The sequence below is a fragment of the Caenorhabditis elegans genome, chromosome X (assembly GCF_000002985.6).
Source record: "Caenorhabditis elegans chromosome X".
In the NCBI taxonomy this organism is placed as follows: domain Eukaryota; kingdom Metazoa; phylum Nematoda; class Chromadorea; order Rhabditida; family Rhabditidae; genus Caenorhabditis; species Caenorhabditis elegans.
The window spans coordinates 17356594-17488464 of record NC_003284.9 but is presented as its reverse complement, the minus strand read 5'-3'; the positions used below and the strand labels follow the sequence as shown (position 1 = coordinate 17488464).

General features: G+C 36.4%; 23 protein-coding genes, 1 long non-coding RNA gene and 14 other non-coding genes across 46 annotated transcripts; 14 read left to right on the top strand and 24 right to left on the bottom strand.

Annotated features, from left to right (window-relative positions):
* Window positions 1-1629: 1629 nt before the first annotated feature.
* Window positions 1630-5457, top strand: npr-24 (G-protein coupled receptors family 1 profile domain-containing protein). The gene is made up of 8 exons (NM_078432.7): window positions 1630-1717; window positions 2548-2639; window positions 2787-3139; window positions 3821-3944; window positions 3990-4137; window positions 4219-4316; window positions 4814-4925; window positions 4980-5457. The coding sequence occupies exons 1-8, from the start codon at window positions 1670-1672 to the stop codon at window positions 5124-5126; spliced, it is 1122 nt and encodes a 373-aa protein (NP_510833.3). The 5' UTR covers window positions 1630-1669; the 3' UTR covers window positions 5127-5457.
* Window positions 4012-4032, bottom strand: 21ur-14750. Its single transcript, NR_072961.1, has one exon.
* A 1047-nt stretch (window positions 5458-6504) lies between the features above and the next one.
* On the bottom strand, window positions 6505-7811 carry R106.8. The gene is made up of 2 exons (NR_146643.1): window positions 7674-7811; window positions 6505-7334 (listed from the first exon to the last, which is right to left on the bottom strand). It is a non-coding gene; the product is annotated as an Unclassified non-coding RNA R106.8 (non-coding RNA).
* On the bottom strand, window positions 6527-6621 carry R106.7. Its single transcript, NR_102262.1, has one exon. It is a non-coding gene; the product is annotated as an Unclassified non-coding RNA R106.7 (non-coding RNA).
* Window positions 7213-7302, bottom strand: R106.6. Its single transcript, NR_102261.1, has one exon. It is a non-coding gene; the product is annotated as an Unclassified non-coding RNA R106.6 (non-coding RNA).
* Window positions 7812-11826: 4015 nt separating the features above from the next.
* Window positions 11827-11894, top strand: R106.4. The gene has a single exon (NR_072960.1). It is a non-coding gene; the product is annotated as an Unclassified non-coding RNA R106.4 (non-coding RNA).
* Window positions 11895-13930: 2036 nt separating this feature from the next.
* Window positions 13931-21344, top strand: tps-1 (Alpha,alpha-trehalose-phosphate synthase [UDP-forming] 1; the record flags this gene model as incomplete). Of its 2 annotated transcripts, NM_001047837.5 has the most annotated exons (21): window positions 13931-14029; window positions 14749-14823; window positions 14874-15212; window positions 15266-15358; window positions 15897-16118; window positions 16290-16436; window positions 16481-16660; window positions 16708-16835; window positions 17182-17260; window positions 17311-17412; window positions 17458-17613; window positions 17660-17881; window positions 18093-18203; window positions 18250-18930; window positions 18983-19111; window positions 19224-19412; window positions 19459-19568; window positions 19623-19911; window positions 19958-20191; window positions 20244-20447; window positions 20778-21344. In NM_001047837.5, the coding sequence occupies 21 exons, from the start codon at window positions 13937-13939 to the stop codon at window positions 20988-20990; spliced, it is 3996 nt and encodes a 1331-aa protein (NP_001041302.1). The 2 variants fall into 2 exon arrangements, with proteins under 2 accessions (NP_001041302.1, NP_001041303.1); NM_001047838.4 differs by lacking the exon at window positions 13931-14029 and having other exon boundaries at window positions 14767-14823; window positions 20778-20990.
* A 115-nt stretch (window positions 21345-21459) lies between these two features.
* ZK54.3 (MFS transporter) lies at window positions 21460-23152 on the top strand. Its single transcript, NM_001392920.1, has 5 exons — window positions 21460-21843; window positions 22134-22270; window positions 22322-22453; window positions 22669-22907; window positions 22959-23152. The coding sequence occupies exons 1-3, from the start codon at window positions 21783-21785 to the stop codon at window positions 22391-22393; spliced, it is 270 nt and encodes an 89-aa protein (NP_001379785.1). The 5' UTR covers window positions 21460-21782; the 3' UTR covers window positions 22394-22453; window positions 22669-22907; window positions 22959-23152.
* A 411-nt stretch (window positions 23153-23563) lies between these two features.
* On the top strand, window positions 23564-27687 carry slc-17.1 (Sialin). 2 transcript variants are annotated; one of them, NM_001047836.7, is made up of 10 exons: window positions 23564-23655; window positions 24553-24716; window positions 25284-25431; window positions 25479-25659; window positions 25709-25794; window positions 26156-26283; window positions 26690-26833; window positions 26881-27013; window positions 27114-27352; window positions 27399-27687. In NM_001047836.7, the coding sequence occupies exons 1-10, from the start codon at window positions 23595-23597 to the stop codon at window positions 27537-27539; spliced, it is 1425 nt and encodes a 474-aa protein (NP_001041301.1). In that variant the 5' UTR covers window positions 23564-23594; the 3' UTR covers window positions 27540-27687. The 2 variants fall into 2 exon arrangements, with proteins under 2 accessions (NP_001041301.1, NP_001041300.1); NM_001047835.5 differs by lacking the exon at window positions 23564-23655 and adding an exon at window positions 24378-24494.
* mlc-1 (Myosin regulatory light chain 1) lies at window positions 27687-29255 on the bottom strand. Its single transcript, NM_078428.8, has 5 exons — window positions 29233-29255; window positions 28839-28973; window positions 28658-28790; window positions 28455-28603; window positions 27687-28401 (listed from the first exon to the last, which is right to left on the bottom strand). The coding sequence occupies exons 1-5, from the start codon at window positions 29233-29235 to the stop codon at window positions 28309-28311; spliced, it is 513 nt and encodes a 170-aa protein (NP_510829.2). The 5' UTR covers window positions 29236-29255; the 3' UTR covers window positions 27687-28308.
* A 1475-nt stretch (window positions 29256-30730) lies between these two features.
* On the bottom strand, window positions 30731-30751 carry 21ur-14151. Its single transcript, NR_072959.1, has one exon.
* Window positions 30752-31231: 480 nt separating this feature from the next.
* C36E6.11 lies at window positions 31232-31380 on the bottom strand. Its single transcript, NR_072958.1, has one exon. It is a non-coding gene; the product is annotated as an Unclassified non-coding RNA C36E6.11 (non-coding RNA).
* Window positions 31381-31878: 498 nt separating this feature from the next.
* On the top strand, window positions 31879-32673 carry mlc-2 (Myosin regulatory light chain 2). The gene is made up of 4 exons (NM_078427.10): window positions 31879-32035; window positions 32083-32215; window positions 32270-32418; window positions 32472-32673. The coding sequence occupies exons 1-4, from the start codon at window positions 31898-31900 to the stop codon at window positions 32562-32564; spliced, it is 513 nt and encodes a 170-aa protein (NP_510828.1). The 5' UTR covers window positions 31879-31897; the 3' UTR covers window positions 32565-32673.
* C36E6.2 (Nbr1 FW domain-containing protein) lies at window positions 32597-36073 on the bottom strand. Its single transcript, NM_001383702.1, has 6 exons — window positions 36006-36073; window positions 35860-35945; window positions 35685-35814; window positions 35115-35217; window positions 34913-35062; window positions 32597-33217 (listed from the first exon to the last, which is right to left on the bottom strand). Exons 1-6 carry the CDS (start codon window positions 36066-36068, stop codon window positions 33030-33032), a joined length of 720 nt encoding a protein of 239 aa, NP_001370550.1. The 5' UTR covers window positions 36069-36073; the 3' UTR covers window positions 32597-33029.
* A 12640-nt stretch (window positions 36074-48713) lies between these two features.
* Window positions 48714-49779, bottom strand: C36E6.8 (CX domain-containing protein). Its single transcript, NM_001047760.4, has 3 exons — window positions 49519-49779; window positions 48940-49021; window positions 48714-48891 (listed from the first exon to the last, which is right to left on the bottom strand). Exons 1-3 carry the CDS (start codon window positions 49711-49713, stop codon window positions 48797-48799), a joined length of 372 nt encoding a protein of 123 aa, NP_001041225.1. The 5' UTR covers window positions 49714-49779; the 3' UTR covers window positions 48714-48796.
* A 447-nt stretch (window positions 49780-50226) lies between these two features.
* 21ur-12105 lies at window positions 50227-50247 on the bottom strand. The gene has a single exon (NR_072957.1).
* A 136-nt stretch (window positions 50248-50383) lies between these two features.
* Window positions 50384-54020, bottom strand: fubl-3 (K Homology domain-containing protein). 2 transcript variants are annotated; one of them, NM_078424.5, is made up of 9 exons: window positions 53887-54014; window positions 53479-53548; window positions 52935-53051; window positions 52454-52797; window positions 51954-52382; window positions 51482-51818; window positions 50893-51388; window positions 50692-50842; window positions 50384-50566 (listed from the first exon to the last, which is right to left on the bottom strand). In NM_078424.5, exons 1-8 carry the CDS (start codon window positions 53902-53904, stop codon window positions 50728-50730), a joined length of 1926 nt encoding a protein of 641 aa, NP_510825.1. In that variant the 5' UTR covers window positions 53905-54014; the 3' UTR covers window positions 50384-50566; window positions 50692-50727. The 2 variants fall into 2 exon arrangements, with proteins under 2 accessions (NP_510825.1, NP_001367634.1); NM_001381183.1 differs by lacking the exon at window positions 53479-53548 and having other exon boundaries at window positions 50385-50566; window positions 53887-54020.
* A 900-nt stretch (window positions 54021-54920) lies between these two features.
* pbo-6 (Proton-gated ion channel subunit pbo-6) lies at window positions 54921-59423 on the bottom strand. Its single transcript, NM_001307904.3, has 13 exons — window positions 59215-59423; window positions 59124-59169; window positions 58962-59073; window positions 58416-58525; window positions 57993-58102; window positions 57704-57747; window positions 57555-57653; window positions 57037-57222; window positions 56489-56591; window positions 56291-56370; window positions 56154-56243; window positions 55568-55615; window positions 54921-55520 (listed from the first exon to the last, which is right to left on the bottom strand). The coding sequence occupies exons 1-13, from the start codon at window positions 59294-59296 to the stop codon at window positions 55362-55364; spliced, it is 1269 nt and encodes a 422-aa protein (NP_001294833.1). The 5' UTR covers window positions 59297-59423; the 3' UTR covers window positions 54921-55361.
* A 6701-nt stretch (window positions 59424-66124) lies between these two features.
* Window positions 66125-66578, bottom strand: linc-48. The gene has a single exon (NR_102260.1). It is a non-coding gene; the product is annotated as a long non-coding RNA linc-48 (long non-coding RNA).
* A 127-nt stretch (window positions 66579-66705) lies between these two features.
* On the bottom strand, window positions 66706-66948 carry F11C7.9. The gene has a single exon (NR_072956.1). It is a non-coding gene; the product is annotated as an Unclassified non-coding RNA F11C7.9 (non-coding RNA).
* A 48-nt stretch (window positions 66949-66996) lies between these two features.
* On the top strand, window positions 66997-68254 carry osm-11 (Notch ligand osm-11). Its single transcript, NM_078422.9, has 2 exons — window positions 66997-67109; window positions 67192-68254. Exons 1-2 carry the CDS (start codon window positions 67058-67060, stop codon window positions 67707-67709), a joined length of 570 nt encoding a protein of 189 aa, NP_510823.1. The 5' UTR covers window positions 66997-67057; the 3' UTR covers window positions 67710-68254.
* A 6196-nt stretch (window positions 68255-74450) lies between these two features.
* Window positions 74451-85933, top strand: crb-1 (uncharacterized protein). Its single transcript, NM_078421.6, has 30 exons — window positions 74451-74661; window positions 75214-75499; window positions 75546-75645; window positions 75692-75842; window positions 76342-76484; window positions 76530-76625; window positions 76695-77136; window positions 77227-77366; window positions 77434-77547; window positions 77823-78004; window positions 78053-78284; window positions 78335-78430; window positions 78478-78628; window positions 78673-78802; window positions 78919-79082; window positions 79671-79780; window positions 79826-80059; window positions 80340-80529; window positions 80589-80719; window positions 80767-80935; window positions 80980-81170; window positions 81241-81327; window positions 81375-81719; window positions 82628-83134; window positions 83187-83403; window positions 83483-83587; window positions 84230-84342; window positions 84420-84497; window positions 84831-85004; window positions 85617-85933. Exons 1-30 carry the CDS (start codon window positions 74616-74618, stop codon window positions 85659-85661), a joined length of 5169 nt encoding a protein of 1722 aa, NP_510822.1. The 5' UTR covers window positions 74451-74615; the 3' UTR covers window positions 85662-85933.
* On the bottom strand, window positions 74650-74773 carry F11C7.8. The gene has a single exon (NR_072955.1). It is a non-coding gene; the product is annotated as an Unclassified non-coding RNA F11C7.8 (non-coding RNA).
* Window positions 85855-86901, bottom strand: F11C7.6 (the record flags this gene model as incomplete). Of its 2 annotated transcripts, NM_001047775.6 has the most annotated exons (3): window positions 85855-86212; window positions 86609-86755; window positions 86807-86901. In NM_001047775.6, the coding sequence occupies 3 exons, from the start codon at window positions 86872-86874 to the stop codon at window positions 86026-86028; spliced, it is 402 nt and encodes a 133-aa protein (NP_001041240.1). The 2 variants fall into 2 exon arrangements, with proteins under 2 accessions (NP_001041240.1, NP_001041241.1); NM_001047776.4 differs by lacking the exon at window positions 86807-86901 and having other exon boundaries at window positions 86026-86212; window positions 86609-86688.
* A 2206-nt stretch (window positions 86902-89107) lies between these two features.
* On the bottom strand, window positions 89108-89860 carry F11C7.7 (Venom protein). Its single transcript, NM_171819.5, has 2 exons — window positions 89629-89860; window positions 89108-89333 (listed from the first exon to the last, which is right to left on the bottom strand). Exons 1-2 carry the CDS (start codon window positions 89835-89837, stop codon window positions 89198-89200), a joined length of 345 nt encoding a protein of 114 aa, NP_741952.1. The 5' UTR covers window positions 89838-89860; the 3' UTR covers window positions 89108-89197.
* An 806-nt stretch (window positions 89861-90666) lies between these two features.
* On the bottom strand, window positions 90667-91651 carry F11C7.2 (ShKT domain-containing protein). Its single transcript, NM_078420.7, has 4 exons — window positions 91536-91651; window positions 91420-91490; window positions 91178-91339; window positions 90667-90830 (listed from the first exon to the last, which is right to left on the bottom strand). The coding sequence occupies exons 1-4, from the start codon at window positions 91626-91628 to the stop codon at window positions 90698-90700; spliced, it is 459 nt and encodes a 152-aa protein (NP_510821.1). The 5' UTR covers window positions 91629-91651; the 3' UTR covers window positions 90667-90697.
* Window positions 91652-91908: 257 nt separating this feature from the next.
* Window positions 91909-94526, top strand: vap-1 (SCP domain-containing protein). Its single transcript, NM_001029382.3, has 8 exons — window positions 91909-92064; window positions 92404-92549; window positions 92595-92831; window positions 92879-92964; window positions 93300-93594; window positions 93641-93790; window positions 93840-94027; window positions 94360-94526. Exons 1-8 carry the CDS (start codon window positions 92007-92009, stop codon window positions 94472-94474), a joined length of 1275 nt encoding a protein of 424 aa, NP_001024553.1. The 5' UTR covers window positions 91909-92006; the 3' UTR covers window positions 94475-94526.
* Window positions 94527-96849: 2323 nt separating this feature from the next.
* F10D7.5 lies at window positions 96850-105340 on the top strand (the record flags this gene model as incomplete). 4 transcript variants are annotated; one of them, NM_078417.6, is made up of 13 exons in its annotated part: window positions 96850-96934; window positions 99284-99412; window positions 99464-99521; window positions 99806-99931; window positions 99979-100120; window positions 101505-101592; window positions 102377-102538; window positions 103049-103200; window positions 103295-103493; window positions 103633-103959; window positions 104018-104133; window positions 104186-104356; window positions 104704-105340. In NM_078417.6, the coding sequence occupies 13 exons, from the start codon at window positions 96904-96906 to the stop codon at window positions 104854-104856; spliced, it is 1854 nt and encodes a 617-aa protein (NP_510818.3). The 4 variants fall into 4 exon arrangements, with proteins under 4 accessions (NP_510818.3, NP_510817.3, NP_001379824.1 ...); NM_078418.4 differs by lacking the exons at window positions 96850-96934; window positions 99284-99412; window positions 99464-99521; ... (1 more) ...; window positions 99979-100120; window positions 101505-101592 and adding an exon at window positions 101930-102192; NM_078416.5 differs by lacking the exons at window positions 101505-101592; window positions 103049-103200; window positions 103295-103493; ... (2 more) ...; window positions 104186-104356; window positions 104704-105340 and having other exon boundaries at window positions 96904-96934; window positions 102377-102487.
* F10D7.8 lies at window positions 97431-97571 on the bottom strand. Its single transcript, NR_072954.1, has one exon. It is a non-coding gene; the product is annotated as an Unclassified non-coding RNA F10D7.8 (non-coding RNA).
* Window positions 97593-97695, bottom strand: F10D7.6. The gene has a single exon (NR_072953.1). It is a non-coding gene; the product is annotated as an Unclassified non-coding RNA F10D7.6 (non-coding RNA).
* F10D7.9 lies at window positions 97806-97935 on the bottom strand. The gene has a single exon (NR_072952.1). It is a non-coding gene; the product is annotated as an Unclassified non-coding RNA F10D7.9 (non-coding RNA).
* Window positions 105341-106389: 1049 nt separating the features above from the next.
* Window positions 106390-107830, top strand: F10D7.4 (the record flags this gene model as incomplete). 2 transcript variants are annotated; one of them, NM_001351896.2, is made up of 4 exons in its annotated part: window positions 106390-106478; window positions 106636-106787; window positions 107351-107546; window positions 107595-107830. In NM_001351896.2, the coding sequence occupies 3 exons, from the start codon at window positions 106647-106649 to the stop codon at window positions 107795-107797; spliced, it is 540 nt and encodes a 179-aa protein (NP_001338853.1). The 2 variants fall into 2 exon arrangements, with proteins under 2 accessions (NP_001338853.1, NP_001338854.1); NM_001351895.3 differs by having other exon boundaries at window positions 106460-106478; window positions 107595-107797.
* Window positions 107831-108689: 859 nt separating this feature from the next.
* Window positions 108690-110144, top strand: F10D7.10 (CB1 cannabinoid receptor-interacting protein 1). The gene is made up of 4 exons (NM_001351894.3): window positions 108690-108713; window positions 109013-109161; window positions 109220-109406; window positions 109617-110144. Exons 1-4 carry the CDS (start codon window positions 108698-108700, stop codon window positions 109832-109834), a joined length of 570 nt encoding a protein of 189 aa, NP_001338852.1. The 5' UTR covers window positions 108690-108697; the 3' UTR covers window positions 109835-110144.
* Window positions 110145-113830: 3686 nt separating this feature from the next.
* On the top strand, window positions 113831-116147 carry F10D7.3 (putative monothiol glutaredoxin F10D7.3). The gene is made up of 5 exons (NM_078414.7): window positions 113831-113902; window positions 114391-114486; window positions 114535-114660; window positions 114769-114908; window positions 115842-116147. The coding sequence occupies exons 1-5, from the start codon at window positions 113864-113866 to the stop codon at window positions 115879-115881; spliced, it is 441 nt and encodes a 146-aa protein (NP_510815.2). The 5' UTR covers window positions 113831-113863; the 3' UTR covers window positions 115882-116147.
* A 3675-nt stretch (window positions 116148-119822) lies between these two features.
* mfsd-10 (Major facilitator superfamily (MFS) profile domain-containing protein) lies at window positions 119823-123758 on the top strand. The gene is made up of 12 exons (NM_078413.6): window positions 119823-119966; window positions 120587-120683; window positions 120741-120868; window positions 120919-121053; window positions 121362-121442; window positions 121778-121879; window positions 121926-122016; window positions 122412-122523; window positions 122572-122658; window positions 122770-122882; window positions 122941-123078; window positions 123453-123758. Exons 1-12 carry the CDS (start codon window positions 119826-119828, stop codon window positions 123563-123565), a joined length of 1338 nt encoding a protein of 445 aa, NP_510814.1. The 5' UTR covers window positions 119823-119825; the 3' UTR covers window positions 123566-123758.
* F10D7.7 lies at window positions 121140-121364 on the bottom strand. The gene has a single exon (NR_072951.1). It is a non-coding gene; the product is annotated as an Unclassified non-coding RNA F10D7.7 (non-coding RNA).
* On the bottom strand, window positions 123694-125636 carry F10D7.11 (DUF148 domain-containing protein). The gene is made up of 3 exons (NM_001392918.1): window positions 124659-125636; window positions 123917-124042; window positions 123694-123869 (listed from the first exon to the last, which is right to left on the bottom strand). The coding sequence occupies exons 1-3, from the start codon at window positions 125145-125147 to the stop codon at window positions 123780-123782; spliced, it is 705 nt and encodes a 234-aa protein (NP_001380240.1). The 5' UTR covers window positions 125148-125636; the 3' UTR covers window positions 123694-123779.
* Window positions 124724-128713, bottom strand: npr-36 (G-protein coupled receptors family 1 profile domain-containing protein). Its single transcript, NM_078412.10, has 9 exons — window positions 128579-128713; window positions 128097-128252; window positions 127310-127499; window positions 127201-127266; window positions 126880-127150; window positions 126662-126801; window positions 126414-126616; window positions 125559-126032; window positions 124724-125162 (listed from the first exon to the last, which is right to left on the bottom strand). The coding sequence occupies exons 1-8, from the start codon at window positions 128708-128710 to the stop codon at window positions 125883-125885; spliced, it is 1308 nt and encodes a 435-aa protein (NP_510813.3). The 5' UTR covers window positions 128711-128713; the 3' UTR covers window positions 124724-125162; window positions 125559-125882.
* Between the last annotated feature and the right edge of the window lie 3158 nt (window positions 128714-131871).

Genomic DNA, 131871 nt, shown 5'->3' with positions numbered 1-131871 from the left:
TAGCAATTGTTTGCCTTATTCGGTTAAAAAATCTTGATTCAAAATAAAATTCTTCGACACACATTCACAGGACTTTTTGCACTTTTGAATCGTGGCCACCGGAAATTGGTAATCAAACTGGACTTGAAAAACGGGAAGAGCCATGTGATGATGCTCCTTTTGTGAACTTTGTTTATAGACAGGAGGACAATGCAAGTTTCGATGATCATTTTCTGTCTGGAATTCAAAATTCTGGTAACTTTTCCCCGACAAACAGTCTTGTTTTGGTGAGCAGGTAAGCGGGGGGGGGGGGGGGGGGGGGTCGGCGCGGTGTCAAAACATATTGTCAGGTTACTTTCTGCCTCCTTTCTGCCTCCCATATCGTATTTCTCATTGCCCAATATTGTCTTGCTCCCAAACATCATTTTCCTACACTTTCGATTACATCTTTTCACATTTTTCTGAATTTTCTCAATGCTCTTGTATACACACATGTCTTAAAGTCCTCGTATCCGTTTTCAAAGGAAGTTCTTTTTTTGTTGTCTTCGGTTTATTTCGTTTCATTTTTTATTTGGTCAGCATTTTTTTATTCGAATCTAGTTTCATGATGATTCAGTGTTTCATATGAAGGGTTCTGATGCTCAATGAGCAATTTTGTTTTTATGACTCCTGAGCTTATGTCCAGGCTTAGACTTTAGCCTAGGCTTGTGTTTGAGTTCAGATTTCCGCCTAAGCAAAATCTTGAGCTTAAAATTGGACTTAGTCTTAGGCTTGCTCTTGATATTAAGCTCAGTTTTTTTCTCAATTTCAAGCTTTTACTTTAAAGAAATGTTTATGCTGATGCTTATGTTATGGATTTAGTCTAGTTACAGTTCTGGGTTTTTTCAAGCTCAAGCTCTGTCTTTCGCTCCGACATAGACCTCAAGTTAGGCATTGTTTGATGCTTGAGCTTTGTGATCCGACTTAAGCAAGGGATATGCTTAAGTTTTTTTCAGGAAAAGGCTTTATCTAAGGCTTTGCCTCGGCCTCTGATAGTTAAAGAAACCTTCAGAGCTTTATCAAAAATTTAACAATAATTTTGACTGGTGGTCATTCGGTCATCCACATCGTGGTTTTGCGGGAATACCTATATATTTTTAGTTATTGACAATTGCCGAAGTTGCAGACACTCAACATTTTCAAAAAAATAATTTTGCGACCTGTGTGGCAAAATCTGTCCCACAGGCCTAGTCTGCACCCACAGAGAAGGTTAAAGACCATATGTTACTCTCTAGATATCTTCGATGTCCTCGTATCCTTTTTCAGCGGAAGTTCTATTTTTTATTTGGCCAGCCCCCGCTTAGTTTCAAGACGATGTTCTTTTTCAAATCTTTGACATTTTTCTAAACTTTTTATTTGTTTGAACTTAAATCCCATTGAGAATTACTGCACTTTCAAGCTGTCTGCGTCATCTAGCCGTTCGGTACGGTTGATTGGGAAAAGTGTGGTGCTTTTTGAGAGAACACGCCTACTTTCTCATCTTCGCTTTTTGTCTTCTCACATCTTCTCATTTATCCGTTTTTCTTCTCACTGATTCGTTCTCATTTTATGCTACAAATATTCGTACTTTTTTTCGTGTTATTGAATTAGTCAAGAATTAAAAATGAGTGCTTTCAGGAACTGCGATGTCGCTTTTGATATAGAAATCCAGATGATGAACAACACCAACGAACAAAATTTCACGGAGGTCATCGATCCGGTAGGTCTACAGTATGTTTAGGAAACTACTGTGAAAGTGTGTTTAGGAAACTACTGTGAATGAACTAATTCTTCAAAAACTATCAAAATAATATGACTAAAAAGTACTCTTAACGTTGTACAACATTTGGATTTTGAGAAACCAGCAGAAATTTTAACAAATATCAGAAAATTACTTGCTTTTCATTCTTCTTTGCCAATAAACTCCTTCTGGGGGCATCTCAGCGATCTGAAACCACTGTGTTTTCATTATTTACTTGTTTCTAGTTTTAGTAGCTGAAAATCCATAGAAAACTTCACCGAGACACCAGTAAATGTTTTTAAAAGCAAATTCAGTAGTTTTCGAAAATGACGCCAATAGAAAGTCCGTCAAGTTAACCGATTTGTGGATTTTTTACAGTTAAATTAAAAAAAAAAACTAACTATGTCGGCTGCAAAATCAAACGCACGTTAAAAGGAATTCTATTTAAAACGGTTTAAATCACACCTTTTTTTGAAGAGTTTTAAGTTTTATTTGTACAATTGTGACTCAAACAGTGCTCAAATGAACGAATTTTCAGATTAAATTTCAAAAACTTTTTCAAAATTTCCGAAAAAAAAAATTATATACCACTTTTGTCACTTTGTCACCTATCCGCTTCAAATGTTACTCAATCAATCAAATAACGTGAAATAAACAACTAAATTGATCAACAAAATCTGAAGATTAAAAAAGTCACATTCAGACCGTAGTGGTATAGAAAAGTAAACGAAATTGACCGTAGTGGTATAGAAAAGTAACCGAAAAAGTAACCGAAAATAGATTTTTCATTGCTATCTTCCAATTTTCAGATCAAAACTGTTGCTCATCTTACATGGTGTCTGACCGCACTTATTGGCATTCCTGCCAATCTTTTTGTGCTGGCCGCTATTGTGTACTTCCGGTGAGTTTGACAGAGTATGTGAACAGGAAGCTAAAAGGAAACTCAAATATCCAATCGGAAATCAAATGTTTCGTATTTTGAATTGGGTAGCACTTAACGTTCTTCCCTGACAGGAGAGTAAATCAAAAATCATGATGAAACTTTTAGTGATATGAGAACAATATCTAACATCTACATATTCAACCTTGCCGTTGCGGATCTCCTCTTCCTCTGTGGCATTCCAGTGTCCCTATTTGCCCAGTCGTCTCATGATGGTTGGATATGGGGACCAATAATGTGTAAACTGTACATATCTGGAAATGCAGTATCGCAGTTTGCCTCTGCCGTCTTTATTGCAATACTCTCGTTCGACAGATATCTGGCGGTCTGTCGCCCGATTCAGTCGAAATCGTTCCGAACAACACAGGCGGCATTTGCATTGTCTGTGGCTGCATGGATAATGGTCATTCTGGAAATGACACCGTTGTTCCTGTTTGTCAAGCTGATCAAATCTTCTTCGGGTGAGTTCCATATTTCCGTTGATTCTTCTATTAAAATTGTCTAAAAATGGACAGATTAAGATCTGAATTTTCACTACATTTTTATGTATCTAGCATCTTTCGCTCCTAAAAAGTAGTTTTGGAAGAAATCATATTGTTATAAGCATTCTAGCATCATGTTATATTATTTTTGGAATGTTTTAAAAAGCTTTATCTATTTTTTGAGACCTATTTTTGCAAAAAGATTCCCTCAATGACTTAGAATTCCGTGAACTGATCTAAAAAAATTCGAAAAGTTCTTTGTTTTGTTTTTCCAAGGCGCAAAAGTGAGAGATATAAACTTTAAACATTCAAAACAATTAAAAATTTCTTGAGCTACAGTTGTTTCAAGAATGAAAATGTTTTCATTTCCGGAATATGTCTTGTTCCTTGATGTTCAACTCAGAACTGTTTTCAAAACTAAAATTAATGCAAAAAAAAAAAACACTTTTTTAAAATGCAAGTCATTTTAAATCTATGCATTCGTAGAAACAAAAACAAAAACACTTTAGAATTAGAAAATATATTTGGAAAAAAACGGCAAATTCGAAAAAGGCGGCTGAAAAGAAAAAAGAAAAAGTAAATGCATCAAATCAACTGAAATGTACGAAAGGACCGTATAAGTTACCGCAATTCGGTCTAAAACTTCAACAAATTTTTCAGCTGGCGAGGCCAGGGGAGGAAGCTGCATGCTATTTGTTGGAAACGTCACTGTACTCGAGTCAGCAACCGAAATGAATGAAACATTGCTTAATGAGATCGAGCAGAACATGCTGGCTTCTAGAAGGTACTTAGTCAATTCTTTTGAGATGTTAAACTTGAAATATTTCAGATTCTTCATCAGTTATACATTTGCCCTTTCGTATCTGATACCATTAGTTGCCGTCTGGTATTTTTATTTCAAAATAATATTGAAAATGTGTCAAAGAAAACGACAAATGCAAACTAAAAGAACGGCTACCAAGAAACGAACTACCAAGGTTTGCATTCAGAAATATCATAAAAATAGCACGAGTCTACCTTTGAAACTTCTGACTCTAGAAAAACATTGTTTTTTCTAGGTAACCATAATGGGGCTAGCCATTGTCATCTCCTACACCCACTGCTGGCTTCCGTTTTGGATTGTTCAATGGTCGATTGAAGCAAATCTATTCGAAAAGTAAGTCGGCCTCCTACATTGCGGAAGTCAACCAAAAAGTTCGCGTGACTTTCTAATGAAGTTCCGGAGTTCAAATTTCAAACCCGAGAGTTTTACTGCTCATTAGAAACTTTTGAATGGGGCAGGAAGGAGGGGTTGCAAAAAAACTACATACTAACAAGAGAGTTGAGTGGTTTTTGAAGTGAACTCTTCCGGGTTACGGTGGTCCTAAACTTACAATGTTCAGTCAGATAAAAATGAAACTAACAATAAAGGCAGGGGGAGGGGTGATAATTTACGAAAAAACATATGCTGACACAAACTTATTTGGACAAAAAACTTCTTCCATATTTGAAAGTTTAAAAGTTTTGCACTAAATGTCGGAACATCTTGTTGGTTTCTGGAGACGGCTGATTAAACTATATGTACAAACCAACACAGCGTTGGTTGCTTGTTTACGTTAACATGAAAACGTTTTCAACATAAGAATTACTTACGCAATAATTATTTTTTTCTAGAAGCAAGTACCTGCTTTTTTGCTGCACACACTTTGCATTTGCCCTTCAGTACATCAACTCTGCTGCGAACCCGTTCCTCTACGTTTTTCTCTCAGATTCTTTCCAGAAAAATGTAAGAATTTATTTCAGAAAATAACTAAAGTCCTCAATAAAAACGTGTTTTTAGATTCAAAAGCTATTACGAACTGCCAAACCGGATAAGCAGATCATGCTCAAAAACTCCACTGATCCGCAGGACACCAGTAAAATGCTAAACGTCACAAATAATCCGTTGTACTCATCAGCAACCAATTCTCATTACAGTAGCTGCTGAAGATGTCAGAGCCACAGTTTTATATTAGGGTTAACTTTTGGGTATACTTCTGGATCTTCTAATATGTGACACCTAGTCAGTTCCAATGCCATGACCTTGCATAGCCTGAATTGTAACCGGCAGTACCAAAATATTTCACAAGTATAAATTAAATCTCTTCACACAACGCATATAAACCTTGCATTCTTGTACATTGAACTTACTTGGAATATATCACTGGTCCCACTCTAATACACTGTTTATATAAAAAATATTGATTTTTGAAATGTACATTTTAATGTACATTATTTATTTTTGAAGAATTAATTGAATAAATTATTTTCGAATTAACTGATTTTGTAATATAAAGTGTCTCGCGAGGGAAATACGAATCTTTAAGAGTTTGGTACTGTGCCAAGTTTTGCGTTCTAAATTGCTTCAGGTTGTTAGTAAGCTATGCCACTTTAACTTAGAGCACAGGTGTATCGATTTTTTCAAAACACTTATAAAACATAGTTTGTACAATTGTAAAAATTGCACCAGAGATAAAACGAATTCTTGCAAAATCGCGAATATGTTGCTAGTTGCAACTGCCGAGTGCTGCGAGGAGTACAATATTGCTAAAATGTTGCAGCGAAACTCGTAATTTTTAAAATACATCTGAAATTTTGGAGACCAAACGTGTCTTACAATCGGCAACAAGATTTCTTGAGTAAAAAAATATAAAAACTTTTTCAAACTGTAAAATTTTCCAAAAATCGTTCAGAAAAAACTGGTGAACCAGGGCAGTAGTTTTTGGCTACCGGCAATGGGAGTTGCCCAACTTTGTGTAATTCATCGGCAATCGGATGCCCCATTGCTAATATTTTGTTGTTTGTGAAAATTTATTAACAGTAATTTCTTAAATTTACGGTGGCATTTTCGTAACAAAACCAGCAGCTGCGAGACCACAAAATTTTTTGTCAACCGGTAATTTGGTACATACAGGCCTCCTTTCTACTGAAAAGAAAAGCGAGAAGGAGACCTAGTTCAAAGTGCTCTTTGTCGCTAACTTTTTTTACAGTGAGCGAATTAGTATGCTGCTTTATTTGAATTAAAGTCACCGCATATTTTTACTGTTAACTATATATGTTTTAAATTCTAGTATATTAAATTTCAAGTTCTGCTTGAATTACAACTTTTAACACCCCATTTTTTATAGTTATATTTTCTTTTTTATGTTCTTTTCTCAAATGCTTAGTCATGTGAAAGTCATATCTGATGTTTTACTATTTTAGTACATTTTGCATGAATCACCATTAAGACCGCCTACGCAGTTTTATTTCATAACACAAACATGCGTGTCACGCCGATAAAAAACATCCAAAAAATAAATATGAAATAATCAAGTAATTTTTTTATAGTAAAAGATTTATTAAAAGAAGCAAGGACATCTTCATATTGTTCCATACCCGGGAAGCTATTACTGACCCAAGAAAATCTCGCTGTGCACTTTCTCATTGCAGCCTGTTCTCCGGATGAGAGAACAGGCAGCAAATGAGTGGGAGCTCTTCGAGGCTGACTTGGGTGAGACGTGCAAAGTAGACAATTTTTAGGTGACCAGTGTTTATGTTCTCTGTATAAAAACTTATCACCTAGAAAATCACCTAGTGAAGAATGCCAGTTGTGCTAGTAAAAACGTGCAGAGAGAATCAGTTTCCAGCAAGTAGTACTTATCAAGATGTACCTCCCGGCTGATAACCTTTAATCTTGCTATTTTAGTCTAAGATTAAAAAAAGCAATTACAATAAAAGAGCCCAAAAGGAAGTAAAAAAAGTTGCGAGATTACATTTAGACAGAATAGAAAGTCCGCAGGAAGAGAGAGTTGAGAGAGATGGTTTCCAACCGTAGGTGTCTACCGTAGCATAGACCCATAACTATAGTGTTCGGACTATATTTTCAAATGAGAAAGTGGGAGGCGAAAAAGTTCCGTATTTCAGTCGAGACACATAAATTGAGAAAATGGTCTATAAAGTCTAATGTCGGTTCAAGCTAGCAGAAAAAAATGTGGGGTAAGAATGGATAAAGTGGAAAGGAAAAATTCTAAAAAGTCAATGTATCCAACAAAAAATGTCGTTGTAGCCAGGTGTAGTGTGGCTTGACAGGCTGGATGAAGTGACTGTGGTTTACGTTGCATGTTGGAAGCCGTAGGTTTTTTTTGTTTCGAATGACAACATATCAAACCAGCATCTGCAAATTTTGATTTAAATTATTGAAAATATCTCAGAGTGTTCACGTTTATAAACACTTTCGGTCGAAAAAAGAGCCCCAATAACTTGGGTTTTCTTTCAAATTCGCAAGGAATTGCTTCATCCCTTGCAAAACCATCCTGAAGTATGAGTTGCTAGGTTACCAAAGCTTCACAAGAATTGATATTTGAAAGCAAAAGCATAGTCTATTATCCATGTTAAGGCACGGCGTTTCACAAGACAGTTGCTAGGCAACCGCTCTTCAATAATCTCGTTAAGGGACATTTTACTTTTTTTGCGGAAGTTTATTTTTATCGTGAAGTTTTGTATGAATACTCACCAATTTGTAATCCGTAATATATTGATGGAGATTGGTGACGGTAGGGGGTCGCAAGTGGGAACACAGATGATGACAGATGACAGGTCACCTTGCTGACCCCACCATTGTTTTTTCTCGGATTATTCGGCCAATATACCCTGTAATCAAAATTTGTTCCTGGGGGAGTTTGAAAGGAAAAGTTCAAACAGAGCAGAAAGTGAGAGAGAGATTGAGAACAAAAGTGAAGTGCAAAGAAAGGTTTTCGCTTTAACTCCGTGTGTTGTCAGAGAAAGGAAAAAAGCAACTATTGCAAAATACAGGAAGAAAAAAAGAGTTACCGAACGGCGGAAAGTAGTGAAAAGGGAAAAAGAAAAAAAGAGAGCTGCAGCGGAGGAAACACACACACACCCGGGAAAGGGGTTTTGAAGAAACATCGTCTGAGGGCGAGACGTTGCGAGTGAAGATTGAATGAGAGAAAGTGTATGTGTGTAGGAGACAACCGACTAGCCGATTGAACGTGGTTGACGCCTTGTACCGCCCGGCTTCTCCTCAAATAGTGCAGTATCTCGGCTACCGGCCAACCAGCTGCCCTCTCGCCGGCTGGAGGGTGGTTGGAGAGCGGTTAATAGTGAGGCAAGTGGGATAGAGAGCGAGACTCCGACAACGAGGCGCGTGTGGAATTTAGAAGAGATGTGTAGAGAAAGTGGAGAGTGAGAGCAGAGAAGGCAGAGAAAAGTATAGAAAATGTGGCGAGAGATGAGCACTGGGAGCATCGCAGACAGCGAGGGCGCGTGATCACCACAACAACATTGATCGCCGTCTCTCTCGCGCACGGAACAATGAGTGAGATGAGTGAAGTGAGTGAGGGGGCGTGAGCGTGCAGTGGTCCCCTGGAAGTTTTCTCTTCTACGAGATTCCATGCTTCTCTGAACTCTCCACTGCTTTTCTTCTTTTCCCCATCCATCCGGCATGTTCCTATAATTCATCCAGCAGTGAGTGAAAGTGAGGTTATGAGTGAACGGGATGTGTGTTGGAGAACGCGGGCTGTCAATACGGCTGAAGGGAAATTAAAGAGAAATTGGAAAAGAGTAGAGAAAAAAGAAGACGGGATGGATAGAGAGATTCAGCTGGAGAAAAAGAGAAAGGAGAAAGTTGGGAAAGGACAACTCTGACAACTCTTTTCTAGAATGAATAATGATGCAATTTATAACAGTTGTGAAATAAATGATATAACTTTTTTTTTGAGTCAATCATGAGGTTACCGAATCGAAATAAAAACCGCCCAAAAAAAGTGAGTTAGTATTTGGGAATCATAAGGTTTAGTTTTTTTCGAATGACAGGTAATCGGGTTTGTTCGAAAAGGGTAACACATTTTTTGAAATCAAAAAACAAAACCAATTTGAAACAAACCACTAAACAAGTATAATGAAACTGCAAGAAAATGAATGCGAACAATTTAGAAACATGGTTTTCAAATCAAACGCAAATGCGAATTTCTTGACCATGAAAAGTGGCCGCACTGACCTGAGAACTTTGCACTTACCAAAATCATCAATGTACTGACCATTATTTTCAAAGTGACTAGTTAGTTTAAGGTTAAGAAATTATATAATAATTATAAAATAAGAACAATTGTACTTTTTCTGTTGGCAAAAATACTTAAAAATGTCAAGTTCACTTCCAAAATTTGCTGGCAAGCCAAAAATTGATATTTCTGCTACAATAACCTGAAGTGAAGTGTAACTTTTCTTACACAGACTAACGGAAATATAATGCTGTAATGCAAAAGTTATAAGCCAACTTGAAAAGCGTAGTAACAAAAAAAGTATCACAGATCACTTTCAAGTTTTACAGTGGAAAATGAAGTTTTGTCGGGCATTTTATAATGCACTTTCAGTTAAGACTACGTCAAAAAGTTATCAGTTTTGTAGTACTACGTGTTATCAGGGAGAAAAAATGGGAAAACTGTTGCCATTTACATGATAATTTGTTCAAGAACACAATTTTTGCATCTGAAACTTACAGGTAAAATCTCAGTTGATTCCATAAAAATTTTCATGGAATTCGCTAGAAAGTGTCAATATCTAATGACACAACTTTATATCAAATTTAGGTATTGACTGGGGTGAAAAGTTGAAGCTGTTTAACAAACCTTTTAAATAATCCCGTTCGCCACAATAAAAAAGCAAAATACAGAAATACAAAATGTATTCAATTTATGCGCACATGGATAGAAATAATGGACAGAAAATATCTTGGGGAATACACAATACCTAACAAAAATGAATAAACACTGTTTGATTATTTGTAAGCATGATTATAGTAAATATATAAAAATTTAAGTAATAGTTTTTGAAATTTGAAACTATCATTATGGCAGTCAATAATAACTGTCAGAGGGCGTATTGTTAGTAAGTGCAAAACTACTCTGTGTGTGTATTTTCATCGACCGTACTAACTTTTGAGCGGTATTCCACCTATATTACAACAAAATGACTCTTGCTGGAAAACACAGGTTCAAAGCTTTTAATAATTACATTAGTAGATGTCCATTGGTAAAATTATATTTATGATAATACCTTTTGAAATTTCCTCTATCCTTTTCAAACCGCAGGTGCTAAGTAAATGCTAAGAAGTTTTCAGAGTTCCCGATAGGATTAAAATATACAAAAAAAACGGCATGCGTATCATATAATGGTCATCATAGTTTTTATTGGTAGTTGGTGATAAGTTCCACATTTGACCACAAGCTTCACATTTCAACATTTCATAACTCAAGATAACAAATAATGTTTTTAATGAAAAATGTTACTGTGGCATACATGTTTTCAAGCATTCGAAATCAAATGTGTTTTAATGTCATTAAGATTTTTTCTTGAATTTTAATCTTTAATGCAGTAGATTTTGGGAAATATTTTGTTCGCCGTGTCAGTTTCTGGCTTTTTTTAATGTCAAACTTACCTTAGTTTTTACAGGATGTGCTTGATCAAACAGCAAGTTAAGAAGTAATAAGTAATAAGAAGCAAGTAAGAAATAAATAGTAAATAAATTAAACGGCATCCAAACAGTCTTAGAAAAAAATGACAAAAAATCGTTCCTCATCCGTGTCGGCCATCTGTTCGTCTATCCATGTTTATGCTTTTATTATCATCCAATGTGTGGTTTTCTGATCATTTTCAATCAAACAAACACGCCGATAATGTACGAGATCACACACAGACTCCTTTTCTTCCGTTCCAACAAACTATTATGCTTAATTTTAATCATTGAACGCTTAAAGCTATTAGTGTTCAGTTCAACAAGTTTTTATTATTTGTCATTCGATCATTTTCTTTGATTTGTGAAAGGCGTGGGTTTAATACGTGCTATATTTTTAAGAAATTTTTGTATGCTCACACTCAGCTTACGGGTACAAAAAATGCGGTTATCCATACCTTTCCGAATCCATAATTCTCTGTAGACCAAAAAAGTGATCTAATTTTGCTCAGCCATAAAACTTTCTATATAAATTTTGTTATCAGTTAGACTCAAAGCTACATAAAGTAGACAAGGTGAAAATAGTATTGTTTTTGTCATAACAGACAATAAAGTATATAGGCTATTTATTTTTAAGAAAATCAGAATTTTTGTCTTTTTTTTCTAAACTTTTCAGGGTGGGAAAAAACCAATATTATTTTTCCCATCAGGAAAAATATAATGACAGCCGTAGTATAATTTTTTAAAAATTTTAATAATTTTGAGATTCTCACAAAAACTTCAATCTCAGGGAGTTGTTAGTTTTTCAAAACTAGATGCATGTTTACTAGATTTTTACAATAAACTCCAGATTTCTTCAAAAAAAATTGTATTATTAAGGAGGTCAGTTCCAAAATTGGCTTAAAAATATCTCTTGAAACGCGATAAATGTTTGCAATTATATGCACTCAATGTTTTAAATTTCGACTTTTCGGACCAGTCATATTTCTTACAATTTTTATTTTTCCATGGTCATATTTCGGCTTTTCTTTTTTTGGGTGAGTTTTGAAACAGTATTTATCGTTCAAAAATTCATCACGCGTTAGAAATGACCGATTGTTTCACGTATTTTTTTTTCATTACTGTTCAACGTCGTATAATAAAAACTACTGAAAATCGGCTAGTGCTCAGCAACTCCACTCTAGCAACGGCGGAGATCCACGTGAAAAAAGCGCGGCGGCACCAATCACCTCGCTTGTTTTGTGCGTTTGTTCTTTGAACGCTTAGTTCTTCTTTTTTGTTTTTCTTGAAAAACACTTATTTCATGGCTCTCCCCTGATTTTGTTTCAGTTCAATCTTGTAACTTATGTTCCAAGGAATACGTTCGCAGGTGACTGATGACTTTCAAAGATTCCCGCCACAAAACTTTTCTGTTTGAACAACGAAGGTCACCAGGCATGTAGAAGCTGAAGGTTCTCTGCTTTCTCTCCGTGTCATGTAAGAGCTTTTCGTAACCACATACAAAAAATCAACAAAAAATCTCAAACATATTTCTAATAAATTCTATTCATAGAAATTCCAACCACTGTTTATCAACTACCAACATATTATTACATTTTCTCGCCTCTTCTCACTTATCATTGCGGCAAATAATAAAATAGTAAGACAACAGTGAATCAACCATTATCAGTGGTGTTGTTAACGATCAAAAATGGTGAGGCCACTTGTCCCCACTGCCGTTTTTGTCCCGCTGCCGACACCTAGTTCGTCGAAAACGTCCCTATTATCACATGATATCACTTTTCGAACAATTTTTGGTTTTACTCAAAGGGGATGCTTTTGAAAGCTAGTTTTAATAAAAGTGCGCGCTGAAACACCTAAATTTCAAAGTAAAATCTAACATAATTTTTGTGAAATGTTTTAGTTTATTGAATCATAATTTTTTAGTAAATCTACGATTTTTTGTATTAAAAAAACATTATTTTTTCGTTATAACAAACAAAAACGTGTGGAATATTTTTGTATTTTTGGGCTAAAGAAATATTTCTGAGCACAACAAGTAAAATCCAAATACATTCAATTCAAACATAAAAACTGATTGAACAAAGAAATTTGAAAAAAAAATAAAAGGTGGAGTAGCGTCAGTGGGAACATTAGGAAACACCAAATTTTTCGAATTCGGAATTTTGTTTCAAAAATTGAAAATTGCCGTTTTTGCCACTTTTTTGAAGTACTTGATCAAATAATTAAATTTGCTTAAAATTTTAAGGCTTACTTGTACTTCAAATATCAATATTCAAAATTGTAGAGATTTCAAAAATGCGACATTGCTACTGATTTCTCAAAAGTGGCAAAAACTCAGTACTTGCTATTTTTTGAGTGTCGGTAAAAACTTTCAAGATTATTTTAAATGGTTTTACTATGATATTTGGTTTTTGGATCGGTTTCTGACTATTTCCACACTAGCTCTACTATTAAAGTACCGAAAATCTTAAATTTAAAAAGTGTGATAGATTTCACTTTAACCTTTGCAATTTCTTAATAGCATATTCAACTTTTAATTTTTCAAAATTGAATGAACCTGTTAATCTCCAAATAAGTTTTTTTCATTCTCAAACTTTCTAATCCCTTATCTCCAGAGCAAAAAAAACAGATTTCAAGAATAACAAGTCACATATAAAAGAACTAGCTTGCGAGCAAGCTGTTATTTGTGTTTATTGAGCCCTTGCTTGTTGGTGCTCGGTGCGGTGGGGCGCGCTTTCATCTCGCTCACCCCGACAACCACCCGGCTTGCGATTTCTCGAATATTCTTGGTTTTAAACCGGTTTCATCGTCTTTTTCATTACCTTTTTTGCTGTGTTGTTCCCCAATCTTTTAAGAGCGACGATAAGAATCTCTTATCTTTTGGGAAATTTAGTTAGAGTACTCGTTTTCTGTCGGAGTAAACAATTTGTTTGATAGAAACTTTTTTTTTGATTTTCTCATAGCGTTATTGAAATAGGATGGTTCGAGAAACATTATAATCTTTCTTTGAAATTGAAATATCTTCTTAGAAAGTCAATTTCGTCTCTAAAAAACATGTTTCACTTTTAAAGAAGCTCTCTATTCGACAGGCTCTTTTCATCAATTACACAAATGTTTTCTGTGCCCCTTTTCTTTTTTCTTCAACCCTTGTTGATCAAATGTGTGTGTGCTCCATGATTCTTCTCCGTTTCCTTTGTATTTTTCTCTGACTGACTCCTTGTTTTCTTATCTCTCGCTGCTTTTTTTCTGTTTATGCATATTTGGGACAAAAAACTGCAAGGAAAACGACCTAATTGTAGAAATCGATGACCGACACCGCAACGGGAGTCCATTCAAATGCAAATGGAGTGGAGAAAGTGCCAACACCCGTTTTTTCTATAGAAGGAGAGCCAACACAGGTACGTGTGCTTTTTACGGTAAGATTCGGGGTTTTGCGGCTGGAAAAATTTTTGAGCAACCCTACAACTAAGCTTTGGGCAAATTGTTTTTAATAAATTGAAAACTTTCGATTTTATTTAATTACGGTTTTAGATTTTTTTTTCAAATCGTAATTTGCTCTACCATTTTTGGTGATCACCACTAACATGTTCTTCAAAATACTGTTTGCTTTGAATACTCCAAATTTCAAATGTGAGCATGAACTTTTAATAATTGCAACTTTTACAGTTTTGTGAAAAAATGTTATACGTATATGATATTTTTATAGACCAATATTAAATTAAATTTTTTTTTACATAACAACCCTCGATACTAGTAGGCGAAACAATTTTTATTGACTTTGAACCATAAAAAAAACAAAATTAGAGGAAATGTTTTGACAAAAACATCTTCGATTCTGGATGCTTGGATAGTTCTTCAAAATTTTGACTGCGCACTTTGAATTTATTTTAGTGTTTTACTTTTCTATATTTTTGCAACTGTGTATTAAGTAGCCAAAATTGTTATCAGTTAGTTTTAGAATAAACAATTTCCAAATTCTCTTTCAAAAACGTATTCTTTTATTTTTCAAATGCTAGCATATCTAGTTTTCTTTTTTCATAATTTAGAATAATACACTTTTGAAATTTGTAAACTCTAATAAACACAGCCCATATTTCATGCTACATTTAAATTCCAGGAAACAGCTCCCACGAGGATGGACCCATTTGACAGGCCAAAAAATGACAATGATCCGTTTGAGGATGCATTGAAGGTATAAAATCCACCGATTACATTTCAAAATGTCGATATTTTGTTTTCCAGAGATGTCATAAGATCCTTGAGAAGCTCGACTGTCCATTTGTAACGGGCAAAGAGAAGGATCTCGATGAAAGCGACGATATGACCGAGAACGAAGATCATGATGAAATGGCCAATGAGGATGATGGAATTCCATCGAATGAAAAGAAAGTTGAAACTAGGAAAATGGATTGCACATCTGGACAGTTGCTTGCTCCAAAGCTGCCGGAAAAGGCTGAATCCATATCCTCAGCATCAGAATCTTCCGAAGACAGTGAAAGCGTCGCCATACTCAAGTACACCGTCAGGACCTGTTATGCTATTTGGAAAAAGCGCCAGAAAAATTCTGAAATTGCTCTGAAGGTTGGCGATTTTTTAATGGATTTCACAAGATCTTCTGAATCATTTCTTTGCAGGGTTTGATGATTGTTCTGGAATTGTGTCTTTCGCAGCCGTCGGCTCGTGACGATGCGTTCTCTGCACTCTTAGAAACATTAGGATACAACACGGTAACGGGCAAGATAAGAAATTGGAAGAGAGTCAGCTGTCTTAGCGACAAGGGGGACATTGAATGCGGAGGGACAAAGTTGCAAAATAGAATAATAAAAAATAGTGATCTTTCACCACTGAATTGTTGATATTAAATGGTTTTGCAGTGAACAGAGAAATGTGGAGTATGACATGGATTTTTTGTATTTAGATGCATAGATTATCACTGATCAAAAATACCTAGATTGCTAATTGTAAGAAAAACATGGAAACATTTAAATATAAAAAAAAACGGCGACAATACAAGCACGCATTAATGTATTACTGAAATATGACAAAAATATAAATTTAAATTGAAACTTGGCAAAAAATAATTTTCTTTCAATTTTCCATTTAGAAAAACAGAACATTTGGAAATTTCACGCCAAACGAGTAATATTATATAAATGCAAGATCAAATATGTAGAAGATTTTTGTTTAGTTGTTATTATTATGACTGCAATCTTTTTTAAGTTGTAAGGTTTCAACGTACAAAAATCCTTATTATTGATAATTCAGGTGACGTTCTGGAAAGCAGTGGTCCCGCAAATCTACAACTCGGATTTATCCTATGCCACCCAGTATCGTGAAGCACTGCTTTTTTCGTTGGTCTTGTACGATGTCAATCACAGTAAAAATCGTCTGCGAGAACTGTATGCAGCGGTTCCTGGCGTCCGACAAAGTATGCTTGGAATTCGAGCAAAGCAGTTTGGAGAGAGATATCGGCATCTTCAAATGAAGGTAATTTGAGAAATATGAGCAAAATTGGTCGAATGAAACATTCTATAGCAGATTGGCAAACGGAATCTAGATACATTATTTTATCAATTTTTTAGATTCAAGTAGGTTTTTTTTTCAAAAAGCATGATTTTTACTTGCACTTTGCTTCGTTATATTCCCATTTTTTTCAAGATTGCTCGATCCCGTGCCAGCTCGAGAATGTCTTCCAAAATGGGCTCCGAGGAGAATTTGCCGGCAATGGCATCCATGATGAACGATGTAGTGTTCGATGAAGAGCCTCACACACAATCACCTTTGGTCGATATGTCGCACGACAAGGTACACAACTCTTAGTTTGTAAAAGCAAACATTTGGCGTTTTAGCAACGAGTTATCAATGTTTCAAATGCACCGCCGGTATCAATTAGTCGGAAGACAAGCGGGTCTTGGGAGATCAAACAAGGTTCGGGTGGACTCGTTGCATGTGTTGATCCAGTGATGTCAGCTGATAAGAAGAACATTTGGTTATCGAACCTTGGTGTGAACATGCAAGAAGAATTAAAGGTTGCGTTGGGTACACAACAAATCAAACACCAACAAAATATGTTTAGGAACACTCGACGAGTACGAACTCATTGGGACTTCCACTGATAAAACAAGCGTGTGCTGGAGAGGTTTTCTGCGTTTTGGAGCGGAATGAGAAAAAAGAAGAGTTGACACCAAAGCAGCAAGCAGTGGAGTAAGTCATAAGGAAATTGGATTATGTTAAAGCACAAAAAATATTGAAAAACAGAATGGGCATCAAAATTATTTGAATAATGCAGAAAATATGAAGCGTTAATTTAATTTCAAAAATGCACAACAGTACCTGTACTATATTTAACAAAGAGTAACCTTGTTTGATTTTTTAGAAATATGTGCAAAAGTTGCTTCAAAAATCCGAATTTCATGGGACTTTTCGAAAAAAGAATTTCTGCGCTTAATTTGAACATCAAAAAATACTGCAATTTGAAAGACCAAGCAAGGGCGGAAAACTAAATTACAGTGCTCAACTCTATGTATTCATAAAATAAATACTCTTACAGAAGCGACATGTCACTTCTATCGGTTCTCAACACTTATAATAAGCACAGTTATCAACTTAACCCGGTTGTGGTCAATCAAGTAAGGCCACTTTTCTCTGCCAGCTAAAAAATTTGCAAAGTTTGTTTTAGGATGACTACAACACTTATTACGGAGGAATCAGTAACGGGCTTCTTTGGCCAGCACTTCACAATTTGCCACAATACATCTCACCTTGCTTTGATGATCCGGAGGTTTGAAGATCAATAACATAATTCAACAAAAAACATTACTTTTAGTTGCTCCGCGAGCAGTGGTGTGCCTATGTACGTGTGAACTACCTCTTTGCAATTAACGCCGCACGCAACAGTCGTGCTCAGGACTTTATTTGGATCCATGACTATCACCTCATGCTTTGTGGGCAAATCATGAGATCTTTGGAATCCAGTCTTGATGTAACTTTTAGCCATTTCCACTGATTGAACAGTGAAGTTCTTACAGATCGGATTCTTCATTCACATTCCATTCCAACCACCAGCAAACTTCATGACAAAGTATAAGACGGTGGCTGATCCAATTATGAGGGCATTGCTGCGATTCACAAAAGTTGGATTCCAAACCAGTCGTGACAGAGACACGTTTGTGAAACTTGTTGCCAAACACATCAAGAGAACAAAAATTGAGTATGACTCTCGTCTGGATCGATACACTATTGAACATGATGTAAGTTTTAATGAGGAAGAAATGCCTGAACAGTTGTGAAAAATCTGTTGGCAATTTGTTTATAGGGCACATGTTAAGTTTTAAAATTTTCGAATTTCGGTGTTTTGACATTTTTGCAATAGCCGGATTGGCGAATTGCTTAAATTCCATTCTGATTGAAAATGCTGATCGCCACCTGGTTTTTAATCATCTACTAATTCATTCGTTTCAGGGATGGACCTGCTCCCTTGGTGTCTTCCCGGTATCCATAAAAATCGCGGATTTCGTCAATATTGCAAAGAATCCACAGACAATAATTGAAGCAGAAGAGATCAAGAAACAGGTTTTGTAGAAAGTTGAACATTTAAGAAATACAATTTTTTTTTCAGATTATGGGAAGAAGTGCCGATGGTGGGCAGTTGTTTTTCTCCGTCGAGAGATTCGACTACACAAAAGGAATCTCTGAAAAACTGCGTGCCTGGCAGAGATACTTCGAGAAGTATCCGGACCGTATAGGAAAGGATGTTCTTTTCCAAGTCGCTGTAACAAACAGAAGATCTGTTGATTCTTATCGTCAATATCAAGATGACGTCTTGGCAGTTGCCGATTTGATCAATCAGAAATTCAAAAGCGAAGACTACCCTGAATGGAAGCCAGTGATTTTTGAAACTGACGGTCTTCCAAGAACTCGTCTCATTGCTCACTACCTTGCAATGGACATTGGTGTAGTCACACCTTCCAAGGATGGAATGAACCTGGTTGCCAAGGAAATGCTTGTCTGTAACCCTACAGCTTCATTGGTTCTGTCCACCGGTGCTGGTACTGAAGTTCAGTTAAGCAATGCGCAGTTCTATTCCGAGCAAGAAGGGAAATGCTATCATCGAGTTGAAGAAATCTCAAATACTGAAGCATTTGCGGATAATTTCTTCGCCGCAGCAACCGAAAGCAAGGAAACTCGAACTAAGCATGGAGAAAAGATTAATCAATTCCTGTGCGTTCATGACATCGATGAGTGGAGTGATCAGTTCCTGGATCCCAAATGGACACATGAAGTTATCAGTCAATGCGAGGTAATTCATAGTTTTGTTTGATGAAACTTATAGTAAAATTGAGTATTTATAGGTGAAACAACTTGGCCAGTTCTATGGACTTATGAGTCGCACCGCTCAAGTTCGCCGTCAAATCGTGGAGTGTGTTCTAAAAGGACTACCAATTAGACCACACTTCAGATATTCGCTGGAAAACGCAAAGGTAAAAAAGCTAAGAATTAAAACGTTGAAAAATAACTACGAGGTTTCTTCTGTTATTCCAATATTAATTTTCGTTAACATACAATTTTTGAAATTAACAAAACAATTTTTAGAATTCTCTGGAAAGCTCATGCAAAAGCGGCACTAAACTCAGTCTGGAAGCTGATGAAGAGTCTGGAGAGGAAAAAGGTTTTGAAATCACCTATGATATTCATGACGAACTGAGTGAAATGGAAAAAGATTTGGCATTCCTAGCTTTCATTCAATCTGACGAGTACGAAAATGCGGAAGAATTTATTAAGGTAGTCAATAAATTCATTAATTTGCTTGACATAGGTTTATTTTTAGACTCTCGGATCATTCTATGAAGGTGGCCCAGTATTATTCAAGAATGAGGTCAAACAAGCCGCCGAGATGTTGCAACAAGGAATTCACTACAATACATTCTTCACTGACCGGTAAGTTTTGTGTTTTAATGTGTAAACGATGTGCACTAATCAAAATAATTTCAGTGATGGCACACTGAAGAGCTACGCATGCTCGTACCCTACCAGTGTGCAGCCAGCATACTCAGCAGTTATCCAGGCTCAGTTTGCGCGTCGTTGTGCAACTTTCTGTGCAATTGTTACTACAGCCCCGCTGCTTCATACTGGAATTTTGGAAGTCGCAACAATTCCAGAAGGATACTACGCGTATGGTGCTTCTGCTGGTAGAGAATGGTACTTAAATCCTGCTCAACAATTCAAGGATCGATCGTTTTCGGCAATTGATCTGAACTTGATGAACAAGGTGTTTGACATTGTAAGTGAACAACTAGGTACAAAATTTTAATTTGTTCAACGTTCAGATCGAGGAACTCCTTGAACGCCCAGAGTTCCGCATCTTCAAATGGATTGGTAGTGGAATTCAAAAACATTGTGGGCACATTACTATTGCCAAGCAAGATGTGAATGGAACAATTCCATCCCGAAAAGTAATCAGACTTTATGAGCAACTTGTCAAGATAGTTAATGATTTTGACCCGAACGGCACAACTCTCACAATGCGCGAGTCGGACCTTGACTTCAAGATTTATGTAAAAGTATGTGTTTCAAAAAAAAAGGAAAGAAATATTCAAAAATGGAAAATTGCAGGCAAAACTGAAGGGGAGAATTTTTAACAAAGGTCACGGTATCCGTCTGGTTAGAGAACGACTGAAGCCAAACATGTCGAAGGGTAACTGCTTGGTTTGCGGAGACAACGAATCAGATATCCCAATGCTTGAGGAATGCCTGAAGTTGGCTGGTTCAAAGGTTTACACAATTTGGGTAACCGCAGATACGAATTTGCAAGAAAAAGTAAGTTGATTTTCGAAAACAGCTTATTGCTGATGAGGGCGCATATTGAAAATTCGAAAAGTCGATAATTTCCCTAGCATCGAATTGCTAATAATTTCCGATTGCCCCCCCCCCCCCCTAAAACATGATAAATTACAAACTTAGTTTACACAAAGAACTCGAAAAACACCATTTTAAGTTGCTTCATCAGATTGTTTTTTTGTTAATCATTAGTTTAGACAAAGTTAAAAAAAAACATTGAATATGCGGCACATTGAAGAATTCGCCACAATTCGGTAAATTTACCGCACTTTCCTGATTGAAATCATTCTATACACATATTAATTCCAGGTAACCCAACTGTGTGATCGCTTTAGTTGCTCCAATATTCACTTTGTCTCATGCCCTCAAGTACTTCTCGGAGCAATGGCCTACGCAACTGCCCATACGTTGGTTGATGAGAGAAACCGAAAACTGGATTACTATTACGATTCTGACACTCCAATGGATCAGGAGGAAAGTAGTACTCTTGGTGCCTCTCTTGGAACTTCCTTTGGAAATTGAGAACAATAAAATACTCATTATTTATGATTTTGTTTTTTTAACAGCTTCATTATTCGACATTTCTTTTTCTTACATCAAAATATCTAAATTCCAGTATTAACCTCTTTAATAATATTCCATCCAAGTCCATCCCGACATTTCAATACCGTTTCTTTTTAGTTTGCCTGGTGCACTTTTATGTTTTCATCATCATAATACTTGTAAATACAGTGTCTCTTGTTAGATTCCTCATACTTCCCATCCGCAGCCAAAGTTTTGTCCTCATGTATCATTTCTCTATGAGAATTTTATGGTAGATATCGTTTATTGAACTCTTGTTAATGTTTTTTTCACAGAATAAATGTATATTTTTTCAAGGTCAGCGAGTTTTTGGTGTTTGTCAGACAATCTAAGTAACGTTAAGTATTTGTTAGTATACGTTTAATATGTATTGTATACATATTCCGGACCAGATATAAAAAATTAGTAGAGATATATTCTACGAAAATGGGCAAGATGAATAGTTTGTGGTAAAACTACGCAGGTTTTTGAATACCTAAAGCCAAAAATTTCATAATAAATTGATTCTTAACCCTTTTTCGGCAATTTTACAACTACATCACTAATCTCCTGACGTCAAAAACTCGAAGAACACAAGAAACGGAAATACTTGGATTGACGTCACACGAAACATATAAGAGCTACAAAATCGATATAAAGCAGCAAGGAGGGAGGAGGTGCCTTGGAAGAGCACGGAGCAGAAACAAATAGGAAGTGTTTCGATTAAATTCCGATCTGTTTTCGACGATTTGAATGAAAGCTGAAACTCTCCCACTAAGACCACTTTCAAATGGAACAACTGAAGCCATTGATGGTATCGTTTTAAATTTTGAAAATAAAAATGTTCTTTGATAGTTACTTTTTTAGTCATTTGAAACTTTTTAGTTGAAATATATTTTTAGATATTGGAATAAATTTAGTAAATTGATTTATTTAGAAAACGATTTTTAAATAATCTTGAAATTTAGCTGTTTAACTTCTAAATAAATTTATTTGAAAATACAACTAAACAAATTGAAAAGAATCAAATCGAATCCCTCCTCCTGAAAATAAAAGTTGCATTTTTCAAAGGGAAAGAACTCCAGACAATTATTATTTTTTGAGATTCTAAGAGATGGAAACGACGTCATTTAGTGGCAGTTTTGGCAATGTTTGGATTTGCTTTTATTTACGGTACACAAATCACTTTGAGCAATACATTTATGGAAGATGAACAGAAAGTCAACAAAACAAAAATTCCTGTAAGTGCTGCTTTTGGAATTTTAATTTTATAGGATGGTTTCATATCCTAGGACTCCCATGAGGACGCCGCACCGGTGCCGTCACTCACGCCGCATGTATCCGAATTTAACGTTCGGCGCTGAACCCCGAACGTGACGGCCACTTCCAAATAACTACATGTCTTCACTACGTTCTAACCTAAGGTGAATCTAGGGGTAAGGCGGTAACGTTCAAAGCTAAAATACGGTTAGTTTTTCACGCATTATTGTTTTTAATTGGTCTGTAGCTTTTTGAATACCTCGTCACTTTAGAGAGAGTACCAGTTCTTGACAATAATTTGGAATTATAAAACACATTTATATATGGTCTATCTTTTTTGCCGGTACATTTCAACGCTTCTAAGTTTTCAATTTTTCAGAATTTATTGGACAAGCTGTGTTTCTCTTCTTAGTTACAACTACCTCCAACTCAATTCTTCTTGTTACCCTTTTTTCCATTTCTTCCGGATTCGGTGGAATTTGCTGGAGTGGATTCCTAGTAAATCATCTCGACTTGGCACCACAGTATGCTGGACACCTGATAGCCTTGTCACACACATTGGCAACAATTCCTGCTATTTTCGGTCCCTCTTTAATTAAGGCAATTGTGAAGCATGGTGTAAGCTCACATTGTTGAATTGAAATATTTTGAAAAATGCATAATGTTTAGACAATCGATGAATGGAATGTAATCATGTACGGCGGTATCATTGCCTATCTTTTTGGAGCTAGCATTTTCTGGAAGTTTGCAGACGCCAATATTCAACCATGGGCCACACAAATAAATTCTAAAGCTTGAACTTTTTCTCTTGATTTCTATTTGTTCCGAGCATTTGGTACACGAATAAAGTTCGTTCTTGACTTGTTTTTTCTCTCAGAAAAGTGAAAATCTAAAGATATTTTTTGAACACTTTAATTCTAGCAAAAAAGTATATACATCTTGCTATACAACTCCAAAGGCTTCACAACTTCATACTTCTCCATAAATTTATGTTGGCAACGCGGCAAGAGAAAGAAAAATGGAAATTTATATTCAAAGTCATTCTAACAGAATAGCTAATGAGCCCACGAGAGCTCTAGTAACAACAAAAAATTTGGATGTGCTTACTCGGTCTCTCAAATTTTCAGCTAGCATATGTGATTGCAGTCACAGCGTCGTGCTGCTCGCCGAGCTCTAAAATCGATATAAGGCAACAACGGGGTGGGGGGCACAGCGGGAGAGTAGAAGAAGAGCACGGAGCAAAGACGAATTTGGAGTGGACTCATTTTGAGTTCTAACTGGCTCTCGAAACGTTGTGCGAAAAAGATGGAGGCTGAACCTCCTCCATCAAGAACACTTCCATATGGAACATCTGAAACAATTGATGGTAAGCTTTTTTGGCAAATCTTGGGCTTTTCAACTGTTAAGCTGAGTTTTTTTGAGATAAACTGTGTAATTTTTTCTCGGAATGTTGAACTCACAAAATGTTTCAAAATGAGAAAAAAACTCTGCAATTCTTCTGAGTTAAACGAATTCTTCAAATTACATATTCACAATAATTTTTCTACAGTTAATGCTTCAACTTTTTTAATAAACATTCTACTTTTTCACGGCTCACACTTTATTTTCACAGAATTTCAGAAAAGAATGTGAACATAGAAAATAACTGACACTTTTTTTTCCAGATTCCTATTAGTTAAAATATTTTTCGATAAACATGTAAAAGAAACAAGATCCGTAAAAACTGAGTATTGAAATGGATACTAAGAAAAATAAATAAATACAGAAATTCTATTTGATGTTGAGAAGACTCCTTGGGCTCATTTTTTTAATTTTCATTAGCTTTAACTTGGTTTCTTGTTGAGTTTAAAAATTCTCAACTCCAAACAAAATTTCATGGCAATTATTTTCATTAAAAATATAATTTTCGTAAATGTAACTTTTGTTTTTTAGTCAACAACTTGTTTAAAGAGCTCTATAAAAATCGATCATGCGCATCGAGACAATAATGGTGCTACGTTTCCCTTTGGACTGTTCATCAATCTGCGTCTCTCGAATTCTCTTTCTCTCTTACCACCTCCTCTCGATCTGTCAAACTGTCTCGGATGACTGTATCGCTATTAATTTATTTATGAAAATTATACTTTTGTATGTATCGTATATTGAGTCAAAATGAAAACGAGTGTTCGAAAAATGATGAAGATGTTAATATAAGAAGAGCTATAGGTACCAATAACAAATTCTTCTTTTATATCTGTTACGAAATTTATAAAATATTTTCCAGACGATGAAGCTTTGGAATCCAAAAGATGGAAGCGACGTCACGTGGTGGCAATTTTGGCGTTGCTCGGATTTGCCAATATCTACGCAATGAGAGCTAATTTGAGCATTGCAATCGTTGAGATGACTTCCGGAACTGAACGAAAAGTGAATGGAACGACGCTTCATGTAAGTGTTTTGTGTGAAATTCGGAAATGGAATCTCAAGCACGCATGTGCTTGAAAACTAAGTAAATGTAGAAATAAAAATTTGAATTGAAAATAATATGCATCTACTGATAATATTCTGATTTTCTCATGTTTCTATGAATTTTTGGCATAGAAAATTTCTAATTGCAAACTTGAGTTGTTGTTGAAACTTTGCGTTGATGTGAATAATTGTGTTTTATTTTAACCCAAATTTCCGCTTGCCAAACATTTTGCGACTGGGCAACTTCAGCGTTTGCCAATGTCAGTGAAAAATTGTTTATTCTGATTCTTCTTAAAGCCGGAAAGATACAACACCTTATTGTAAATAAAAATAATACTATGTTTTCTCAAAAACGATAGTCAAAACTTTGGCAACTTGAGGCCAAAAATTTCCAATGTTTTGACAGCTACGTTTTCCGGTTGCCAAGTAGGTCAGAGTTCGACAACTTCAACATTTGCAGGTTGTAGATCATTTTAGCACTAAGCTCTGACATGCACCGAAAACAAATTAAGAAATTAAAAATTTGAAATTTATCCATACTTTCAGGTTCTCGGTGATTTTGAAAACTGGACCCCAATGACGCAAGGAGTTGTGCTCAGTTCCTTTTTTTACGGCTATATCGTCTCCCAACTGCCCGGCGGATATCTCGCATACACTCATGGAGCAAAAACCATCTTTTTCGCTGGCACATTTGGTACGGGCAATTCATCTATTCAACTCATCCATCTCATTTATTTATAGGAACCGCTGTCTTCACGCTCCTCACGCCGCCATTCGCCAGAATGGGATACGGAATGCTCGTTTTTGCTCGCTTCATGGAGGGATTACTCGAAGGGGTCACTTATCCGGCAATGCACGTGATTTGGAGCAGATGGGCACCTCCAATGGAACAGACAAAGCTTGCAACTTTTGCATTCTCAGGGTATCAGAATGAGAAGTTTTTGGAAAATTTAGAAGCTTTTTTGTTTCAGATCATATTTCGGAACTGTTGTCGCCATGCCACTGTCCGCGTATTTGGGAGAACATTTTGGGTGGCCAATGATATTTTGGTTTTTTGGTAAGATTTTGAAAAAAATTTCCTGAATTTAAAAGTATTCCAACAAAACAGTTTCTAAAACTACTATTTTTGTAAATATTCATTGTGAGGGCACTTATTTCATGCACTTGTAAGTTAGTATAGAAATAACATTTTGTATTAATTTTTTGCAAATCTATAAAAATTTAATTTTTATTTTTTGGTGATCTTTAGAATCATAGCCCATTTTGATACCAATTCTGAAATTTTTATTTGTCAAAATGGAGCTTTGGCTCATTTCTGGTATGTTTTTTTCATATTCTTCATATTTGTCGATACATCATTTTTGAAAAATTTCTATTGTATAATACAAGAAAATCTCATTCAATTTCCATAATTCCAGGCGCACTTGGTGTGATTTGGTGCATGGTTTGGTACAAGACGGTGCATGATCGGCCAGAAGATGATCCGAAAATCTCAACATCCGAGCTGGCATTACTGCAGCGTGATGCCGTCAGCCAGAACCATTATGTGAGTTGGCGTGTATGCCGAGAGCAAGAGAGAAATTGTGAGAGAATCTTTTTGTGTTACACATAAACACACACAGCAACTCGAGCACTTTTTTCCGCTGAGAAGAACACAATGAAACGCCAGAAAACAGAGAGATTTGGGGATTGAGGAAGAAAAATTTTCTGAAGAAAAAAAAAACAGAAAAAAGAGATAATTTCGGAAGAAACAAGTATATCCAATAATTGAAAACTGGCATTACCAGTAAAAATATAATCTACAAAATAAAAATAATAATTAAAAAAATAATTAACAATTTAACAGCTCTCTAATTTCAAATTCTCACCCTAGGAACTACATAGACTGCAACAAAACGAAAAAAACATTATTAAAAAAGGTGCTGAAATGAAGATTTTTAGTTTGTTTTCAGATTGTTCCATGGGCCCAAATCCTCCGTTCTAAGCCAGTTTGGGCCGTCATCGTTGCCCATAGCGCTCAAAACCTCGGCTTCTACATAATGCTTACAAACTTGCCAAAAATGTTGAAGGATATCGCGGGGTACAATGTAGAAAAGGTTATTCCTGACTATCAACAATTTATATTTTTATTGAAAGTTTTTAGGCTGGAATTGCCAGTAGTCTGCCGTACTTCTTGATGGGATTCCAAATTATTACTGGAGGGCAGCTGTGCGACTACTTGAGACGGGATAAGCATTACGACACACTTTTCGTGAGAAAAATGGCTTGCGCATTAGGTACTTCAAAAATTAAAATTGTTGATAAATCTAAGAAAAAACTATAAAATAGATGTTTGAAATGATTTATTAATTTGAAAAAGATCTTAACATTTTCCAGGTTTCATCGGTCAATCTGTGTTTCTCTTCCTTGTTATGACCACCTCTAACTCGCTGCTTCTGGTCCTTTTCTTCTCAATTTCCATCGGACTAGGCGGAATTTGTTGGTGTGGATTTTCAGTAAATCATCTGGATTTGGCCCCACAGTATGCTGGACATTTGATGGCCACGTCGAACACATTTGCGACAATTCCTGGAATTTTCGGACCTCTTCTAGTTGGAGCAATTGTGCAAAATGGGGTAAGCTTACAAGCCAGAGAAACTAAAAAAATTTACCTGTTTTTAGACAATCGGTGAGTGGAACGTGATCATGTACATCATAATATCTGCTTATCTGCTCGGAGCTGCAATTTTTTGGAAGTTCGCCGACGCTACCCTACAACCATGGGCCGCAGAGCACACTTCCTTTGTCGGACAGCTGGAATAGATGGTCAACATATCTAACTTTCCCACATTTCCTTTCTATTAGAAGCATAATTGATCTTTCCCCACAGAGTTTTTCCTTATTTTTTTTCTAGCTTTCAGAATTTTGAGGCTGAACTCCTTCAAAGAACACAATGAAAGTCTGGATGTTGAATTGAGACATTGTTTATTTTACATATTGAAAGTACATCGTAGAGCTTTGACTAGTCCCGATATGGGAGAATGTATATGCACCACAAGTAACTGCTCAGAGAAAATCTAGAAGAAGTTTGCAAATGTTTTGGAATACCAAAGTAATGAAAGTGGGTGAACACAAAAAAAAAATGACAAAACATGTAATGAAATGACAATAGAATTTGCGAGCGAGAAAAAAGAAGGAAAAACCATTTGGAGTGATAGAAGTGTGTACGCGCAGTCAGACGGCGTGGTTAGGAAATTGGGGTTGCCAGATGGCTTCGAAATGACGTTATTCTTCCCACTGGTGGAAGAAGTTGGTCAAACCAACCGGCAACCACACATTTCCAGGTGATTATAATGATCTCGGCTATAAAACTAAGGGTAAAGAGCGGCGAAAATAGAAAAATGCGCGCGGAATGGGTTAGAGCGCCGTCTGAACGCTGCGCCACACGGAATGACAACAATGAGTCTTGAATACACGGCGATGTATCATAGGAGCACGTGGAAAGGTCTTCAAATGAGACACCGTAATGGATTCTAGAATAACGTTGACGCCACTCCCAAAGTGGTTGCAATTGCTTGTGGGCTGGAGATGTTCAGGCGCTGGCGAGCTCGTCTTGGGCTCCGGTGGTAATGAGGTGAGCGAAGGCCTTGTAGTCGACCTCTCCTCCCTCGATTGGTGGCTTTCCCTAAAAAATGAGGAGTTGGGAAGTTTCAAAAATTTCAGAAAGAATGAATTTACCTTGTACATAGCCTTGACCTCATCCTCGTCCAATGGCTCTCCTCTCTTGTTTTGAAGGATCTTGATAAGGTCGTCCTCCTTGATCTTTCCGCAGTCCTTCTTGTCGAACATGGCAAAGGCTCCAATAATGGTGGCCTCTGGGTCAGTTCCTGAAATTAAATAGATTCAAATCACCATTAACTTATCAAATTTAATTAGCCTACCTGTCAATCTCTCTCCGAAAAGGGTGAGGAAGACGGTGAAGTTGATTGGTCCGGAAGCCTCTTTAATCATGGCGTCGATCTGGCTGTCTGGGGCGATTTGTCCCATGGAAGCGTAGAGATCCTTGAGGTCAGACTAAAAATTGTTGATTAGAACCATTAAAAAAATAAGAAAAATTCTAACCTTGTCAATTATTCCGTCCTTGTTCTGATCCATGATTCCGAAAGCCTCCTTGAATTCCTGGATGGTCTTCTGGTCGAATTGGGCGGCCTCGGATCCCGAGCGCTTCTTTGAGGACTTCTTCTTGGCGGCCTTGGACTGGAAAATTGAGAACATATTGACAATTTTATAGTCGATTTAATTGCTTGATTTTTAAACAAAGCCTAAATCTAAATGTTACGTTCTTAATTTACCAGAAATTTTTTAAAGATGAAACTGATTATAGAACCTCTGATTCAAAATAAATAATTTTTTAAATACAATATAGACAGGTTAAATCAAAATATATATGAACGCACTCCTATTCCTATACAGAAACTCATGCTTTTCAAATAACTTATTAAAAAATCCAACTCACCATTTTGTGGACTGTACTGAGTAGTGAACTGAGACTAACTGAAGATTATCCGTCGCTTTTGTCTGCCTTTTACACTCGTTGGGCCCCGCGTCGAGGGGAGGGCTGTTTGAGCAAATCTCAACAACTTTACACAAGAGGCGCACCGCCCCCGTGGTGCTAACATCAGGCACCCGTCGGAGGTTTCCAAGAAGATGGGCAAAACTCTCGCCTTGCTTGCGTCGCGATGCCTCTTACCCGCCATCGAAAAAGTTGCTCGATCGGATAAATGAGGGGATGCAATAAGGGAAAGGGAATAGATCATCCGAGCTTTAAATCTGAGCAGGGCACAACATAATCAGAATTTGTTTTGAGTTGGAAAGGAAGGTTTAAATTCAACATTTCCAACAAACAGGATAATTGAAAACTTGAAAATCTGAAACTCTTTTGTTTTGGAACTTGATTATAAATTTTAATTTTCATAACATGACTAAATGGGACATACTGAATTTATCAGATGGTTCCAGTAATATCTGTTTATAATATTTCACTAACGATAATTTTTTTTGACATATATTTTTCTGGTATAAATTATAATTTTCCTACTAATTGTTTCAACTACTTGTGAAATCTATTTGTATAGTTTTTTTTCAAGTTTTGTTAAAATGAAATAATTAATCGGGCGTATTTTAAGATAGGATGAAACAGAGCAAATATTGATTTTCACACAATCTTCAAAGTTTTGACATACGCAGTGATTTTTGATTTTAGGATTTGCAGCTATTTTTGAAATCAATAATTTTGATGTCATTGAATAACAGACAAAAATTGTGTTTCGAACTATACTCTCATTGGAGACAATTCAGAAACGATTCAGAAAAAAAAACCTTCCATCAGAATTAGTGTGACAAGAGGTTCTTACTCATATCCTAAATTAACAAGGATAACTTTTTTGATTCCTCAACTTTCAAACTTTTTCATCTGATTTTCTATTGAGTGTTCTGTCTACCAGTGCTCTTATCTGAAAACAGCTTTTAAGATAATGCGTCAGCTGGCAGAAACGCTTTTAATTTTGCTTCCTGTTTGTTAACTTATTTTTGAAACGTTTTACTTCGAAAAGAGTTAATTTTTTGGTTTGTTTGTAAATTTGAAAAAATCATTTAATGTTTATTATGAGCGTATTACAAATGTTCGTAAAAGTTATTATTATTATCACTCCACAATTTCCGTTTGTAAAATGAATAATTGAATTTTTTTTTCCAATATACATCAAACAAAATTGTGAAAAAATTGCTTTAACGAAATTGAAGCATAAACAATAGTTCTAATTCCAATTACAACAATTTGTGTAAATCAAATGTTTCCTCTGAAAACTTCAAACAGTAAACCATTAATGTTTTGAAAAGTACGATGATGGTCTGGAAAACGCGCTTTGAAAATTTGTTACAACACGTTAGAATCACAAGTTCAGATTAGCTGTCGCCTCTAAAAATCAATTGTTGAACAATGTCTTCTTCAATTTTTTGATAATCAGCAAGCACAACTACTAGAAACAAAATATACAATTTTAAAGTTGGCAAAGAAACATTGGATACAATTTTCCAGTCGCTTGGCATTTTTGTTGAACATAATTTCAATTTTTCGAAAAATTTATGTTTTGTAATGTTTTATTTTGATTTCCATACTTATGAAGTAGTAAAGATTTCTACTGGGCTCATGAGATACAAAACAATCTGAACATTCAATTTTTTATCTTCGGAAAAGTTCTTGCTAGAAAAACAATAAAAACCACTTATAAACATTCCTTTCAATTGTTCTCTTTTTACGAACTTGTTAATTTGTCTTCAGCCATTAGAAACAATATTCGATGTTACATGTTTTCATTCAACATTCAAAGTTATATTCTTTCTAATTCCTATTTTGTGTTAATGGGCCACCCTCAGTGCAACTCTGATCATTCATCTCCCAAAAATCCCTAGATTCCCTGCTCTCCACCCTCGCTTTTCTGCGCGCAGCAAAAAGCCTACCACCTTAACTTTTACCTGCTTTTGAGAGAGATGTACTTGAGAAAATATTCGAAGCCAAACAGTTGGCTTTTCCAAAAATTCTCTCCCCCATGCGTTGCCGCAACTCTGTAGATATTTGCGTTTGTCGTTTCTTCACAAACAGATATTGCGTATATCTTCCCGGCCGTGTGAGGGTGATCAGAAAGTCTGAGATCCCCAAAGAGAGCACAGACACGGCGCACGGATCACGGGCACTGCTCTTTCTAGCGCTCTTTGTGTCGAGCTTCTGCTTGGGACACATTATCTCTGCTGGCAAAACTGATCGCTGCCCGCTGTGTTACACTCTATCTCAAACGGCATCCCGGGAATCTGCCACCCTCCACCAATTGCCTACTAACTTTGCCCGCCGTGGAGAGAGCACCTCCTCTCGGTCTCTTTTCGTATCACATTCCTCCCATCCAGCTACTCCTCCTTCCCATACGCCTACCAACCAACCATTATTATCTCAATGCTCTCGACAAGATCGGGACTTGGAAAAGGCTTCTTCTTCATACTTTTCATGGGTGCATTTTTAATTTTAATTTGTTCGTTTCCCAAGCAATTTACTTCTATCATTGTTTCGACAATTTTGTGTGCTACCTGTAAACAAATAACTGAGTTTCAGGTAGAGAACCTTTTCCAACATGTCCAAGGCCGCCAAGAAGAAGTCCTCAAAGAAGCGCTCGGGATCCGAGGCCGCCCAATTCGACCAGAAGACCATCCAGGAGTTCAAGGAGGCCTTCGGAATCATGGATCAGAACAAGGACGGAATCATCGACAAGGTTAGCTTTTTTTAAGTTTTAAAATGATACTAATGAACAATTTTTAGTCTGACCTCAAGGATCTCTACGCATCCATGGGACAAATCGCCCCAGACAGCCAGATCGACGCCATGATCAAGGAGGCATCCGGACCAATCAACTTCACCGTCTTCCTCACCCTTTTCGGGGAGAGATTGACAGGTAGGCTTTTCAGATTTTCTAATGGAATTCAATTCATTATTGCAATAATTTCAGGAACTGACCCAGAGGCCACCATTGTTGGAGCTTTTGCTATGTTCGATAAGAAGGACTGCGGAAAGATCAAGGAGGACGACCTTATCAAGATCCTTCAAAACAAGAGAGGAGAGCCATTAGACGAGGATGAGGTCAAGGCTATGTACAAGGTAAATTCATTCTTTCTGAAATCATTGAAACTTACCAATTCCTCTTCTTTCAGGGAAAGCCACCAATCGAGGGAGGAGAGGTTGACTACAAGGCATTCGCTCACCTCATCACCACCGGAGCCCAAGACGAGCTCGCCAGCGCCTAAACATCCGGCAATTGCACACAAATCTTACATTCTTTCAAATAATACTTTCTCATTTATTTCTCCAATTATAATCTTTCAATGGATTAGTGCAATAAATGGTGGTGATAAAATTAGTTGATACCAATGACTTCTAATGTTATTTTATAAAAAGGCTAATAGGTATTGGGGAAAAAAGTGATGAATAGTTTGAAAAAGAAATGCGAGAGGTGGAAAAGGCAACAAATCTGTACTGGGTGTCTATCACAATTGGAACAAATCTTAATGAGAAAATATGTTTCAATAAGGTTCATTACAGAGTTACCAGATGTCTGATAACCCGAGCTACGTTGAATTTTAAAAGTAAAATAGTTAGAAGATTACTTTTGATTCAATAACTGCATTGAAATTTACATTTGATTAAGATATCCCACGGTAAATAATTGATGATCATCACAATAATAACAATAGAATTTACAAGGTCTCGAATCATTCCATCATGTCCTCTTGAGGTGGATCAGGCACTGGAGATGGATGTGTCCCACTGCTACTTGGTCCTTCCACAAATGACATCACAGCGAGTTGCCGATGGAATGGATCCATTGGTTGCGCGGAGACTTCCATCGCGGCTTCTGCTTCAGTAAGTGGCCGCACTCGAATGATAACCCAGATTGATTCTGAAAATGTGGAAACATTAAAATTATGAGGTTTCTGAAGTAGCTGAATAATATTTAAGTCTTTGAAGAAATTCGATTAGTTTCAAAAAAATTATCTTTGCTGATTTGTACAAGCCGTTTTGAACCTGAGTTTATATTTACGTTTTAAGGTTTATTTTAAATTTATTTTCTATATTTCACTGATTTTCTTCATTTTTGTGGTTTTTTAATCGGAAAATAAAAGAAATATACAAGAAAAATGCAAATAGTTCATGAAAAAATCACTGAAATTGCCTAAAACTCTGAAATTATGTGATACGACGACAACGAGCCTGAAATTAGTATATTTTACAGTTTTAGGCAATTTCAGTGATTTTTTCATGAACTATTTGCATTTTTCTTGTATATTTCTTTCATTTTCCGATTAAAAAACCCCAAAAATGAAGAAAATCAGTGAAATAATGAAAATTAATAAAAAAAGATAATGAAAATAATGCAATCGTGCTCCAACGAACGAGTTCAATTGGCGGAAATTCAAATAGAAATTAGGGGAAAACTGACATTTTTTCAATTTTCAAAAAATCATATAAAATCAGGGAAATTTTTTTAAATTTTTTTATCATGATATTCGGCCATTGTGGTACCATAGGCATGTTTTGAAGCGATTTCCCCACAGGGTGTAGTCCACCTTTAAAGCTCTAATTATTAAATACTTCTACTCCAAAAATTAACGAGAAAGGAAGAAAAGAGCCAGTAGAGAAAATGTTTGAAATTACTCATTTTCAGAATCTCATATCTCTGCAAACTGTTCAAAATTTTAGAAAGTTGCTGAAAATCCGGCATTGTTTATAAATGTTCAAAAAAGAAAAAAAATAAGTTTTCTTCGTTTGTTTTTGAATGTTTTGACAAAATCGGCACTGGCTCTTTCCGGTCTTTGAGCAACTTGGCAATTTAAAAATTATCTATTTATTCAAGCAACATTCCGATATTCCGGTATCAATTAACGTATTTCCTCTAATAGTCTTGCATGCAAGACTAACTTTCACTTGGTCAGTAGTGTTGGGTATCATTGTTGGGTTACAACAATAATAGATATTGCAAGACAATTTTTAGAATGTTTGATAATTTTAGAAAAACGATCAATCTTTGACAAAAACCTAATTTAATACAAAAAAAAACTACAAAGAATATATACTTTTGCAATAGTTCATCGGCTATTTTTTTACAGTGCATTAGTTTTTGTTTCATATCTAAAATTTTAAATGGAGGCGCATTTATGCGTTAACATATTTTGATATCATATATTTATAATAATCTATCTATGGTCTATTAATTTGGTCGTTATGGTCTATATAAATGCCTTCCTTTGAAATTGGAGAAAAAAAAATGGACTGTGAGCACTTTAAAATTATATCTACCCAAACAATGACGACTTTATTAATATTTACAAAACTAACAGAGGGAGTACGGTTTCTCGGTTTTATGTGTTCACTAACGGTTATATAAATTTGAATTTTCTATTAAAAATGTTCTCGAGTACACTGATGTTATTTACCAAGTAACTAATTGAGATTGTCTCTCAACCATATTAACATTTTCCTTATGAACTTGTTTTCAACCTTTACAGTAGTTCTACCTTTTGACAGTTTTTTTTTTGGGAAATTTGGCATCAGTCTCATATGATTAATTTTTCTGTTTAACGACATTAATACTCACCACCGAAGAAAAAATTTTGTGGCGTAACAAATTGAAATCTGGCTTTGAAGTCTCCCATTTCAGCAGGGCAACTGATTCGAATCTCAATGTTTTCCGACTGATCCGGATCAAGAACGGTATCCTTCCATACTTCGTAATCGATCGGGTCACCTGGAATTAATTAATAATATAGTTTTTATTCATTAATTAATACGAGTGTTACCATCGACAAACGCCAATCGGGTGCCATCAGGCCATCTGAACCTTCCATCATTGACAACTCGCCACCCGCAGAAAAATGTAGAATTCGGTCGGTAAGTGAAAGACTGAAATTGAAGTTTTTGGGTTTTATGATACACAGCAGGATAATTTGAAAAATTGATTTTGTGGAATCGTAATTCTCCCTAACATTAATTCGAATTCGAGTGAGCATAGCCGGCAAATTCAGGAGGTATAATACATTTCCTTAAAAATTTATTTTAGAGAGCTAGAAAATTTTCATTTATTATTGTTTAGACTCAATATGATCCCAGACAACCAGAATCCAAAGTCGCACTTCACTACGTTACTTCTTCAAAGTTTCTTAAAATTTTCATGATGGTTCAAAGTTTTTGGAAACTCTCAGCTAGCATATCAAATTATACCAATTGGACTGTATTGCAGCAAACTATTATTGACAAATTATACGTTTGAATTGCTTGTTTTTTTTTTAAATAAATTGCTTGGTCATTCAATATGAGCTCCCATAAAAATTTTTAAACAATCAAATGTTGATTTTCAAACAAAAACTCACTCCTGAGATTGCTTCTCGGTTTGTGCATTCTTTCACAGTCGACGAGAGACATGTCTGCCGGAATGCTTCCTCCATGTGCAACAAGTCTCCATTCTGATCGTAAAACACTGATATCGCAGTTGACAGATTCCTGAATACATAATCACCTTCATTAATTGCTTGTCTTAAAACCTACCAATTTGCTAAATCAAGGTAGAATGCCGCCAGGTCATGTGGAATCATTTGAGGAGAGATTATTTCTTCAAACTTGTGAATCAGATTCTGAAAATTTAAACTTAGTTGCAATATCTTTACCGCAACAAAGTAATACAAAGCACTTACCTCCCTGTCATCTGTCGTCATTTGACTCATTTTTGATATCAGACTGTTTTCCAGTGCATCCATTATTGCTGAAAATTGAAAAATTGTCGAAAATGAGAAAGTGAAAAATAAAAGAAAAGAAAAAACTGATTATAGAAATGTTAGAAAAATTTGATTTTTCTTAGAGTGTATTGCCAATTTAAAATACCTATTCCATATTAACTTACATTACTTAAATTTGCAAAATTTTAATTGATATTACATATTAAAAAATTGTTCAAATTGCTGAAAACTGATAAAGAAGCTTTAAAATTTCAATAGTCAAAAATCGTTCTCAGCTTTACGCACTATGAAAGTTCTTATCCAATTTTTGTACAATAATGTAGTTAATTTGCAAAAAATAACATATAATTTAAAGATATATCCAACTTAAACATATAGACAAAAAGCGGGCAAAATCGATACATCATGACTGCCCTCCTTGTCATATGAGGGTCCCTTTGTGTGTGCATTCCTGAGAATCGATAAGTTGGTGGACTGTATAATATGACAATCAGAACTTGGAACAAATCTCTTTTTTTCAAGTTGTAGCAGAACGTAACTTAGTAAAATGCGAAATATAGTACATCAACGGATTGAAGTTCACTATGATATTTCAAAACTTTCAAAAAATCGGGTTTGATTGTTATTAATTCAATTTTTAGTTTGTTTCCCTCTAATTTTGATTATCAAAAAATTAATATAATATTGATACGTTTTTCTGAACGGAAATGAAACATATCTTAAACAAAAATGATATAAAAAACATCATCAAAAAAACCAGAACACTTAATGGACACTGACCACTATGTCCGCAAACACTAGCACGTCAGTTTGCACACAATGAGAATGGCACGTGTGTTAGTGCACGAGAGACTGCGAAGTATGAGGAAACGCAGAACAAAGCCAAAACAATTGTTGTGTGCGTACCACCTTCCTTTTCTGCAACCTCCATGGAGATATAAAGGCCATAGAAACAGAGGAGATCTCTATGACAATTATAATAGAAAACGTCAATTTTTGTTTTGTCTTTTTTTCGAGGAAGAGATGAAATTTTACAATATGTATGAAGTGTTTCGGAATAATCCAGCATTATGGGTTTAGATGGAAAAATTTAAATGAGAAAAGTTTCTCTGAACTGGCTTGCTAAACTTGTAAATTTTTCAATCTTTGTTCGCTAAAAAGTTTAAAGTAGACATCTTAATTCACCGTGAAGTGTATTTATTTGTGTTTCAAATATTTAATTCTCAGTAGAGCAAATGTTTGGAATCACTGAAGTAGTGTTGATATGATCAAATGAAATTCTGCAAAACATTTTATTTAGAGTCAAATAGTGTTTATCGTGATTAAAATATGTATATCTTAACATTATATGGATCAAATCTGTAACAGTACTCAAAGTTCCAAAGATAGTCAAGTACTTGTGTACAAAAATTTAATTAAAAAGTGAAATAAAACATTTAAAAATATTATCTTATATTTTACCTCCACGTTAGAATTTAACGGTTTTTTTGAATACTCAATTTTTTTCGACAAACTTTTGACATACATATGTTGACAAAATTTCGACTAGCACTACAACCTTTTTACAAGAAAAAACGTTCAAAATATTAGTGATAAAAATAAATATCAAATCAAATACCATAATTTCAATTTGAAGGATTTTGGAAAAATTAGTAAATAGTCCCACATTGAAGTTCATTATTTAAAATAATATTCTATGAAGTTTTTGAGCTGATAAGTTTCTAAAAACAAATTAAAGGGATGAAAAGTTTATTTTGGGATAAAAGAATTGACAGGAGAATAGTGTCTTCGAGAAAATTATGATACTGTGTTCTTATCCGCAGTAGAACGTTCTGTTAACCATGTCAATCTTCTTGGTGTAGGGTTTTTCTTACTCGGAGAATAACATACCTGCATTGACAGCCTGACGGGAAGCAGAACCGATTTTGAGGTATAATTCCACAATTACCGCAAGTGTCGTTGCACGTTGCCCCCGAAACTGTAGACCATGCGGTCCAAGTACCGGGACACACTTCTGGCTGCAAAATATTTGCTCAATAATGTATAGTTGTTTCACATCAAATCTTTATAAACTCTCAGGTGCCAACAACAAGGTTTTGTTCTGAGACGATCGACTCACCGTGTGGTCCTGGCAATATTGTGTGCCATCATATCCAGTTGCTAGATATTTACCAGCGCAGCATGGCGTACTTCCACCACACGATGCTTGACCACACGTTTTTGATTCAATTGCGTCACCACTAAACATACCATTTAAAATAAATAGTGAGCTATTAAGGATAATTACTTACACACATGGACATCCGTATGGCGCTGATGCACATGTTCGATTTCTGACTTGCATTCCACATCCTCCACACGTTGAGTTACACAGACTCCAAGTGTTCCAGTTATTCCAGAGCCCAAGTAATTCTTAAAATTGTCAAAATTTGTACCACGTAGATCAACGTCAAGTTGAGAGTAATGTCAACACTATGCAGTCTAGGTCTTAACATTGAATTGCTATAATCAAATACCTGGATCGCAACAAGTAGTTTGCTCTGGATTGAAAACCGGATCCACTGGGAGAGGACCACAATAGAAAACTCGAGCAGTCATATTGATCATTTTAGAAAAGCCAGCACAACAAGACGTTCTGGGGAATAGGCACACAGAAGATGCACAGGGCCGGACATCGGTTGCAGCACCACTGGAAACAATCGAGATGTTATTAATGTGATGAATCAGATACGCTATTTTGTAGCTATGCTTCACTGTTTTTTTAAGTTTTGAATGCTAAACATTAAATTTAAGTAATAGTTTCGAGCTCAAAACAATTGTATAGTCTGATAAAAGTGGGCTTAAAATAACAAAACTTCCATTTCAAAAAAAAAACATTTTCTGTTCGAATAGAAAAAAATAAGTCTCACCTGCATTCACATCCATACTGTAATGACAAACACTTTCTGGATCGTGTAGTAGTTCCACAAGACCCACATGTATCATTGCATGCAGTAGTTGTTGTCCATTCTCCCCAAATACCTTGCGAAGGACAGCAATCAACTCCGCAAGTATTCAGCTTATCTGGATCAGCGGTGGGTTCCAACTAGAACACTGACGTTTTGAATACAAAACGATGAAAGAAAACGTACCAATGGTCCGCATGTATGTTTGCCGTTCTGAACAACAGCTGTGTATCCTGGACAGCAAGCCAGTCTTGGGAAATAACAAACTCCTGTGCCGCAAACTTCCGTGATAGAAGCTTCACCTCTGGAAAACGTATTACAACATAAGAAAATGTTTTACAGAAGTTGAAATAAAAATAGTTGTACATATTCTGCATACTCAAAAGCTAAAAGAAGACTAGAAAAAACAAAATTTCACTAACAAAAAAATATTGAGTCACTTACTGGCAAGGGCAACCATCTGGTTCGGAAATACATATCCTTGTTCTAGTTTGGTTTCCACACGAACCACAGTAATCTCGACACTGTATTGGCGAAGAAGTCCAATCTGACCAGATTCCAGTTTCTGCGCAACACGTTCCATTGCATGTAGGGTCATATGGTGCATAAGTTGTGTTGTAGTTAGGCTGGAAATATGTACATTCATGTTGAGCATTGTTTGAAAAAATAGAATAGAAACACATTATTAATTGTAAGTCCTAAGCATATAAACCTAAGCATTAAGATATTGGTTGCACAATAAAATAATATAATTATAATATAATACAATAAATCTAATAATACACTTCTCCTATTTTGCAGAACTTGGCCAAAATCTTAATACACAATTAATGACAAAATGTTTGAGTACTACATCATATTTTCCGAAAATCAGTTTGCAAAATTTTAGAAAATGAGTACCTGTGGCCCACATGCATGCTTTCCATCCATTACAGTAGCGGTGTATCCAGCACAACAGGTGTCCAATGGGAAATAACAAACTCCAATTCCGCAGTTGACTTCACGAGAATCAGCGCCTCTTCAAAATGGAAAAGGTCGATTAATATTGGATAACCCAAATTTTTCTCACGAACCTGCATGGGCATGAGGACGGAGACAAGCAACTACGACGTTGTGTCGTTGTGGAGCAGGATCCGCAAGTGGTCGGACATGCACCACCTTGGGTCCATTCGGACCAGTACCCTCCAGATGATGGACAGCAGTCCGTGACACACAGAGTTGATGGTGGGGGATCAGTGTCATCCTGCAACCAAATTAAGTGTTTTTTTATGAACAAACTTATAAAATTAAACACGGAATAAATACTTTGCTGACAATAATCATTAGTGTGAACAAAATTAGAAAACTTACTGTTTTAGAACACTCGAAATGACTGTCGACTATAATTTTAGTTCTTGTTCCACAACAAGTTTGACGTGGGAAAGGACACGGAGAAGGAGCACATTCTCCAACTTTGCTCGTTCTTCCACTGAAAAACTATTATCAGAGAACACGGAATTCTAACTCAAGACGTTACCTGCAAAAACATGAATATGCTTCAGAGAGGCAAGCTCTCGTATAAGTTGTTGTACCGCAGTTACCACAGGTGTCGTTACATGTCGCTGTTTCTACCCATTCAGACCACACACCGCCCAAAACACAACAGGAAGAGGAGATAGTTGAAACCGCTGTTAAAGCAGTGCTGGTGGATGAAGTCGAAGTACTTTCTGTCGTACTCGAAGCAGTGCTGGTGGATGGAGTCGAAGTGCTCTCTGTGGTACTCGAAGCAGTGCTGGTGGATGGAGTCGAAGTGCTCTCTGTGGTACTCGAAGCAGTGCTGGTGGATGGAGTCGAAGTGCTTTCTGTCGTACTCGAAGCAGTGCTGGTGGATGGAGTCGAAGTGCTTTCTGTCGTACTCGAGGCAGTGCTGGTGGATGGAGTCGAAGTGCTTTCTGTCGTACTCGAAGCAGTGCTGGTGGATGGAGTCGAAGTGCTTTCTGTCGTACTCGAGGCAGTGCTGGTGGATGGAGTCGAAGTGCTTTCTGTCGTACTCGAAGCAGTGCTGGTGGATGGAGTTGAAGTGCTTTCTGTTGTACTCGAAGCAGTGCTGGTGGATGGAGTCGAAGTGCTTTCTGTCGTACTCGAAGCAGTGCTGGTGGATGGAGTCGAAGTGCTTTCTGTCGTACTCGAAGCAGTGCTGGTGGATGGAGTCGAAGTGCTTTCTGTCGTACTCGAAGCAGTGCTGGTGGATGGAGTCGAAGTGCTTTCTGTCGCACTCGAAGCAGTGCTGGTGGATGGAGTCGAAGTGCTTTCTGTCGTACTCGAAGCAGTGCTGGTGGATGGAGTCGAAGTGCTTTCTGTCGTACTCGAAACAGTGCTGGTGGATGGAGTCGAAGTGCTCTCTGTTGTACTCGAAGCAGTGCTGATGGATGGAGTCGAAGTGCTTTCTGTCGTACTCGAAGCAGTGCTGGTGAATGGAGTCGAAGTGCTTTCTGTTGTACTCGAAGCAGTGCTGGTGGATGGAGTCGAAGTGCTTTCTGTTGTACTCGAAGCAGTGCTGGTGGATGGAGTCGAAGTGCTCTCTGTCGTACTCGAAGCAGTGCTGGTGGATGGAGTCGAAGTGCTTTCTGTCGTACTCGAAACAGTGCTGGTGGATGGAGTCGAAGTGCTCTCTGTTGTACTCGAAGCAGTGCTGATGGATGGAGTCGAAGTGCTTTCTGTCGTACTCGAAGCAGTGCTGGTGAATGGAGTCGAAGTGCTTTCTGTCGTACTCGAAGCAGTGCTGGTGGATGGAGTCAAAGTGCTCTCTGTTGTACTCGAAGCAGTGCTGGTGGATGGAGTTGAAGTGCTTTCTGTTGTACTCGAAGCAGTGCTGGTTGATGGAGTCGAAGTTCTTTCTGTCGTACTCGAAACAGTGCTGGTGGATGGAGTCGAAGTGCTTTCTGTCGTACTCGAAACAGTGCTGGTGGATGGAGTCGAAGTGCTCTCTGTTGTACTCGAAGCAGTGCTGATGGATGGAGTCGAAGTGCTTTCTGTCGTACTCGAAGCAGTGCTGGTGAATGGAGTCGAAGTGCTTTCTGTTGTACTCGAAGCAGTGCTGGTGGATGGAGTCGAAGTGCTTTCTGTTGTACTCGAAGCAGTGCTGGTGGATGGAGTCGAAGTGCTCTCTGTTGTACTCGAAGCAGTGCTGGTGGATGGAGTCGAAGTGCTTTCTGTCGTACTCGAAACAGTGCTGGTGGATGGAGTCGAAGTGCTCTCTGTTGTACTCGAAGCAGTGCTGGTGGATGGAGTCGAAGTGCTTTCTGTTGTACTCGAAGCAGTGCTGGTGGATGGAGTCGAAGTGCTCTCTGTCGTACTCGAAACAGTGTTGGTGGATGGAGTCGAAGTGCTTTCTGTCGTACTTGAAACAGTGCTGGTGGATGGAGTCGAAGTGCTCTCTGTTGTACTCGAAGCAGTGCTGGTGGATGGAGTCGAAGTGCTTTCTGTTGTACTCGAAGCAGTGCTGGTGGATGGAGTCGAAGTGCTTTCTGTCGTACTCGAAGCAGTGCTGGTGGATGGAGTCAAAGTGCTCTCTGTTGTACTCGAAGCAGTGCTGGTGGATGGAATCGAAGTGCTTTCTGTAGTACTCGAAGCAGTGCTTGTGGATGGAGTCGAAGTGCTTTCTGTCGTACTCGAAACAGTGCTGGTGGATGGAGTCGAAGTGCTTTCTGTCGTTCTTGAAACAGTGCTGGTGGATGGAATCGAAGTGCTTTCTGTCGTACTCGAAGCAGTGCTGGTGGATGGAGTCGAAGTGCTCTCTGTTGTACTCGAAGCAGTGCTGGTGGATGGAGTCGAAGTGCTTTCTGTCGTACTCGAAGCAGTGCTGGTGGATGGAGTCGAAGTGCTTTCTGTCGTACTCGAAGCAGTGCTGGTGGATGGAGTCAAAGTGCTCTCTGTTGTACTCGAAGCAGTGCTGGTGGATGGAATCGAAGTGCTTTCTGTAGTACTCGAAGCAGTGCTGGTCGATGGAGTCGAAGTGCTTTCTGTCGTACTCGAAACAGTGCTGGTGGATGGAGTCGAAGTGCTTTCTGTCGTACTTGAAACAGTGCTGGTGGATGGAATCGAAGTGCTCTCTGTTGTACTCAAAGCAGTGTTGGTGGATGGAGTCGAAGTGCTTTCTGTCGTAGCAGTGCTGGTGGATGGAGTCGAAGTGCTTTCTGTCGTACTCGAAGCAGTGCTGGTGGATGGAGTCGAAGTGCTTTCTGTCGTACTCGAAGCAGTGCTGGTGGATGGAGTCAAAGTGCTCTCTGTTGTACTCGAAGCAGTGCTGGTGGATGGAGTCGAAGTGCCTTCTGTCGTACTTGAAACCGTGCTGGTGGATGGAGTCGAAGTGCTTTCTGTCGTACTCGAAGCAGTGCTGGTGGATGGAGTCGAAGTGCTTTCTGTCGTACTCGAAGCAGTGCTGGTGGATGGAGTCGAAGTGCTTTCTGTTGTACTCGAAGCAGTGCTGGTGGATGGAGTTGAAGTGCTTTCTGTTGTACTCGAAGCAGTGCTGGTGGATGGAGTCGAAGTGCTCTCTGTCGTACTCGAAGCAGTGCTGGTGGGTGGAGTCGAAGTGCTTTCCGTCGTACTCGAAGCAGTGCTGGTGGATGGAGTCGAAGTGCCTTCTGTCGTACTCGAAGCAGTGCTGGTGGATGGAGTCGAAGTGTTTTCTGCCGTACTCGAAGCAGTGCTGGTGGATGGAGTCGAAGTGCTTTCTGTCGTACTCGAAGCAGTGCTGGTGGATGGAGTCGAAGTGCTCTCTGTTGTACTCGAAGCAGTGCTGGTGGATGGAGTCGAAGTGCTTTCTGTCGTACTCGAAGCAGTGCTGGTGGATGGAGTCAAAGTGCTCTCTGTTGTACTCGAAGCAGTGCTGGTGGATGGAATCGAAGTGCTTTCTGTAGTACTCCAAGCAGTGCTGGTCGATGGAGTCGAAGTGCTTTCTGTCGTACTCGAACCAGTGCTGGTGTATGGAGTCGAAGTGCTTTCTGTCGTTCTTGAAACAGTGCTGGTGGATGGAATCGAAGTTCTCTCTGTTGTACTCGAAGCAGTGCTGGTGGATGGAGTCGATAGTGCTCGTCTGTCGTAGCAGTGCTGGTGGATGGAGTCGAAGTGCTTTCTGTCGTACTCGAAGCAGTGCTGGTGGATGGAGTCGAAGTGCTTTCTGTCGTACTCGAAGCAGTGCTGGTGGATGGAGTCAAAGTGCTCTCTGTTGTACTCGAAGCAGTGCTGGTGGATGGAGTCGAAGTGCTTTCTGTTGTACTCGAAGCAGTGCTGGTCGATGGAGTTGAAGTGCTCTCTGTGGTACTCGAAGCTGTGCTGGTGGATGGAGTCGAAGTGCTCTCTGTGGTACTCGAAGCTGTGCTGGTGGATGAAGTCGAAGTGCTTTCCGTCGTACTCGTAGCAGTGCTGGTGGATGGAGTCGAAGTGCTCTCTGTTGTACTCGAAGCAGTGCTGGTGGATGGAGTCGAAGTGCTTTCTGTCGTACTCGAAGCAGTGCTGGTGGATGGAGTCGAAGTGCTCTCTGTCGTACTCGAAGCAGTGCTGGTGGGTGGAGTCGAAGTGCTTTCCGTCGTACTCGAAGCAGTGCTTGTGGATGGAGTCGAAGTGCTCTCTGTCGTACTTGAAGCAGTGCTGGTGGATGGAGTCGAAGTGCTCTCTGTTGTACTCGAAGCAGTGCTGGTGGATGGAGTCGAAGTGCTTTCTGTTGTACTCGAAGCAGTGCTGGTGGATGGAGTCGAAGTGCTCTCTGTTGTACTCGAAGCAGTGCTGGTGGATGGAGTCGAAGTGCTCTCTGTTGTACTCGAAGCAGTGCTGGTGGATGGAGTCGAAGTGCTCTCTGTCGTACTCGAAACAGTGCTGGTGGATGGAGTCGAAGTGTTTTCTGTTGTACTCGAGGCAGTGCTGGTGGATGGAGTCGAAGTGCTTTCTGTCGTACTCGAAGCAGTGCTGGTGGATGGAGTCGAAGTGTTTTCTGTCGTACTCGAGGCAGTGCTGGTGGATGGAGTCGAAGTGCTTTCTGTCGTACTCGAAGCAGTGCTGGTGGATGGAGTCGAAGTGCTCTCTGTGGTACTCGAAGCAGTGCTGGTGGATGGAGTCGAAGTGCTCTCTGTGGTACTCGAAGCTGTGCTGGTGGATGGAGACGAAGTTCTTTCTGTCCTACTCGAAGCAGTGCTGGTGGATGGAGTCGAAGTGCTTTCTGTCGTACTCGAAGCAGTGCTCGTGGATGGAGTCGAAGTGCTTTCTGTCGTACTCGAAGCAGTGCTGGTGGATGGAGTCGAAGTGTTCTCTGTGGTACTCGAAGCTGTGCTGGTGGATGGAGTCGAAGTGCTCTCTGTCGTACTCGAAGCAGTGCTCGTGGATGGAGTCGAAGTGCTTTCTGTCGTACTCGAAGCAGTGCTGGTGGATGGAGTTGAAGTGCTTTCTGTCGTACTCGAAGCAGTGCTGGTGGATGGAGTCGAAGTGATTTCGGTCGTACTCGAAGCTGTGCTGGTGGATGGAGTCGAAGTGCTCTTTGTCGTACTCGAAGCAGTGCTGGTGGATGGAGTCGAAGTGCTCTCTGTTGTACTCGAAGCAGTGCTTGTGGATGGAGTCGAAGTGCTTTCCGTCGTACTCGAAGCAGTGCTGGTGGATGGAGTCGAAGTGCTTTCTGTCGTACTCGAAGCAGTGCTGGTGGATGGAGTCGAAGTGCTCTCTGTTGTACTCGAAGCAGTGCTGGTGGATGGAGTCGAAGTGCTTTCTGTCGTAGCAGTGCTGGTGGATGGAGTCGAAGTGCTTTCTGTCGTACTCGAAGCAGTGCTGGTGGATGGAGTCGAAGTGCTTTCTGTCGTACTCGAAGCAGTGCTGGTGGATGGAGTCGAAGTGCTCTCTGTTGTACTCGAAGCAGTGCTGGTGGATGGAGTCGAAGTGCTCTCTGTCGTACTCGAAGCAGTGCTGGTGGATGGAGTCGAAGTGCTTTCCGTCGTACTCGAAGCAGTGCTGGTGGATGGAGTCGAAGTGCTTTCTGTCGTACTCGAAGCAGTGCTGGTGGATGGAGTCGAAGTGCTTTCTGTCGTACTCGAAGCAGTGCTGGTGGATGGAGTCGAAGTGCTTTCTGTCGTACTCGAAGCAGTGCTGGTGGACCGAGTCGAAGTGCTTTCTGTCGTACTCGAAGCAGTGCTGGTGGATGGAGTCGAAGTGCTCTCTGTCGTACTCGAAGCAGTGCTGGTGGATGGAGTCGAAGTGCTTTCTGTCGTACTCGAAACAGTGCTGGTGGATGGAGTCGAAGTGCTCTCTGTGGTACTCGAAGCTGTGCTGGTGGATGGAGTCGAAGTGCTCTCTGTCGTACTCGAAACAGTGCTGGTGGATGGAGTCGAAGTGCTTTCTGTCGTACTCGAAGCAGTGCTGGTGGATGGAGTCGAAGTGCTCTCTGTGGTACTCGAAGCTGTGCTGGATGGATGGAGTCGAAGTGCTCTCTATGGTACTCGAAGCTGTGCTGGTGGATGGAGTCGAAGTGTTTTCTGTCGTACTCGAAGCAGTGCTGGTGGATGGAGTCGAAGTGCTTTCTGTCGTACTCGAAGCAGTGCTGGTGGATGGAGTCGAAGTGCTCTCTGTGGTACTCGAAGCTGTGCTGGTGGATGGAGTCGAAGTGCTCTCTGTCGTACTCGAAGCTGTGCTGGTGGATGGAGTCGAAGTGCTCTCTGTCGTACTCGAAGCAGTGCTGGTGGATGGAGTCGAAGTGCTCTCTGTCGTACTGGATGCCGTACTTGATGATTGTGAAGTGCTTGGTACTGTGGATGTTACCGTTGTTGTGGTTACAGTTGTTGTTGTCGGTATTTGGTATTCAACTGTAAAATTTTATCGTTCTATTTTCATTTCTGTGTTAAGATGACGTATTAATAAGTCTTGTAGATTGATTAATATTGCAACACACATACACACGCACACACACACGGAACATAAAATTCGAGTTTTCGTCAGTGAGCACTCAAATAATCTGGAATTGTGGAAAATTTTTTAAAGTGTAGTATTACAGTCTCTAGCATTCAAGCAGACTCTAATAGTCGCCGCAAATTAAAACGGAAATTAGATTTGCATGCAACACTTTTAGAGATTATACGTTGTTGTGTTTCGACTATTCGTTGCTATTCAATCTCACCGTCACAGTTTATCGCATTGTTCTGAATAGCATTATCAGATGTTTCTGCCGCCCAGCCAAACTCATAACATGGAAGTTGAGCTTCAAATATGTTAACGACTTCGAAATCGGCGGCAATCTAAATCCACAATGTTTTTTTTTTCAATTTGATCACTAGCTTACAGTCACGTCTCCTCCAGAACCTGTCGAATATTCAAAGTTTGTGCCACCGCCGCCTACACATGTTAGGTCAGCCATCATACACCCGTTCTCCGTACTATAGGATATGTAAAAGTTTGTGGACGGTGTCAATCCATAAAGTCCTTCTGTTGCTTGTGTTAATGGTGGACAAGAGTCCGTACATGATGCTTGTCTCTTTAATAAAAATATTTTCACTTAATCTAATACTTTACCAACCTTTGAGCGTTTGTTGATAAGTGACTTATAATCCCCAAGAAAAGGATTTGTTGATGACGTTGTGTTACGTTGATTGTAACTCTAAAGAAATTATTGTACCAAAACGTGATGTTAATCGTTACTATAATGTGTGTCTATTTTAGCGGTTTTGGTGAGCATAAATCGACCAAGCTCACCTTTTTCATGCGCATAATTTGTTTACTTCGATTAACGGCATCGGATCCTGCTATATCGACAATCCATATCAATGTAACTGCCAATGGCAGTAATGCTCGTATGAGCATAGCGTTCAACCCTGGAATAAATCTTTAGAAATAAGGAAAGTGATAGTTACTATTTCAAAGCAATTCAAACTGTAGATAACTGGTGGTGTTTGAAAATATTGAAATCCAAGAAATACTTTAAAAAAATTGTCTTGTAAGGTAAGATTGAAAAGTGAAGAATAAACATTTAAATGTTTTGTTGGGTATATATCATTTATCATGACAATAGATTTTGTTATGTTGGCAACGTCGTGAGAAATTTTCTTTTCATCCGAGCATTAGTCTTTGATATTTTCTTTTGTTATGGTTTCGATGTATATGTTTCGTCAATGTTCTTTAGTTGATCCGATTTGAAATTCGATGTTTTAGATAGCCTATTGAAAATGTATATAGTTTAATAGAAGCTCTTATTGATTTTATTCGTGATCATTTGAACTTTGCTAATGTTTTTCACAGAGCCTACATCGAAAATAGTACTCCAAAATGAGTTTTAAAACTAATTGTGAAACTATGTATTTGGATTGGTGGCATGGAGGTTGCCTTGAATTAGAGGGAAAAGTTAAACAGATCAAGCTGGTTCAAGCCTAACTTCTGAAATATTTATTTTTTAAGATTTGGTTAGCTTTGGCTTTGATCCAAGTTAGAATCTACCACATTTCCCGTTACGTCATTCTGAAAATTAATTTCTCCTATTTTTCAACCTTTTGCACTGTCTTTACAAAATTCGTTTATTCGGGCACATTTTGAGTATATACAAGCAAAAACCCAGAACCGATACTTCTCCTCTAAACATTAGGAGTTGAAAATCTTGCCATAAATTCTGAAAGAATATTGAAAGAGACTTCCTGGTTTTGCATATATAATAATTTTCATTGTGTTGGAATCAATTTTCATCAAATTCATTTGTTTTTTAAAACCCAGAAGAAATGATATGAAATACTTTATTAAATTCACTGCATTTGCCAGTTGATTTGGAAAATCTTATTTTTATATTCTTAAGTTCAAACTGATTTATGCCAAGAAACGGAACACACAACAAAACAACAAAATGTAGATTAGAACGGCACAAATGATAAAAACAAACGCGGTGATGAACGGTGCGATTTCTGAAAATTATTCTTTGGAAAACCTGTTAAATTATGAATGCAACTTACCACCAGGACCTAAGCCCACAAGACAACCTTGTACAGTGCACGGTTTTTGAACATATACTGTTGTTGTATTTTCAATAATGCTCTGTAAATTGGTTTTTTTTTTCATTTTGAAGTGAGCATTCAAAAAATTCTGCTTGCCACGTTCTACCAGAAGATTCTCGGCAATTCCGGAAGTTGCCTAATTAGAGTATTGCGAGCAATTATGAAATTATTCCATTGCCCAAAACTGTTAATTATCGCTTCTGGGTTCAATCAAATTCTGTGACAATTAGTGCAATAATTAATATTTTTTTTATTAAAAATATTAAACAGATGATCTTTGTAGACCTTGGTAGACTTTTGCTACCTATTATACAACAATTTACAATTTTTTAAGCAATGCTTGTTTATGTCTTGAACAACATATCAAAGTTGATTCATAGAATTTTCAGATACTAAAATTTACCACCATCTATTTAATTCCTATTTCAAACTTAGGCGGCAACTTGTTGCGCAAAAAGTCTTCTAAGGCACTTACTTATACTTATTGATAAAAAGTTAGGCTCGATATTCCGATATATACTAAACACATTAAAGTACCTGAATTCTTCTATAATCCAGTCTATCCGGAGCTCTTCTGTCATCCCACGCAGTATAAAATTGAGCTCTAACCACACGAGGTACTGTCAGATTTGCACTTGATTCTTTATCAGTTGTCCTATTGTCAATAATACTCGAGAGGAGAATTTCAAAAGTAGAGAACAAAAAAATTAAAACTAGAATTGTGCGGAGCATTCTGAACAAAATGAACGATTGGAATGCGGCAAGAAACAAATGTTCACAAACGTTTTGCTTTTTGTCGTATGATTCATCCCGTATAGTTGTTTAGTAAAAGATATGCAGTGTACCAAAAAAAACAACGGTCAATCAAAATTGTATCAACATGAAATTGAGAGAGAAACTTCCAGCTTTTTGAAAATGTGCAATCGCTGAAATTTTTTGGGATTTTTTTTGGAATGTATTCACGTGGCGACTATCACGTACCTTAATTTTAAGAAATTATTTTTGGGTTTCAACCCTCAAGCAGAATCGGTAATTTCTGAGAAAAAAAAGTAAACTTATAAAAACTGTCGATTGTGAGCAAAGTGAACAAGGTTGAAGATAATTTTTTAATAACACGATAGTTATTTTCACAGAATGAAACACGAATCGTTCAATAACTGGCATACTTTTTTCAAATTGATTTAGTTTGATCGTGCAGAAATTGAACTGCAATATTTCAGGATCCTGAATAAATTAAAACGAGGAAAGCGCAGGCCTTTTTCATAATCGGTTGGGGTTTAGGAGAGCCATTTAATCTAGTCTTTGAAACAAACTTTCCAAATTGAATCACAACCACAAAACCTCACGCTTCTCATTGGTTATCTGTCAAAACCTGAAACATAATATATGCAAAACCATGCAAAAACCAGTTAAAAATTTTATGACTTGAATTATAATTATTAAATACAAATTATAAATAAAAAATTATTAAACAGTATGCGATCGTTGTTCGGTACGGGATCACGACACAAAAAGCTGGAGTGACAAGGAAGTCAGAAAACCCGATGATGCCGCCAGAAGAGAATTAGAAGGGCGCCTTCATTTTCTGAAAATAATCAGAATTAAGCTTTCTAGTCAGCAAAGTTACTTTTTTAGAGAACAGCTAGTTAAACTACATTATAGACAACATTGCTGCTCATCACTAAACACTACTTTTTTAAAAAAACTTACATAAACGGTATCTAAAGCTTGAAAGGAGAAGATAATTTAATAGTATCCACCACGTGCTTGTTCCTTGGCAGCTTCTTCCTTTTCCTTTTCAGCTTTCAAAGTTGCAATTCTTTCCCGAACTGCATCAGCCGACGCTTGATCGCCAATGTGTCTAAAGACATTATCGTTTTAATGATGAACCTCTTCTCTCTAGAAACTCACATGTAATACTCAAGCCATTGGGCGGAATAGTCAGCATCTCCGTCTTTAGCCGAACCTCCAGTAGAGTTCTGAGCTGAAGCAGTGTCTTTCTGGGCAACTTGTTGAGTTGTTTGCTGTTTAGCAAGTTTCGCTTCTTGCTGAGCAGCCATCTGAGCTCGCTGTTGTTCTTGTTGTTGAGCGGCAGCCTGCATAGCATATTGAGCATAGAGCGACAGTCCAGTCTCCACGGGTGCTGGTGCAGGCTGCTGCGGTGGCTGGTACATCGCCTGCGACACTGGAATTGCTGCTTGAACATATTGTTGCTGCTGTGGCTGGGCTTGTTGCATTGGATGCCACGCGGCAACACTAGTTTGTTGATAAACAGCCTGCGGTGGATAGGCAGCTTGAGTTGGGTAACCTGGTGGAGCCATCACTTGCGGTAGTTGGACTGGGTGAAGTTGAGCTGGTTGTTGATGAATATGATGGGGTTGCTGCGGTTGCTGAACAAGTGGCTGGCCTGAAATAAAAAATAGGAATATACACATGTCGTAAAATTAAATGCACAGTCTGCAAACACCGCGACGACACATTACGGACGTTCTATACTAACCTGCCCACATTTGCATATTTGGTTGTTGTCCTTGCAAGTTGGGCTGGACCTGTACCATCTGAGGAGGTTGTTGTTGCGGCTGTGGTTGTGGCATGCCAGCAGGAGTATATGGAGTATTCGGTGGAATATCTCCAACTTTCACACGAATCAAGTGTTTCGCGTGCTCAACTTGAGCTTCCGAGCCGCGAATAACGAACGTCTTCTCGATTGGGTTGGTGTTTGGATCACGGGAGAGCTCACAATGGGCCCCGCTTTCTTGGTTGATTTGTTTGATTGTTTCCCCACCGCGCCCGATTACCAAACCACACTTCGACGCAGGAATAACCATGTAGAACAACTGAAAATAGAAACTTCACATTGGACTTCCAAATTTTAGCAGTGGGCTTGCATTCAACAATTAAAAAACTACTTATCTGTTTTGACTTTTAATGTCTTTCATCTGCTATTATGCCCCTCTTTTCAAATAACTCACCACAACTGGAGCATTTGCCGCCTCAGAATTGGCTTCCACTATGGCCTTGATCAATTGAGCACACACGTAGACCTTGTTCTTATTTCCAATGATCGCGAGAGATCTTTCCATGAGCTTCGGATCATCGTCAGGCAAGAATTGAATCTTAGTGCCAGTTTCATCGGACAGCTTCTTGATGTTTTTTCCCTGCAGCCCCATGATGGCTCCAACTGTGCAACGTGGCACCTTCACTTGCAGCGACATAGTTGCAACCGGCCCATTTCCAGCCATCATTGCAGAAGCCGGAGTGTCATCATTACATGCCAGAATGTCGGCCACAAGCAGTCTACATTGTTCCACTTGTTTCGGATCCCCAGTAATTTTTAAAGGTTTGACGGTGTCGGCGATGTTGTTGTCTTGCAAAAGTTGAACGTTGCAGTTAGTCCAAGACTGAAAATTTTTCATTTGATTTCACAAGAACACATTTTTCGGAAGCCAATTTAAACTTTCGTCCCACTCACTCTTAACTTGCGCATTTGCTCTCCACCTTTACCAATGATCGCGCCACACTTGTTTGCAGGAATCGGAATTTCGATAGTAATTTTCGACGGATCACCTTGGTCGACAACTGGTGATTTAATTCCATGAGTTTGAACGTGAACAACCGGCTGGCACAGCGGCCCTGGCTGACGGGTCCCGCGTGTCACGACTTCGCTGATGTAAGCCTTCGCTCGTTCAATGTTTTCCGGAATGCCATAAATTTCGACGAGTCGAAAGCCGGTGCTGGATGGTTGAACGGTAACTTGCACACGACAACCAGACTTCTGGGAGATTGCTTGAACCTCCGCGCCATTGCGTCCGATAACTGAAAAATTAAACAATTAAGGAGTTTCAGGAATAAAGTATTTTTCCAAATTCTATGAAGCTATTGCCTTTTTCACTAAGTTAAGCTACGATCAGGAAGGGCAAAAATCTTAAGAATAAAAAACCGGCAAGAATCACCTAATCCGACGCATTGCTCCGGGACGGGGACGGCGACTTTGACGATGAGTCCGTTTTGATCCATTCTGTGGTCTGTGTCTTCTCTTGGTCGTTTATATGGCGGCGGCACAGCTTCGTCTGAAAATGGGAAAATTAGAAAATCTAACAGGTTAAACAGTTCAAATAACTGAATTCTGAATTGAAAACTGTCGCATAATTCGCGCAACAAAGCAAAATTTGAATTTTCGCTTACTGAAATAAAAATACGACATCATATTAAGAAACCCTTAAAACGTGAGAATGCCTACAGTTGTGGCGCGAAATATCTCCAAGCGATATCTACCGGAGTATTGAATGAAAATAACAACAATTTGGAAATTAATTTCAGGTGCGCGCGCGACAAATTTATAATTTTCATTTCCATGACGCGTGGTATCGAGATGAAAGAAGCGGGAGGCAAAAAAACATCATTTTTGTATTCAAATCTTCACGTTTCGCTTAATAGGTAAAACTGAAACGGACACCACAGCTCTGGAAACCTGAAACAAATAAAAACCTTCCGTACATTCGTCAGAGCCGTCCGATAGGTCGTCAATGTCTCTTCTCGACGATGGATGTGTCGAAGAGGAGACGCGCTGAAGAAATTCGTGTTAGAAGGCAAATAATCGATATTTGTTGGCAGCATAATGGCCCACATAGACGGTTGCATGGAAAGTGGGATGGGGGAGCGTTGGTATTGGAAATGAAAAAAGAGGTGAAAACATGATGGCAATGTGAAAAAAATGAATAAAGAAAGTACGAAAGAAGTTATGAAAATGTATATTGAAAAACGGTAACAAATGGTGAATGCTTGCTCAATTTTATTTTTTGGTTTTGAATTTCTTGAAATTTTTTTTGGGTTTCCCCAGTGAAGTGTGGAAATACTGATGGACAGACTGGCTCGAAACAACAGATAACAAAAAATGAAATTTACCTGGTCCATATAACTCATAGTTGGTGAAGAATTTGTGTGTTAGATGAGGAGGGAGTCGAGAGATGAGATGAGATTATCGGAGAAAAAAAGGAGGGGGTGACGTGCGGCGGCGGTGGCTGGGCAAGAACGTCTGCCGCGTTCGCTGGGTCTCGGTGGGTGCATACACTACGGTAACACTCGTTTTTGTGTGTGTGTGTGTGAATTTATTTTTATCGAGATACACTCAAAATAATAAAACTGCGTGGAGTGTACTGCAGAAAACCTAATATTTAGGCCCCGCCTTTTAATCGTCCACTCACGGGGAAAAGACAAAAATAGGGGAGGGGGGGACAGCTCGCCACGCCAACAGTGAGAAAAATAGTGTGGTGCGCGGACCTCGAATGATGTCGGCGGCTGATATTGCCTGGGGTACCGCTTTTCGCGTTTTCCCCGTGAGTGGACGATTAAAAGGCGGGGCCTAAATATTAGGTTTTCTGCAGTACACGCCACGCAGTTTTATTATTTTGAGTGTACATTTTACTTTTTTCTTGTGACCCGCAAAAGAAGATTTTGAACAAAAGGAAAATAGGGATTTGAGAGGAAATAAAATTTGAAAATTACATCACAATTTTTTATTGTGTTTTCTTTTAGTATTTCTGAAATATGACCTATAAAATATTAAGACAACGATAAATATGTACAAGAACAAAACCTCACAAGGTCGGTATTCACAATTTTACTATTTTTTTTTAACTCATTTCTGTATTTCCTTTTAATTCAGTACATGTATTCTCAAGTTGAGAATCTCAACATAAAAAGCGGGGGGAGGGGTTCATTCAGATTTTTAGAGATTTTGCAAAATGCCCTTAGATAATCCCGCCTCAATTTCCAAAAAGTAAAATTAAAATTAATTAAAAATTAAAATAGGGTTTAAAACTATTTACAAAAGATATTCGAATTCTGATTTCAGTCAAAAGTAGACAGAAAACCCGTAGGCTCGAACGACACCGGCTGGTATATATAGATATTAAGTGTAGAAAAACGAGATGGAATCGATGCAAACGGAAACACTTTATTGTTCATTCTTTCCGTTTCTAGAAAATGTAAAATGAAAAAAAAAATGAAAAAGAGACTGGTGAGAGGGCGAGAAAGCGTGTCGGAACAAAATGGACGAAATGGGAGAATAAAATGTCAGAGCACAATTTTTTTCTTCTGCGGAACAGAGAGAGTGGAAATTTTATGAAAAGTCAAATCACTACGTACGATTTTCTATTATAATTGTATAGTCGAAAGGAATTGTTAAAATAGGCATATGGATAAAGAGTGGCATTTGAAAATTTTATGCAAATTTTCTTATTGTGACGAAAAATTTGACTACTTCTGTTTTTTAATTGCGTATTTTTGTTGAAATAAATAACCGAAAAAAAAAACATTATATCATAAAATCATTCAAATACTCTCTCTTCCTCGGAAAATTCAACGATACAAAAATTTCGTTAATAATAAAGTTGATCTCTCCGTTTAGCATTCTCCAGCAAAACACGTTCAGCAGTTGCGTGGTCCATTTGAAAGCACATATAAAATAAGTACAGTGTAGGTGTACTTATAATAATTATGAACACTGATGCTAGTAGATAGTCCATCCTTCGTGACACCTAAACTATAAATGTTGAGAAAATTGCAAAGTGTAAAAAACACTTACTTCTCCCCACTGCTCTGCCGTTGTATGAATGTCCATATACACTTTTCCCTGCAATATCACAAACTGTGGTTGAATAAGAGTTTATCAAATCAATTGAGACAACAAAGCAACAAGTGCTACATACCGTGTCTGATTTTAGAATTTTAATTAAAATGATGAAATCAGAGCTACAACGACGAATAAGAAACGGGTTCATGTTTTTGTTCCTTAAAGCACACCATTTTCTGAAACAAAAAAATATTCGATACACAGAAGAAGGTGAGTTTATTCCTGCACAGTAAAAACTCGTTTGGTCTATTACATCCCCTTATTTTGATGAATGTGTTTTAAGTTATAATAGACTAAAACATGTTTATATGTATGTATTTTAAACCTCAGGAAATCTTTAAGCTTGAAGTCTAAAAGTCAATAGCGCGTTTTTTAGATGGAGAAATAAGTGAACATTTCATTTTTACTATTATCAAACCTAATGCGCCTGTTCTTCCTCAAATTATTTTAGTATAAATGTGAAAGCCTACGCCAACGAGCAGTCTGACATTATATACCAACACCAAATATCAATTAGCATATCAAGTATTTAACTCACGTGTTGTTGGAAAAAGTTTGCATGTTTCCGAGCAATTAACAAAACTTTCCGGATCCAATTCGGTGGACTCAGGAAATGTGTTCGGAAACCCTGGAAAATAGTTTACAAATTTGAATTGTGAATTAAAAGATTGAAACCTTAGCATGTACTCTCATTACGGTTGACGTCAGTATGGTCGCTATTGTAACCATTACAATAATAAAATGCATGTAGACAACTGGAAATTAAACAATAAAAACAATTTGAAAACTTTATTATTCTTGGTCATTTGCACAAAATAAATTTTAGGTAAGTAGCTTAAAACATCAACTTTGTTCTTAAGAAAAAAAACTTACTGAGGAGTGGAACATTTTCCGAACTATGTGGTACCTTTTCAGTAACAACCAATGATAAGACAGCCATACTGAGAATTGCAGTGACTCCAAGTGTGAATCGTTCCTAAAGTTGATATTGATACGGGAACAAAGTGTTAATGAACATAAGAGTATAAGTAAAATGAACTGCGGTTTTAAGTTGGTAGAACTTGTGAGAAAGCGTATAAAAAGTGTAAGTTTCCAAGTAAATCAACAAGAGAGGGCAACATTCTCTTGGATTTTCGTATGTTACCTGACCCTGTCGTTCTAAATTTTTGGGCCTTTTTGCATTCTGTAAAAATCGTATCTAGCAGCTTAAGTGGACATGCTCAAGCAAAAGTGAATGTGATATTTCTTGTCACAAATCTATATAAGAAATACATGTTTTTATTCACGGGTTTATTGTATTATTTGTAAGAATTGAAGAAGTTGATGTACTCAAAAATTCATTTCTCAATTTCTAAATAAATTTGATGAAATTTTAGAACTCCTGAACACTTCATTCAACAATCAAATCAAACCACAATTACCTGTCTTTCATGTTTTGTTGAAAACCTGGCGAACAGTCCCGCAATTGATAGTACACATATAATATAACTAGGTACCACAAGACTGATAAGGTAGTAGAACGGTTTGCGGGCAACTTTGATGTAATAGATTATCTCACTGACAACAGTTTCTTCATGCTCGTATTCTTTTCGTGCCATGTCTACATCCTGGAAAGAAAGCTTAGTACAAGGCAGAATTAAAACCATTAGAAGAACTCAAAAAACAAACCATATTTCATAAAATTCTTAAAAATTTGTTGACCAATTCTTGAATCAAACTTTGTCTAAATATATCTTGTAATAAGTTTCAATTTGAACATTTTGAATTGCTCCGCATTAAATCGTCATTGTAAAAATGTTTGTAACAAATTTTTGTGAAACATTTCTCCTAAATTTTATGACGTTCAAAGTTTTTCTAAAATTTTAACATGTCTAATTCTATTTGCACCTACTGTTTTCAAAAAGTTCAAAAATCTTCCAAAACCCTTGTAACAGCTGACCTGAAGTGCCCATTCCTCGTTGGGAGAGTAGTTTTTGAGTAGCGGTTTATGTGATGCATTGAGCAAAATCTTATCCTCATCGTAAGCCCAGGAAGCAAACTGAACGTCTTCAAATAATCCCCTTTTTAATCGAGACATTTTGAACTTACACGAATCTTACATACTTGATCATCAAACGGAAAAGTGGCAATTCCTGAAAGATTTATGATCATGCGGAAAAACGCATCATTTCTTGCTCTCAATAATACGGGAAAAGATAAGAAAAATGAAACTGCGCTTAGATGTTGTTCTAAGATAATTGATAGGATGCACCCGCAAATGAGACAAGCCAAGGGATAATGGAAAAGCTTGGAATGTGGTTGAAAACTCATTTATCATTAATCCATTAGACATCCCTTTTCCCAGAAACCCAATTTATACGTGACTGGAAACACTCACCAATTTGACAAAGCACTGTGTAAATTGCTGGGTATGCATAGGTGACCTCACCGGTATAAGAAACTTTGATCGGTGATCGAACAGCTTCTAGGAGCATCTTGTGCTCAAGTCTGAAAAATTTCCGGTATTTTTTCAGATCAAAAACTTTAAAATGATAGTGCATATTTGAAAGTTGATTTTAATTTAAGAAAATTGACAAAAATCAAAGTTGAAATGTTCAAATTTTTCCATTTTCTGATACATTACTGATACTGATGTGAATTAATTAATAATTACTGTTATTTTGCCTGTTGACTTGTTTTTAAAATTAAAATTGAAAAAAAAATATGACTTAAAAAAACAAGTATCAGACCCAGATTCGACATTGCAAATTCCATTATACAATGTTTTATTGTAATTTCTCAATTTTCAAGTCCAACATACGTATTGAAAACAATAATATCCGGAATCCAAATCGAATGTTCTGGAAGCCATGTGTGTTTTATTCCTCGAAACTCTTCAACTTTCCAGCTTAACGACGCATCGGTCCATTGCTGAAAATAAAACAAAATTGTTTAACAAATTCATTGGTCGTAATTTTTTGCAAAACAATTAGTTTGAACATCTGGAAGATTTCTAGATTTCGAATTGTTTTTCACATTTTGAATAATTTATAGTTCTTATGGAGTAGATATACTTTAACAATAATTCCCACTAAATTTTTCGTTCTGTAAATTACTTGATATTGTCAGTCTGAGAAAAACGATAGTTCTGTAAAAATGTTAAAAGTATAAGTATAAGTACAATCCGTAACTTTACCCATTGAAAAATAGTCTTACTAAAAATAAAAATAAAAGTAAAAATACGATATATACATTTTTTCTGCAGTTTTTCTGATTTTCTGCCACTTTAACTGTATAATGTTGAACTCATTGAGCGCAATATTTTATAGGTTTTAGAGAAGACCCCTCAAAACAGCTATCAACTTACTTGTACAATATAAACCAAAACTTGCATGTTTTGGTTGAGCTCATTGATTCCAATAATATGAACAAGTTCTATGTTGTGCGAAATGTCTACCCTCCCATCTGGAGGTGAACATCTGGAAAAAAAAAGAATTTTGGTATTTATTGAGTGTTAATGTTTTCTCACTTGTTATGTTTTTCCAGTAAATGTCTTGTCAACCTGCTAGACGACCCTGTAAATGAAATAATTTATAAACTTTCAATTATCAAAGTAATACCTTGGTATTGTTCTGAAAACTCTGCTACCCCAACTGTGACCGTTGTGATGAAGATGAATATGGTTAGAAAAGAACACTGCATGTTGAAAAATAACTAAAAAACAGTCTGAAGAATATTTTGGAAAACGTGTGAACCTGAATGAGGGCACCACTGGTCCTGTGATGAGTATGAGCTTTTGAGAAGAGCACAATGAGAGATCAGGCAAAATGTGTTGGAGAAGCGGAGCCCGGCTCACAAAACAATTAACGAGCCCCATTATCCAGTTATTGGCGTTTGCGAGGGGAGGAGAGGAGGGGACGACGCTTTCACCTCGTTTTCTATCTCTTTTCTGTAATTTTTTGTGATGATGAGTTGCATGAAATATGGGAGAGTTAGGCAAAAATGTCATAGGAAGCTTTTCGAAATTTGAGTTTTGTGTGAAATTTAGGCCGGCTTCAATCAATCTAACCGGCTTCAATTAAAAATTCTGATTTGACAGAGTGTTTCTGATTGGTTCTTTTTAAAAAACATTTTTTGTAGTTGCAAATTGTTTTATATAGTTGAAGTTGACAGAAAAATGAAATTGCAGAGAAAAATCATAAGGGACTTTTTTCAATTAAATTTAAACCCTGCTAAAAGGACAGAAAATAGAAAACTGACATTATTAATGTATCAGGAATTTTCATAATTGTTTGTAGGCCTGAGAAAAATAAACAATTTTTTTAAAGATTTGGTTGGCTCTTGCTAAGTTGAAGTAATAACTGGATCGCCCAGATCAAATGATGATAATGAATCATTCTTGGTATTTACTTCCAAAAAAGATGTTCGAATTTTATACAGCATGTAATTGCAGTTCTGATTTCTGAATCCCAACCCCATGTGGTGCGTGATTCTTTATATTCCTCGATTTCTAGATTCTAGATTCTGATGTACTCACAAAAACTCTTCACATGGATCTCACATTTTTTTAAACAAATCTCGCTGTTCTTTGACTTTTTGTTCGAATCCCCTAATTTAATGATATCAATTACAACACTGATCAAACTTCTCTTCTTTCATTCATTCCTATTTCCTAATCTAATTTCTTTGATTATCTTTAAAGACACATCTTTGAAAATCTGTGGCCCTCTCTACTCTCAACGCTGCCAATTTGCACGAAACCCTCGTTTTTCGCCCTCCTTATCAAGTTAGCGAAACCGATGTTAATCTTCATCTCTATTTCATCTTCATTCCGCAAAAAAATTCCTCTTCTCTCAAAAAGTCACCTCTAAAAGTCACAAGGTACACCGCATCAATGGACTACCGTAATCCACTGTCTTTCTCTCACACCGTCCTCGTTTATCTGCGTGCGGCGGACACACAAAGATTCTCCCCATTTATCTTCGTCCCGATAGCCCAATCTGGCAGACGGTCTCTCTGTTTTTTTAATTTTCTGATTTTTGAATAAAATTTATATCGGGAACCGTTCCACAAAACGAACACAATGAGGAAGACAATTAATGAAAACGGAGTGCCTGGGAAAAGTGAAATAGATAATAAAAACATAATGCCGCGTTTAAGCTTAAGGAAAAACGGGTGTCGAGAAAAATGTTTGAGTATTATAAAAATAATATTGTAACAACCAATATATCTATGCTCTAACAAAAAAAACATTACCGAGAAAATCTTGAGAATTTCTCTGGAAATCAACAGAAATATATGTAATCCTTAATACATGCAATTTTCGAGAGTGCACAACATTTTTATATCTTTAAGTATGATGAGTCTGTTCAATTACAGATAGATACATCTGATAAAATAAAACAGTAGTGTTAATTGAATTTGCTGTTTTCTGTTTTATTTCAAATTTTCATTTACCTAACACACTACTCTCATTGTACCTTATTAATGCTCCGATCTATACTGGCCATTCTGTTAAAGGATAATCGAGTTCAAATGGCTTTTGCTTAAATATACTTAAATAGGTATTAACGACAAAATGTCAAAATGGGATACCATGGAATAAATTTTTTCCAACTTAACTAATTATTTGCTGCCGGCTGCTCTCAAATCTCAATTGTCAAATAAATTTTCCATACATTTTGGAGAATATCCCACTACGAAACCATGCACTGTTTCCACTGAAAAAACCTTTTCGTTTCTTATCATGCCGAAATCATGTCAAAATTAAGGCGTGTGCGCCAAAAATCACCACGATATAAAATGTTTTACAAACATACATTATTTTTAAATAACATATCTTAGTAGGTATCATCAATCTTCACAAAAAAAAACACACACGTACACATTTCCGAACATTTTTGATTTACGGTTTGATATCTACACTTCGAAAACCAGTTTTGATGAGTAAACTGTAGTTTTTTCTCTGCATTCCGTGCCTTTCGGTTCCGCCACGTGAGTATACTTACTGTATATTTTTGTGTGCATTTATTTCGGCAACTGCTTCCGAATCAAACACCACTCCACGTTCATCTAATGATCACCTACGTCACAATCACTAGTTTCCAACAATTTCATCTTCTTAGCCTCTGTAAGATAGTTTTAATAAATTGCAAAAAGGTTGAAAAGAGTAGTCTAGAGAAACAGACGCAATACTTTAAAAATCACTGTACTTTTTCGTGTTTTAGAAGGGAATAAGAGACAAAAGAAAAAGTTTGCAAACGACGTCCCATATATCATGAACCCGATTTTTGAAAATCATATCAATCTTTCTCAGAACCCCTGCAGAATATGGAGACAAAGGATACGAAGATGATCGGCTGGTTTTCAAAGATGTCTGCAGATGCATCTAATTCTCGCAATATACTATTTTCATCATTTGGTTTTTGTCCTTATTTGGAAGTTTTTTAGACGTGGTTTTGGTTTCATGTTATCATTTGTGTAGTTTAGCACGTATTTGCTCAAAATTGGGCAGCTTCAATTAAAACTGTTGAACAATCAAATAGTAAAATTATAAAATTATAATACGTTCCAAATAGTTGATACATGCATCAAACTTTTGTAAAAAAAATCACTTTAAGCCAAATCTCATCAACAATAAACTAATGAATAATTATTTTTAAAAATGATTGTTCCGAAAAACGGCTTTAAATCTGTATGTTTTTGTATTTTGCTTTTATATAATAGTTAGAGGTCGAGTAACAACCTTTTATATTTTTCTGAAAGGGAATTTCTGCAATTCTTTTAGAATTTTTGTTCATCCATTGACTGAAAATGTATGAGCCTGCTAATTGTAGTTTTTTTTTGAGTTTTTAAAATGTTGTCTCAGTATGCAATTATATTTTTCGGAGCAATTTAATATTTTTTAAACCTGCAAATAATTGTTTAGGCATCTTACTTATGGCGCGTTAAAAATATTGCTTTCAATTTGTGTTATTCCGGAGCTATCTGAAATTCTGTTTTTAAAATGTGCTATTTTATTATACTCTTTTTGAAACGTACTCTTAGTGTACAGAACATTTCTTTGATCAGCTTTTCGTCATGATCTTTGTAGTTGCTTTCTAAAAATAGCGAACTTTTGTTGCAAAGTTGCAATATTTGTGACAAACATATAATTACATCAACTCCTTCATCAGCAATACTCCCTATATAACGGTTTCTTCAGAATCTTTGAAAGATGCAACATATATAAATCACCAACTTTATATGTTTTCTCTCTCCGCTCCCCCACCCCCCCCCCCCCCCCCACTCTTCAACAGTTTTTCAGCATCTCTCGTGAAGATCACCAAGACCAGTTACGATTTCAGAGTACAATCATATTTCTAAAAATCGCAATGCTGCAGAACGTCTGTATGAGAAAAAGGGAAACTGGAGGTGTCAAGTTTTTGCGGCATTACACACCCCGCAATTTTTAAGAACTGATGTAGGGGATGAATGGAGAAAAAGCGGCAAGGTGTGAAAAAAAAACAATTAGAGATATATGTTTTTGTATAATGAGATTTTTCAGTCAGTTATTGTTTAAAATTCAATAAACGTTAAAATTTTGTATAGTTTTCCATCAGATTTTTGAACAAAAAGTTATTGATCTTGGAATCTATGAAAAAAATTTAACAAAAAAAATTAATCCCAATACACTCCGTCAATTTTAATTTTTTTTTCATTTTACCTGGTAATTTTTCGAAAAATCAGAATTGTAAAATAAATTCGTGATCTAATTCTAACTGTTGCGCGACTATTCAAATATTAGAAGCTCGTTGGAATTTTTGAAATTAATGAGCATTTTTTGAAGTACCGACAATTCTACAGTGTTCGACAATATTATACAAATTGCTGTACATAGTAATGGATGTTTCTATTTATATTAACAAAATATGCATGATTGTTTGGAAAGTATAACACGATATTCACTGATTATTTCTGAAAATCATGAAGGGAAATAAAAGTTGAAATTCTTGTTCGAACATGTACATTACTTGAATATCCATTTTGTTACCAATTTCAATTGATGTTTGGATTTTGTACTGTGGTTTTGAATAAAACTGTTCATTTTTGCTCAATTTCTGCAGACCATAGCTCAATTTATTCTGGTATTATCACAACATTTTTTCGCTAACACAAAAAACCGCTGTAGTAATTTTTCACTTTTTTCATGTCCCGTCCACCCCTCCTCATCTGATAAAAACTGTTTCCATAGACAACAAATTGATAAGTGTAGAATGTAACCAAAACGTCAAAAAAATACTCCGTGCCCACTCGTAAATTATGTCTTGATCATTTCATTTCTCCGAATTCGTGTCTCCACGTGACGCGTTGCGATCGGCCTAAAATTAGTACGCGGCGGCTCCTATCTCGGTGTGAAATCTAAAAACTTGTTATTGTCAGCCAAAATTAGCGGAATTAGTAACATAACAAATTAAGTGCCCTTTTCGCATTTTTTTTCTCGGCGTACATTCAAAGATTGTAATCTAACATTTCAATCTATTCTTCGAAAATACTGAGAAATAATGGCATCATTTTTTAAAGATCCTAGGATGGAATTCGCAATAGAAGAAAGCTGACTTGACCCCGCCTCTTTGTTGGCTGATGGGAATGTGTGGGAAAATTTGTGACTTTCATGAAATCTTTCGATTTCTGTCCTCAAAAAAGATAGGCTATATGCGACCACATGATTGAACGGTTTTGATGATGATGTGGCGTAGGGTGAGACCAAAAAATCATCTGAAACATTTATTTTCGGATAGGCAGTACACGTGGCTTTTACTGCCTTCCGTGGTTGAATTCTAGAAGCAAAAAATGTGACGCAAAAAGGTGACAAACTTCACTAAAACTTGTTTCTAGAAAAGCGGCGAAACAGAAAAAAAAGAAGAGTGTTCGTATACATCGTTCTAGAATTTTCAGCTTTCTTTTCCCTTGTTTCGAACCTGAGTCATCGCCACATATAGTTCCGTTTTCGAAATGTTATCAATCACTGCAATTTTCGAGACAAACTATATGTACAAACAACACACCAGTTTGCAGAACGACAAATAACTGGAATGATTGGGTGTGAAGAATGGCGAACAGTTTTGGGAAATGAACTTCAGCTTTTTTTATAGTTCCGTATATTGATGTCAATTTATGTTAAGTTCCGTAGAATATGTTTAAGTTGATGTAAGATTTTTTATTTTCTGAGTACTCGCGTATTAGGTAAATCCCGAAACGTTTGCGATGGAGCTACTACACAGTACCAAATTACATTTTTTTAATCAGCCGCGAAATTGCATACCTTGATGAATGTTGGTTATGCACGTTCCATATAATTCCCTCAAAAAATTGCAAATTAATGTATTAACCAGGAAGGACAAGTACCTATTTTTAAACAAACTAGGTATACCTTATCAAATGAAAAAAACCAAAGGCAAAAACAAACGCGTATCAAGTGGTACTGTAACTACACATCATCATCGGTACTCAAGACTCTTCATCATGATTTTTGCTGTATTGCACAACTCTTTCTATCTCTCAATTGTTCAAACCGCCACTAGCTGTTTCGCGAATCGGATAGCGAAACCTACCGTAATCCTAGCGCCCTAGGCAAAGATCTGTTCTACGAGTTAGTGGTAGAAATTTATTCTGTCAAAACAAGAAGAATACAAAAGGAAAAGCTGTTGATTCAAATATTTTGGCTGACTGGTCGCTTTTCTGACTTTCAAAGATATTCAATTTTACAATACTTTTACAATACACATATACACGCTATTAGTCAAACAGCCGAACACAACACACGAGCCACGTCTTGTCAGTTTCCACGCCGCCGCACCCTGAGAATATAAAGTTCGTGGGTGCTTTCTCATGCTTTCTCCTATGTACACCGTGATGACAGAAAGGAGAACAAGAGTGTCAAGATAGAAATGAAAAAAAAATCAAAAGCTTATCTAGAATCAAATTCAAAAGATGTCACTCAAAATGTTCAAAGTTGTTCCAAATTTAGACGCAACCTCAACCATTAAAAGTCAGGAGATACGGAAGGTGTTGGAGGTCGTACACAATCCATCACACGAAAAGAGAAACAAGACGTTGTTTCTAGAAGTGCCTTGATGAATGAATGACAGGGAAGGAGCAAAGGGCATGTTTTTTAGGGTAACAGGGGAAAAATACAGTTTTTCTGTGTTTCGAATTCTAACTTGGAGAAAACATTTGTCTCTGGTCTCATGTCTCAAGTTGGGCAGCTAATTCCGGACAGTAAAAACCTGAATCAAAGAACTGTTTCTTGCCAAGGAAGTTGTTACGGTATTATTGAATAGGATATGGAAATGAAAAAGAAAGACAGTTGCACGGATGTTTGCTTAATTGAAAGTAGTGGTTTGGTAAACACGGTGTTACAAAATAAAGCTTTGAGTAAAGAACATCTGACAGTAATCGTCATCTATAACTCTTTTGAAATGACGTTATGCTAGAAGCCACACATAGTTCAACTACGAAATAATTCTTCGTCGAATGATTAACTCATTCAATTCCCAAACTTCATTGTTCCTAGCTTATCATAACGTACTTACACTGAAAAAGCCTTGACCGCAAGATTGTTTTGGTCAGTCGCTAAAACAAAAACCATCAAAAAGTAAAAAAAAAGGTTTAAGAAACGTGACGACTATAACTTTTTTGTGTAGCAGTAGTCTGTGTTCCGCATGATGAAGTAATGAAATGGTGAAGTGAAGAATAAAGATTGCGTACAACGAGGGAAACACTAAAAATAGTTTATTTCTAAAGCAGTGATAACACGTAAAGAACGGGTGCATTATTTCTGTCTCCCATATCCCTTTTTAGACGTCCATCACGAGTCGTCGTCGAGTTTACGCGCACCACGGAGATGTTTGTGTCCGACGCTGTGCAGGGTACATGATAACGGCGTAGTAGCTGAAGATCGAAACACATCGACGACCTCGACGTACCCCCATCGGATGTCTTATACATCTTTCCTCACATCATCATCATCATCATTATCATTTTTCGACCACTATCTTCTCATCTTCAGAAAACTGTGTGCGACACTGGCTTCTCCATCACTCTAACCACAGGGCGATCATTAGAGATCCCATCCATCATCCGCCGAAAACCACGAAACCCTCTACACCGGTGCTGCTATTTCTCAATTCCGTTAGTCGCCGATACTTCAATCCTTCTTTCCCTCCTTCGGCCCTGATGATATTTTTAGAACAATCAGTTTATTCGGCGTCCTTCTCCCCACCGCGAGGCAATCTTCAAAGTTCCTAGGGGGCGGGACGCGCGCCCCGCGCCGCTTCCGACGACTCTCACAGACAAGGAAGGGCGGTATTGTGGGGCGGAGTTCACGCGAACGCATAAAAGGCGCCGATTTCAGATAGGCAGTACGCAGTTTCGACTTGCGAGATCAAGCAATTGAATCTCAAAAAAACACCGTTTCCAAAAATGAACTTTATTACCGTCGCCGCTCTCGCTATCGTTATGGTCTTGGCACAAGGTGAGCACATTTACAAAACTATAGAGAACATTCGATAACTTTCAAAGATATTAGACAATTACATCATTCTTTGTATTTTCAGCCAACCCTGCCCGTGTTCGTCGCAATGAGGAGATGTCCGAACGTTATTGCATCAAGCATCTTGACCACTACAACAAATACTGTGGAGACAACGCTGGACCAATTGACCGTGCTCTCTTTGGAAAGGTTGCCAAGTTCTGCCCAGCCTACGAAAAGCACTGTGCCGTTGGAAAGGCCGGACTCGTCGAGCTTCCAGACCTCGGCTCACCACTCGTTATGCCACCAGTCCTTCCAAGAGGATCCGACTTTGCCAGCCTCGATTTGCCAATCGCCGATGAGCGCAAGCCAGCCCACATCCACTCCTCAAGAACCGCTCCACAGACCACCCGTCTCACCGCCGCCATCGTAGCCACCTGCACTCCAGAATGCACCGCCGCTCACTGCACCGACGAGTGCAAGTGCGCCCACACTCATCCAAAGGTCCATCAAATGTGCAACCCACCATCTTCCGCTGCCATGGCCGAGACTTGCCAACGTTGGTACTCCAAGTGCACCATGTTCACTCCAGTGCAGTATTAAGCGTTGTTGTTAATATTGTAAATAGCAAAGCCGTTCCTCTATAGGGGGCCTTTAAGACATGCAATCGTTTTTGCCTAGGTGGGACCTACCTACTTTTAACATTTGTTTTTTTTCTTTTCTCACTCCTCCCCCAAATTTCCCTCTAATTGTTTTCTATGAGCTCGCACCCTAGTGCAATTATTTAATTTTTTATTTTTTTTTCTCTTTTTGGCCCCTCCTACCGATTCGCTAAGCTATTTAAGATCTCGATATCTTGAATCGTGTACATTTTTCGAAAGCTTATTAAAAAATAGCTAAAATAGCTAGATAACTGGTTAATCAGTTATCGCAGCGAATTGGATGGAAAGTATCGCTGGATAACTGATTAATTTCGTCCATACCTCCGCTTATGTGCTCTTTTGTGCTTCAATCCTGAATTTACCTGATCCGTAAATGATTTGTCTCAGTACTGTGTACCCTCCCCTGAAAAACGTTTGGCCCAGTGCTTGATTTTCTGATTAAGGAATTCAGTTGATAACGTTTAATAAAGACGACTCTTCTCTTTCATATCTTCTTGTTCTTTTCATTGACAATGCAAAAATAGTTAAACATGGTTTAAAACAGATACAGTAACAATCTTCTAAAGAAGGAAAAAAGAAGAAAGCAATACATCTTTGTCTTCTCCGAAAATAGACTATCTGAGAGTGTCGTACGATCAAACGCTTAACAAAAATCGTCTTTCGACGTCGCGTCTTCTTCTCCGTTCTTCCTCTTCCTTCTTCTCCTGTCACCACCATCGCCGTCTACACCGTGGGCTTCTGATGTATGATTACGATAGAACGAGATTCGGTGATGAAGTTTCTTTTGATAAATGGCTCGCTCTTTGAAGACAGTGTCAGAGAGAAGTATTATCATTGTCGTATCTTCTTCTTTTTCTCCTCAAACAACATGTTCTCCTTTCGAATATGTCAACAACTTCACAGCACAAACAATGACTTTTTGCAGGGAAACAAGGTGTGGCGGTGTGGTATGGGTTCTAACTTTTGAAAGTTGGTCTTTATTGTGTTGTGATTACTAGAATACTACAATAACAAGCTATCATTTTCTTTCTGTCGAGTAAACGGTTTTTTTCCGAATCCGATACTGTAGTGATGAAAATGATAACACCAATAGGGAATCTTGGGAAAGGAGTACGGTATACAAGATTTTACAAAAAATTAATGAGATACAAGCTCTCAAAATATTGCTGTTTTTTGATGAAATTTCAAGGAAAAACTCTGGATTTTTGAAATAAAAGATATTCTAAAATGAAATTTTCTTTAGAAAACTTCAAAATTTAGGTAAACGTTTGCCATCTTATGATTGAGTGTTGTACATGAAAAGTTTGTAATTGTTGTTTTTGATTTGTTAAAAACTAAAATCTTAGTTATCGCGCAATTGCACTGAAACCACATTTTTACAGAATAAATAAAAATTATGGTAGGTTCATGCAGGATAGCAAGTGTGTTTGAATGAACTGAGACTTTTATCTTTATAAATTGCATTTTACAAATTTTTCGAACATATTGACTGTTTAAATTTTGTATCAATTTTTATATCTACTTAAAACTTTTTTTGTTAATAGTACACAATTATTCGTCACTTAAAGTTATGTTCTTATTGAACATATTTTGTTGTTGTGAAAAAATTACCGGCCAAGGTCTGGAAAAACGCACCTGACTAATGGATGGCTGGAAAAAAGTTGTGATGGATTGGTTCTAGAAAGACTTGTACCATGTTTTTGTTTTTACTACAGAAAAATATTTACGGTACAGTTGTAAAGTTTCACACCTGATGATAAACTGTCATATATTATTTCGCAATATGTGACCTTTGTAGCTAAAGATAAATTTTTGTAAAATGTGTTTTTTTTTCAGATGGAGAGGATGTAACAAGGGATCTTCAAGAAACTCTGTCTCAAGCTGTAGATTCCATATTTTCTAGAAACGATTTTGCTATATAAATTCGTATACATACGAGTATGCAGTAATATTTCAAAAATTGTTCATTTTTTAAGTTAAATTGATTTCGTTTTCTATTTGAATAACCATTTTTGAAAAAAAAATGTATTGGTAGTTATTTTCAGGTACAACCACTACATAAGTATTATGAAACTGAATTGAAAAAATTTGATAAACTACAAATTCAACCAATAAAAAATGTGCAGCAAAACATTGCATTACTGCATTGCTATACTCAATTTTGTTGAATTGGAAATGAGATTAAAGTGCGGTTTTAACCCGAATTCTAATTTTTTCAGTAGCTCCTATTTCGCTCGATAGAATTCCCTGAAAAATGTATTCTAGATATGAAATGGCAAAATTACGCAATGCATGTGACGTGGTGCACAAGTGTTAAAAAACAAGGTGCACGTGAAAGTTTTCAACTTTGATGATATTTTCCCGGCTTACAACTCTTTGAATATTATCGGAATGTTTGCTATAAGCTGAAACAGTTACATATGTATAAAAAATACGGTGTTAAAAAAAAATATTGTTTGGAAAATGTTTCAAAGTTTATTGAAATGTTTCCGGGGAGTTTTAGATTTATATTATAATTTTGTTAGAACAATACAGGAAAAATTCGTGTTCATCATATTCTCATAAGACTAATTTATTTTTGAAATTTTTTTAAAAACTACTTAGAACATTTCAAGAATTTTCAAACGTTTTTCTAGCTCCAGGAGCTACTCCCTTATTATGCCTCATACATACCACTATTTAAAGTCTCTTCAATCCCGGCCGATGTGTAGTTTAGTTCTTGTTTTCCTGAAAGGTCGGACATTAGACACTTCAATTAGGAAACGCCACGGTGTTCACAGGTTTTTTCTGCTGCGCACTGGTCACGTTTGAAGTTTTACCGCACTCTGTTTGAACTTCTAAAAGCATTCGTCTATGTTTGTTATCTTAATGAAAATGAACACGAAGACAATTAATTGTGTACCCGTGTTGTTTTTGACTTCTGTGTCGCTGTTTTCATATCTTAAGCGTCATGAAATGAAACAAACTATTTTTAGTTCAAAATCTTGCGATATGTCTTGTCTTGCCAATTGATAACCGTTGATCTTCTGGTTTCATCTTGATTTCTAAACTATGGACAGTTATGTTTGAATTTCCAAATAAATAAAAACAACCGTTTGATAATGAAATTTTTGATAGTAAAAGCTAAAATTGGAGTAAAGTACTCAACAAAAAAAATCAATGATTTTTTCATTGTTTTTAAAGTATTATTCCAAGTTCCTCACACATTTCGTCAAATTCCTTTTGTTTTAATGTGCTGAGATTATTTATACATTGCCTGATGAATTTTTCATGCTAATTTGAAACGTTTGTTTTCTTTTAAATTCTGAGACAATTTCAATGCTTTAAATTACAAAACTTCAGCTCTATTGCTGCATTTTTGTATCAATATTAAAGGTGAAACAATATAGCTAAAATGTGAAGTCAAACAAGTATTCGTTGAACTTCAAAACATTATCCATGAATCCTGTGAGCTTTCGTAAAACGTTCGTTTGAACTTTCCTCAAAAATCTGCCTCCACTCGAAAAATCAGAGAAATCATGAGCCAACACAGTGGTGTCGAATTTCCGCAAAAGTTGTATTTTCTCGGTGGGTGGTCTTGGGTTTAGCATGGTGGTCGTACCTTCCATTCATTTTTGATTCATTAACAAAACACATACTTGGGCAAATAAAAAGGTGGCTAATTGAATAAGTTTTGAAGGGGGCCAGGGAAGAAGATGGGGTGCGTGATTGTGGAAATTAGAGCAAGCAACAAGGTAAACGTAGTTAATTAACACTGCGAATAGTTGTTGAGGACATGTCTGGCGGCGGCGGGGTACGCGTAAAACGAGAACGTGCTAACAATTTCAAAACAAGTGACCATTTTTCGAAAAGCATCCACTTGCAAACCCGGCTTTTGTATACTCGCTTCCCCATCCGCCGCGCTACAGTACAAAACGTTTTGGTGCGCGAAGTCAAGAAGTTGCTGGACACTGCGGTGGCTCTTTAAGTGGCTCAGACGGTTTCCGATGGGGTGTGCTCTGGGAGCCCAAGATGGTGAGGGGGAGAGCCTAGCGCTTGCCCAAACAAAGTCATATCCCCCCTCCTTCCAACCAACTCAAGTGTTGTTTCTGTGCTTTTGGAGATCGTTCGATAGTTGATGAGTCTCTTTTAGGTATTCAATCTTAGTTTGCTCTCAACTCTTTGCCCCTGCTTGTTGATACTTTTTACATTGTAATTAAGTGTCATTTGCAGTGATTGGGCCTGCTGCTTAGTTCTATTTCTGGATTGTGTAATTCTAAGTTTTTGATACAACTACTATGTATACTACTAGATTCCTAAAATTGCAAAAGGCTCTGTAAAATAATTGTAATGGTTTTTGCATTATTACGTACAACTGTTCTAAATTAATAAGTTATTTTTATAAGGTTTTGTGTTTGAAAACGTAAGGTACTTAGTGAAGTTTTATTAGTACAGGAAAAATAGTCAGAATTTTTTAATAAATTTTCTAGCTCGATCTACATAATTAGTATTCAAAACCTTGATTCGAAAATAATTGTCTCACTGTTAGTCAACAAATCATCACGGACTATTTGTCTTCAATTATCTTGTTCATATCCCTTCTTCTCGCCATAACCGGAAATGCCTCGAAACAAATACATGTGTCCCTTCACTCTTAATACACCCTATATTCCGGTCGTCCACGCACCTTTTTTTCCTCAGCAGTCCATCAAGTGTCCCTCCGTCCTTTTCTGTCATTTGCTGCACAATTCTATTCTTTCCAAAAACTCTTTTTGTAAGACCTGGGGTTATGTGTGCACTGTTATCAATACCATGCTCTTTTCCATGACCTTACGACCCCGCGCGCGCGCAATCGTTTTGTTTTGTCTATATGCGTGTTTTTTATTGACTGACTGACCACTACATATTTGCGGCATATTCAAAAAAAAGGTGTTTAGAGATAGACAATTAGGCGACGAGATGTATCATGCACACATACATTTTTATCTTCTCTAGCGTATTTTTGCGCCGTATTTTTTTTCTGATGCAAAGTCCCCAGATAATACCATAAGTAGAACGCGATCCGAGAAGCTAGCCACAGGGGTGATTTTTTTTCGTTGCTAATTTTTTTTTGCTTTTCAAAATTGTTGTTTTCCGTAAGTACAATTTTAGCATTTTTTTTAGGAACGACAAAAAATCGTCAGATCAATTTGTAATTTGAAATTTGAATCCAAATAATCTCTTGGTTTTAAAAATTTAGCATTTCAACAAATATCAACACAAAAACTAAGTTTAATTATTCAATGTTTATCAACTGAATTTTTATTAAATTGAAAAAAAAGTTGTTTTTAAAAGTTGTTTTTTAAAAATTTATTTCATCATGTTACCGTGAATTGAAAATTTGAACTTTTCAGTTATTTGAGAAGATTCCCTATTTTGAAAATGTTGGCAACATATTTTTGAGCGTAAAATGTTCACAATGAACTGTAATTTTTTGATTAATCAAAAATATATATCAGAATCAATTTTAAGGTTTGTGACCTCCAACATTTCCAAAAAACATAACTGATAGCATAACAAGTAAGTTCAAAAACTTTGCGTCTCTTGAGTATTATTGGGAGGTAGTTTGAAATTCCCCAACTATCTTTGAAACATTTGAGAATTTCACTTTTTAAAATTATGTAATTGATTCACTTGTTGGTATTTTTCCATGAAATTCCGACAGTTTGCCATTTCCAAATGCGCGGTCATTTGTCAACTGTGCTCCGCCTTGGCCTTCATTTCTACTCAATTTTCTCAGCAAAGTTTGTCCCGTCTAAACGGAACTACTAAACTTTTTTGCTTTTGCCGTTTTTATTTCGGAAATTTTTATTTGAATTTTCATCCAAATATTTTCTAAAAACGTATTTCGATATCGGTAACCCCAGCAAATCTCATTTTTCCGCATAACAGGACAAACACACTGTCCTTTTCGCTTCACTTTTTTGCTATCCCCTTCTTTTTTCCGTGTGCGTGCCGGGTGAAACTAGTCTCATCATTTGAAAATTGTCTGTATAATATCCGACCTACTACACATAAAATATATAGATGTTGGAGATGTTGACAGCCGGAAATTGTTTGGAACTAATTAGCTGCTGAGGGTTTTTTGCTGTAATTCAAGTGGACCCAGCACTTTTTGAGTATTTTGAATTTGTACTTACGCATAATTAAGCTTGTTCATTCTTATTTCTTTTAAATAAAAAAACTCCTGAAATCACAATAAAACAATATTGTCGCTTGTTATGGGATAAAACCCCATATTTCAGCTAATTTTATTAACACATACAAGTACATTAGGAACTAGATGATAATAAAAAAAAGTAGGAAATATTTTATCAGACGACAATTAAAAGTAAAATCAAAAGCATGAGCTGCCAAACTGAAACGAGCACAAAAAAAATGTCGAAATTGTACAAATACTCTCGAAAACCTTTTTTTTTAACTAAACGCTGAATTTCTATGTTTTCACTTTTTATAAACGTTTGAAAATTTTGTATATCTTCAATCACTCGGTCAACTGAAACTTTCCCTACTATTTCCAAATTACCGTCGAAATGCCACAGGGCAGCTAGCTGACCCCTGGCAACCACGAGATTCCCCCCCCCCCCCCCTTCATCTCTCTTGCCCGTGTTTCCTCTTCCGTTCTAATTACCTGCTTATTATCCGACAATACACCTGGCTCTCTAGGACCTTCTCTTTCTCTCTCGCGTCACTCCGGCAGCTAGCGTGTGCGGTACAGAAGAACAATCGTCAAGCGGCAAACTACCTTTTTTACCTCCAAACACAAAACAATTCGACTAGCTGCCGTCATTACTCCTATTTGGGATCTGCATTCAATGATCTACCACTCATGAAATATCAACATTTTCTCATATTTTGTACCCTGGTTACAAATGGTAAGTCTACTACTAAGATATGATGTCATTCGGTTTCACAGACTGATTGATCTGAGTGTGAAAAGTTTTGGTTTAGACTAGATGAGAGATAGAAATGTATAACACGAAGTTTAAGTGAACATCTCAAAAACTGAAAATCTAATTTAAATTCAAAATATGTTTGAGAAAGTTGATTTTGGGCTTTTAAGTGTTGAGCATTGTTGTATCTGAAAACTCTCAATTTTTGCAGCCCATCTCTTCTTTGATTTTGTAATCGTTTATATATTTTCAACTAAAATTGTAAACAAATAACTATTAACATATTTGTCGGTTAACAATTATTTCAGAAGCCCAGACCTTTTCAATAAAACACATGACTTCTTTCTCTGAAAATTAAATGAAGCTCGTATATTTCATACCAAAAAACAAAATAAATTTCTAAATTTTGTTTTCCAAAGATCAGTTCCAATCTAAAACTTGGACAAAACTACCAACTGACTTTTTGCAAAAAGTAATCCATCATTATCATTAAGACAGATGAATACCACAAGCTGTCACTAAAACTCTTTTCAGCACTATGTAACAGAGCGTGCAGTCGGAACACATGTCTTAACGGCGGAACTTGCACAGTGAACGATGAGACGCGAATGTTTCAGTGTGAATGTCCGAAGGGTTTCAGTGGGTTGCTATGTCAGGACAACTGCTCTTTGCACTGTCTCCACGGTAACTGCGTGAAAGGAACGTTTGGCGAAGAAACTTGCCAGTGCTCCGAAGGATGGATGGGCTCACTTTGTGATAATCTAGTTACTGATGATGACACTGCTCAAAAGTGCTCACCGCAATGTGGCGATGACGAAAGGTATACATGACCTTGTGCAAACCAAAAACATGTATGTTTTTTATAGATGCACAAAAGGAGCCGACGGATCATACATTTGCCAGAGCAACGAGCCGTCTTGCGCAACACACACTTGTCAGAATAACGGCACTTGTGTTGCCGAGAACGTGAGTGACTTGAGTCCAGAGTGATAAAAACCAATAGAATGTTCAGGGAAATGTAAAATGTGCCTGCCCACCTGGATTTGTTGGAGATCACTGTGAAACTGACGAGGACGAGTGCAAAGAAAATTTTTGTCAGAATGGAGCAGATTGTGAAAATTTGAAAGGAAGTTATGAATGCAAATGTTTAAAAGGATTTTCTGGTGAGTTTTGGTTTGAAAATTTGGATGGGAAGGATGAAATATAGTTTTCCAGTAGACATAATTGTGAAAAAAAAACCTGAAGTTTGAAAAACGTTTAGTTAGATTTTTTCAATAAGACTAGTGTGAATTTGATCAAAAATCATTTATAAGGTGCTAAATGACCAAATGTCATAAAAAATTTTCTAAACAATTCGGGGATTTTTTATCTCGAGTCAAAAATCGCATACATGTTTTTGCCACGTTTCGACAAATCTGAAGCATTGTCATGTTGATCCCTTTTGGCTCGAAATAAAATCATTTCTTCAGGTTGTTCAAAAAGTTTTATTATGATATTTGGACAAATACCCAGTTTTTTTGCAATACTTATAGTTTTCAACTTTCTTATTATTTTCTCAATTTTGTTAACGTTGCTGATTTGTTGAGAGTTTACATTCGAATAAATTATTTTATAAAAACAAAAGAAAACTAAGAAGAAACATGTTTTCACAATTTCTTCTAGGTAAATACTGTGAAATCCAAGACAAGAAACAATGCACTTCTGATTATTGTCACAACAATGGTCAATGCATTTCGACTGGCTCCGATCTCTCCTGCAAGTGCTCTCCCGGGTTTGATGGTGCATTCTGCGAGCTCAAAGCAGAGGTAACACCAATTTTCTCACTGTTAATTGCTTGTGTTTTTTCTCAGGTTAACGAGTGTATATGTGAAAACCCGGCTCATGTTTGTTCACTCGTAAACGGGACGTCAAGGACAACGCAATGCGAGTGTCCTTCGGGGTTTATGGTACGTTTGACGAATAATCTGGGCATGTTCGGATATGGGTCCCTCGCGCAATCTATCGTTTAATTGCAGGGTGCCGACTGTAAAGAGTTGCAAGCTCGTCCATGCGATCGTGAGCCGTGTCTTAATGGGGGTCACTGCGTCGACGACGGGCAGAATCTCTTCACCTGCTTTTGCCTTCCCTCTTTTACCGGCATCTATTGTGGAGAGCCTGTTGATTGTCTGGTTAATGGATCGGATTGTAAGAATGGGGGAAAGTGTGTGTTCGCGTTAGCCGCAACTACCTGCCAGTGTCCGGAAGGATTCAATGGGTCCAATTGTGAAATAAGTAATTCATATCGGTCACATCCAACATGCAGTGACATTCGATGTTTGAATGGTGGAAGCTGTAAACTCGACGCAGAAGGGGAACCGTTTTGTGTATGTGAAGAAGGGTTTGATGGACCGTTCTGTGAGCCAAAATCTGGATGCACAATTAATCCCTGTCAAAATGGAGGAACTTGCCAAGATGCAGGTAATAAGAAAAAGAATAGAGTTTTTTAGGGAGCTGTAAATTAATTTTTGTGCTGATACTGATACTCTTTAAAGTTTTACAATTTTTCAGATGGACAATACTTCTGTCATTGCACATCAGGCTTTGGTGGCGTCCACTGCGAAACGGTGGATGAGCCTTCAACCCCTATTCCCACATTAGGAACGTTTCCATCTTTTACAACTTCTGGAATCGACGGATTCTCTCAGAGTGTGAGTGTTTTAGTTTTTTATTCAAAATTCGTTCATAATAAATACTTGCAATATTAAAATTTTTCAGAAAATATCTTGCGAAGACTGCGTCAACTCATCCAATTGTCTTGACGTCGAATCTGGGCCAGTTTGCATTTGTGATGATGGATATTTTGGACAAAAATGTGATCAGAAACATGATGTAGGTTTTTTTTAAATGAAAAACAGTGTAGAAGAATGCTGAAGTTTTACGAAATTTAATTGTGTCTTTTGAATTCAAAAAACTAAAACTAAAATTATATTTTTAGTCTTTTCTATGTTTTGTAACATAAAGAAATTAGTCCCTGATTTTGTTCTACATTAAATTTGAGACAGTAAGTTCAAACAGTTTTCCAGAATTGTTGGTATTATATATGTACTTTAAGAAAATTTTAAAAAGTAAAAAATGTAGACAAATCATTCCATTCTTATTTTCAGAAATGCTCTAAAGTATCCTGTCCATCTGGTCAAACTTGTAGCCAAGTGAATGATAACGTGAATATCACTGCACAATGTGGATGTGAAATAGGCCACTTTGGACAACAGTGTGAAATGGTGACGTCAGCAACATTTTCGGCGAAAAGTTTGTATATTCATCAGAGCTCCAAATTCTCCCTTGGGTACTTTCTTTTTCTCTAACTATATATTTTATGAAAAAAGCATTTCAGAACTTCTTCATTCGAAAATATTGCCTATGAACTAGAGTTTTCGTTCCGCACAACTGTGGAAAATACCCATTTGGCGAGCAGCGAGAACATTCTCGGAGAGAAGATTTTGTCTATTCAACTTTTGTCGGGATACTTGGTGTTCAACATGACCGGAAATTCGTTGGAGCACCTGCTGCCAATGAGAGTTAGCGATGCTCAATGGTATACAGTGTTTGTAAAGGGAGAGGATAATGTAAGTTTAAATTTTTTTTAACTTGAGTATATATTTTTAATTTATTACAGAAAATCCAAATCGAAGTCTCCACTGAAAATGGGTTCAGTCTAGTTCAAAAGTCAGTCAACGGACAGCTTGAAGTGTTCCTCACCAGATTTGGAAAGGTATTAGCGTATGAAATACACTCTTTACTCAATAAACTGATTTACAGATCTCTGGAACTCATCACTTTATAGGATGCATGGCTGATGTTCGAGTGGACGGGGATCTCATAATTTTTGCAGATAACAAACGAGCAATTGATATTAGAAAAGGGTGCACTAGAAGTGAACAGTGCACCAGAGCATACTGTCAGAATGAAGGTTAATTTTTTCTGAATGATGAAGTTACAAAAATAAAGCTTCAGGAATTTGCATTGACCATTGGGAGAGCTCAAGTTGCAAATGTAAACCTCCATACCTGAAACCAAATTGTGTATATTTCCTCCCCAAAACGACCTTTGGACATTTGGACCAGCCCTCAATTGTGCATTTGAGGTAATTTGTCAATAATGTGGAATTTTTTTTTTGCAATTTGTGCTAATTGAGCAAAACCTAGAAATTTGGAATCCAAAGCACTAATACTAAATAAACACAATAATTGGACTATTTAGCACAAGCGAATCGGAAAACCACCTGCTCCGTAATCACATCGAGTTGAGCTTCTTAATGCATTCCGGCAAACCGGATGCCGTTCTGTTCTATATTGGCGAGAAGCACGCCGCAGATGTTCTGACTAATTATCTCGTCGTCAAGATTGCTGGCGGTCTTATTACAGGTGAGTCGAATCAATTGAACACCTGACGAGTTGGGGATTAATTTGCGAAAAGAAGTGGAAACATGTTGGTGTTGGAAAAGGTCTTGTGAATTCTGGAAAAATGAAAAAGCTATAACTAATAATTTTTTATGTATTCAAATGAAAGCGCATACGGAATTTTCATGAACAGCGATAAAAACTCATAAAGAACCCCACTTCCTCCTTCACAGTCCAGTAATATTCTGTGATTCAACAATTTCAATGAAATTTTCACTAAGATAGTTGAACAAGCGGGAGAAATTGTGCAAAAAATGATTGAAGCGTGAGAAATATGTGTTCTTCGTAAATCCACACAATGTGAACACTGTCACGCAATAATGCACAAGACACAGGTGTGCAAAAGAAATGAGGACACGCGGAGTAATTTTTGTGGCACTAGTCTCGAAAAATGATTCTTTTCTTTTGAAATAACATCATTTTAAGCTTTGAGAAACTTGAAAAAAAATATCATGGGCATTTTTGTTTTTTTTTTTTTAATTTTGGGTTACGGCAACAAAACCTGTATTTTGTGAAGAAATGACGCTTTCAAAAAATCCAATTATGTTTCAGTGAGATATAGAACCGGTGGCCGTCGTGAAATCGAGTTCTCCAGCAAAAACCGCGTTGACGACAATCAGGAGCATCATGTTCAAATTTTCTTGGACAAAACCACTAGACAGGTATGAAAATTCGATTGACATATGTCTCTAAAACATAATTTTTAGATCATTATCGACGATCTCATCGAATGTTCGGAACCAATTATCTCGCGCATGTCACAAGAGTTTTATGTGGATGACATTGTGATTGGAGCGTCGAATGTTGTAGCAACCGACTCGGAGTTTTATAAAGGATACCTGCAGGATATTCAAATCAATCAGAAATCTGTGGTCATTCATCCAACTTCACTGACAATTGATAAAATCGGAAAATTGGAAAGGACACAGAATGTTATTGAGGTATGGTTGAAATGAAAACGTTTTAGTTTACAAATTACTCCCTTAGACAAAAATTTATTTCCTTTTGCAAAATTCACTTTTTCTTCAATTGATTGACGTTTTGAACATAATTCTTTCTCAAAAAATGAAAAAAAAAACTAATAGAAAAAACAGTAGCCTCCTTACTATGAAAGTTTTTGATCCAATCTAAAGTTCGTCAACTATTTTATTGCGAGATCAATCTAGACCGATATACGTTTTTAAAAATATTTTAACTTCAGTCCAATTTCCAATGTTCCAGGGCGCTGTGTCTGACCCAATGTGCTCTTCTAGCACCTGCAAACATGGTGAATGCTCCGAAACGTTCAATGATTTCACTTGCCGATGCTCGGATGGCTCGACAGGAAAACTTTGCGATAAAGTTGACTACTGCAAAGATGCAAGCTGTATGAAAGGTTCTAGATGTGAAAATGCGGATAACGGGCATTATTGTAAGATTTTGATTACCTTCAAATCTTTAAAGATTTTACTTGCAATTCTGATTTTTTAGGTATTTTCCCAATAACTATATCAAATGGAAGCATGCTTACCTACAGTCTGGCGCCCACAAAATTTATGACTCTCCCAAGCATAGAATTCTCGATCAAAGCACATTCCCAAAACGGACACATTTTTACACTGGTTAGTTCCCAGTTAAGTTTTGATGTTAAATTAAAATTGTATTACAGACAATTGATAAATCAACGTTGTCAGCATATCTTTTCAAAAAGCGTTTGGCATTGGCAACCAATTCCGGTTCCGGTACAATCCAAAAGTTTGATTCAGTGATTGCTGATGGAAACTGGCATCAAATCATTTTGAATCCTCACAAAGTTTTGATAGATAGCGTGAAATTCAGTAAGTGTTTTTTAACGTGAAAGAAATAAATATATAATTTTCAGTCTCTGATAATCAACTCTATCCAGCGGAGAGCAAATCTGGAGCTTCACTTTTTGTTGGCGAGCAAGAGCCTCAAGAAGTGACATTTGCATGTTTGGATCTTTTCAAAATGGGAGAGTATCCAACATTATCATTCACAAAAGTCAAAATTCCAACAAATTCGGAGACATGGAATCTGACAGACAAAGCATCGGTCAGGCGGTTTTTTTTAACAATTTTGCACTGCTTTTTTGTTTCCAGTGCTTTGACTATACAAAATTCAGGTTGGCACTGGTTGCATGTCTACGGATCAATGTGGTCTATACTCCACCTGTCTCAATGGAGCAACGTGTGTAGATATTTGGAACAAGGTTTTATTTATTCTCTTTATATACTTTAAATTGTTTCATGTTTCCAGCGAAAATGCGTCTGCCCAGCAGGATTTGCCGGTGAAAACTGTGAAGACAACGTGAACGATTGCAAATTTGTCGATTGCGGTAAACATGGGTACTGTCTGGATGGAATCGATGAAGCCAAATGTATATGTAACAATGGATTCCACGGAGAGCACTGTGAGCTTGCGAAAGACGAATGTGAAGGTGTCGAGTGTCATAATGGTGGGAAATGTGTGAAGAATAGAAGCGAGAAAATCGTTTGCCAATGTGGAAACTCGTGGATGGGAGATTCGTGCAACGTTACCAAAACCACGAATTGCAAAGATTCACCGTGCCAGAATTTCGGACAGTGCATGCAAAAAACCGATGTAAGGTTTAGTTAGAAAAACAAACTTTAAGTTCAAAAAGGTCCAAAAATGTTCTGACAATTAATAAAAAATTTGAGTTTTTGAAAATCTAATTTTGTTTCTATCTATGAAAAAAAGATAAGGAAACATATAAATAACTTCAAAAAAAAAGAACACTGATCAAAAGTTTAAGAAAAGTTTAAGAAAAATCGAAAAAAATCGAAATATCGGAAAATCGAAAAGTTGAGAAACGAAATTTTTTGATTTTTCGAACTTTCAATTGCAGATTCTTTGTGTTTTATAGAAATTTTCTAAAGATTTAGAGTAGCTTTTAGAGTAGTTTTTTAGTTTTTGAGCAATTCAACATAATTCGACGAGTTTGCGCGAAAGCTCAAAAATTTTTTTTTTTTTGGGAGTGGAGTTAATCTCCAACTCCAGAATAGGCCATATCCATAGGGGCGAGGTCGATACTGTAGCTCGCGCATTTTGATTTGAATAATGGCTCTGAAAGATTGTTCAAATATCGCAAAACGCCCAATTTTTTGCTCTACATGCTGGATATAAGCATTTTCAAGTGATAAAAAAATAAAGCCAATGTTGGATTGCAAACATTTTCATGTTTTCAAAAGTTTTTTAATGACAGTTTTTGTGTAAGTTCTAACATGAAGCGCAAATTCATAGCTTTGTCAAAAATGTTGCTACACGCTTGAAATAGAGGCTACCAACATGCATGATTTTAAAGTACACCTTGACAACAGTTTTTCAAATTGTTGGGATATCCCGAATTTAGAGAGTTTTATTTGAAGCCCTGGGGTTTAGCATTTTGAAATTAATTTCTTATTTGCTCCTTGATAAAATCCCTTTGTAACAAACCTAACATTTTCGGGCTTACAAATTTAGATCAAAAGCTCTTCATGTTCATTTTTCAGACCTTTTTCGAATGCAACTGTATGGATGGATACTCCGGTGAGCTATGCGAGCAGCGTGACGTCAACGAATGCAATCACTACGACTGCAACCGTGGTCATTGTGTCATGACAGTCAGTGGGCCGGCCTGTCAATGCGAGATGGGATACACTGGAAGATTCTGCGAGAAGCTTTTGAACCAATGTTCCAGCAACACTTGTAGCTCAAGAGGCGCTTGCTCTCCAGTCTGGAACAACACTGTCTGCAACTGTGACAATAATTGGAGAGGCGCTCATTGTCAACATCAAATGGACACTTGTCTAGACTTTCCCTGTAATAATGACGGAGTATGCAGAACGAATGACGAGAACACGTTTAGTTGTGAATGCCAGAAGTTTTTCATGGGAACGAGATGCGAAATCGAGGGAAGCTGTTTGAAAGCTCAATGTGTGCACGGAGAATGCATTCAGTTATCGCCAGAGACGCACACATGCAGCTGTAATATTGGATATGAAGGTGACGCTTGTGATGTGAGTGACCTACTGGATTTTTACAAGTGTATTTATCGGAAAATGTTTTCAGAAAAAAATTGACTATTGCAAAGCAGGGCCATGCTTGAACGGAGCCAATTGTGAGAACAAGCTGACGGGCTACAAATGCACATGTGCTGTGGGATTTGAAGGCGCTGATTGTGAGATTAACATTGATGAATGTGCGCTCGAGTTCTGTAAGAATGGTGCAAAATGTCGAGATAAGATCAACGATTATGAGTGTGTTTGTGATGGAACTGGATTTGAAGGTAAGATTTTGAACTGTCGGAAATTCGTTTAATTTGTAGCAAAGAGTAAAGTGTGAAAATTAATTCGAAATATTTTTAGGAAGAAACTGCACAACTGACATCAACGAATGTGCAAATCCAAACAACTGCATCAACGGAGAATGTACGAATACTCTTGGAAACTATAAGTGTGCTTGTCGCAATGGTAAGTCAGCGGTTTGGATTAATTTGTTGGAAATTTATTGAAAAGCATATAACGTAGAATTTCCCTTTGTGAGAAAAGTATCAAACACCTTCAATCATTTACCTGAAAATTATTTGGAAGCTTACGCACTGAGGGGTAGTCTCAAAAAAGTTTAATGGCTGTTGAGCTGGCAGACTTTTTTTTGTGTTCTAGAGGAAGAAATTTTTAACATTTTTTTTCTGAAAATAATTTCCTAAAATCCAACTGTTTTCAAAAATGGTACTTCCTCCAGTAATCTGACATTTAGCAACTCTATTTTAGTAGCCCTTGACAAGCATGGACGTCTTGAAGATTTCAATTCAAAACATTTAAAATGCAATAAAACTGAGAACAATTATTTTGTCAATTGACAATTGTTTTTAGATGAACTCAAAACGAATGGGCATATGAATTATCAAAATTGAAGTATCAAGAGTTATCAAAAAAACTTTAAAATTGTTATTGTATCCATACTATGTTTCGATTAATTCAATTTTTCACATTTTTCAAAAAGTCGTCTCATTACATTACATTAAATTTGAGATGTTTCTTAATTTGCCACTCTTCTCTGGAAGACATATCAAAAACAAATTTATTCATAGCCACCATCTCAATTAATTCCAGGCTTCATTGGTCCTCGCTGCTCGGTTCGGAACCCTTGCACCGCGCAAATCGCATCAAACAACATCTCAAGTGTCACTTGTGTACATGGAAAATGCGTGAACCCCGTTGTCCAAGTGAGTTGTTTATATCCGCTTTATAATGAAGCAGTAAACGCATTATTCCCTCTCTTATTTTTATTCATAATTTTCAGATTGAGAAAAACCGCGAAGTGGCGAAATACGAGTGCGCCTGCGATCGAGGTTATACGGGGCCTACGTGTTCGCAAAGAGTAAGCTTTTTCTTTTTTTCCCCCTTTCCATCTTTTTTCTCATCATATAAAAAGGGAAACGGAGGTGGAAATAAATAAATAAAGAAAAAAGAAAAAGAAGCGGTTATTTTCTTTGTTTATTTGTCTATAATATAGATGGAGAGACATTGGATAGGAAGAAAAAGAGAAAATGGAGAAGAAGGAGTTGTCACAATTGATTCCAATGTATTATTTCTTCTCCGTTTTCTCTGTTTTATTTTTCATACTGCTCGTTGTTTCGAACAGTACTTTTTTCACCTTTTCTCAGGAACAGAATCCCCTTCCACCCAATCTACCTATACAATTTATTTCCAGATAAAAGAGTCAGCCATGTCAAACATCAGCTATTTGTTCGGACCAATTATTGCGGTTGTCATCGTGTTTGCCATATTGGGATGTCTGCTGCTGTTCTTTGTGATACGGGGCAATAACGCCATGCATGGTCATTATAGCCCAAGTTCGCACGAATTCACACAGAATCGAATGGCGGTTAGTTGACAAAAAGAAAAAACACTCAGTTGAGTTTTGTTATGCTAGGTGGGAACAATTCTTTTCAAGTTATGCATGCTAACTTTTTCATTGCTGTACATAGTTTTATGCAAGTGGAAAAATTGAGCATTTTCAATAGTTTCTGATTGTTCTTTTGTAATGACTGTCTGTGAATTTCAAGGACTCTGAAAACAATTACGTGTAAATCACATCACATTGTACGTGGTACATATTTAACACAGAAAATTGAGTTATAAAATCAGAGATTTAGAAAAAATTTTTCGAAATGTCGAGACTTCTTTTGGTTGCAAAAATAATTATAAACTTTGCTCTCGCCTTTTTCGATTTACGTTCGCTACTTGGTATGTACATCACTTGCCGAGCAGTGCCTCTTTTTTCAATTTACAGAAACTTTAACTATTAGTATAATTTCAACTACGGAACCATAGAAAAACAAATGCCAAATATTTTGAGTTATGGACTTGGAAAGATGAAGCAGCAGAAAAATTATAATAAACACTTAAAATGTGTATATTGATTTTTTTATTTCACTGAAAAAAATTCAACATTATACATTTTTAATTGGCTTATCAAAATTTAACTTTTTTTCAGATGCCAACTGTGATCAAACTTCCACCTCAAGAACGTCTTATCTGAACCCTGAATACCTGAATTATTTGCTCAAAAAGTGTGTATTTTGCCCCCCCCCCCCACTCACCTCTCCTGTTCATCTGTGTCTTTTCTCGTTGCATCTACTTAAATTTTATTTCCACATTTTCATCACAAAACACTTCATTACTATGTTACGGGTTTGAATAGTGCTCTTAAATTGTTTTTTCCTCTGTATGTAAGTAATGGTTATGTTTATTATTATTATCAAAATTTTTGTTGCCATTTTTGCAATAAACAATTAGAAGATTAGATTGAAAGTTAAAAGAAATCATTGCGTTAATATGAGTGAGATAAAATGTATGTGGATATTAGAGGTACATGTAAATTTTTTGCTAAAACACAGAGTGACTTATACATCTTGACGGAAATCTGTTGAACCCTCCACATGAGATGATTCCTTTGTTTTATTAGAGCAATAAAACCGCTTTCCATTCCAGTCGATCGTTTTTATGTATGCCCCATTACAACAAGACACCGTTGGGTAGAAGCAAATGTTGTCACTGGTACCACAAGATTGAATTTCAATGGAATCGCCTCTGAAAAATATGGACAAAAGTGAAATGTTGAACTCGCTCATTTTAAGGACAGTAGACTCTCCTGTTAATTTTGTTTTTTGGACATTTTATTTCGATTTCTGACTAATAAGTATTTTATTTCGATTTCTGACTAATAAATTTTATGAAAAATGAGCAGAGGACAACGAGCATGGTCAAGTTTTTTTTTTGAACAGGAGCACTGGCAAATTAAAGATTTCTCATATTAATTACAACGTTGAAAAAGAGTTCAAAGAGAAAAAGAGTCAGTCAAAAGTTAGATGGTATATTATTAAAATTCATGTTGAACAGAAAGTTATTAGATTTGCAATGCATTTGAAATTTTCCAATCACACTTATTTAAAGTTCATTTGTCTCTCTTACTGTTTTCTAACTCACGAGCAGATGGGTTCAGCACAACCAGCAACTGGTTCACAGGTTCTTGTTCGATTCTGTTTTCCGCAGTATCCACAATTCATTGAACACTCGCCCCACGCAGACCATGCTCCATATGTTGAGTCACATGCGGCTCTTTTGGCACGATTCCTTAATTCATAAACATTTACGTACGTTTTATTTTCAAATTAAAGTTCCTACTGTAGAGGAGATGTTGAGCAATAATGGTATAGTAAAACCAAGCAAGTCATGGAAATGAATTTGAACATATTGTAATTGAGCAAACTATCTGAAACCAAAAAAATAATTTGAAAAAATATAGAAAGGGAGCAAACTGAAAACACTGGCACTTTGCCATAAACTCCTGCTTTAAGTATACCAAATTGTGCTTTGAACACTTTGTGAATAAAAAAAGTCGTTCTCCATGTGACCTTCTCTAGAAAAATTGCTCTCCAACCCATCAAACACCCATTTGTTTATCTTTCAGCTGTTTTTTTTTCTAAAACCCATAAAACTCCTGATAACTTTTAGAGGTTTGGAATTTTATTCAATTGCTTTAAAGATAACTTTATGATGTGAATTCTTATGGTGGCCATAAAAGCAACAAGAAATGTCAACTATTCAACCAATAAAATAAACAATTTGCATGCTGAGGGAAGTGCCTTTGAACTTTGTGAATGGAAAAACTTGTTTCAAAAAAAACTTGGTTGTGAGAGAAATGTTTTTTTTTCTGCGAGCAGAAAAGAAAGTACTCACTTTGACGACTGGCATTCAGGCAGGCATGTCTTGCATAAAAAATTTAGCTTTAGACAATCTGGAAAAGCTGATAGGATGGTCATAGGACTATCTAGTTGTTGTAATTGTTGTACACTCAAAATAGTAACAAGTGGCAAAAAGCCCGGAAATCAATGCGGCATGCCGCACTGATAGATAATATATTCTACAGTAATCATACCGTTCTCCAATGGGACTCCTACGATAGCTCAAAAACATCGCTACAGCACTACAGCACCACAATCATGTCCCTTCGTCAAACCCAACCTCCCAACAAATGACAATTTGCACGTCAAAAATCTTAATATTTCTAAAACTACAGTACTATTGTGCTCCTACAGTACCCCACTGTAGTACCCCGAAACTATTCTGCATTCCGAGAAGCGCGAGCTTGCCGCTTGCAATTATCGTTTTCCGCGAGAGGTTACATAAATTCCATTTAAGTCATGCTGCAATGGGGCGTCGATAGCTCAGTCGGTTACAAAACTGACTTGCAATCGACAGGTCACGAGTTCAAGTACGGCCTAGTCCCCCCAGGTTTACTGAGCCTGGAGATTGATGAGTATTCATGGAGCTTAACTCCGCTCCCAAAAAAAAAAATTTTGCGCTTTCGCGCTTTTTCGTTTTCCTCAAAAACACGGCATCGGTGCATTTTTTAATACTGATCTTTGAAAACCAAATTTTAAAAATACGAAGCTATTTGGCTGTATTCCCACTGTACCCATACAGTCGCATTCCGAAAGTCACCACAATTCAATATCACTTTAAATAAAAAACACCCAATGATTCTGAAACATCAGTAAGTCTACCGTATTCTTATGGGACTCCTATAGTCGCTCAAAAACATGACTGCATTACTAAATCACCCCAATCATATCACTTCGTCAAACCCAACTCCAAACAAATGGCACTTCATACGTAAAAACCCCAATGTTTTTCAAACAATAGTATAACCGTACTCCTACAGTACCCCTACTGCCTCACTTTCTGCATTCCGAGCAGCGCGAACTTGCCGCTTGCACTTATCGTTTTCCGCGAGAGGTTACATAAATTCCATTTAAGTCATGCTGCAATGGGGCGTCGATAGCTCAGTCGGTTACAACACTGACTTGCAATCGACAGGTCACGAGTTCAAGTCCGGCCTAGTCCCCCCAGGTTTGCTCAGCCTGGAGGTTTGCTCAGCCTGAGTATTCATTGGGTTGCCATCAAACCCAATGTCTTATGTCGATGGTGGTGTCGGAAAAAAATCGCATGGCCTATTCTGGAGTTGGAGCTTAACTCCGCTCCCAAAAAAAAAAAATTTTGTGTTTTCGCGCTTTTTCGTTTTCCTCAAAAACACGACATCGGTGCATTTTTTAATTCTGATCTTTGAAGGTCACGAGTTCAAGTCCGGCCTAGTCCCCTCAGGTTTGCTCAGCCTGGAGATTGTTGAGTATTCATTGGGTCTTCCATCAAACCCAATGTCTTATGTCGATGGACGAAACAAAAATCGAAAGGGCTATTCTAGAGTTTAACTCCACTCCCAAAAAAAAATTGTTTTTTACGCTTTCGCGCGTTGTTGTTATTCTTGAAAACTCGGCATTTACTTGCAGCCCAACTTTAAATCTTGGCAAACATTTTTTCGGGTTATTCGAATGAAGAATGGTTCAAACAAAAACCGAAAAAAAAATTTGCGCTTTCGCAAACTAGGTTTCACATGTGATCACGTTATTTTTGTTAGTTGAATTTAATGAATTCGTTTTTATTTTAAATTCTGAACAATATGCAACAATTCTGATAGCTCCTATACATACTACACATTGGTAGACAAGTTGCATTTCAAACGAGAGCACAGTAAAAGCGTCTATTCGGGATATCTACAGTCTTCTTATAGGTATGTGGACAGCATGAGGGGCTTGGAGCCATGCAAATATTGTCGGAGGAACTGCACGGTTGGGATTCGGTTCCATCTCCACTGAAAATTAATGTCGGTCTTGCAGAGAAAAAATTAAAGCCGAGGTAATATGTCACCGGTTAACTACTCATTTAAGGAAAGAAGTTTTTTTTAAATGTTTATTGAACATTAATATTTTCAAAATGTCGAATTATTTTTTGGTAATTGAACTGAAAAAAAAGTTTTTTTGCATCCTGGCAGTATGTAATGATTTATAGAAAGTTTCCAAAAAAATCAAGTTTTATTGTACATACGTAAAAGGGCTTGCCTTCTATTTAAAATTCATCTCGTGTTATTTACTAGAAAGAACACTCACGAGCAAGTAACGTCTGCACATCCGCTAATGGGACCACAAAGTCTGCTCCGAGTCTGAGTTCCACAGAAACCACAATCGCTGTCACAAATGCTCCATTCACTCCAATCTCCATAACTCGAGTCACAAGCTGCTCTCTTTAAACGACCATCACCAAGACACACATCAACGACAAGTGAAAATACAGTAACCAAAGCAAAACACAACTTCATATTGAACAGGCTGATCGGTTTCGGATTGATTTCCTAAATGTATTCACCCCAGTTTTCCTTTTATAGGATTCCGTAATCTGTGCAATAAAACAACTTAACCTCACATTTGTAAAGATTATCCATATTTGGTTACGATTTACTACTTGGTTTTTGAAGGACTCGTGATATTTGCAGATTACTAAATGTTGTATTGTATAAAAGGACGTCGTGCAATGTGTCAGTATTTAGATTTATGATTGCGTTTTGCGTTTTTTCTCAATAAAAAGAACTTCCTGTTTTTTACCGTAAGCACATAGTAACTTCACGTATTTGCATTATTATACATTTATACATTCTTGAAGCTTACGAGCTTTTTGGCAATAGACCCAGGTCACATCTAACTTCTTGTGTCGCTGCGTGCAAAATCAACAAAATTCAGAACTAAATTTTCAGATGCAAATTTTCAGATTTAGAGACAGTTTGGGCAGAATTTCATTTTAAACTCGTACTCTCCGTATCAGTTGCTTTGATTCATATATTTTTAAAGTCCTTTGGAAAAACAAAAATACTCCCTAGTAAGGCAGACACTACTGAGACACATTGATCAAGTTCTTCTATAAAAAGTTTAATAAGACTTTTGAGTACTGAATATGTGATTTTAACATTCAATTTGAGAATTCCTACTAAAACTTCCGAATTTTCCGAATTTTAAAATCATTTTTCACATTCAAAATAACGTTTAATATAGAAAATAAAGTTGAATTTTTAGTTGAAAATTTAGTCTCTTACCTCTTTTTTACTTATTCAGAAGAAACATGCGTGTTTTTCATAACATCTCTAAAAAGGAAACAAGAGTAAAGATTTTATTCGCGAAATTGGGATTAATCAAGTCCGCAATAAAAGCGTTTCGTTGGAATATCAACTTTCTTCTTGTATCCATTGCAGCACGACGGGCTTGGTGCAAGGCAGACCTTGTCTGTATCACTGCATGGCTCTGATTCGTTGTCATCTCCTCTGAAATTATGAATATATATTAAAAATTGTTGATAAAATTGTGAATTAAGAAAAATGGAAACTTTAGTTTCTTGAAAAAATGTATTTCGTTGCGGAGGAAGAAAAACCGTCAACTATAGCTTTTCGACAATTTTTTTGTTTGCATTGAAATTGATTATCACCATAGAATTGATTAAAATCATTTGTCACTTGTTGTCTTGCTTTAAAAAAATGGTTATTAATTTTCCTACTGGTCGTTCTCCTCCTTTAAATGTTAAAGTGTTTCTTTCAGAGAAGCAATAGTTTTTGGTTTTCTCTTCAGAAAACTTTAAGATGGACTCGAACAGAATAGATTCTACAAAACGTACGTGCAAAGTGCAAGTGGGCACTCAGGAAGGAGTTCGCATGTTCTGGTACGTGCGTGCGTTCCGCAGAAACCACACTCATTATCGCATGCAGCCCATTCTTCCCACTCTCCCCATTCTGCTTCAAGTGGGCAGTTACAGATCTCTTTCTCGAGACGGTCTCCTCTGAAATTATAAATGTGAAGTATTAGTATTGTATTGTTCTCTTGATGCAGAAATAATGCTGTAACAACTTAAGTTCTTACGTGCATCCACTCATATCCGCTCCTGGGATACACACACGACTGCGCCCACGGTAAGTGGCTCCCGGACAATTCTAAATTTCAAGTAGTTCTTTAACACAATAAATTACATTACCTACCACACAAGTATCTGCCCACGCTCCCCAATCAGTCCATGTTCCTGCTAGGGCGGTAGTGGCAAGGAAAGTCAGAAATATCACAACGCTTTTCATGTTCCAAACTAATTCAGAATGGCAGATTTCAGAGTTGCATCAAGTTTAAATTCTGAGCAGTACTCGTGTTGGTAATCCGGATCAATTTGTACAAAAATCGAATAAAACAAACCCTACTTGTGGGTTCAATTGTGCAGGATTAAATCGCCGGCACGTGTCAAAAAGTAACGGCCAAAACCCGAGATTATTCGAGATTATTCAGGTGAATGCACGTACCAAAAACGATAATCTGATTGAATTGCACACAAAAATTTGTGAGTTGAGTATAAAGATTACACACATAATCTTGAATAGTGTTTGGTCATATAGTTCGCGATCAAGAGTTTAGAACATTTGTTATATAAATATCGTGTCGCAGGCGTGCGTTCATTTTCACAGATGGCGGTATTAGCAGTGGTACTACTTCTAGCATGCCTGGAGAGAGCGGTTGCACAGAGTGAGTTAATTAACAATAGTAAAAAATAGAATATGGGACATGTAATACATATTCCACTTTCATTCTTGTGATCACGGTTGCCATGCAGTTCGCTAGTCGACACTTTTGGCAGTGAAAAATTTGGGAGACACAGATATTTCAGATTTTCTGTTAGATTTTTTTAACGTATAAATCTAAGTCTGGTTGTGTCACTTAAAAAATTATAGTCTTCAAAAGTCATTAAGATCAGTAATATTGAAAAAAAAACGTTGTGGTAGAATGGCGTTTATAGTTCCGGATTTCCAATTTATGAGATTTTTACATAGTACCACCCTTTCTTACAAAAAAGTATAATTACAGCGTTCGGCTGCTCTAACACCAAGATCAATGACCAGGCTCGTAAGATGTTCTATGATGCTCACAATGATGCAAGACGAAGCATGGCTAAAGGGCTTGAGCCAAACAAGTGCGGACTCTTATCTGGTGGAAAGAATGTTTATGAATTGGTAAGTTCATTCTATAAAGGTTTCAACGAAACTGTCAGTTTTTAGAATTGGGATTGCGAGATGGAAGCAAAAGCTCAGGAATGGGCAGACGGATGTCCCAGCTCTTTCCAGACATTTGATCCAACATGGGGGCAGAACTACGCGACGTACATGGGATCGATTGCTGATCCGCTTCCATACGCTTCCATGGCTGTTAATGGGTGGTGGTCGGAAATTAGAACCGTAGGACTTACGGATCCTGATAACAAGTACACTAACAGTGCAATGTTCCGATTTGCTAATGTAATTTTTTATGTGCTAGAATAAGCAGAAGTAGTTCTGAATTTCAGATGGCAAATGGTAAAGCTTCAGCTTTTGGATGTGCATACGCGTTGTGCGCAGGAAAACTATCCATCAATTGCATTTACAACAAGATGTAAGAGTTTCTTAAATGTAGTAATGTCGCTCTAGAACTATTTCTCTGTGAATATTGAAGAGCCACAAAATTTGGAAGTGTGGTTTTATGACTTGCAATGTCTTTAACTTTCCGTGTGTTTTTTATGATTGGCAATACAAGAGAGATAACGTCAAATTTGCGCCGTTTTTTTCTTAGGTCTTTGAAGCTTTATCTTTACGAAGTTATAACATCATTTCACTTCATACACATATAATTATTATTAAAAAGCAATCAACAATTTGAAAAACAAATTCGCAAACTTAGTTTTTAATTCAATCAAGTCAGAAGAAAAACCCTGTACTTTTTTCATTCAGAGGATACATGACCAATGCTATCATTTATGAAAAAGGAGATGCCTGTACCAGTGACGCTGAATGCACCACCTACTCAGACTCACAATGCAAAAACGGTCTTTGCTATAAGGCACCTCAAGCTCCAGTCGTTGAGACTTTCACAATGTGCCCTTCGGTCACGGACCAGTCGGATCAGGCGCGTCAAAACTTCTTGGACACCCATAACAAATTGCGTACAAGCCTTGCCAAGGGACTTGAAGCTGATGGAATTGCCGCTGGAGCATTTGCACCAATGGCCAAGCAAATGCCAAAACTGGTAGTGTGCTCATTAGGATTAATTAATAAATTGTATTGATTTTCAGAAATACAGCTGCACAGTTGAAGCAAACGCCAGAACATGGGCAAAAGGATGCCTTTACCAGCATTCAACAAGCGCACAGAGACCAGGACTCGGTGAAAATCTTTATATGATCAGCATTAACAACATGCCTAAAATTCAAACCGCGGAGGACGTAAGTACTAAAAAATTTGAAGATCCAAGCAAGCATATGCTAATTTCAGTCCTCAAAGGCTTGGTGGTCCGAGTTGAAAGACTTCGGAGTCGGTTCTGACAACATTCTGACCCAAGCAGTTTTTGATCGTGGCGTTGGACATTACACACAAATGGCATGGGAAGGAACTACTGAAATTGGATGTTTTGTGGAGAATTGTCCAACATTCACTTATTCCGTATGCCAATATGGTCCAGCGTAAGTTTATTGCCTCGAAATTGAAAAGCCGTAAAGGGTGGTAAATGAACGGGGTTACAGTTGACTAAGGCGTAGTAAAAAACAGAAGGGTGTTGAAAACTATCAGGCAGTGTACCTTTACTCGACGTGGGTAATGGGGCTGTGCGTTATTTTCCGAAAAAAGAAACACAAAAACCAACATCAAATTTTAACTGATAGCCTTGGGCCAATTTCTTGCTGCAAATTGTTTTTTTGAACTTCAAAAGTTTCATGAAAAATTCTCCTTAAAAATTGGTTGTTTTTAGGCTAAAAACTCAGTTTTTTTTCTTAAAATAATTTTTCGATATTTTCAGCGGAAACTACATGAACCAACTAATCTATACCAAGGGCTCACCATGCACAGCTGACGCCGATTGCCCAGGAACCCAGACATGCAGTGTCGCTGAAGCATTATGTGTTATCCCTTAGTAAATTTTCTATGCAACTCTTTGAAAGTCATAATAAATATGCAAAAATTACTTTTGGAAGTTTCTTCGCGTTTGCTGTGCATCTCCAAAATAGACACACGCGTGTCAAATGTCGCTTTTTGTTGGTTTTTCCATGTTTTACATTTTCCCATTGCATTTCTTTTTTGGCATTTCACTTGTTTGCTTATCAGTTGATAATATTGTTGTTTGACAAGCCCTATGTGTTCAGTTCGTTTTGAAAAACAAATATGAAAGTATTTTTAATATTAAAAATTGTACCAACGTGGAGTAGGAAATTATGTTGCTCGCTTTTAATCAAGAAAAAATTGGTGATTTTTGTAAATTTTCTTATAATTTCGAATGTGAATTTATATTTAGGTAGGTGAAAAGTTGAAACTGATTTGCATGTTTTTGTTGGCAATATTTTTAGTGCTTCTAGCAAAATAAACTTTGTAAACTGCCTAAAAAAGGTCACATAACTTTTTGAATTCGAAACATTAATTGCTTTCATTCGTTCATTAATGATCGTATTCAATAGCTTGATTGGATTAATATTTGATTTGAAATGTTACAATTTTTGAAGTTTCTAATACTTCAGCTGAGCATATTTCTAATTTTCAACCAAAACGCCTAGTTTTTCTTAATTTCCTTAAAATTTTAATACCACTTTTTACCAGAATGAGGTTCTTTGTGAATAAATTATATTTCCATTCACATTTTTTAATGACTCAGACGAGACCTGTAAAATTAACTTTTGACCTACGATTCCAGGTGGACGCGCACGCGTTTCACATTTCGGAGAATGGATGTCCAACACGCCGTCTCATAGTTTTTTCCACTTCGTCATTTTCACATTTCTTTCTCCTTTTTTTTGTGGATTTTTTTTTCAATTTTAAATTAAGTTATTTTCGATTTCAGTAAAAATGTCGGTTCTGAAACGTTCTATCCCTATTGAAAAGTAAATTACAGAGAAAACCCATTATAGAGGATAAGATATTTTGTAAAACTTTTGAGTTTTCATAAATACAAAAATTAGTATACAAAAAACAAAATGACTTTTTTGAATGTTTTTGTTTCTTTTTTCTTCAGAAATTTCATACAGAGTTCGAAAACTGTTTTAAGTTCAAGTTTTGCAAACATTTTATGAAATTTAGTTAACCAATTGCTCTAATTGTTCCTAGTCAAAATGTATACACTGCAAATTCCATCGGTTCAGCAATACTTTCATTTTATTCCGTTCACGATCCTTTCTGTCGCTGCAGTTACTTCAAAACTTTATATTCCTCCTCTTTTGCACGACCAGTTTTCAAATCAATGCGCACTAGTAAAAATCGATAAAGACTTCTTTTTTCTTGATTTCCGATGGTCTCAGAAATTGACCTTCCTTTGTTTCCAAGCGACGCCGGTCACACTTTACACTTTCTTCTCATTTATTATTTTTTCTTTTTTTCAAATTTCGTTTCGAAATTGAGAACTTGAAAAATTGAAAACAAAAAGTGTCAATATGAAAAAAAAGTCGGCAGGAATAGAAGAAATGCGTTACTTAATTTTCTCTTCGCATCATTTCATTAGTACTTGGCAAACACCCCTGCTATAGTGTGATGACCGCCGCGAGGCACAACGGCATGCAAGTGCGCTCTATTGAGACAAGTGATGCGGCGGGACTCTCTCCATTCTCCCCATTCTATCCCTTCTTCGCAGGAGTTCGTAGTAAAGTTTCTAACACACTCGACATTGTTTTGTTCTTGTTTCCACTAGTTTTAATGATGATTTTACTATCATTTTGCAGTTTTCGTTCTCTTTTTTTGTTGCTAAACTTTTATTTGCATAGTTTATTTTATGTCAAAAGTGGGCAAATACAAAAAATAATTTCTATAAAAGGTCGATATTAATCACTAGATGACTAATACTGGAACGGAAAGTTGAGAAAAGTTAAAATTACCGGGAGAAAAGATAATTCCTTATCACACTACTCTAGTCTAATTTCCAGCCATTCGCCAACATATGTTGGTTTTTCAAAACAAGCCCCCGCCCACCACAGATGTCGTTTTGCAAGAAGACAAAGGTGCGATAGACTTGCCTTTATTGATTTTTTATTGCCATATGTATTGGGTTTCCGAGCAATTTTATATTTTACTGTGAGCCGGGTTTGACGTGTCGTATTGTCGTTGAGTTTCTGTTTTTGATAGGCTCATGGAAAAATGTGTATTTTCTTCCAGTTCTCTTGAAAATTTTTTTGTCTGGAATTTTCGTACTTTTTTGTACTTGGCGTTTATTTTCATTCCAATTTTGAAACTTTCAGATTTTTTATCTTTGCCTTTTCTCTCAGCTTACTAATCTTTGTCTTATTTTATGTTTTAATTATAAAATTTTCAGAGTTAAGGACCGAGGACAACTCTAACACCTCGTCTTGGCTTGCAAAAATCAAATATGGGAAACGAAAACTCACGAACGTACAAAGGTAAGTTGTTTACTTTATTATTAAAATTTTGCTCAAAAATATGTGAAAATTGGTTTTCCTCTTCAAAAGATAGAAAAAGAAAACTTAACTTGAAAAGATGCACGTGACTTCTGAAGAAGAAATTTGAAAATAAAGTCCTAGTTCAAAAAGAATTAAAAGTTACTGTTTGGGTAAAGTTCTTAAAAATCGCACCAGTGAAGCTTATTGAACAACTAAATTTCACAATGTACTCACATTAACTGAAATTGTTCTAGTTGTGATGCATTTAAATGAAGTCCAATAGCTTTTCTAATCAAAAAAGATTTTCTAATTAAAAATTCTGAGCTGATATTAAAAATCTTTTAAGAATAAGTTTTTGCTGTAGATCAAATAATTTCGTAGAAAGCTAACCCCTTCCATAAGAATTCATATGGTTATCATAACCTTTTTCCATTTGCGATTTCGTAAACAAAACACTTAATTTTTAAAAGAAAATGATCACCTGTTTGCCTGTCTGGTGGTCAAAACAAAACAATTGAGGAAATAGTCAACAAAGTACTCGCTTCAGTATCCTCCCCCTTCTTTGTGCTCTTTATCCCTATACCCTAGTGCTAGTTGTCTCCAACACATTGTTATCATGGGCTCACGATATCTTCCTATTTACGGATTCACCATCTCCGTTCCTGAAAGTTGATGCTTTGCGCCTGTGCGTGCTTGATCCGGAGCCGAACAGCAGCCGGCTTTCTGCTCAGGTCGGATAAAGAGTCAATGACTGACGGGAGGGCGTAGAGCAAAGCTCTTCTTTATTTTCGAGCCCTGCCCGCCCTAAGATATCGCTAGTCAGCACCAAAGTCCTGTGACTTTTTTTGAGGTGACCATTCACGAGACATTGAATTCTATTCCCCCCCCCCCCCGTCCCGAACTTCAAAAAACACTGAGCACGGCACATCTGGTACCCAGTAGTCGTTTTGCAAAAATCGGCCTCCTCCCTCCTGCCGCTATTATTTCATTCCCCTCTCCGTTACTGCCGTTCAATGGTGCAACTAGCCGAATTTCAACGAAACAGCTTTTCGGAAGCAAGAGATATTCCTGATCGTAGTAGTCCATTACGTTCTTCACCACCTTCCAGCTACACAAGACCCAGTTCTTCAAGACTTTCACCGTTTGTGGGGTCCTACTCGAACTGTGATACAGTGGATGAGCTATGCAACCGGTTGACTAGATATCATCGACAAGTTAGAGGTATACTTTTAGGAATGGTTTTTGGCAGATGTTAGGGTTAGAGAAGCGTACGGAAATTCATTTTGTGAGCATATTTTTCAATAAACAATGACATTTTGCACGGGAGCAATTTTTGAACAATTACTGATCTTTTTTAAATTACTGCAAATTTCTGGAAGTGTGCGAGGGTTCTTCTAGAAATATCAAAAAATGGTCAGCTACAAAAATTTAGAAAAAAAACAAATAACAAATATTTTTTTTATTCATCTCTACATTGAAATATTAAATAAAACAAAAATAAAGGCACTTCAAGTTTAGCTATATAGTCAGTTGTGCCTTTTCTGTTTTCAATATCAAAGTTACTACATTAACAAATTTGAAGTTGAAAGTTTCCACAGTTGATTCATCTCCCCCAACTGATAAAATCCACACGTGACTGCTGAAAAATTCATTTTATTTTAGACTTTGGTTTACAAGGACTTTTGTTGTCAAAGTTGAACTTAATAAGTTTCACGTTTTCTGGCATTGTTGACACTTTTTCTCATCACTATTTACTTTCACGTTGGAAAGTTCTTGTTTCCCCATCTGAATGAACTTGGACCAAGGTCAATATTGTCGTGTAAAAACAATTGGACCATCAGAACAAATATTCCTGTCATGCGGGACGTTCTTTATCTTGTGATGTATGCCTGATCGACTTCCCAAAGTGCTCAGAGTTCTTCTGCTCCGTGTTGTTTTTCCATCCCAACCTGCGATCAGCTGTCTTCAGAAGGTGATCTTCCTGCTCACACGGAGTACTTTTAGAATCACTTGTTTTCTGTTTTTGTTAAGGTTAGATGACGTGAAATTTATATGAAAAGATTTAACATCCAGCAAAAAGAGCAAGAAAAGCAAAAAAGAAAACAAAAAAAGTTTTACAATTGCACAACACGATGACAACTGTCAAAAAAAATTTGAAGAAAATCGTCACTTCCGATTGCTTCAGAAACCTTCTTAGTGTAATAAGCCGGGGGAGCAGGGAGCAAAACGTTCGAAAATCGAAAGAGCTCCAGAAAATGAAAATGATAAAAATGATGATGCAACAAGAAAGAGATATCTTTTTCGACATTTTTCCAAAGCTTTTCCACGCTAATTTTAACTTGTTTTCAGATATGGTGAACAACTTTGGAATGCAAATAGACGATGAAACTCGAGATATTATCAATCAAGTTACTCCGGGCACTAGAGGACCATTACAGTTTCATTGTATTCATGGATCAAATGTAGTTATTTTGAAAAGTGAGTTGTACAAAGTTGGAAGGAAGCTTCAAAATTTTGATTTTTTTTAAGATGGAAGACTGGCTAAACGACGCGAAAGTTTTTGCAAAGGATTGGCGTTTTCAAATCGGTAAGTTTCTAATTTTTGTATTGTATATTAGAGCCTAAGGACTGAGCCAAAAACAAATGCCTAGAAGTGCCGGGTCTAGGGGCCCAAACCTGGAGATTTAGGCTTATAAGCTTACGCTTAGGAATCACCTTGATTTTTGATTGATCAAAAAGTGTTGTCAATTTAGTATCATTGAAAAACAATTTAAGATGTGACCAAGTTAATTTTGAGAAGCTTCAAAACTTTTAGGTTTTATAGCGGTTATTTCAAAATGGCGTTCTTAAACAAACTTTCTCAAATTTCAGACCTATCGAGATTGACGAGAACGTGTGCCTCCGTCTCTGTGAAGTTGGAACCAATTGGTCGGGAGTTCTCAGATTTGGTGTTACCAACGACGATCCGGAAATGTACAGAGATATTCCGGTGCCGACGTGAGTCTTCCAGCCATACCTTTCAAGCCATCACTTTCAAAATTTAGATTTGCCTGTCCTGATCTCACCACAAAAGATGGGTACTGGGCGAAAGCACTGCCTGAAAGATACTCAAACGAGGGAAACATTCTGCACTTTTATGTCAATGCACATGGAGAGCTCTTTTATGGTATCAATGGATCTCAAAAGGTGAGGGGATGGTAGAGTAGTTTTTGAGTTTTGAGAAAGGTTGTAGAATCGAGCAACTTTGCATTACAATTGAAAACTTCCAAATATGTCGATGGAGCTTGATACAAAGTTACCTAAGTCTCCACTTGCTGATTTCAACAGATTTCAGCCCCACTTCTTCAATGTAGATGCTTATATCATGGTTTATTTGAACGGAGTCATTTAGTAGTGCACAACACAAGAATTTGAAATAACGTACATTTTGCCAGCCAAGTTTTATCCATGCTTTAAATGGTATTTTGAGGACTTACAGTGCTGGCCAAAAAGATATCCAGTTTTTTGACGATTTCGATATTTTTTCCAATGGGCATAACTTCAAAACTAGGAAAGGTACCAAAAAATTTTCAACTTGTAAAATGTAGCTCGTGATCAGGCCTATGTATTTTTACATGTTGCAATTATTCATCCATCACATGGCAAGTAATAAAGCGGCGGGCATCTCGTGAGTCCGTTTTTGACGATGATTACTAAAACGACTGTAACTCAAGAAACATATTTTTAATGAAAGGTTTGAGAAAGTAACAAAATGTTTATTTAATTTTTCATTGTTTGAACATATCAACTTTGTCCTAAAACCTCCATTTAAAAAAATGTGTGCGCTGAAACTAGTGTCTCATTAGACACTGTTTAGAGGCTTTGTTCAAAAATCAGGTTTCTTGGATTGAAAATCTTTTTCCGACAATTTTTGTGAAGAACTGATGTTGTTATTATATTTGAACTACATATTAACCAATAAACAGAATTCAGAAAAAAAATCTACTATTTTTGAGACATGAGCTCGAGATTACTCTACACTTCTCTTCTTTAAACTCTCTTGTCTTTTTCAATGGAGGTTTCAGGACGAAGTTAGTATGTTCAAACAATAAAAAATTATATAAACATCGTGTTACTTTCTAAAAACCTTCCATTAAAAATATGTTTCTCGAGTTACAGTCGTTTTAGTAATCATCATCAAAAGCGGACTCACGAGATGTCGGCCGCTTTATCACTTGCCATGTTTTGGGTGAATAATTTAATCATGTAAAAATACATAGGCCTGATCACGAGCTACATTTTACCAGTTGAAACTTTTTTGATAGCTTTCCTAGTTTTGGAGTTATGCTTAATGGAAAAAATATCGAAATCATCAAAAAACAGAAAGTGGATATCTTTTTGGCCAGCGCTGTACATTACGTTTTTTAGAATACCTTAAACGGCTTGTTTTTAGTATAAGTATTGCACCTTGCTTGCTCTATTTGGTTCGCTCTTGTCTTGGTACAAGCTAGATATGAGCGATCGAATTGGAGCATCGGAGGTGTAAGACTCATAGGAAAAATGTTATACCTGAGCAATTCCAAACGTTCAGGGTATGTTCTTGACTGGTATCAACGTTCACCGACCGATGTGGCTCATTCTCGATATATATGGAAACTCAGTTGGTGTGGAAATTATCGGTGAGTGGCGTGTTCCAGAATTAGCAGATTTTCGTGAACTTTTTTTTCTTAAACAACAATTCAAATTTGAAAGTGAACACTAAACAAACAAAAACTGTCAAGCTTATTTTATCGGCGATTAGACAGTCCGAGACACATATGGGAAACCTAATAGGGAAATGACATCATCCCCGCTTCCCTTTCCTAGGCAGCTTTTGACCATTGGAGCCCGCTGGCTAGCTGAACCGGTTCTTGCGCAATGTCAGGCGCCGTGTTTGTATGCTATACGCATGATTCATTATGAAATCAAACAATCTGCCTCCAAAATCTATCTTATTCATCCTTCTCTCTCAATCTCCTCCCTTTGAACACAAACACACCCAGCACTATTTTTGCATTGTTTTTAGATTTTCGAACTGACTTCTTCTGTACTTTATATGTGACACTGCATATTGTACTGTTTTTACTTGATAGTCAAAAAGTTATCAGGTTGTAAGAGAAAGTTGTACAAACATTTCTTATTGGCATCTTTCTATTGTTACCATTGGTAAACACTTGCAAGTACGAGAGTTATCAGTCACTAAAACATGAGCACCATTGAGCAGAAACTGCGGCAATTATGTAAGATACTGATTTTCATATGATTCAATTTGTGATAGTTTTTGTATTTTTAATTCATCAAAACCGAAAGTTAGCGACTTTTATGTTTTCTTTATGTCGTTACTATGAAACTTATAAATTTTGAAAATAAAAGTTCTACAAAAAAGTTTATGTCCTATTTATATTCCAACTACCTTGTTTTCAGATGCATCAGAATTCCGACCGCGCCGCAACGCCCCGCCACCTCCAATCATTGCAGTACCACCAAGACCCGCACCAGCTCGCACGTCGCCTGCTATCACCGCCATAGCTCTGACACCGTCTTCCGCATCTGAATCTTCGATGGCCTCTCGGACAGATGACTCAGGTAGGTCAACATCACAAACTGATCTGCATTTAAAAGTGGGCGCTTGTGAGAATCAATGTATGTGTGTATGTGAGTCATGATTCCGCGTATGTATTTCTAATTCGCAGTTCAAATGTTCGGTGAATCAGATGAGAAACGACGCAAATGTTGCGCTCTAGTTTTACTCGAACTGCAGTGTTTTGTTCTAAAAGCAAGGTGAAATATCGGTTTATGGGTAAGTTCGAAATTGATCTTTAGTAGATGTAACCGAACAGTTGTAAAAATTATTTTTAGTAATTCAGTTTTAATCAACATTTATATTTTTTCTAGCTCTAGTTCTAAAACTAGCACCTGAAAATTGTTTTTAAACCTCATAAATTATTTCAACTTCTAGAACATTACATCTTCATTTTTATCTGCAACCTGAAATTTTTTGGGAAGGTATGCGTAAGTAAAGTTATAGCTTGGTAGAAAAATTGGGCTCAAAAATTAAACTTTTGGAAGCTCCCTTACCACAAAACATGTATTCAGGAAAACGTCCATTGCGATTCCATTACGTCAAAGGATGTCATATCACATTGAACCCATCACGAAACATTGCCACACGTGATCAAGCCGAATACTCGCAGGGCTACGTTTTCACGGAGCGTCCCATCAAAAACAACGAGAAGGTGATGATCATGGTGAGTTTAAAACAGCTGACTCGTTTTTTTAGCCCTCCTTTTGTCCAACTATCTCCACACTGACCCCTCATAAAAACGTAGTCAAAAATTGCAGATCAGTCAGGTGCAACGTCTCTATGAGGGAGGGCTCGCTTTTGGCGTGACATGCTGTGATCCGGCGTCGATTCGAGTTGCTGGACTTCCAGATGACTCATCGGATTTGGTGGAGATGCCCGAATATTGGGTCGGTATCAAGGATATTGCATTGCAGCCAAAGGCCAATAGTATTCTCTCGTTTTGGATAACAGATTCTGGTAATATTTTTAATTAAGTTGGGAGATCTCTAAAACAAATGTTAAAAAAATGGGCAACGGAGTATAACTTTTAAATTTTTTTTGGCTAAAAAACCGAGGAAAAAATGACAAGCTGCTTTATGATAGTATTTATTTTCAGGCGAAGTCAAATTTGAAATCGACTCGAACGGAGCTCGCACTTGCCTCTACGTTGACAACTCTCTTGAGCTTTACATGTATTTTGATGTCTACGGATCAACGCTTTCTATCAAAATGCTCGGGTATATTCAAGTTCCACGATCTCATTCTCCGGCTGCCAGAGAAACTGTGAAAGAGGGACCATCCACACGAAACGAGCAACCACTTTCGATTCCGAGACGGCCTGCCAGAATTCCTGACGGCGCACCATCGTCCTCGTCGTACCTGGCGCCAGCAGTTCCAGCACGTGCTCCGCCACCGGTGCCGCAGAGTCCGTTGAGAGTCAATGGTAAGATTTACACATGTGCAGGAAAAAGAATGAGCTTTTCAAAACAACACTTTTACAGTTCGTGATTCCCTGGAAGGCTCCTCAAGTACACCAGCTCTCTCCACAACGCGCCCAACCATCGACGATCTTCTCGGGGAGATCATCCCCTCAACTCCTCCTCCAGTTGCACCAAGGGTTGGTTTGAAAACCGAATTACGCCAAAGTTATTACTCTTTTAAAATTCAAGGCAGTTCTTGGTTCTTCCTCATCTACATCTCGCCTACCAAACAGATCTTCTCCAGCGACAACGACTGCGATGATGTCGCCGCCTTCCTTCAACCCACCGCCACTTCCAGCATCGTTCCAGAGAAATGAAGGAAATGGGGCACAAGAGGTTAACGAAGGAGACGAATGCACTGTGAGTTTATTGAAATTTATCGAAGTTCATATGTAGAACAAGATCAAAGGTTCGCCAAAGGGTCGCAAAATTTTTTTGAAAATTGAACTTAAAATTGCAAATGATAACTGTTAAAGTATTATTAAACTTAAGACTGTCCAATTTAGTATAACAATTAATTTGAACATTTAAATCGGTGTAGTCATTTCAGCGTAAAAATTACATCTTTTATGAAAAATAAAACATTTTTCTATAATAATAATTTCCAACAACTGCTGACTGTTTAGTTATCATGCCAACAGCCAGTTTTGTAGATCTTTCGCCAACGCCTAAATCCCACTACATTTCAAGAAATTAAATATTTTCAGATTTGCATGGACGCACCAGTGAACTCTGTGCTCTACACATGCGGTCACATGTGCATGTGCTTTGAGTGTGGTCGTCGCCTTCTGACCACAAAGGGAACTTGCCCGATCTGCCGTGCTCCTGTGCAGGACGTTATCAAGACGTACAAGTCTTGAATATTTGTGTATAAACCCTTGCCCCAGTCATGTTTTATCCTATTTTCTCTGTTCTCATTATCATTCTTTCATTAATCATCCCCTTGAAATTTGTATGTCAAATTGTGATGAGGTAGAATTTTGAAGTTTTCTTTATTTTCATTTTTATTTTTTTATATTGTCATTCACTATTACCAAAAGTGGTTTCACCCAGTTAGCTGCATAATATATCCACGTTGAATTGAATCATAGCCCTTTGCCCTTTTCCCCCAATCCCATGAATTTTACCCCCATTTTCACAAAACCTACTGATTCGAGAACATGCACCGGTCCTCCCACACACAAACTATCGCCTTGGTCCTACTGCTCCCAACTGTCTTTATGTGTATTCAACCTTTGTAGTTGCCTCTTATACATCCGTTCCTTTTGTGTTGTAAAGTTATTGTTTTTATTCATCCCTTATGATGTTTGCCACATGGTTGTAAGATAAAACATTGAATATTTTTTGCATTAGTGCAGCTAAAATTAAGGGAAATCTACGAAGAAATTTTTATTACTGGTGATCTGAACACTGTTGGAGTCACTCGTCATCCTAGCTTGTTTTTTTTCGGAGCTGCGGAAAATCTTTTAAAAAAATTGTGATTTTCAAATATTCATTTTACTGAGCCGGCTCCCTTGGGTATTACAGCAAAAGCAAACAAAACCCTAATAAATTTGAAAAATCGTAAGAGTTCTGCAGCTAAATTTGGGATAATTTTCCAAGTTAAAAATTGTTTCCAGCATATTTTTTTGGTTAATACAATTGAGATTAAAAATTGTTAGTTGATTTTTTACATTCAATGATCTATTGACTTCAAACATAAAATTTTCTTCAAACCTCCAGCATTAACACAATTGATGGGCTCAATTGATGGCTACCAAAAAGCAATGACAACTAGTTGGTTAGTCAAGCATTCAGCGACAATTTGATAATTAAATCAAAGTTCACAACGGGTGGTTGATAAACCGGAAAGTGCATCTAACTTTTAAGTTCAAAACACGTAGCGGATCTTGGTTCATCCTATATATTAAGCTGATTTGAAACAAGATTTAGATTTGGGGAGAAATATCGAATTTGATAAATTTAGTGAATTTTAAATATTTAATACATATTTTTTAAAAATTAGTTTAACTTTATTTTCCATAAAATTTTATACATAATGTTTGATATTTTGCAAAATTTTAAAAAATTTTCATATTTTCTAAAACAGTTTTGCCGCACTTTAACTTTTTCTCCAGTATTTCCTTGAAATCGTATAGCTAATAATTTTTGGTACAAGTATCAGAAATGAAAAATATTTTAACATTTACCATGCAATTTTAATAGCATAATTTTGTGACACGCAAAAATGCCCAAAAAATATCCGCAAATTCATCTCGTCGTCAGGGCAACACGTTGGATCAGCTATGTAGATTTTAGGACATTTTCGCGTGATAATAGTTTTTACAATCGACAATAAAAATATAAAAGCAACAGAAAAATGGCATAAATTTTTTCGTTCTCTTCCCCTTGCCGATAAATTGATTTTTATCGCCATATTCGCACTGTTCCTTGTGATTTTTTGAATTTTCAAGTGCTGTTAAGATGAAAACAAAAGAAGAAGGTATGCCGTTTTTTTCATGATTTTTTCACTATTTGGATTGTTTGGATGTGTTTTGAAATGCTTTAAAACATGATTTTGTAGTTCTTAAAAAAACTATCAAAAATTGAACGTCAAACCCGGAACTTTTCGCTAATCCAAAATCTGAATAAATTTCCAGAGAACCGAATCATGTTCGAATGCCTAGCGCCAAAGTCAGTCAGTGTCCTGAACTTTGAGGGAACTGACTTTGTTAGAAGAAACCCGGATTCTATGTTTTGTCACATTAGATTCACAAGACCAATGGTGGAAGGTGACAATCTTGAGCTGAAGGTAAAGTTGAAACCAATCGAAACATTTGTAAATGTTCATTCAACCTTGAAAGTAGTAATTTGGAACTGGACCAGATGAGGCGATTAATATCATGCAAGTATTTAAATATCATTATCCCTTGCGCACTGTATAGCCAGTTATCGCTGAAAATCGAATCTTGAAGGGGCGCATGACATCTCTTTTTCAGTTCGCTTCCAGAGTACGTTTAATGTACAAAATGCGACTCAGGGAGCGTTGCTACTTGAATAACTATGCTACATCAATAAACTGCTAGGAATTCAAAATTAGTTTCTTGAAAGAAATGTTGATTTGCACTGAAAAATGTCTACATCAAGTTCATTTGCTAGGCGCAAACCGCAGTACAAACTATCCACTCTGACTACAGAGAGTTCTAGATTTCGCTACCTTCAATCAATTGGAGCTTTCCACTATGAAAAGCATGGCGCACGGTTCACCCATTAGGCAATTTGTAAATACAAAAAAATCTATGATGCAATCTGGTTGATCATTTTTCACAACTTCCGCAGAAAATCAATCTCTAGAACTCAAAAATTTTAAATCAGGTTGTCTTCCACGACACGCCAATGTTTGACGGTCAGTGCCTTCTTTCAATCACTCCTCCGGAACTACAAGACTACAGAGCAAAGGTGATAGTTGACGAAAACCCCTACATAATCGACCCAACAACCGCTTGGATCAGCTACATGAAAGATGATGATTGCAGAAAGGTTATGAGATTTGGGATGATGTTCACCAAAGGTACGAACTTATTTTTTGATTGAAAGTCTTGAAAACGTTGCATTGCAGGAGCTCTCAACCTTCGACTACCAGGAGACACCGAGTTCTTCACTTTTTATCATGTGCCAAGAGACTGTAATAACATTTGCGTGGACTTGTTCTTCTGCAATTGTATCAAAGCAGTAGCTCTCCGGGATCCAGACTTTTCTATGGAGATTCATAGCTCTGCACCCAAGATATATAGAAATCAATCTCTAGTCATAATTCCTTGAATATAGTAAAATAAATCGTCCAGAATGTCGAAAAACAAACTAAAGCTTTTTTATTTGAAAAAATTTCTCCCGGCCGGTCTTTTCAGGTTTTCCAGTGAGATATGTTTTCACGCTTCATTTGCAAATTTCCATTTCAACAAATGTAAAAATATACTCTACTGATTAGACCAAAAATTATACATGCTCACTGAAGCAGACGAGGTGCAGCAGCGGCACTAGTTGAAAACTATACCACAGATAAGTAATTTTCAAAAATTTTCAGGTGCAGATTTCTGTAGTAGGATACATATTTTTTTGAAGGTCAGAACTGGGATTTGCTTGAAATTTAAAAAAGTGAACCAAAAAGCCGCTGAATTGAATTTGAATTCCCAATACCCAATTTCAATACTTTGGAGTTTTGTAAATTATAAATACACGTTAAAATATTGGTTGATAGATCATTTACAAAGATTTTTGCGCCATGTATCCGACTCCGTTCCAATTGGCCAAAAAATATTTGTGTGTCGCTTGCGGCAAAGCGGAGTCGAAAAGTATTTTCAGGGAAACAAAGTATTTTAATGAAGTGTTTTTGACCAAACAGTTCTTCGAAATGTGTTCGTAATTTTCTTTGCATCTTTTTTGTCAGGTATAAACTATTGTTTTAACATAAGAAATATGCATTATTTCACTAATATTCTACTTCCAAAATTCACATGTTCTCCCTCACTTATTAACCACTTCTGTTCTCAAACGTTATATTAAACGGATTGATTATAATTACACCGCGGACATTGTTTTCAATTGCCCTTTTTTGACCAAAGTGAAAATGAGAAAAAAAACTATGATTCTTGAAATTGAAACGGAGAATCACTCAGTCCAATTATCATCACTAACACTATTTTGTCTCACCGTCAGTCGATAATGCAGAACAGGCATGGTTAGTTTTCTTCTTTACTTCTGTTCTAAATGTTTAAGTTTTTAATCTCACGTCTGTAAATGTCAATGTGAATGTTGATATTGAAGTTTAGTAGTGTTCCGTATAAATAAAAATATACCGAAAAAAGTCAGTTAAAAATTGATTTAATTAAAAAATAATAATACTTAGTGCAATGTTTTGACCATTTTGGATCTGTGCATCTAACTGTTTACCTATTTGGTCAGTGCGGAACAATGTTTTGTCATGAGAAGCTATATTCTAGCATCAGAGATTGCTTTTAAACCTTTTTTCCTCTTCAGATCTCCATTTGCTCTACCACGGCAATGACCAACAGGTTGTGCAACTGAATTACAGCAAAACCGGTTTAGAACGAATATTCGCTTCAGAACTGACCCACGACATTCATTTTTGCCGAGCAATACGAAAAGCAGAAATTGTGACTTTTGAGGTATGTAATTGTGAAGTTGTTTCTTTCAGTTGTTGGTTTTTATCGTTATTATTCTCAGGTTACAATATATGGAAAAAATAAACGAGAAGGAGACTTCAAATTGATAATAGAACCCGTAAAATCGAAACCAACTGATAAGAAAAGTCAAACTTCTTTACATTCTTCATTTATCATTGAACCACCATGCGTTTGGGCTGGCAATAAGCAGAAAGGGATTTTTAGATTTATAGTGAAACTGGAAAATGGTAAGTTTTCATTATGAAAATAGCAGTTTTAAAACTATGTTGAATCTAATAAGAAGGTAAACATTTTGCTACTCCATCTTTAAAATTTTTTTCTCGACTGCGACATTGTGTTTTTGATCAAATAAGTTTCACACTTATATTTTATGTTTAATCTGTACTTCTAAAATTTTCAGCTAACATTTGTTGAACTTACAAATAAAGTGTTTTCAGAGGCACTGCTAATGAAAATGGATGAAGACGAAAATTGGTTCCCCGTTTTATATTTTTCAAAAACATTGGACTATTACAATATGAGAATGAGTTTATGTAAGACTGTAAGATCAGTTTTGATCGGGAGCCAAATGAACAAAAAACCATCCTCAAAAACGGAAGATATTGGTTTGAAACTGGAGTGTTTATGTAATTCAAAAAACAGTTCCAGGAATTAAACAACGTTTCAACAAGAAATAATCACTATCATATTATTAGGGCTGCTTAGGGGGCTAGCCCCTTCAGTGGGGCTGAGCCCCTTTAAGACAGCCCCCGACACTTTTGGGGTTCCGCACGGGCCGGCGGAATCCCGAAAGCGTCGGGGGCTGCCAAACAACTACATATTGCACTACGCTGTTCAACGCGTGAAAAACTGGGGCTGAGCCCTTTGCAGCCCTTTAGCAGCCCTACATATTATCTACCACATTGTATTCATTTTTTATGATTTATAATTGATAGTAAAATTATATTAAAGTTTTAAAATTGAAATTGTTTGAATTACTATTTGCAACAAAAACAAACCAGCACTGTATATAAAAAAAATTTCCGACAATCGGAAAGATCTGATCTTGCCAATAGTTCCAAAGTTATAGGCATTTGGAGTGATAACATGGAAATTATTGTTCAATTTTCTCTCAGCTTCAAAAAGACTCCATAATCATCTAGTTTTCAATTTCTTGTAGTCTTGTACAAAAGCTTGTCAACATGTTATTCAAACAAATATTCTACAGAAAAACGTATGTACAATATCTAAAACAAAAAGTATTCAAATAAGCATTATGTTTAAGTATATAAGAGGTCCTAATGGTTTAGGCTTCACATGCGGCTTCATCTGAGGTGGAACTTTTAAGTGTATCGAACACATGAAACTTTTTTGAATTGGAGTATACGCCTCGAATTGATTTTAGAATTTTTGCGCAAGCAAAATACAAAAATAATTGAACTCAGGAAACGACGCTGCCTAAACACCTAAAACTCTTAGATAAATAACAATTGCTTTTCAAAAACATTAAGATGAAAATTGTTTAAATGGTTTTAATAGATTATGAATAACAATTGTTTTTTGTTGACAATTATGATTCAGAACTGTTTCATTTTGGAGGAAACTTCATTATTCCCGAAAGATACATACTTTGAAATGTTTAATAAAGTGCAGAGTTTTCATAAGTATGTTCATAAACATTATTGGAACTCTCCTCGCCTCTATCTATTTTAATGAAACTTGGGAAGCTACTATGTATGTACAAACTTTCGTCTCATTCCTACTTTTCCCGCCAACTATAGTACATATTCTCTACACCGTTATCTTTGTTTCCCTGTCCACCACCCATTGTCTTCAATTTGTCATGAAAAGTTTACAAGCACTCATGTGTTTTATTTCTTCTCCTTCTTTTTTTTCGTCTACAGGTCTCCGAGAAAGAAAAAGTTACTGTTCAGAAATCAGTTTCTGAAATAAAAGTTATTAAAAAAATGAGACAAAATATAATAATAGAGAAATTGTTTGGTCAGCTGAGAAAGCGAAAATGTTTGAGATGGCATCCAAGAAAAGAACATCTCATGACTATGACTAGTGACAGCTATTTTGAAACCTAATGATATCAGTCGCGCGTTCAAAATGACCATAGATTAACTGTTTTCATAATTGTTTTTTGATTTATTAGAAATAAAAACAAATTGTCTTATTTGAGGAATTTTCCTTATAATTTGTTTTGTTAAAATAAGTTCTTTAGGTCCATTTTTGGAAATGGTATCAGAATTGTTTAAATATCTTATCTGAAGTTTATTTAAGTTTGTTACTTAAAAGTTTGTCGGTTTCGCACAAAACTTTATTTAAGTTAGGGGCACGAAAAAAGTAAAATCACAAATTATCAATAATTTTAAAATCAAACCATCAACCAGAAACCAGAAAACTAAACCTTGTATTTTGAAATGTGCCCGTTTGAAGATCTATGCAATAAAAAAATTACATTTTGAACTGCTATCAATTTTTTAAAACCGGCAATTTTGACATTTGCCGGTTTAGTACATTTTTGACCGATCTAGATAAATTAAAAAGCTGATAAATTTGTTAAGTATTCAACTTTTGAGATTCAAAATTTTAAGAAGCTTTTCGGCATTTTGAAAACATATGTGACGTATGTCAAGTTTGTTTTTGCCGTTCAACCGATGAGCCTGTATGAACATTTGACTAATGTTTTTTTTTCAATATCAGATCATTTTAATTGTTTAAATTTGATAAACGAAATTGAAAATTTTCGAAAATATATGTTTCGAAGTTGTATACATTTTTAAGAGTTTTCACTTTGTGGCAGATTTTTCTCTTTTCAATTTGAAAGTGTCACGTACCTTGAAATAGTTTGTTTTTTTTAAGAAAATGACCAAAAGAATATTAAAATTTTGAATTATGGTAAAGAATACAAGCCAGCAAAGAATCTAGTTATTGTTGGAAAACTATGAACATCATGTCCTCAGTTTTCAAGAAAACATTAAGATTTCAAAACTATGTATTCTGCATGGCAATGTTGCAACAAACCATTTCCTCATAAAACTAGCCAACTAACACAGTTATTCCTAATAACCACAATGTTCTCTTTTCATATGTTGCCTATGTAATTCTTTCTCAGAAACATTATCATGACCATAAAATAGACAATGTATTGGTTTCTATGTTTCTTCTTCCTGCCAGTGTCCTCTCGCGTTGTTTGAGTACTATTGTTCCCCACTCTCCCCCCCCGGCGTGCGTATTATCGCTGAAAATGTCATATTATCTAATCGAACAATGCCCATTTTTTGGGATGTTTAATAGCAAACATATTCCGATTGGAATTGCAAAATTGAGTTATCATCTTTTTATTGTTGGTCTTGTGACTGTGAGTTTATGTTTGGAATATAGTTTTGATAAGTTTGAAACTATTGTGAACTTGGAATTTTTGATTCTCCAAGTTTTTAAAACGCTATGCACCTAAACTTGGTATTTTTTTTCAATTTAACAAAATTCTACTTTCAAAAAACACTACTCTTATTTGCATGTTCCATAGTATGTATTTCTTGGCAGTGTTTTTCAAAAATAGAACTCCTTCCGATTTAAACACATAATGTTGTGCTTTTTAAGCCTAGACACGACTTCCGATGTGATTTTTCTTCGAATTCTCCCTGTCTGTAAGAAACTCACATGCTGACTGCAAAGAATGTGCCTATTGCGGACCTCAATCAGTGTCGGCTACACTTTTTTAGTGTCGTCCCGAAAGTTGTGGTGTTCTGAGAAAACATAATTTTTATTGATTTTTAATGCAGCAAAATTTCAAATAACTGATACCCGGTTCACCCTAATTTTCCCATGGATACTCCAAATATGTTCAGAAATGCATATTTTTGTACAAAATATAACGTTTTCTAAAGTGTTTGCTAAAATGTTATTGTTCTAAAATCTTTTGAAAGAACCAGAAAATCTCAAATTCTTAAAACATTTTTCATCGAAATGTGATATTTGACCAGCCAGTGGCGCCTAACTTCTGAACTTTGCTTCACGCAATCTCTGCTTTGATTTCTGTCGTTTCTCTACTGATTTTTGTTCACTTTCACGTAAGCGTTCAACTCGCGGAACCAAAGCCTCCGTTCATATCATATTAGGCTTTCATATCTACCATTTTTCTACTAATCATTGTTGTTACAATCGTTTTTTCTCTGTTTCGAAGAGGCACTCTACTTATGACTACAACATAAAAGTAGTATGGAATTCGCGTCCTTGGTGACCAGAGGCGTTCCTATTTCGAATCTCTATTCGGGTGGAGGCATTATCCGAATCCCGAGAAACATTCTTGTTTGTGTAATCTGTCTAATCAATCCCCCTTCCTATTTTTCTCTGTTCCCTTCCTTGTCTTCAACATCGCCCTTCGATCATCTGAATTCAGTTCGTTTTCGCTCCGCCCATGAAGTTGGGCTACATAAAAAGAGGAACTGAAATGACATCAGGGGAAGTTGGATATATATTTCATTAAGTTGTACTATCATTTTTTTCTTTTTTCTCTTTTTTTCGGTTTGATTCTATCTTTTCAAGATGGCCTCGCTTATTTCTACGATTGTCAAGTCAACGGTCAAAGTTTTTGAATTGTTGCATTTTTCTGGTTCTTTGATTTTGTTCCTTTTTAATTCCAGTTGTAGTTTAAATTATTTTCAGGAAAGAAAACCGAGAAAAAAGATATTACAAAATGCTCAGGATACTCACAGTCGTCTTAGCACTCGTAACGGTAAGCCAATCAAACTTTGAATGAGAGGGTTGAAAAGGACACAATAAATTGCTACTTTCACAGCACCATCAATAATACCCGGGAGGATCCCGTCATTCTTAACTTTATAAAAACCTTGAAACCTGTTCCAAATTTCATTACAGTACCAACAACAGTATTTCAAAATTCAATTCAAAATTCACAATTATTGAAGAATTTAATTAATAGAATTACAAAAATACACAATGACATCATAAACTACCAACTATGTAGAAAACTACAAACTTAAGCTTCCTAGTACATCAGGCTCATCAGGAATTATAGGCCTACGATGAACACACTTTTTTCTACCGAGAACACAATTTCCCCTAGTGTCCCTATCACTGACCTAATCATAAATCAATCTGTTTCAAACTAGGTTGACAATAAACCAGGGACAGATAGAACGACGCCAACTGGTCTAGATCTCGGTCAAGTAGTTAGACATCCAAAAGTGTTTCTTTTTGCAGATTGCTACTGTTCACGCAGAATTATCCAAGAAGAAGGAAGATAAAACGTTGAAGGATTTGGAGGATAAAATTGTTAATGATGTTATGACGCATAAAGTTGGTTTCGTAGGTGCTCAGTAGTCATTGTAAAAATACTGATTACAGGTTATGGTATACAGTAAAACCTATTGCCCATGGAGCAAACGTCTGAAGGCTATTCTTGCCAACTATGAAATTGATGACATGAAGATTGTTGAGCTTGATCGATCAAATCAGACTGAGGAAATGCAGGTTGGTGTAACAACAGAATTGTTGATAGTGCTCGGTAGAATGGCTCACCATTAAACTGAGCGACACAAACCTTCACTTTTTCACTTTCACGATATTTCTAATATTCAGGAAATTCTCAAAAAGTACTCTGGAAGAACGACAGTTCCCCAATTATTCATCAGTGGGAAGTTCGTGGGTGGTCACGATGAGACTAAGGCAATCGAGGAGAAAGGAGAGCTGAGGCCACTTTTGGAGAAAGCTCACGCCTTGTAAGTTACAGTTTTAGAACGTTTTGAATTTTTTGATTTGTTCATCCGTAACTCCCCTTTGTTTAAAAAATTATACGAGAATGTTTGACGTAAAGACCTTCATTATTTTCATTATTCATTATTTCATTATTTTGGAAGACATTTCTGTTAATGAGGTATTTTTTTTTAGAAAATTTCAAAACCGTCTTAAAGGTGCAGTAGAATCAGCGTAGACTTTTTCAAATCCTACTTTTATTGTGCCAAAAAATAAACATAGACTTCAAAAAACGCGTGAAATTTCTATTCAAAATTTGAACAAATAGTCTTTTTTTTTCAAAATTTGGCCTGTTTGAAAATTACCATCGCATAAGCCCAAGTGTCAAAATTTCTGAAAAAACCGATTACTGAAGTTTTTGGCGATACTCTGTGTAGTGTTATTTTACTAAGTAAGTAAGTAAGTAAGTAACAAAACAATTTGAAACATTGACATAACTCGCCATTTTCTTAAGAAAACGCCTAGCAGTGTGGTTTTCAAGCTACTGTGAGCGTAAGAATAAATTTTTAATTATAGAACTTCGAACAGTTTATAATTTTGGCAACTGGCTAGTCTTTCTAACACCAGTTGCCGCTGCGCAGCCTTGCGTAGCAGAAACATTTTTAGCGTTTGTAAAAAAACGTTTTATTCTGTTATCGAATTCTTTTGCTACTCCACTTCTAAGTACTAAAATTATGTGAACAACTAATTTTAAACTGTTGAAATTCTTTAAACTACACTTTAAATCAAATTCAAGTATTTTGCCTTCACATCTAATCTTCAGAATTTCAAAACAATCTCTGTACGTACTATTTTAACGAGAAAAAATCTTCAAACGGTTCCAAATGTACATTCAAACAACCTTGTCCATTCAATGCACCACCTCTCCTCCGATCTATCCAAATTTTCATCCTTTCCAGGTTCACTAACCGAGTGCCTGTCCCTGACAACGGTGCGTGAGTTGGTTTGTGCATGTGTTGCTCATCCGTCCGAAAACACCCCTCAACTTTTGTTCCGTCTTCGAGCATGTCGCGCCTTCCCACCCCCTTCTTTGTGCATTTTTCAGTCATCACGGATTTTATCAACCTACCACACAATCAATCTACCCCACAAGCATCACCGGTTATCTTGTTGTCCTTTTTTTTCTGTCACTTTGTTGCAATATTTCTGCCTCTTTCCCGAATTCTCAAAATGTTTGTATCAAGAATGAAAATATTTCGATTTTTAACAAAGTCAAAGAGCAATGAGCAGTTTCACAAAGGAAATATTAATAAAAATTTGAATTGGATAATGATAAAACAACCAAAGTTTATTCTTTAAATTTTAATATCACCCAATCAGTACTAGTAAAAATCTGCGCAGCTGACAGTTAATTTTCACGGTAAAGCATTTCTTAAGAGAAACTTAGCTTATGTAACCTTGAATTGTCGGCTGTTGGAAGTTAAATATAGAAATATTGGAATTTAGTAAATAGATTTGCAATGACCCAACTAGGGTATCCAAAACTTTTATAAGTTGATATTTCTATATGACAGTTTAAAAAATAGAGATTTTATTCGGAAACCCAGGATCTGCTATATTTATCCAAAATATTTCAGAAGGCTAAAATAACTATAAAAGATCAATGTCTTCTCTTCATGAAGGAATAACCAAAGCTAACCTATTTTTCCGTTTTATTTCACATTTTTTCTGTTTACTCCTAAGTTTCTTCCCGTTTGTTTTTATAATCAGTTTTTTTTTTTCAATTAACTTCTTCAGTTTGTTTTTTTTTTGCTTTTTGGTAACCAACTGCTTTTCAATTTAATTACCCATAAAGCTTATTGAAATTCCATTGCGTTTCAGAGATAATAGAGACGAATTCTGAAGCGTTGGCGGTGAAAACAAAGGCTGCCGCCCCATCACTCCTCGTCAGTGCTCTTTCGCTCTTCCTTGTTATATTATTATTAAAATAGTATAATTGAAAGACAATTTGTTTCACATTGATCTTCACAAACCCTTTCTCTTTTCTTGATTATTTTTTCATACTTTGTCTTGCAATACGAGTTTCATCGTTTAGTTTTGAATAACAATCTAATTTTTATAATGGTAACTGTATCGTTTTTTTTTAATGTGAATATTCTATGACATGTGAATAAATTTTAATTGTTTTCGAATTTTCTTTATTTATAACAAATTCACTTATTAAGTTCTTTACTTTTAACTAAATTTGCGCCGCAAAAAGTTATTTGAATGAATATCTTGGTATTCAAAAAATTTTTTTTAATCCAATAAAAGAAGTTTTTTGCGAAAAAATGTTTACATATCGGACAAAAAAAATTTTGAAAATCCAGTTCATTTATTTTCAATGCAAAATCTATGTAAATCATTTATTTGCGGCGGAGTTTAAGAAATTCGAAACAAGTTTAATTTCGAAGACGACAAAAAAGCGAAACGAAAAATATTTTTTGAAAAAGTTAACTGTGAGAAAAATTTTGCAAACATTTTCTAAAAAGTGATTGAGACATAATTTCATTTTTAACTTTGTTTTTTTTTTGAAATAATAATTTTCGACTAGTTTTGTTCAACAGAATTTAGTAGTTTTGTTTTAAAATTCGATAAATATTTCGGAAAAAACAGATGTTTCATAAAAATCTGTGTATAATTTTGACTGCTTAGTTAAAAACACTCTATTAATAATTCGCAACTTTGCAAAGTGCATTAAAATATGCAAATCGATAATCCGCTACTATAGTACGCGATTATGACGGAGGTGTTCAATGCTGTATACAACCGGTGTCAGGGTCACTCATTCCATCTTATCGAGGCTCTTCATCTATTCAGCCGCCCAGTTACTTTTTTTTTTGGGTTACTGTTTTGGGATTTTTTCGCTTTTTATAAATCTCTTGTTCGATAGAAAAAGTTTGAATTCTTCACTCCAAATTATCCTTTGAATGCATAATTTTTGAAATGATTCAAATTTTTTGAAAACTTTTAAATTTGTAGTAGGAAATTTTTTTTGTAATTTTAGTTTATGTAATTCAACAAATTTTTCGCTCTAAGGAGCAAACGGTGCCACCTATCTCCGGTCAACAACAGTTTTTGTGTGCAAATAAACAAGAAAACGGGCTGTTTAAATAGAAATCATCAGGTGTTGGTTTTGGTATAAATTTCTAAATATGTGGGTGGAATTTATAAAATTGTCCCTCACAACATTGTTTTTCCTGAAAAATGTTTTACAACTTTCAAAATGGTGGGCTAGCCCTATAATCGTTCAAGATTGTCTGTGAAATCAGAGTTTGGAGCAGTTTTACGAGTTTTTAAAGTACTGAAAATGCTCTGTAAAAGTCTCATTTCGAGTTTTTTCTACATGAATAACATATTTGAAGCATACTTTCCGAATGAAATGTGCCAATCAAAAATTTAACTCTAATACTTTTCTTGTTATTATGGCCGTCTACAGGGTAGGTCGTTTGTAAAATCTACCAGCCTCCATTTAATAGGGGTGGCATGGTTTTTTTTTTCGTGAAAACTGTGTGCGATTTGATTGTTAGTCCTTATTTAGGTTTTTGACGATAATTTCTTCAATGGCATCTAGATAAGTTTTCAAAGTAAGTACAACATACAGTCCATTGCTTACATCCTCCAGTAGCCAGAACACTTGGATCCATCCATTCTCTCTTGCTGCGCCAATTTAGCATGATCCAAGTAGCAAGCAGCAAAGACAGTCATCTTTTACCACCTCCCTCCTCTCATTTCTTTTCCGTCTCTGCCTCTTCTATCATTTTGCCTGTGTCTCTTCCCAATCCGCGCACTTCTTCAATTGGCGGGCCCTAGTCTTTTGTGTTGTCGCTCTTTCTCTTTTCCTTACCCCCCCCTTCCTTCACTCCGTTCAATGGACCGGTCCGATGTCTCCGATCGTCTTTGACATCATCCATTCATGTTGATTTGAATGCATACGAAATGTGTCAGATTCAATGATTTTCGGATTCTAGAAGTTATTCGGCTCTTTTTTGACTGATAGTTGATTATTTGACCGTCAGTTTTACAAAATGTCTTATTGTTGGGTGCTGTTCTAGTGAATTATATACCAGACCAGTGACCGATAAATTAACTGCAATTACCAAATGGTAGTGAAAATTAAGGTCAACATTTTAGAAAACAACTTAAATTATGCCAGAAAAAAACTAAATAGCTGCCAATTACTTTTTGAGGAAAATAAAAAAACTTGTTAGTATAATATATGGAAAATCGACAATAGTTGATAAAAACTCTTCAATTTATGTAAATTTTAGGAAATTTAAAATTTTCTAGATCAGTTTTACTTCAAACATTGCTATCGCCATTTCACTTTTATGAAAATTAGGTAAAAGCTCCAAAATTGCTGAATTCCACATCCACCCTTCCTGCAAATTACAATTTTCCATGACTTTTGTGACTCAATTTCCTATTGCTCTTTGAATTTCACAGTTCAATGACAACTGATGATTATACCCATACTGATAACTTTGAATCATCATGTTCCACCCCACTATCAACTACATTTCCCATTCCCCGTACGCCCTTTCATTTTCATATAATACCCCTCAATATGTACCACGTTTCCTTAAATTTAAACTCCATTTATTTACAAAACAAAAATTGCTCAATTCTAGTAGACAAACCAACAAACTCCCACGTTTGGGAGGTCTGAACTAACTAATATCAAAAACGATTTTTGTTTGACATTTCACATTTTTGGAGGGGGAATGTTTGTCTAGTAGGAAGTGTACACATTTATTCTCTAAAGTAGGCAGACATTTTGTCAATGTGGTTTTTTTTGGTTGAAAATTTCCGGAGTTTACTTTGTGCTAATTTTTAAATTTTTGTATTTGAGTTTTTTCTAACGTTTTTATATCGATTGCTCAATATCTATAGTTTTTCAGAAAATGACAGCGATAGGCCCTGTTGATAAAAAAGCCGTGATGAAGCTGCTAATACCAGCTTTAATATGTAATATGCTAGCGTTCACTTCGATTTTACCATTGTTTCCGACGATTCTGAATTACTACTCGAAAGAAGGGCATAGGGTATGTTTTAAACAAGTTTATCAAAATATATGAGGACAAAAAACGTTCAAAATTTTCAAATCCCTACACTTATAATATTTTCCAAAGAATTTAGTTTTTTTTTCTTTCAAACTAGCAGGAGTTTCGAAAAAACAGTTACTGTAATTTTTGTTTTAAATTTTTTTAAAATTTAAATATACTTTGATCGAGTTTATAGTGTACAGTTGTTTTGATTCAAGAAAAAAACAAGTCAACCTCTGAAATTTACAATCGATCAAAAAAACGTATGTTTTGAAAAGAAGCGTATTTTCTTGGTCCGAAAATTTGAAAAAATATCCATTGAAAAATTGTGTCACGGTTTCTCAAAAAAAAAAAAAAATTATTAAAAAATTAAATTCCAAAATTAAAACTAATTGAAGTTTGTAAATTTCAAACATTTTGATTTCATTATAAGTTTTCTAATTATTAGCAATTTTGAAAAAACATTGTTTATAATTTTTGTTACGAAAAATAATTCTAAAACATTTTAATATTCAATTGAGTTTATTCAGTCTTTATTTAAGTTCTGAATATAATTATTTACGGCGAAACGTTTCGAATTTCTTTTTTCTCTCCCCGCTGGTTACATTTGAAAATTTTAGGATTGGTTATATGATATCAGTGTGAAAGGGCTTCAATCATTTCAAGAAGCCATTGGAGTTCCACATAGCGAAAGATATGACAAAGTTTTCTTTGGAGGTATAGCTGAACAACACTAGACTTGAAAAAAAATCAAATTTCTTTATTTCTTCACAGGTTTCCTTGGCTCACTGTTCAGTGCTCTTCAATTTATCTCCTCGCCCACACTTGGCTCGTTGTCAGATATTTACGGACGCCGAGCTGTCATCAGTTTGTGCTGCATTATGACGTTTATCTCATACGTTGTTAGTGTCTAACATTCTAATCTGAAGTAAGCACGTTGTTTTTGTTGCAGAATTGGTTGAAAGCAGATATATTCGCGTATTTTGTGTTGTCAAGGATTCTGGGCGGCTTGAGCAAGGGAAACATCAATGTGGCAACTGCAATTGTTTCGGATGTATATTCCCCCGAAGATCATCCAAAGGGAATGGTTAGTTAGTTTTGGAACTTCTTGTGAAACATTACCAAACCTAACCTGAGAATAACTACCACTTAAAAAATTCACTGAAGTGTAGAGCAACTGATTAGTACTGCAGTTTCTATTAGCACTGTATTAAAAAAAGGTCCTGAAATTTAGTGCTGCATGCAGCATTAATAAAAAATATAAGGGTTGTTTTAACATTCAGAGAATGGTTGGAATTCCAAATAGCCTTCTAGGCATTGCCCAGTGCAATTTTATATGTTTCATATAACTCCAATGTCTTATGAATCTTCTTTTTTAACATAACTTTTTTCCAGGCACTCATCGGAATTTCTTATTCTCTGGGATTCCTGATTGGACCAATGATTGGAGCATACTTCTCCACAATTGCGTCAATAGTAAGCTGTAAAGAATTGTTGAAATTATATGTGTTCTCATGCACATCTAAGATTGTCACAAGTTTTTGGAGATGCTCTGGCATTTCGCAATGTGTTTAAATGTGCATGTTTTTCATTCTCGTGGGAAAGTTTTCAATTGAAAATTTATACACTTCAAAATAATTTGAACAACTATTTTTGGTACCTAGTTGATCATTTTTTGAAAATCAGATCGTTTTTTTCACTGTGGTTTGAAAGTTGCGTGCTTCTAAAATTTCCGCAAGCTCACAATACATAGGCAAACTTATTGAAACTTTTGCATATCAATAGAAAAAGTATACAACTTTCATTTTTAGGATTCTCCCTTTGCCTACCCTGCAATGTTTTCAATTATCCTTACAATTTTGGAGTTTGGATTTTTGTTTTTCCTTCCCGAAACATTGGACCTCAAAGAGCAGGTGAAAAGATTATAGTTGACCAATTTTAACCTCGGATAATATACAGAAAAGTCTCGATGACATCAAAAAAACACGAAAGGAACTGGTGACTCCAAAGGACTTGTTCCAGTTCACGGCAGTCAATGCTCCACAAGAAAGTTAGTTTAATTGGCGGCAAAATTAAAATAAATTAGTAGAAGTTTCCTTATAAAAGCTATTTATCAAATTTGTTTTTTAAAACGCACTCTGTTTGTGTCTTTTGTAACAACAGATGTTTAATACAAATTTGGAAAAATAGTCCTAAATTGAAGTTAGGCAACACTTTTTTTGGATTTTTGTTTGTACATTGTAGATGTCCTGAATTCTGATGGTGACTAAATATGAATCCCCAATGAACATATCAAAAAGTTATACGAATAGAATCATTGTTACGGGAACCCAGATGTCGGGCGCTATACTGAAAAATCAGACCCTTGTCAATTAAAAGTCCCCGGTGGTCTTTAAAAAACAACTTGTCATGTTCACAATCAGAAGAAGATTTAACATTTTTCAGGAAAACAAGAAATGCAAAAAGTTGGCTGGATATATTTTCTATTCCTTTTCTTATATTCCGGCCTTGAATTCACCCTACCATTTTTGACACACATCAGATTCGACTTTGATAAGTACGACTTTTATATAGTTTTCCCGCATCCTTGTGTTTTAAATTTCAGCATGCAACAAGGAAAAGTCTATCTGTTTACTGGGCTCCTGATGCTCCCCATCCAAGCAAAATATGTGAGGAAGACCCCTATCGAGAAGTGAGACCCAATTTTTAAAAATTTTTCTGAGATTTATTTTTATTATTTTCAATATTTTTGTCTGTTAATGCTTATTAAATATTCTTATCCCAATAATTCAGTTCTTTGCAGACAAAAGGCTGTCGCAGAATTCGGGATTGCTTGCATCATCCCGGCGTATTTACTGGTGGCCGTCGCCAAAACGCCATTGGTTCTTTATGCTGGACTATTCTTCTATGCAATTGGTAAAGAGAAACATGAAATAATTAGGAAGTAATTATAAGTTGTTGTCTCTCATTTCAGCTTCAGCTACTGTTGTCACAAGTCTTACATCGTTAGTTCACGTCATCTACCCACAAAGTGAGAAAGGGGTGCTTGCCGGTATTTTCAGAAGTTTAGGATGTCTTGCAAGAGCTCTGGGACCCGTGATTTCATCCACATGTAAGTTTTAAAAAATTTAAAAGGCTCAAAGGAGCGCCAGTATAGACCATTTAAAATTTTAGATTTTTTTTAAAATTTTTACTCGAAGTTTGGACAAGTTACCACATTATTGAAAACTTGGGTTTTCGAAGAAATTTAAAGTAATTTCACATGTTTGAAACCCTAACGTTTAGATATATGTAGTTAATAATCATAATCAAAATTATAAATTTTGACCCGGAATTTATTGACACACCTAATACATTAACTTAATGTTAAGTAGGTTAAAATCCGATTTTTCCAAAAGCACTAAGTTTTACGACTGGACAGTAGATTCACAAAATTCATCTCAGGAGTTTAAAACTTTCTTTCCAAAAGTGAATTCACATTTTCAGTTTTCTGGCTCCTTGGAGCAACGACCTGCTACATTATGGGTGCTTTTCTTCTATTCATCCCACTCATTCTTTTGAAAAGATTGGAAAATCCTGCTGCCAAGAAAACTGTCTAAGCTCTCAATTTTTGTAGTTTTAGTCTCAATGTTTAACTTTTCCCAAATTACGGTTTGTATCTTACGATGCACAATATGAGTTTCATTCCCAAAACGATGTATATTTGTGATAATTTTTTTTGAATATTGTGATACTTGTTTTATTATTTATTACATATATGTGATAGTTTTATAAAAACACTGAGATTCGAAATTTGAAACTGTAAATTAAAATTTACGCTTTTGCGAAATATCTCTTATTAAAAGTTTCAAACAAAGATTGCTTCCGTTCTGTGATCTCCGCCATTTCCGATTTGGATATAACCTGCAAAAAATCATTGGAAAAATTGAAAGAATTTTTAAAAAACATACTTTTGAAATAAAAACTGTTGCAGCTCTATGAATATCCTGTCGGGATCCCCCAACTTCCTTCATAGTCCGCAATAAAATTCTTAGTTTTCTCCATTGTTCAGGGGACAGGTATCGGCGGATAAAGTCCTGAAATTAAAAGTTTCAAGTTTTTGACAGCTTTATGAGATTCTGATAAATAGTGAGTGAAATTTAAATTTAAAAAATTAAAAAAAAAATTTAAGTTCTGATATAAAGCCTACATTATTTTTGCACAAAAAAATTTATAAATTTTTATCCCAATATTTTTGCAGTTTTTGATAAATTTCATGAATTTTGTGAAGTGAAACAACACATTTTTCCTTGAGTACTCGATATTTTAAAAAGTGGGCAAATTTCTCTAGTGGAAATGGTTTCTAAATCCGTTCTACTTCGCCAAGTCAATAGAAAAACACAAATCTGAGAAGAACATGAAAATTTGATTGAAACACGCTGAGAAATTCTAGATAAAGTGGAGACTATTATTAATTTTTCTTTGCGTTCTTTTTTGTTTTCTGTGAGATCAAAGTAATTATTACCAATTCAATACATTTTTCTAATAAAAAAAAACGATAATTCTATCTGGGCTTTTTCAGTTTTTTTTTCAAATATTTTTCATAGCTAAAGTTTTCACTCTTCTTGCGTTTTTGTTTTTTTCTGCTAAACATGTAAACCGCAATGAAAAATTTGCTATCGTAAAACAACAAATAACAAAAAAAAAACAAACTTTGGCCTCTGCCACCATATCAGGGAACGTATCATCAGGAAGTACACTGAACACCGACGATTTTGGAGTCGGAAATTCCGGTAACGGCAGTGTCGTCGTTTCTACTCTTTGCCGAATCCCGCCGGCTAGGTGACTTGCAAATTCGGACAACATCATTGGCCTTGATGGCGTCACGGCTTCCGGTTCATTGAAGTCGCTGCTGTCCGGTGTGGTGACGGCATCAGAACTTTCCGGTGGAACGGACACAACTGAACTGATCAAATCCGTTGATGAATCGTCGGCATCTTCCGAAGACAAAGTGGAATTGTTGATGGAATCGGAGTTGGACGTGTTTTGTGATTTTTTCATGAAATCTTTCGCTTCTTGTGAGGAAAGCTCTTGCAACATCATATTGATTTCAATTTTAGGAATTAATATTTTACGGGTGTCCGCTTCAATGCATAGTGTAAGAATGACAAGCCATGGCATAAGTTGAAGTTTTTCAATCATTAGATAACAGTGTGTCTGGAATAAACTGGGGTATTAAAGGTGATGAAAAAAATCAAACTTGAGGAGTAAATGCTCATGACATACTTTACTTGCAGTATTATTTAAACGGATATGAAAAAATAGACATAAGCTGTAAATATATAATTATGCCGTTTGAAGCTGCTGAAAAAAATACAGTTTTTTTATTTAATAAAAATGAATAAATAATAGAGGAAAAGTTTTAGGTTTTTACATTATATGAATGTTTTAAATTAAATTTTTTAGTTTTATATAATCAAATTTTGTATTTTTTTAATACAGAAAAAAGGTACAAAACAATTTTCGACAATAAACCAAAATTTACTTCAGACAGTAGACAATTATGACGTAAAACAAATGAGAAATGCGAGGTAAAACGAAATGAAACTTTACCCGAGGAAATTATAATTATGAGTGAAGACCGTACACGGACTGGTTTCGGAAACGACGAGGCACGCGCCTTTACACTTTTTCAATGGCACATTCTTTGCTACTCTTTCCAAATTATTACGTGTTTCTTGTGACCTGTCTTGAACTTGATCGACGGTTCGGTTCTTTTAATTCCTTTTGTTGCAATAGAGTATAGGTGGGCGGTGGTGTGAAGTGGTCGAGTGGAGAGCAATCAATTTTAATTTTCATTCATTCAAAATTACAAGTGTTGTCGTCGTGGAAACATTTGACAATAAGTTTTTTATATGAAAAAAGTAATGAAAATCATTAAGTTAACTGGGGTATGTCTGAAACCGTAGGGAGTCGCACCGTTTTTACAATAACTGATGTGTTGCTTCTTTGTGGAGTTCTATCATTTTGCACAACAACTGATGGGACAGACTTGCACGTTTTTAGAGGAGAATGAACAGATAGATGCTGGAAAAACACTTTGAGGTATGAAAACGTATGAAAACTTTAAAATAATTTCACCATATGATAACTTCTCAATTAAAATGCTTTGAAGAGTTTCTAGCATTTTTTAGCCGTAAAAAATTTTAAGCCACGTTTTATTTTTGATTTTTGAGCTGAAACTGTTCCCAAAAATAAGTAACATTCACGGAAGAAGGTAATCGTTTTTCTGCTTTTCAGGCAAGATTCAGTGTAATTTTTTCAAAATTTTGAACCGCCATAAAAAACTTTGAAAGATTTTTCGAGAAGTTTCATTTTTGTGGAATTCCCTCATTTCATCCCATCTTGGGTCTATATGTTCAAAATCATCCTAATTGTTAGTTCTCCTTTAACTAACGCAAACCTCACCTTTGACCCATTTGGCGATGTCCGGCAACTAGTAACTTTAGTTGCCGGTCTCTTCTGCTTTTCCGACCCGGCCCGCTTTTTGTCGGTAGACTGAAACTCGCTCTTCACCCTTTTCGATCTCACTGATCGATTTTCTTTGGTTTCTATCAAATATCTTTGAAATTCTGGTGGAACATAAGTTTGCTCTTTTTCGTTTGCATGCCCTGAAATATTTTTGTATATTTTAGATTTTCTGGAGAACAACTGACGTATGCGAAGTTTGCGAAGTATCTGGTGTTTGGTTTTCTGGTTGAATACGAAGATTGCATACTTGATTTCAATCAGCCGCCGAGCGTAAATGAACGCGTCTGCCAATAGTTTCACAACGTGTAGGAATTGGGCAAGAATTCTGGAAAATAAGAGTTTGAGAAAAAAAACCCATTTCAAACCCCATAAAATTATCTACCACATAAGACCTGCAACTTACCCAAGATACAACCTTCCTCGTGTGGGCATGGTTATCACCAATGGCAACAAGAAATTTAAGGAAGTCGGAAGCCAACCGGCACACGCGGAACCAGCCAGCAAAAGGATTGTAATGAGTAGTTTTCGGTTGTTTCTTCGATTGTTTTTGTTGTTGAGCAGAGGATCACGGGAGATCTTTCGCATATGAATCACAATGTGCATATAAAGGAATGATAACATGAAAATAAAGAAGATAAACGGGCAAACCAGGGAAGCTCGGAAGAAATTGTTTCCTGGAAATGTCAGTTTAATATTCAATGGTCTTCCCAATTGAGAAACTTACTATAAATAGCATTACCCATACACCCTTCTCGGTTGAAAAATGCAAAGGCGATTGGAGCTCGAAGACCTGGATTAACTAGTTAAATGAATTCAATTACTCAAAGACTTACCTCCAGGGAAAATGGTAAATATTGCTAGATAGATGCTCATAGGTATTGCATAGGCAAGTATCACCGTCAGTTTAACGATTCTTGGGGTAATAGCATTTCGGTGAAGAGGGTACACTATTCCCACATAATGGTTGAACGCCAACGCGGAGAGAGTGACCACCGAAGCAGTGAAGGTGGACATTTTTATCACCTGAAATTGAGAATGTAGAGAAATTGGTAGTTTGACATGTTTTTGTTAGTTGAAATTTATAGCTGAACTCTGTAGCATTCCAACTTTCAACGGAAGTCTTTCAGAGCGTGTTTCTATTGTAACTAAACCCTGTAAATTTTCTTCAAAATTGATTTTTCGCCTTTTAATGATTATCTTTAAATTAGCTATAAGTCGGCTACAATTATTTGCGCATTTTTATAAAACAATTTTCGCTGAAAAAATATAGTTTCTAAATTTACAATCCACTCCTCTTTACTTATAAAATAATTTTCAGAAGCAAGAACCCACTCCAAAAGGAAATTGAAAATTTCAAATTCAACAAAATAAAACATAAGATTTTCCTATGGTAGTTTTAAGGGTACAGTACTGTCGCTTAACAATCTGTAACTACCTGATTTAAAACATAATTATTTGAATGACAAAAACGTTGTTACAAACCGAAAGTTTCTCTTTTTCAATTTTCCGTAACTGTATCCCTGACAGCCTAGTTATTTCTGACAAAAACCTTTTAATCTAAAATTCTTAAATGTTACATGATTCATGAAACGCTATTGTTCCATGTTTCCTCCCACTTACTTCTAGCAGAAGTGACGCACAGTTGGAAAAATGACTGAAGAAGATATTAATGAGATATGTGAAAATGTAGCACAATGAGCAAAGAGCATCACATGCCAACAGGAACACACACAATCGAAGATTCACCGATACCGGCCGTCGAAGGTACCTTGCACACTGGAATATAGGGGATTAAATCTATGAATTAGTGAGGGATTAGTTACTGATCTTTTCTTAAGATGTGTCTTAAAGATTTTTGAAACTAGTCTAAAATTTCCAGACTTCTCCAGACAGTTTTTTAGGTAAGCAGACAGCTTAACCTTGTAAATAACAAAAAATAACGAAGATTACGCTCTTTATTCTTAGATCTTTTTTTCTTATGTTTTATTGCAATTTTCAGCGATGGAAAATTGAAAATAAAAAAGAATATAATTATAAAACCTTACAAAAAAAATAAATCATGACTTCAATTTCCTGATTCATTACTTTAAAATAGAACTTACATTCAACAAGTACACATTGACCAGTAACGCGGTAATTGAAAATATCGTCATGGTGACAGCGGAAAAGTTAATCAAATTGTTATCATATCGGGCTAACGCCTCCTCGTACGCGGACATTGTCGAATTATCCATTCTGAAATTTGGAAAAATGGAAATAAGACTAATTTATATAAAATTGAAACACAGAAAATTGGCATAATAATAAGAAAATAAGGACTTTTTTTCGTATTTATTTGTAGCGAAACGATCGAAAAACGATATTAATAGGATTTTTAAATTTTGTTTTGTTAAATTTTGTAAATAAAAACAACAACAATTTGATGCAAAAACAACACAACGTCATATGGGAGGAGGGCAAAAAAAAACGGAATACGATTAAAAAAAGCTCCACCACATTTTGAATGTCTAAAACATTTGGTTAACTTCAGTTCTTAAAACGTATCAATTCAGAATATGCATCATTTTGCTTTCACCCTCCAGTGAACGTTCAATGGCTTCCTGAAAGCGATTTTTGTCATATTCGCCATCACCTGTGATATCATGATGCTAGTGACATGCTAATTCGTTTTTCAAAATATGAGATAACATTTATCCTTCAAATTTATTTCACGAATATGCATCAGGAATTCAAAGACTGAAAATTCTAGATACATCGTATAGTTTTATATACACGCCTAAGAGTTATTCTGCTGGTTCTCTGAATACAAGTCGTTTTGGAAACGGTAAAAGTTCGATGCTTGAATTGATTGACTAAATTGAATAGCAAAAATTTCAAATAATTACTAGAAATTTGAAACTTACAGAAGACCGAAAAAGGTCGCTGCCTATTTTATATCAGCTTCACCAACAATCCAATCATAATTTGGAAATGAAAACTGCATTAGAATGGCCCCTTACTCAAATTCTCTATCGGTTCTTTTTTTTCTATGAAGTCGCTACAAATGTTGCCCAAAGTTGTAACAGGTCGACCTTTTGTGACCTATTGCCACCACTAACTTACAGTCAAAAATGCAACTAATTAGTGTTGGTGTCTCATCATTTTGGAAGTCGACAAAAAATAAATAGTTTTCTCCTATAATTTTTTAAACTTAATTATGATCTAAAAAAAATTTCCTGAACAATGTTGAAATTGTGTCGTTGCGATGGATTTTTAAATCACAGAGCTAACAAAAAGTGAAGCACATTAAGAATGGATATATAATGGATAATCTAGTAAAAATTGAGGGAAAGTGGAAAAAAATCGAGAAAAATAGGATAAGAGGAAAAATGAAAAGGAAAAGAAGAAGAAAAAGCAATGTGAATACTAATGATATAAAAAGATAAGTCCCAATAAAGATTCGAACGCGGCTGAGGAAGAAAAAATATGATGTTTAATAAAAGTCTTATGATTTTAGAGATACAGTGGTAATAATTGATCAGAAAATTCGAGTGTTTCACAGTTTTTGATATGAAGCTGTATTATGCACACACATACACACTATATGCCTCTTTCAGATTTGGACATGCTTCTCTGAGCATGGTTTTCTTTTGGCTGCCTTTTTCAGAACTATGGTGTGCAATATGGCGGGAGAAAAAATGGGCCTCAAAAACAGGGTGAGTAAGGGGATAACTTGAGAAGAAAGGAGCTTTGGGGGGGGGGAGGGTAAAATTTAATATGGATCTTACTTATTCACAGAGGACACCCCACACACACAAGCAAAAAGCTGAATAATATTGGTGGCCGACAAAGGGGAAAAGGGAAAAATACTTCTAGTTGTTGTGGTGTGTGTACCACCATTTCCGGCTGAGAATTTTTAAGGTTGCAGCAGGGAAATTTGCATGAATATTTCTATTTCGGATGAGAAATGGAGTTGAAAAGGTTGAGGACTTTGTGAAAGCGGAAATTTGATTTTTGCAATCGTTGACATTTTTGATGTTCAGTACATCAACTGCTTTGGTTGAAATCAAAATTAGATGAAGACAAAAAATAAACAAAAAATTGAAGAGAAACTGTACTCACAAGTGTCGTCAGGACAAAAAGCTAAAAACAATTGCTACAGTGATACTCTATTTTTGGATCTCTCGGAAAACAACAATGGGACAGGAGGAGTAATGAATCAGGAACTTTACAAAAACTGTGAAGACTGGTAGAGGAGATATTAAAAAACAAGTTTCAAAGTTATAAACCTCAGCTCTATTTTGAACTTTTTGATTTCGAATAAAAACTTGCATATCATATTGCATCCAACTTTTACTTTCAATGGTTATACTTTTGTTCTTTTTATACCAAAAAAGAGATGAAACTATAGAAAAAACTAGCAAATAAGTTGTCAAATGACAATTTTTAATACAACAGGCAAAAACTAAAATACAATCTGTTGAAGTTTTGAAAAAATGGGGTGCAAAACTAATAGAAATTTTCAACATTTTGAGAATTGTCTTGAAACACATCACTATTCTCTGAAACTTTTAAACTCACGTCCGCCTAATTCAAACTTCCATTGTTTGGAGAGTTCATAATAACTTGGATAGAACTCCAGAGCAGAAAAAGAAGAAAAAAAAAAGAAAAAAATTAATGACTTGCAACGTTATTAATATAATTGGTATTATAGATCACGCTTTGAAATGGAGTGAGACTCAAATAAAGGTCAAATGTGCTTGGGCTTCTTTGCTTGGAAAGTATGGGGCGGAGCAAAAAAATTGAAAAGAGCAAAAGTCTGCTCTGTGAATCGGAGCGTTCTGATTTACAGATGGATGAGCATTGGGTTGACATGTCACCTCATGTCACCTATATAGAAAAAACTAGTTTTGATTAGTCAGAAAAAAAGAAAGTTTCGAGAAAACACATCACAAATGTCACGAATTATAGAAACACACAAACATGTTATCAAAATTGGCTTGATACACTGACGTGGTTTCACCAAAAATGCCACGTGCAAATGATATGTCGCAAGAAACTAGAAATCGCGTCATTTAGCTTGTCCTCCACATGCCTTCTAAATGAGAATGTGTTCATAAATCTCAGACAACAAACGGATTAGGCCATAGAAATGTGCGAGGCAATGCTTAACAGTTGTGGCTCAATGTTGAAAGAAAGAGATCCGGTAACAGAAAATGGGTGGTTGGGGTGGTGCACTTCCAGGAGCCACGTCGCTTCAGAATAATGTAGAGGACATTTTTCAAAAAACACTTGAATATGTCACGTGTATAGTGGAGACGTCCGTCACAACAAAACACTTGAAAATTGTTTTTTTTGTTGAATTTTGAAATATTTCAATATTTGAAAAGGTAAAAAGTTGTTCATTTTGTTTGGT

Excerpts from the sequence above, each read along its gene's own strand:
- npr-36 (NM_078412.10), bottom strand. The coding sequence starts at position 128,710 with ATGGATAATTCGACAATGTCCGCGTACGAGGAGGCGTTAGCCCGATAT. Across the intron at positions 127,500-128,096 it reads GTGCGTCACTTCTGCTAGAA|GTGATAAAAATGTCCACCTT; the intron begins GTAAGTGGGAGG and ends TCTCAATTTCAG. Across the intron at positions 127,151-127,200 it reads TATGGGTAATGCTATTTATA|GAAACAATTTCTTCCGAGCT; the intron begins GTAAGTTTCTCA and ends TGACATTTCCAG.
- F10D7.11 (NM_001392918.1), bottom strand. The coding sequence starts at position 125,147 with ATGATTGAAAAACTTCAACTTATGCCATGGCTTGTCATTCTTACACTA. Across the intron at positions 124,043-124,658 it reads ATATGGTGGCAGAGGCCAAA|GACTTTATCCGCCGATACCT; the intron begins GTTTGTTTTTTT and ends TTTTAATTTCAG. Across the intron at positions 123,870-123,916 it reads CAACAGTTTTTATTTCAAAA|GTTATATCCAAATCGGAAAT; the intron begins GTATGTTTTTTA and ends GATTTTTTGCAG.
- npr-24 (NM_078432.7), top strand. The coding sequence starts at position 1,670 with ATGATGAACAACACCAACGAACAAAATTTCACGGAGGTCATCGATCCG. Across the intron at positions 3,140-3,820 it reads GCTGATCAAATCTTCTTCGG|CTGGCGAGGCCAGGGGAGGA; the intron begins GTGAGTTCCATA and ends CAAATTTTTCAG. Across the intron at positions 4,317-4,813 it reads GAAGCAAATCTATTCGAAAA|AAGCAAGTACCTGCTTTTTT; the intron begins GTAAGTCGGCCT and ends ATTTTTTTCTAG.
- vap-1 (NM_001029382.3), top strand. The coding sequence starts at position 92,007 with ATGGCGGTATTAGCAGTGGTACTACTTCTAGCATGCCTGGAGAGAGCG. Across the intron at positions 92,832-92,878 it reads CAATGTTCCGATTTGCTAAT|ATGGCAAATGGTAAAGCTTC; the intron begins GTAATTTTTTAT and ends TCTGAATTTCAG. Across the intron at positions 93,791-93,839 it reads AAATTCAAACCGCGGAGGAC|TCCTCAAAGGCTTGGTGGTC; the intron begins GTAAGTACTAAA and ends TGCTAATTTCAG.
- F10D7.10 (NM_001351894.3), top strand. Across the intron at positions 109,162-109,219 it reads CAGAAATTGTGACTTTTGAG|GTTACAATATATGGAAAAAA; the intron begins GTATGTAATTGT and ends TATTATTCTCAG. Across the intron at positions 109,407-109,616 it reads TATAGTGAAACTGGAAAATG|AGGCACTGCTAATGAAAATG; the intron begins GTAAGTTTTCAT and ends AAGTGTTTTCAG.
- pbo-6 (NM_001307904.3), bottom strand. The coding sequence starts at position 59,296 with ATGCAGTGTTCTTTTCTAACCATATTCATCTTCATCACAACGGTCACA. Across the intron at positions 57,223-57,554 it reads ACGAGGAATGGGCACTTCAG|GATGTAGACATGGCACGAAA; the intron begins GTCAGCTGTTAC and ends CTTTCTTTCCAG. Across the intron at positions 55,616-56,153 it reads CAAACTTTTTCCAACAACAC|GGAAAAGTGTATATGGACAT; the intron begins GTGAGTTAAATA and ends GTGATATTGCAG.
- mlc-2 (NM_078427.10), top strand. The coding sequence starts at position 31,898 with ATGTCCAAGGCCGCCAAGAAGAAGTCCTCAAAGAAGCGCTCGGGATCC. Across the intron at positions 32,036-32,082 it reads AGGACGGAATCATCGACAAG|TCTGACCTCAAGGATCTCTA; the intron begins GTTAGCTTTTTT and ends AACAATTTTTAG. Across the intron at positions 32,419-32,471 it reads AGGTCAAGGCTATGTACAAG|GGAAAGCCACCAATCGAGGG; the intron begins GTAAATTCATTC and ends CTCTTCTTTCAG.
- C36E6.8 (NM_001047760.4), bottom strand. The coding sequence starts at position 49,713 with ATGCTCCGCACAATTCTAGTTTTAATTTTTTTGTTCTCTACTTTTGAA. Across the intron at positions 49,022-49,518 it reads TGGATTATAGAAGAATTCAG|AGCATTATTGAAAATACAAC; the intron begins GTACTTTAATGT and ends ACCAATTTACAG. Across the intron at positions 48,892-48,939 it reads TGTGGGCTTAGGTCCTGGTG|AAATCGCACCGTTCATCACC; the intron begins GTAAGTTGCATT and ends AATAATTTTCAG.
- F11C7.2 (NM_078420.7), bottom strand. The coding sequence starts at position 91,628 with ATGAAAAGCGTTGTGATATTTCTGACTTTCCTTGCCACTACCGCCCTA. Across the intron at positions 91,491-91,535 it reads CGTGGGCAGATACTTGTGTG|AATTGTCCGGGAGCCACTTA; the intron begins GTAGGTAATGTA and ends CTTGAAATTTAG. Across the intron at positions 91,340-91,419 it reads GCGGATATGAGTGGATGCAC|AGGAGACCGTCTCGAGAAAG; the intron begins GTAAGAACTTAA and ends TTATAATTTCAG.
- fubl-3 (NM_078424.5), bottom strand. Across the intron at positions 53,052-53,478 it reads ATCGGACGGCTCTGACGAAT|ACGAAGCTGTGCCGCCGCCA; the intron begins GTACGGAAGGTT and ends TCCCATTTTCAG. Across the intron at positions 50,843-50,892 it reads CAATGGCTTGAGTATTACAT|ACACATTGGCGATCAAGCGT; the intron begins GTGAGTTTCTAG and ends TAATGTCTTTAG.
- C36E6.2 (NM_001383702.1), bottom strand. The coding sequence starts at position 36,068 with ATGGATGCACTGGAAAACAGTCTGATATCAAAAATGAGTCAAATGACG. Across the intron at positions 35,815-35,859 it reads TACCTTGATTTAGCAAATTG|GAATCTGTCAACTGCGATAT; the intron begins GTAGGTTTTAAG and ends TTATGTATTCAG. Across the intron at positions 35,063-35,114 it reads CCGATTGGCGTTTGTCGATG|GTGACCCGATCGATTACGAA; the intron begins GTAACACTCGTA and ends AATTAATTCCAG.
- mfsd-10 (NM_078413.6), top strand. The coding sequence starts at position 119,826 with ATGACAGCGATAGGCCCTGTTGATAAAAAAGCCGTGATGAAGCTGCTA. Across the intron at positions 121,443-121,777 it reads TCTCCACAATTGCGTCAATA|GATTCTCCCTTTGCCTACCC; the intron begins GTAAGCTGTAAA and ends TTTCATTTTTAG. Across the intron at positions 122,883-122,940 it reads ACTATTCTTCTATGCAATTG|CTTCAGCTACTGTTGTCACA; the intron begins GTAAAGAGAAAC and ends CTCTCATTTCAG.
- crb-1 (NM_078421.6), top strand. The coding sequence starts at position 74,616 with ATGAAATATCAACATTTTCTCATATTTTGTACCCTGGTTACAAATG. Across the intron at positions 78,629-78,672 it reads AGCATACTGTCAGAATGAAG|GAATTTGCATTGACCATTGG; the intron begins GTTAATTTTTTC and ends ATAAAGCTTCAG. Across the intron at positions 85,005-85,616 it reads TCACACAGAATCGAATGGCG|ATGCCAACTGTGATCAAACT; the intron begins GTTAGTTGACAA and ends ACTTTTTTTCAG.
- mlc-1 (NM_078428.8), bottom strand. Across the intron at positions 28,791-28,838 it reads AGGACGGAATAATTGACAAG|TCTGACCTCAAGGATCTCTA; the intron begins GTTAGAATTTTT and ends AACAATTTTTAG. Across the intron at positions 28,604-28,657 it reads TTTCGGAGAGAGATTGACAG|GAACTGACCCAGAGGCCACC; the intron begins GTAGGCTAATTA and ends ATTTAATTTCAG.
- F11C7.7 (NM_171819.5), bottom strand. The coding sequence starts at position 89,837 with ATGAAGTTGTGTTTTGCTTTGGTTACTGTATTTTCACTTGTCGTTGAT. Across the intron at positions 89,334-89,628 it reads TGTGCAGACGTTACTTGCTC|TGGAGATGGAACCGAATCCC; the intron begins GTGAGTGTTCTT and ends ATTAATTTTCAG.
- ZK54.3 (NM_001392920.1), top strand. The coding sequence starts at position 21,783 with ATGAAAGCTGAAACTCTCCCACTAAGACCACTTTCAAATGGAACAACT. Across the intron at positions 21,844-22,133 it reads AACAACTGAAGCCATTGATG|ATTCTAAGAGATGGAAACGA; the intron begins GTATCGTTTTAA and ends TTATTTTTTGAG. Across the intron at positions 22,271-22,321 it reads TCAACAAAACAAAAATTCCT|GACTCCCATGAGGACGCCGC; the intron begins GTAAGTGCTGCT and ends TTCATATCCTAG.
- slc-17.1 (NM_001047835.5), top strand. The coding sequence starts at position 24,419 with ATGTATCGTATATTGAGTCAAAATGAAAACGAGTGTTCGAAAAATGAT. Across the intron at positions 24,495-24,552 it reads TAATATAAGAAGAGCTATAG|ACGATGAAGCTTTGGAATCC; the intron begins GTACCAATAACA and ends AATATTTTCCAG. Across the intron at positions 27,014-27,113 it reads AAAAATGGCTTGCGCATTAG|GTTTCATCGGTCAATCTGTG; the intron begins GTACTTCAAAAA and ends AACATTTTCCAG.
- F10D7.3 (NM_078414.7), top strand. The coding sequence starts at position 113,864 with ATGCTCAGGATACTCACAGTCGTCTTAGCACTCGTAACG. Across the intron at positions 114,487-114,534 it reads ATGATGTTATGACGCATAAA|GTTATGGTATACAGTAAAAC; the intron begins GTTGGTTTCGTA and ends TACTGATTACAG. Across the intron at positions 114,661-114,768 it reads ATCAGACTGAGGAAATGCAG|GAAATTCTCAAAAAGTACTC; the intron begins GTTGGTGTAACA and ends TCTAATATTCAG.
- osm-11 (NM_078422.9), top strand. The coding sequence starts at position 67,058 with ATGAACTTTATTACCGTCGCCGCTCTCGCTATCGTTATGGTCTTGGCA. Across the intron at positions 67,110-67,191 it reads CGTTATGGTCTTGGCACAAG|CCAACCCTGCCCGTGTTCGT; the intron begins GTGAGCACATTT and ends TTGTATTTTCAG.